This window comes from Pimephales promelas, chromosome 2, assembly GCF_988280905.1.
Source record: "Pimephales promelas chromosome 2, fPimPro1.hap1.1, whole genome shotgun sequence".
Taxonomy (NCBI): domain Eukaryota; kingdom Metazoa; phylum Chordata; class Actinopteri; order Cypriniformes; family Leuciscidae; genus Pimephales; species Pimephales promelas.
Window position 1 is genome coordinate 13,154,831 of NC_142770.1, and position 134,550 is coordinate 13,289,380.

A 134,550-nucleotide genomic window follows, 5' to 3' on the forward strand; every position below is an offset into this window, starting at 1 on the left:
TATCTGGTCTTTAACAAGTATTCAAATTAGGTAAATACAATAGGTGAACAGCAACACATAACATATTACATTGTGTAATTATTTATTTAACAAAGATGAAGCCAAAATGGAGAAGTCTTGTGTGACAATATAACATATAATATTCATAATATTCAATGTTCATCTGAGGTTGTATTTAAAGGAAAACTCTGGCCAAAAGTTAACCCAGGGCTAAATAACACAGTCGACCGCTCTATGGGATGCGATTTCATGATAACCGAATGTATCCTGATACAGGAGCCATCTTTGAAAAACAGTCTCGACCAGTCGAAACACGAACGCATGCTACGTCCTGGTCGATAGTCACAATTCAGCTCATGACTGGTCGAGACTGTTTTCCAAAGATGGCTCCTGCCCGTTTACTCGTAATGTACTGTCCAAACTGTTTGTACACTTACAAAGTTCTCAATGCTTTGTTTTGCAGGTAGAGACCCTCATTTATGCTTCTGTGTTAGTGTGGGGCTATTTTGAGCCTTGTTAGTGGTATTAACTAGCGATGTTTATTCGTACTTATTCTATACCCCATACACTAGCGTTATAAGCTAATCTGTGGTTAAACTAAAAATAACATTAAAACAGGGGACATTCGATTATCACGAAAACGCATCGCATAGAGCGGTCGACTCGAGTCGGTACCCATGTGTTATTTAGCCCTAGGTTTTTGGCTGGAGTTGTCCTTTAACTAATTTTAAGACCTGCCATGAGCCAGATCTTTTTTTATTTTATTTTATTACATCCCAATACAAACCACAGAATTCAAAAGGGTGTACTTTTTTTTTTCACCTGATAAGAGGGGTAAAAAACAAAAGGACCAAAAATGTGTCAGATGGTTTTATGTTCAAATGAATATGAACACTTGAAAAGAGAACATATCTAAAAACTTAGCACAAAAAAAACTGTGCTAAAACTGTCCAAAACACATGTGCTAAGTTTTTAGATATGTTCTCTTTGTATTGTATTGATGTTGGTTTTTATATTGTTTTTATACTAAGAAAAGTTTCAATTTAATTACATAAAATGTTGTAATCATCAAGTTGTAAATAAATAAACAAATCAATTTTAATACAGAAATCAAAAACATGCTTTTCTCATGCATAGAAGCAAAAGCAGTAGTTTTGTAGAGGAAATAGGCAGAAGGATACAGGCGTGGTGGTACAGTATTTTAGATTCGTTTTTACTTACCCATGTTTCTCAGTTTGATCTCCATTCAGCTCAGTATGAGCCTTACGGAGCTTGGTGTCACTGTAATAACGTTGTTAGGACATTTAGACAATTATCATCATAAGACATTTAGACAATAATCTCGCCACAGACTGATATAATTTAAAATGTTTTCTCTCTCTCTCTCTCTCTCTCTCTCTCTCTGTAATGACTAAAATGATCATTTCAATTAAATATAAAAAAGCTTCTTTTTTAAAACGGCAAAATATTTTCTTGGTATTTTTTGTCTCTGTAAAATATTTAAACATCCATGAAATAAGATCAATTTAGCTAACACTTTATTTTCGACAGTCTACTTTAGACATTCTGACTATGACTTTGCAAGTATGTCAACTTGTTCTACTAACCCAAAACCTAACCAAATAGTCGACTAGTACACATATATATGGTAAATTGTCTAAAGTGGACAATCGAAATAAAGTGCAACTCAAATTTATTTTATTTCTATTAACTACTTGCATTAGCACAAGTTTACTTTTGGGTACATGACACTTTGTGTATGGATTTTATAAAAATTATGCCACTATAGCATTTAAAAAAAAAATTTACCAAAAAAATTAATAAATAAATAAAAGGTTTGAAATTTTCTTTCTCATTTAAATGCATCTTGTACGGCTGTCTAGATATTTTACTGAAAAAAATACCTGTTTTCTGCAGTGTTATTTCAATTCTGTGTGAAGGATCAGTCAGTTGAAGTCAATCAGTGCTGGAGTTTGGCCAGAGGGAGATGCTCTTACCCATCAATGTTTCTATAGCAAAGAGTGTGTGGTTCAGAGAGTACGATATTGCATCTTTTATAATAAGTGAAAACAGTGTTGGCTGAGATTGTCACGAAATGCCCCAATTCCACAGCAGCCAGATCTCTGCAACCACACGCAAACAGAAATCCATGGGTGGCACAATTGTGATAAACCAAGGCATATAAATGAACAAGGTTAATGAAGATGCACAAACCAGCATATTTTACACCCCTAAGCAACCGTACTCTAACCACTAGGCAATACCAAGATGATTCATATGGACAAACTTGGTTTTAATTTGCCATTAGCGTGTGGTGGCATGCCGTGCCATGGCGGTTGTGTGGATAGAAAGTTGACTTAAAATTTCCATTGAATTTCATAAATCAATGCCTAGTGTAAGCCAAAGCATATTTAAATTAAATAAACTATTGTTTTAATCATTTTATGTTTGTTGCTATAGCCAGGTTTTGGGGTGTTCCTTTAAACATGGTATTTACTTATTTTTCTCTTGTATGTGTATGCATTGACAATCGACTAAATCAAACGAGTTCATTTTACTTAAATATTACTAAAAGTTCATTGTAGCATACTTAAAAGAATAAAAGTTATGTAATAACAGTATACTAACAGTAAATGACTGTTTTTTTACAGGTAAAGTAACTGGAAGCGAATGACACCGACAAAGTTGCGAACGACGACCGCACCCGCTCTTTCGTGGAGGGTGGACGTCGTACGAGAATTTAAACAGCCGTTACGAAAACAACATTTACAGGAAACATACCCTCATATTTCTCATTTAGACATGTTTAAGCATTAGCTGTGTAAAACTATCTATCACAGTGAGGGAAACCCACAAACCTGCATGACCACAACAAGAAGGAAGAAAGTAGCAATTTGCCGCTCAGTGGAACAGTTAACAAGTTATGGGGAACAAACAAAGGTCAGGTCAGGGGGTGTATATTTGTATCTCTCCACATCGTTGCTCTGGCAACAGCCCATTTGGAATGTGTTAAGAAATTAATATTATTCGATAAATATTATTCAGCGCTTCCATAACTACTTCCTCAAGTCATGAATTTTTTTTTTTTTTTTTTTTAAACGGTTACTAACCGCTAAGTAACGGCTCGGGTGGAAACATGGAAAAGATTTGGAGCAACGACTTGTGAACTTTCACCTCCCAACTGTAATCAAAAAAGTTTAAAGAGATGGTTTACCCACATGCAAGTTTCATTTTCCAGATGTATGATTCATGATTTGGACCGGTAGTTGATAATGAAGAATCTCACATGCTGTTTGTGAACTGAGAGTTTATCGCTGAATGATTTAGATGTTAAATATTTATAATTAGATGTAATACATTTTTTAAATAGGCTAAATGTATTTTTAAAGTAGGCTCAGGGATGGATTATGACTATCTCCAAAGGCTCCCCCAACCCCTCAGTGCGATTATAAAATCTCACAAAGACTGCAATTTTATTTCGGTTTTTAATATAATGCACAGTGACGCTGCCAAATGTTGGCACTTCTCCATTTTTTTTTTTTTTCATGAAATGAAAAATCCATAAATCACGACTTCAAACCACGACTCACAACTTTGTAGCATTCCAGGCCAGTCACACCAAACTACCGGTAGCCTACCTCAGCGCAAGGAATTGTAGAAACAAACCATTGTTGTTTTGTATGGTTTCGCGGGCTATGTGGCGTAAGAGCTTGTAATTGGGAGTACATCGAGGGTTTTTGAACACGTAAATCACGACTTCAAACCAAGGCTCACGACTTTGTAGCATTCCAGGCCAGTCACGCCAAACTACCTGAGCGCAAGGAATTGTGGTAGCTAGACGTAAACAACCAGCATGGCGGACCTTATGAGGCTTAGCTGCATTTGTAATAATTTGTGTCGCCAAAGGTGCTTACTCCTTGTTTATTTGAGGGAAATTAAGGAGGAGAAACGCCACATAAGGCAAGATAAGCTGTTATCACTGTAAAAAATAATCGTAATTTTAACGGTAAAAGACTGTAAAAATGCTACAGTGCAAAACTGTTAATTGGTTAACAGAACATTTCCGTACTATATACGGTAAATAACTGTGATATAATTTTACTGTAAAATACCGTTAAATTTACAGTTTTTGAAAGTGAAAAAGAACAACTCCTTGTATAATTTACAGTGAAAAAACGTAAATTGACATTCCCACATTTCCTTGCGCCCAACTTCACATTTGATGTATTTTTGTTGAAAAAACTATGTTTCCTCATAATTTTCTTGTTTATTTTCTAATCAGTTATGTACATTAGGGTTTTATGTTACATTTAATGTTGTTCAAAGTTTCAAAACTGAAACTGACTTTTGGACCTTGAACCGTTTGGTTCCCATTAAAGTGCATTATATGAAGAAATATCCTGGAATGTTTTTATCAAAATCTTTAATTTCTTTTTGGTAGAAGAAAGAAAGACATTGACATCTTGGATGACATGGGGGTGATTAAATTATCAGCACAAGTGTTTTTAAAAGTGAACTACTCCTTTAAGTGTTTAAGTTTGACAGAAGAAAATGAGGAAGACGGGACAAATATAAATATTCAAGTGTCATTTCCCAAATAACAAGGTTATTTTGAATTCAAATTTTGGTCGATGGTTAATAGTTGATATTGTTTTAATATTTGTCTCTTTCCAAATGAAAGGTCAAGTTGAGTGTATTCCATCCTTCAGACTTCAGTTCTGACTCAGCTTGCTTTTCTATCCAAACAGTTTTTTGCTTATAGCAGATAGTTAAAAATCAGATCGTTTAAAAATCAAAGACACATCAACTACTGCAGAACGCTGCAGTCAGTGGCTTTGGTAAATACCCAAGTTGGGCTCCAAGATTGGGGACACACACCCAGGCCTGATCAGCATGGGCCTACCTTTGCAAAGGGTGTATTGTGTTTAAAAGGCCGAAACACCTGATGACACAAAGGTATACACAACTGATGACCCCTAGCATCTACTAGTGGTTGGCGCATTTCAGCATTAGTGTAAAACACAATTAAGACTACGTTTAAAAGGGACAATAATCATCTAGTCCTTAAGTGTTTAACATGTGTTCAGTCTATAAATATAATCACCAAGGAGTCCATTGAGTGATGTACATCATTTATGTAATAATGTATAATACAGCTCAGTAGGGGGCAGAAATGTGCCTATTAAGTTTGCACATTTAAAGAGAGAACGATACAGAAAGCAATTGTTAGTTAGATTTGGTCTTTTGTGCCGTAGATATTACAAGTCAGAGATGTCTGAAAAAAAGAGTAAATATATCCATCATATGCTTTTTTAACAGTAAAGGCTATGCTGTTTGTATTCAAAATATTGTCCTCAGGTATTTCCAACAGTCAGATATAGTTTGTATGTTCTGACTGAAAGAAGAAGCATAGTGTTCAGTGAGATCAGCGTTTAATTATGCCTTAATCTTGTTGTCATTGTTGTCATCTAACATTTTCACTTCTCTTTTTTGTTTCATGGAAACAGATAACTTTACAAATTAGTGACATGCCACAACAATCTAACCTAAGCCAGGAAGTTTACAAGCACTAAAAGTGTCTGAGAACAGTATTAGGTGTGAAGACTGGTGGGTTAGCGTTTATATGGTGCAAAAGAAGACATATTTCTCAGATATCTGAGGTGAGGACATTTGTGCTATCTAATGTTCAAGTGTTTTCTGATAAATACTCGAAACGTTCATGGTTAACGAAAATAATAGCACTCGGTTTCAGGCCGACTCATTACTCTTCACCTAGCGCTCCATCTAGTGGCCGCCAGAGACACTGCAGCTAAATTAGAATCCATTCACTTGCTGCAAGACCATTTAAAGGGCCCAAATAAAGATGATCATCTTCCTCATTTCATATTATGACCCATCTCATCTCAAATCAAAAGATTTCCCTCACAGTGGCCCCCGTATATGTGCTATCAAAGCTCAGTGGGCAGCTCTGCAAGCGTGTAGGAGGTTTGACAGCACGTACGTGTGTGTGCGTGAGATAACACGTCTCAAGTCCTATCAAGCTCATCTATTTTTACATGTGGCCCCTCTCAGATGCAGAGTGGTTTGCGAGATGAGAAGAGAGCCAGACCTGCAGAGCCGTTGTGACCAGTTGACCAGGTTGCTATTGGCAATGCTCCATTACAGTTTAACTGTTGGCCCATGCCTGTCAAACCGCAGCAAACGCTCGTATCTCGCTCTCAAAGCCTCACCGCATGCGGTTCCACAGGTGCTGATGGAGGCCTACTAAAGGGTCTGTCGAACCCCATTATCAAGCGGTGAATATGATTTCGATATCAATCAGAACAAGGTGAATTTATATTGTAAATACATGACATTACACAGTATGGCCTTAAGAAAATGGCATTGTAGGCCTTAAGTTGTGTGTTATATTTACATATGGGTACAGTAGTTTAAAGCAAATTTATGAATTAATTCTCAACATTAATGGTTAGGCACAATGAAATATCTTCAAAATATCTTATTTTGAGAATCACATACTAAGCCTAAAGTCTGGATACATTTGACTGAATTTAAAAAAAAAAAAATTTAGATGTTCTTAAGGGTTATTCTTGAAATTAGTTTTGTAGACATACATAGGCTAAATCAATTTCTTTATAAAACTGCAATGCAATGTGCACACGTGAAATCTATAGAAAGGCTGGTGATTTCAAAAAAGTATCTTATTTCATAAAAAATATGCATTCACACATTTGTTTGTTACTATAATATCCAGACTTTCATTTGTGTGATGTTATAGTTTTGATAAATTTACTAGCATCCAGACATTATGTTTTACATTCATGTGGACTCTATGCAACTTTTTAGCATTTAGTTTGATAGAGGAGAGTTTTAAGGGTTTCAATCACTCCTAGAGGTCAAAGGTCAGAAGGAATTGTTAGTACAAAAGGGTTTTTGAAATAAGTCTTGCCATGGCTGCATTTATTTGGTCCAAAATACAGTAAAAACAGTAATCTTGTGAAGTATTCATGTAATTTAAATTTTAAAATAAAATGTTTATTTATTCCTATGATGCCAAAGCTGAATTTTCAGCATCATTACTCCCGTTATCATTGTCATATGATCCTTCAGAGATTCACTGATGAAACTCAAGGAAACATGTCTTGATATTATCAACGGTTGTGCTTCATATTTTGGAGAAACTGAATTTCTTTAAGGATTCTTTGATGAATAAAAGTTCAAAAGAACCGCATTTTCGGAAAACAGAATATTTTGTAACATTAAAATGTCTTTACAGTGACTTGAAAAATGTTACTGACCCCAAACATTTAGGCCTATATGCCATCAGGCTTTATACAAGTCTGTGTCAGGCTCAGCTCTTTTCCAAATTTCAGACACCATTAGGCTACTTTGCATAGAACCCATCACACTTATGAAAAGAGTTTTATCATAATGGATGCCTTTCTTGCGAAATGCCTCAGATTTGACCTAATTAAAGTCTCAGCATAACCATTTTCTGGGCCTTTCTGGCCCTAACCTATTATTTGCCTCTTGAAGTTTGGACTAGATATCAGCACTCCAAAAGGCCTAAAGTGTAATGTAAAATTTCAGCAAGATGATTTGTTTTCTGGGAAGTGAGTAGGTGGCTGTGAATGAGGTTTTGTGGAGTATACCCCAGTCTACAGCTCTGCAGTCGCTGCTTTGGTTTCTGTTCCGACGAACGAGTCGAAAAGGGGAGAGGGGCTAGTTAAAATGAGGTCGTTGCAAGGAGAAAACACTGACGACACAGAGGCAGGAAGTGGTTTGAATTCAAATGAGAAAGAAACACAGGGGTGATTGAAGTTACTGTACAGACAAGCAAGACAGCTGAACTGTATGTAAAAGGACGCCTGACAGGACAAAGTTCGTCTCGTGTTTGCGGCGGCAAGCGTCCATCCTCGTTCACACGCGCGCTTTGTATAGGCCTACCTGAAAATGTGCTATTTTATGTAGCCTACATTTTCCACAAAGCTATCGATTACCTGGTTAAACTGGAACGTGTGCGCGCATGTGAATATGCGCGCACCGCATGAGGGGGCTGCGTGCGGTAAACAAAACAGTACATCTGAAGTACGGGTTATCTCCCACGTTTAAGGATTTGAGTTCTGTGGAGCTTTGAGGTGGCGTTATGAGTCACCAGGTATAAGAAGAAGAGAAAAAAAAATCACAGACAGAAATCCAATAGCTATTCGATGAGTCACCGGTAAACAACACAGGTATGTCACTCTACCAACGCCGTTCGCGACCACTGCGACCCCAAGCCCCAGATTTGATCCAACACCTGTTGAACACTCCAGCAACATATTGCGCTGTAGTCAATTGTTTTATCTTGAAGACTCAAATGTCAAGTATGGCTCATTCTTCAAACCAGTCTCGTAACCACAAGTGATGCATTACTCTCATAAGTAAATCAATATTGCATTCAATATGCATTTAATATTTAAGAATTGTTTGTAGCTAAGTGGTTAGCTGCGGCAATTCAAACTCAGCTAAGTTAGGCTACTGTAACCCTGCGGCACAAGCTTCAAACCTGCATTATGTTTCACACCGACACATTTAGTCATAATCTAGAACACAAAAGCACTTTCTGTGGAAATTTGGAAGGACAGTCCCAGATGACAACCGTAAACTCAGCAAAAACCTCTATTTTTTTCATGCAAGTCATTCTCAGTAATCTGTTCTTTTTAACCACAAGAAACATTTTTACATGATCTTACTATCACAAGTTTCAGTCTTTACTGAGCTTCAGCTTCTTATCGGTCGACTGACTTTATAACCCTTTCTGAAGAATTTGGTTTGCTATGATTAATACTTGCGCATCGAGCTGAATAAATATCACGTAACAATGCACATATGAAGAGTTCAGATGCAAAAGCCTCTAAATGCCATTTGAAATTTTCTTCTTTAATGATGATTTTTATCAAACTTGTATATTTAAGTTCAGTAATTTCACTTTAAATAACAATTAATAGGTAATTATCATTGCCATTTAAGTGAAATCACTGAACTTAAATATACAAGCTTGATAAAAAATTATCATTCTAGAAGAAAATTTCAAATGGCACTTAAGAGGCTTTTGCATCTGAACTCTTCATATGCTATTTGAATTGTGAAGTTAGGCCTCAAAATGAATATTGGTCTTCATCCAGACTGCCAGGCTATAGCAATAGAGTAATTAATGTGCCATCTTTGGAGCATCTATTATAAAGCATCTAATATATTAAAAATACATTTAAATAAAATGTCAATCTGTTATGGGTAGATAATTGTGCATGAGATATGTAATTCAATAAAAAAAGTGGTTTATTTGGTGTTGTTCTAAATGGAGAGGACTAAACTTAATGTATAATAACTGAACTTAATGAATAAATAGAACAAAAGTGAGTCATAACTCAAACCACTGGTTTGAGATACTTGTTTGTAAGTCTCCGCCTCCTGAGGAAGGAAGATGTGGTCCTCACCTACTACTTTCAAACAATATGCATGTCTCTGCATATTACATGTGCCACCTTGTCTGTTGGTAGCTGAGTCTTCGTATGTTTCCAGCCAAAGAGTTTTACTTTTAAGCCGATGTCCTTTAATTCATTTACACTCGCTAGCATCATTCCTGTGGCAGCAGCGTAAGGTAAGGTAAAAATCCTGAATTCTTTCAATAAATGAAATGTCAATCATGTAATTCTAGATTGTTGCAAGAAGTGAAGCAGTTTTCATATTCACCAAGTATAAAATGAACAGCCAACATTTGATGTTGTTAATTCTGCAGATATGCAGTGGTTTCATATAACCTACAAAACAATCTTGCTTTTAGCAAAATGAAAAATTGAGATCTTTATCTATGGCCAACCTCACCAAAATCGATTTTTTTTCAAGGTTGCATGCATCAGATCCATCATCCTCATTAATTCAGCATGACTCATTTCTCACAAACTATATCATTATTTTGCACATTTAAAGTCATTAATTGCCCAGTATGTTCCCTTAGTAGGCTAACACACTTCTCGTGTCTATATTTACCCTTTTTTCTCACAGGAAACTGAAGTATACACTAATAAGTGATAAAGAATTTAAGTCGCATTGTATAATGAAGCCGTATCCGAGAATAAATTGTGAGCTTTTAAAGTATTGCTTTAAAACTGGGTCCTAGTGATCATTGAACTCTTGTCTTTCTAGGACAATGAGTACCATAAGAAGTCCAGAGCATCCTGCAGACGCTTGTCTCCCCTCCTCTACAGGCGAGAGCTCGACAAGTGAAGATGAACCTGGAAGTTTAAGCAGGCTTCTGCCACTCACCGGCTCATCCGTACTGGCACGACGACTGTTCCACCTCCAGTCATATCGCAACCCACTTGTACCGAGTAGACGACGTAAACGCGAGATGACCCCTGCTGAGAAAAAAGATGCATCGTATTGGGTCAAGCGGAAGAAGAACAACGAGGCCGCCAAGCGTTCCCGTGAGAAGCGACGACTCAACGACTTCGTGCTGGAGGGACAGCTTCTGGCGCTGAGCGAGGAGAACGCCCAACTCAGGGCCGAGGTGCTGAGTCTGCAGTATCACATGGGAATCGGGCGAGGTCTAGACGTCAATCATCCCATGATTCCATTCCACTATCCTGTTGCGGCCCATCTCAAGCCGTCCCTGTGGGGTTTGGCTAGCGGTGCTGCTGCTCTTTCGGCAGATGGTCCAGAACTCTACCACTCTTGGCCACAGCGTAACTCATCTCAATTCATCTCGCCCTTGAGGGTGCCTCCTAAAAGTGCCCAGCTACCATCACAGGTTAGCTACTCAGACAACAATGCTGACCCAGTTGAGTCGGACCCAGCATCTCACCCACAGGTCTCTTCCAGCAACGACCCACCAACCCACCCACAACTGTTTCCAGCTGAGAGAACACCTGCACCCTCGCCGCCCCCTCCTCAGTTGCTGACTGGGTTGAGCCACTCCGCCACCCAGCACAACAACCAGGTGTTACCTTGGGGCTCGTCCTCTTTGTATCCATCTCCCCTTCATCCCAACTGGCCGTTGTCCTTACCTCTGTCGCTACGAGACCCAGACGGATCTCGTAATGGAGGAAGGTCCCTCTGGAACTTCAACAGCAGGTACAGCATGCTGTCCGCTGAGATATCAGGACAGCTCAGAAGAATATTTTGCCCAGAGAACTCTTAATCAGCAATAGCGCTTCCTGAAGGGGCCGTTCACCCAAAAATGTATATTCTGTCAACATTTACTCATCCTCATATCATTCCAAACCTGTATAGCTCTCTTTCATCTGTAGGACAGAAACATTTTGAAAATTGGTCTGTGTTCAAATTGGCCATTGACTTCCATTGTATTGAAAAAGTCCTTCAAAATACGTTCTTTTGTGTCCCGCAGAAGAAAGAAAGGCATACAGGTTGAGAACAACATGGGTGAGCTATACCTTTAAGGCTAGCTGTGCTTGCTTAATGTAGTGATGCGCAAGCCAACTCCTTACGGACTGGCAAATGATAGATAAAACAAACTTGAAATGTTTATTCTGCTAATATGTGGATTCCAATTAAAAGTAATTAATCCTCTTACCTTGCTTACTTGCTTTTTGCGAATAAATCTGATTCATGTTTGGGAATCTACACACAGCCACATCATTGATTGTTTGATAGAAATTCTTATTAGTATTCACCTTCACTCTTAAAATGTTTTGGTGTGAAGTTTGGGGGACCACTCAGTTATCAGTTGTTAAAAGAACCATGATTTTCTTAGTGTTCAGGACATTTTAATAATCAATAGAAAGAACCCTTCGTCGGATGGAACGGTTCCTCGATGCAAAGAACCTTTATTTTTAAGAGTGTTGCTTGTGTGAAATACTGATTCCAGCTGATTATGACATTGAAAACAACCTTTCACTAAAGCCGTTACGCATTAGTGATGTTTCACGTAAGGGAAAAACAAAAGAACGAGAAAAAATTATGTGGCTGCCGAAACAAACAGTAACAGCAAAACTAAAAATGGTTTCATTTGCTGCCGATCACTGAACTCCAACTGCTTCATATTAATTTGTACATGGAATGGTGAGATCAGTTATGGTAGACATTGTGTAGTTATGTTTCTTACATTTATTCTCTAATAATAAATATGGGGCATAAATTAAATTATTAAAGTGATCATGATTAAATAGGAAACATAGTCACAATAAAGATGGTTTCAGACTGGGGTAAATTTGTCTGATATCTGATGGAACTTAGGCTTGTAAAACCGCATGTTCACACTTCTGGTGTGTGGATGTACATGTATTCAAGTGTGTGAAGTAGAATAAAGACTCATTTAAAGGTGTAAATAGGCCAGTTTAGCTCAACAGCACAATAGGCTATTTTATTTAAGTGCATAGAGAGGCGCTTTTAAGTAAAATGTATTATTATTATTATACTTATGGTGTATCTGATCTTATTTTCCTTGAATGTGGTGTGAAAGTATCTTTTTTTAATAATGGAACTGACATCAACATTTTTAATATATTGAACACTTACTGTAAAAATTAAATTATTGAGGTGCCATTTGGGGTTACTCAGATCAACACATTGGCCTAAAGCTTTGTACATATCTAAGCAATTTTTAATGTGCCTCTATATCCTATGGTGGAGTCAAGGAACTTCAATAGTATATAACTGCCTAAAAAAACACAAAAATTCTTAAAGGGATAGTTAACCCCAAATCTTTTATTTTGTCATCATTTACTCACTCTCACATTGTTCCAAACCTGTATGAGTTTCTTTCTGTTGAACACAAAATATATTTTGAAGAATGTTGGTAATCAAAACAGTTCAGTAACCCCAGTAACCATTGTATTTTACATACATTTTTCTTCCTATTGAAGTCAATAGCTTCCACTGCTTGGTTACTGATATTCTTCAAAATTTGTGTTCGGCTTAAGACAGAAACTCCTACATGTTTGGAAGAACTTGGGGGTGAGTAAGTAGGCTAATGACATTTTTTTTTTTTTTTTTGGTGAACTATCCCTTTAAATTAACTTGTTATTTCTTGAGAACTGGCCTTTTTTAAATATGTGTCTGTGACGATACGCGGAAATTGTGCTTTAAGTAACTTAGGCCTACTTCAAAATCAGACCAATAAGCGAGAAATCATGTAAAATGTTAGCATAAACTAGCATTAAAAAAACATCGCAACTGTTTTATTATCACTGAGGTGCAATTAATACACAAAACAAATAAAACTTTCGTAATTTCACCATACCATTATCAGGATCACGTTCAATAAACGTAGTTAACAAAATAAAACAACAAAAATCCTCACACAAACACTCAACACAACCGTCGATGTGTAAAGGTGTGTGCATAGCGTCGTAAAAAGTATTAATGTTCCTATAAAATAAGCCTACAGTCACTCATGATATTTAGTACAAGTGTAGGCCTCTATATTTCATAAAGATTAAGCTTCATAGAAAATTAGAAAATTGTATTTTTCTAGCAAGCGTCAGGCCTTACAACCTCACGTTAATGGTCGCTAAAATGTTTATAAGATTTACGAGTGTTAAAGGATAAAGATTAGATAATAAGATAACGTACCTCATAACAAGTCCCATGAGTGGTGTGTGAACAGCCATGACGATAACCAGTAGGGGGCGCGCTGTCCTTGACAATAGGCCTACAAATGAATTGCATACAAGCCCCAACAGTCTTCTGTGGTGGTCATCTGACAACGGCTATTGTGTTATGTTCTTCTAATTATTAGAAAAATAAGTTGTTGTTGTTATATGCGTGTTAACACCACAAAAAATAGAGCAAAACGGACTTTTCAAAACAACATATTTGAGGAATTAGCAATATTGCGACAAAGTAGCCTAGCTAATCCTCCAGGATTCTCCTCCAACATTAACAACAATATTAAATGAATATGCCTTCTTTTTTCAATGATTCTTAAATTCCTTGAAGGAATAATGCATATTAATTTACTATAATTGTTCATGTTGGAGGAGAATATGGTGGTTACAGCCTTGGGAATGAGAACAAGTGCCTTATTTTGAAGGTGGACGTTGATTTTAGGTCTTTCCAAAACAGTACAGACTTCTGCAATTCCTTAGTCTTCAATTTAGAGCTTTCATATCTTTAGTTAATGACTGAAGAGGAAGTTGAACAGCAAGGACCCGGTCAAGAGTGAGAGAGAGAAGACAAGAGTCAAGAGTGGCCATCAGAAAGGCTAACTGGAAGAATAATTAAGAGTGGTTTTCCATATCTGACCACTTTTTTTCAAAAATACAAACACCCACCCGTGTGCACGTATGGGAGGGACATGTGGGCCATGGTGTAAACTCATCAGCTTTGTGTTAAAAGAAGACACAGACAGGGGCTTGTGGGCTGATCTCATAAAGCAGCGAACAGGCAGCCTCTAACTTTTAATCACACTTCACACCAAAGAGAAGCCACGAGTCAGAGAGGAGAGCGTTTAATCAACACTGCACAGCAGGTGAGACACTCAGGTCACACAGAGCCGAGACAAGGGTTTGATGCGCGGAGAGCCGACTGGTTCCAGTAATGACGAGCATCCTCAGTGATGTCAACGCTGGGTGAGCCTTCAGGAACTGTCAGAAGCTGTGTGAAGGTAAGAAAAGGGGACTTTTGTCTGTCCATCAGTGGTCAACTTTGAACATTCTATATGACAGTGTAATGTAACGACCAAAAAAAAAAAAAAAAAGTCAACGTCCTTTGACTTACAACAGAATCTGAGGGGTCACCATCAAGCAAAACAACAAACAAAAAACATGGTGTTGGCCTTACTTCTACAAACATCTCACTATCTTAAAAGCTTTTTAGCATTAAAATAATGCAATTAAATGAGACGCATTAGATAAGCAAACTTTCGTGGTTTGAAAATGCTTCACGTCGCTTGAAAGCCGTAGACGATGAGCAAAACTATACGTAACAAAGTCATTTCAGATGTAACCGTTGGTTTACTTCCAACTCCAAGCATCAGATTTCCCATTATTTTTATTATATAAATAGGTACACAAATTAAGCTGTCCAATATTTGGTCAATGTGGTGAATTTAACCATTTGCATTTCTTATTATTCTAGAATTTTTAACCCTTTAAATCGTGTTGAATATTCATATTATAATATCTCATGTTACCTTAAATTATTAACGCAACCATATTTGGCCGCAATGTCATACAAAAGTGTATACAAGATTAGTGAGTTTTTATTTGTAAATGTAAATTTCTTTGTAGACCTTTCCAAATATTGAGTTCCAAAGTGAGTGATGGCTCTGGTAAATGTGGGTTATTTTGAAAGAGTGTGTGGTGTGGCATCTTTATCATGTTATCTAAATGATTTCAAGGGAAGATTAGAAAAGACAATTGCAATAAATGGCATCGCTGATGTTACTGCAGCTCTGCAGTTAATTTGCAATAATGCAAAAGATATTTAATAGCTATTCCAATTAAAATTATAATGGGGTAAAAATGTCCCCAGTACACTTTTTATGGCCAAATTTGTATAGAAAAAATATTTTATTGCAAATTATACGATGCATAAGCTCCAGTTGTTTGTGTATGACCATGTTCTCCAGCATGATTTGAGATCATCTTGAGCTTCAATGGAAACTTCTGACCATCCGTACAAAGGAGTTTTTCGTTATCAATGCCTCAAATGTGCTTATACGAATAGAAATAGTGTAGCATTGTACATATGTATTATTCATTTTAAAAATCCTAAAACTTTTACAGGTTTAAATTTGATTTTGAATCCCAGATTTTCAACACAGAACTGACTGATACGAAAGAAAATTGATAACACTTAAATATAAATATAAATCAGCCACGCTGAACATCGACAATGCAACAATACACTTTCAAGGGGGTAAAAAATATTTAAAATATTTTTACAGCCAGACGTTATTGTTTATGAAGACTTCCGTGCCACTCATTTAAAAACAACTGATGGGAGGGGGACGACATAAAGCATAAGAAACCATAGTCCAGGAAACAAAGATGTACAGAGAAGCAGGTGGTGAGGGTAAAAAGCAACAGATAGGTTGTCAAAAAGGAGAAGTTTAAGAGTTTGTTGCTGAAAAGCACCATCTAAACTTAGCGGCAGGTGCAGAAATGTGGCCTGAGGCCCCTGGGGGCCTCAAGGCCACTAAGTCATCGAAAGCTGTATTTGATGCCTATTAAACATATACTACTGGCTACAAAATTGACATTGAACAGTTGTTTCACTAAAAAAATTAAACAATTCACCAAAATAATTGGGAATAGCAATTTGGCTTAGAGGGATACTCCACTTTTTTGGGAAATAGGCTCATTTTACAACTCCCTCAGGGTTAAACGTTTGAGTTTTACCGTTTTCTAATCCATTCAGCCGATTTTCTGATGTTTAGAAGAATATCAGTTACCAGACAGTTTCTGGTCTCATTGACTTCCATAGTAGGAAAAAAACATATACTATGGTAGTCAATGAGACCAGAAACTGTGTGGTTACTGATATTCTTCTAAATATCAGAAAATCTGCTGGATGGATTCGAAAATGGTAAAGCTCAACTGTTTAACTCTGGGTGAGTTGTAAAATGAGCCTATTTCCAAAAAAAGTGGAGTATCCCTTTAAATGAAATCTTCAAAAGGTGATGATTTAATTGTAAACGCTGGATGTTTCAAAGTAAAAACCTGACGCTGTTGCTCGTTGCAGTTACTAATCAAGGAATACTGACTCATTACGCAAAGCAATTGCTTATTATAATGAATTATGACAATCTTTACACTATGGTGTTTATATCATAAAATTCCATAAACGCCACCTACTGTCAGAGAATGACATTGACACAGTTCACTTCATGTATACAGGCAGGAGCCATCTTAGAAAATAGTCTCGATAAGTCGATCCCCGAACGTATGTTCATACAGTTCAGCTCACTCAGCACGACGTTTGTGATTTGACTTGTCGTGACTGTTTGCCAAGATGGCTCCTGTCTGGTATACACAAAGTGGACTGTCTTTATAAAGTATCTTCTCATTAAACGGTACTTACAAAGTTCTCAATGCTTCTTTTTGTATGTATGGACCCTCATTATGTTAATGTGTTAGTGTGGGGCTAATTTGAGCCTTGTTAGTGGTATAAACTAGCGATTTTTTTTTTACTCAGTAAATGCCCTCAGTACTAGCGTTATACGCTAAAAAGTTTTTAGAGATAAAACTCTTTACATTCGATTATCATGAAAACAAATCTCAGAGAACGGTTGACTAGGTATGTTTTATTGGACCAAATGTTCATTTTGAGCAGAAATTTTCTTCTAGAATGATCATTTTTATCAAGCTTGTATATTTAAGGTCAGTAATTTCATTTAAATGACAATTAATAGGTAATCTTCATTGCCATTTAAGTGAGATTGATTAACTTGATTATACAAGCTTGATAAAAATGATCATTCTAGGAGAAAATTTCAAATGGCACTTAGAGGACTCATAAAATATAACAGCCTAATTTATGATTTGACTCATCCCTTTACTTAGTTTAAAGGCTGACATGTGAGGTTTATCATTTTATAAAACATTTAGTTTTTGTCAAACCTTGCATTATGTAAATTTATAAACTTATATAAAGTGGATAAGATACATGCCTTTGGTGTGAGAGACCCGGGTTCGAATCCACTGTGAGACACCAGTGTGTTCCTGAGCAAGACACTTAACCCCTAGTTGCTCCAGAGGCGTGCGACCTCTGACATATATAGCAATTGTAAGTTGCTTTGGATAAAAGCGTCAGCTAAATGAATGAATGTAAATGTATTGCTTTACCCATCCATATGGCAGTAATGTTATTGTTAGTCTTTATTTTAAGATGACGTGGTTAAATTGTACTCACGCAAATAAGTGCTGAGTATTATTAATAAACTACACGTACTTACGAGAGTTACGGTTAGGGTTTGGTTTGGGGTTAGTTTCTTGAAATAATGCATAATTTACTGTTATTACTATAGAACCACTATGTCCTTAAAATAAAGTGTTACCAATTTAATTTGTGCAGGTCTTAAAAGGGTCTTAAATTTGTGTGTGATGTAACGATGAAAAAAAAGCAAACTTCCTTTGACTTACTACAGAATCTGAGGTGTCACACCATCAAGCAAAACAAAAAGTATGGTGTTGACCTTACTTCAACAACGATCTAACAAGCTTTTTCACACCAAAATAATGCAATTAAAAGGAGAACTACAAGATAAGATGCATCAGATATTCGGACTTTCGTAGTTTGAGGTGAAAATTCTTCACGTCGTTTAAAAAAAAAAAGCCGTGGCTGACGTGTAAAACTATACATAAATAAAACTAATTTTTATACGTAACTTTTGGTTTACTCTGTAGATAACCTGGATAACATAGCCATGAATGCATACTATTTTTGGGGTAAGTCAATGTCACCATTGAATGGTCTGTGATAGGAGAGAGAGAGAGCGCGAGATAAGATTCTTATGTTTTTAAGTTTAAGCATGCAACACTGCAAGGCATATTTCGAGTTTTTCGAGTTTTTCTGACTAACTTATTCATTGTATACTCAACACAGGAAGGAGGAAAGCACGTGAACAATCTCTTTTGACTTTCTCTTTGTGTGTGTGTGTGTGTGTATGTCTGTGGCACAGCGACAAAGCAGGCAGAGTGTATATTTAGCTCCACAGCGTTTGTCACCAACACCGCACCTAAACTGTTAGCATATCCTATGAGCGCATGTCCGCATTAGCAGGCTGGCATACATCTCACTATCAACTAGCAAATCCTATCACAAATTTACATTTCCCCTGAGGGTGGTTTTCAAAATCTGTTCGACATTTTGCAACAAAGAGATTTTGCCAAAACTGTTTGCGAGGAGCCAAGTTAGCAACTTATGTAAAATACATGACAGTTTCACGTTCCAGTAACTAATCAGGGTGGTATTACTACTGGCTATGAACAGATGTCTTGGATGTCATCAGTACAGCTATAGTGATGAAACCAAAAAGGAAATATCGGAAACTCAAGGTGAGATTTTTAACAGCAACTTGATGCTACGTCTTTACAAGGGAGCAGCAAAGCTGTCAATGTGGAAAGATGTAAGCGACATTCAAATTGCACAGCTAAAAACCCACCAGCCCTTTAACACATTGACACCTAAACATCCTTTATTTTGACAAACCACTTAGTAACGTTGACTGATAAAGAGAATTAGGTTAGTCTTGGAGTAGAACCGCATGTCACATGTCACTGTGGTTAGCATACCACTGCTGCCCACACAATTATTAAAAAAAAAAAGGCCTGTTTGCAAACTAATCCTGGTTAGGATGTTAGATACAAGAATTTCATTGTGGGAAAAAATAATATGGTTGTGCACTAAAATTGAGTTTCCCTGATATCCTAAATCTACAAGATTATGCAGCATTCTAATGCAAAATATGATATGTATAAACAATGTTTAGCATTCAAAATCTAACTGACAATGATGACAATCATTAAAAATAATGTTTGCCTACTGAAAAGTAGTGAGCGATCTTTCTGTTTATGGAGCACTGACATTTTTGTAGGCTAACCTCAGAAGGTTCCCTAAACACAAAAAAAACAAAAAAAAACAATGGGTAACAATAGGTTATTCAAGTTCCCTGAAAAAATGTCTAATGCGTGGCCCCCTGTAGCCGATTCGTCATGTAATGTGCGAATAAAAGCAACTACTGTAAATGGAACCCCAGATAGTCATCTGACTTTGAAAATGTGTTTCATTAATTGTTGTACACTGCTAAAAACATAACATGCATGAACGTGATGACAATGACAAAGTGGTTCTGGTTCTTCGTCAAATCTTAAAACCAAACTTATAAAAGCACTATTCCTTTTTTCCCTATTCCTCTGGAAATCGAAATCTAGTCTATCGTTTTTTTTTTAAATCTGATGAGCTGATTAGAGTGGAGTTGAATTACTATGCACAACTTGCAGCACAAGCACACACGCTCATACTGGTCAGTGTAGCACCACATTGCAGGCTCGGTCTCATAGCTGTGGTTTGAGCGAGCATCCACAAATCATCCCCACCACTATGTTCAACAAACACACAATGTTTCATTGGCTCGTGGCTTGGCCTAACAGTCTGTTAGTTTTACTCTGTGGTAAGCGTACACGCACCTCACTGTCACGCTCTAAGCCCAGATTCCAAGCTCATAAAAAGGCAGAGCAGATGAAAGAAAGGGATGAACAGGATGTGGTTAGCCTACATGAAAACTCACTCACCCTTTTAACTTGGAGAAAGGTTCTGAGGAGAGAAAAAAAAACCCACAGTGAGCGTGGGGTTAGCTGTACAAAACGCAAGGTGCGCATACTCTCATGCTACTGTTGAGATTTTAATGATATGCATTCTGTGGATCCATAATTATTTATAGGATAAACTAAAGCAACTTTTTTTAGGCATACTTCTTGTGCATCTGTGGTGTGCTTTATTATATATTATTCATGAATTAGCTACTATTATGTAATGCATTGATTACGTGCTTGTTTCTAAAAAGTTTGTGAATTACGCTATTTGCAAACTTTTTAGAAAAAAGCACGTAGTTAATGTATAATATAATAGTAGTTCATTAATGTATAATAAAAAAGAGACAGACAGGGACAATTAAAAAAAAAAGAACGAAGGACTCAAACCCGAAGACTCGAAAAAAATGAACTAATCATTTCTCTTTCCGGTACCGACAGCATAGTCTCTATGGGACTGACAGGAAGAACGAAAGACTTGGACCCGTCCCGAACCCGAAGAACTAATCATTTCTGTTTCCAGTACAGATTCAGAACCCATATGTTGCACAATGCGCATGCGCGGTTGACACAAAATGAACAATTACAACAATTGAATTGTTGATATCAAGAATACATATCCTGGAAATAAATAGTTAAAACGGCTTGCCATACGAATCACTCTCTGAGACAACTCAGTCCCGAGTTATAAGATTCGAATCGTTCGTGAACGACGACACATCACGAGACCCCCTAAAATATCTATATCAAAAAAAGTTATCCAGCAAAACGCGCCGGCACGTTTGTCGACAGCAGAGAGTTAACTCTAGCCTAAGAAGGAACATAAATTGTGATTAAAAATATATGCTCACTCACATCATGACGGTGGAGTCCATGCGGTTGGCACTGCGTCGCTTTTCAGCGTGAGCTGCGTGGAGAAGCCCATTTCCACCTTGCGTTGGAGAAGCAATCACGCGTAAAATGCAGTTTGCACACTCCAGCTCTTGGCGGGAACTCGCGGTCTTCCAGGCCAAGTGCATGCAACCACTGGCACCTAATTTCCAAGTCTAGTGGAAAGTGCAGTCCAGCAGCGCTGCAACCAGCGACACTACACCATCCTGACCACTGTACTAAATATAGATAAATCTACGCTAACTTGAAGCTATGCTACTAACTAAACTATGCTTCTAACAATACTAAACTAACAACTATGCGAATTAACTACCCAGGCTACACGAAATAATCTAAATAACTAAATGCTATGCTAAATCGATGCTAAAATACTCTATCCTGATCGTTTTCAATACTCACAATTCCTGTCCTGACTCGCTACAGTGGTTTTGACGAAACAAGATTGTTTTTATATAGCCAAGGGCAATAAAAGCTCACCAAGGGCGTGGTGAGCTGGAATCTGCTTACGTCAAAAGAGGGCAGCATTCTGACGTTTTTACGCGATATTTTGAGGAATTAAAACACTTCATACCCAAATGTCAAAAAAGTTACTCGAATCAATGAACAGCACTAGCCCCATTCCTGCAGATCATTAACTAAAAAAAAGTTGGTTTAGGGTTTAGTATCACGAGTTTGATTGGCCATAAAATCTTTAAGATAGCCTATTAGGTTAAACTTATTTGGCTTGCTGTAGAAAAACTATAATACAATCATCCATGATTGAGATTTGTGACTTACATCCACAAAGAATGAAAAAATGTATTTTGTTTGCGCATAACTATTTTCTAAGGAAAGTAGCTATGGCCTTCCCTAAATGTCGCTAGGTGATGTCATATGCCAATTAGCATATGACGCCATCGCGCCGTACTTGCGTTCTGTCAGCCTAGTGCGTTTTCTCTCTAAATTAATGCTCTATTAATATAATATAGCCGAATGTCAAATAAAGCTGTTTCCTATATCTTTTTTGTTGTCAGACAATAGAACGAGTATCTATAATATAGTGAATGATTACAGTTTTTATAGGCCTATGTGGAACATTTTCTGAATTGAGAGAGTTAGAGAACCGGATGAACTAAGCTCTGTGATAGTGAGTGTTACGGACGGTTACACGTAATAATAAGCAGAAGAAAAGAAATAAAATGAAAATGGTCAAACTAAAATCTTTAAATATAAAACAAAAGAAAAACAGACGATAAGTCAGTGGAAAATCATTGCTTATTCACGTCTGTCAGCGGCCGTGCGCTCCTCTCAGCCATTCACTGAACAGGTGAGACGCAGCTTGAGAGAGTGATGACAGAGAAAGCAAGAGCTTCCTCTTGCAGGACAGTACTGGCAACATTCGGAGGTCACTGAGGTTTGTCTAAAAAGTCGCTAAAATTGTCGCCAGTTGCTTTTTTTTTTTTAAATGCTGCTAAAGGGGTTTGAAAAGTCGCTAAAAATAGCCACAAAGGCACTAAGTTGGCAACACCGATTTGAAAATTTAACTACAATACCCATATGCCCCATCATCAACAGTCCAGTCGCCAAGATAAACCACCCTGAAATGACTTCTTGCAGGTTGGGATGTCTGTATGTGGTTAAGTTGAAGGAAATTTATATCTGACCTTTTGTCTGGAAAAGAACGTAATGGCCAGTTATATGTCAGCAGAGAGACAATACAATGTGTCAATGACATCAGGGGGGAAGGTCTGTTCAGATGTGAGCATAACGTCTAGTCCCACTAGATCTCTCCGTTTATCACAATAATTCATTCCACTGGTTACCCACAAAATGATGGCCCATCAGACTGTGTGGGGGTTCCTAGAACCCTAAGTGTGAAGTCGATTTCCAGCATGTCTGAATCACACCAGTGGTCGTACTCATGTCCTTCATGCTGCATAGTCACTTCACTATCAGGCTATTAGCATTGCTCAAGCATTTTTGAACTGAAATTGCTAAAAGGTAGAGCTGAAACTTAGAGCTGAAACAAATTCCTTGACATAGACTTTGATTTTTCTAGCGGTATTAGTAATAATCTGCAACCATTGTTAATACTTAAATCTTAAGTTAGCAAGATGTTTAACTGACTAACACAACGGCAACAACAAAAGCAACAACAACACAGTCACCACAAGGGGAATTTTTTGTCTTATTACCTCATCTACAGCCCTAATGACAGGAACATTACAGAGTTTTAGGTTCAGATGTGTGGTACCTGTAACCAAACTGGTCTCTAGCAGGTAAAAGTCAAGAATTTAAACAGAAATTGCTTTGCAATGACACTCATATTCTGTTGCAGATCTGACTGTAATCTGACACACAAATGAACCAACAAGACCACCTGCAAAGGAAATAACTCTGCTCTTTCATCATAGGTGAAGCTCCTGTTGACAGCATGACTGAGAAGTGGGACTAACATCTGACTAACTCCAGACACCACACACACAGAGAGAGAGCAGGTGCATCTTGCGTGAAACCAATCAGAAAAGTCATACCCTGTGAAAATGGAGTCCGCATTCTCACAGATGAGATGGGAAACTGATGGAGAGGCCGAAGAGATCTCCTTGAGAGGTCTGGGATTGCGTCGCAAACGGGAGTTCATACCCGAGGACAGGAAAGACGCGACTTACTGGGAGAAACGGCGCAAGAACAACGAAGCGGCGAAGCGCTCGCGAGAGAAACGAAGGGTCAATGACTACGTATTGGAGACTCGTTTGGTTTCATTGAGCGAGGAAAATGCGCGTCTACGATCTGAGCTGCTGGCTCTAAAGCTTCGGTACGGTTTGCTCAACTCTGGAGCCACCTTCTCCTCGTCTCAAAGAGCTCTATCTCATCTTCACTCTTTGGCCCCGCAACCTCTGGTTTCTTACCAAGACAAAGATCTCTACTGGGGAAGAAGGCAAGACAGAGAGGCTTCCAATCTATCTGGGAAACAACAAGCACCCATCTGTCTGGGGACCCACCCCGGGTCGGCATTCCTTCCCACGCAGCCCATGGCCATACGGAGAAATCACCCATACTTCCTAGACTTCCCCACCCTCCATTCCCCTTCGGCCACTCCTTTACTCTTTCCACCACACCTCGCCCCAGCAACAGCACCTTGGGCAGGACGGCCCCTGCCCCAACCAGGGAGTCAGAGGATCTTGTCGGATGACGAGGGTGAGCAGCAAGTGCCGGCGGATTCCAGCACTGCCCTTCCCCATAAACTAAGACTGAAGTCTCAAAACTCACAGCTCAAAGACAATAGAGCTAAATCTGCATCTCCTATTCCAGCATACATGTCAGATTGAAACCAAACTCTAGGCTAAAGTGGACTCAGCAGTCATGAATCATCCTACACATTTTAATAAACAAACTTGGCAATATTCCAGTAAGTTTGGTGTTAACCATTTGATAAAAAAAAATACTTCGATCAAAAGGTCACATACTGATATAGTTTCCGAAATTATTTTGAAGAGTCAATATTTCCATTATTGAGGTGGAAAGTGGCAAACCTGAATTGGGATAATGACTTTTTCTTTTTTGGTGCTTGAAAACCCTTTTTTTATTCTTAGTATAGACAAGAAATTAGAGATGAGAAGGAGAATATGATCCGGATTTGATCTAGCTCAGGCTTAATCAGCAGTCCTTTTGAGTGACATTTTCGCATTTGGAAGATTTTTTAAGTTACTTACATTACATTAAAAATGAGCATTTTACCATTTCATGTACTCCCTGGGAATCACACCCATGAACTTTGCATTGCTAGGGCATTCTACTGTTTGAGCTACAGAAACTTTGTAATGTTTATTTTTGATTATTTTTTAATCGCCACCTCTTTCGCGCCTCTTTGACATTGCAGTTTTTCGTCATCATGAAAGTTATTATTTGCATGCGTTTTAAAGCCATATCAGTTTAAACTTCTGATATATGGTTTTCTGACCGCACACAGACAGCGCGTCGCGTGAATATTAAATTAAGTTCTTTTTTATGTCTTATTGGGCTTAAAGGAGAACTCCAGTCAATTTTAACATTGAGCTCATTTTTTTAGTACAGTTGGAGTGCTGTCAGTATAGACAAAACCAACAAAAATCGGTTTTCCCTACACCGTGTTATCGTCTTTTTAAAATTCGCACCCTGTTGACTTCAATGGGGCATGTTCTAAACCTGCTTTTAGCCTCTTAACATCCTTGATTTTTCATTTCGAGTGCACAGCCATGTGAGTGGTGTTATTAAGAGTGACCACGGTCAATCTGACTGCAGTAGATGTGAAAGATATTAATAAAAATGATGTTAATTCAGCCAGCTCACATACCTCTATTTGCTTCCTGTTTTCGGTTGAAGCCCAAAGTAGTCGATTGTCGAGTTCACTCGCGCGATCATTGGTGAATATCACCACTGTGTGGAGATCTGAGAATATCAGCTCAAATGGATAGTTCATCCGAATCAGTTGTTGAACACACGGAGGAGGTTTGAGATGATATTCACTAATGATCGCATGTGTGAGATCGACAATCGACTACTGTGGGCTTCGACCGAAAACAGGAAGCAAATAGAGGTATGTGAGTTGGCTGAATTAACATCATTTTTATTCATATCTTTCACATCTACTGGAGTCAGATTGACCGTGGTCACTCTTAATAACACCACTCACATGGCTGTGTACTCGTAATGACAAATCAAGGATGTTGAGAGGATAAAATTGACGTTAGTTCTCATTTAAACTGTCAAGGATAAATGAACAGTGATTATATCTGTGTATTTAAACAGTGGGGAAATAAATCGATTATGTATATTATAGATCGTTGCATTAAAGTGACAGCAGCGTACTAGACAGTACCTACTGCTGTATATGCTGTCAATATGAATCAAAAAAATAAATAAAAACAGAAAAGCATTCACTGCTCTTAAATGAATAACTTTAGTAGCTTTAATAAGAGTACATTTCTTATTACGACTTATTACTTAATACAGCTAATTTTGAGACACTGTTTCCATACTTTTAATTGGTTTCTTCCTGCCTCCATACCTCCAGTTTGTACAGTTTAACAAAAGTGTGCCTATGTTAACTACATTAGCAATGTTAGCAACAACAGTGGTTAGCTGTGATGCTAATTAACAAGGCACTGACTGACCTGCTCATTTTCATTTAGAAATACAGTTTATGAAGGTAAAACACTTTTGCTTGCATGTCATTTTATGTTCACAACTCAATGAAATATTACAAAAACAAAGATGTACAGTAAAATTAACGATTGCCTTTAACATCAAGTCGTCAATATTTTTTCACAGTCTTAACGGATTACTACAGGCAAAATATACAAGTAGTATACAAGTTATTTACATTTGCATTGTAAATTCAAGGTACACTGTTTGTCAGTATATTTAGCATTGAACCCTGCTAGTGTTGTAGCCTATGCTAAAGTGAGGTCATGTTGGTTTAGTTTTTCCACCTTTTTTTTTTTTACAATAAAGTTCAAATTAAAAAATTTCCGCTTTTGACCGTTTATTAAATATAAGCATCCTAGAGTTCACTCATGAACAGAGAATAATTGATCTTAATATAGAGTGAGAATGACTCTTGTTTTTCTCATGCTCTTACGGCTGCGTGAGTTGTGCTGCTTGCAAACTGATGACAGGCTGAAGGACTCCACATGGGCTGCTGCGGTTTATGAGTGTGAAAGGGGGGCTGAAAAGTAAGTTTCAGTGGCATGTAAGGGTGGGAAAGGTGGAGAGGGGGTTTCTCAGCACTAATGAGTCACCTTTAATGATCAATCGTGATGCCTACAGAATATACACCGCAAACACACTGCACAAGGCGAGGAAAGCGAGCAACAGTCTGCTAGTTACTAAAGTGATTCAGTGACTTGCGTAACAAGCCAGACACAAAGTAATCTGACATAACTATGACCTTTTTTTAATGAACCAAAGTAGTTTTCAAAGTAGTAACTGGATTAGCATAGCCTACATTTCGCTCTGTCTTCACAGTTAAATGTTTTTCATTTGTTCTTTTTTTTCTGCTAACCACCTGAGAGATGAAGGGAGAGAAGTACAATGAAGAAAAAGGAAGTTAAAAGTATATTGTCTTTTACATCTGTAAACCACATCATCCTTGAAAATGAACTCAGTGTTGCAAGAGTACAAGATCTAATTGTTTGTGTGTATAATTTATCATTGTTGAAAATCTACTTTAGACAGATATTTGACCCTGTAGCATTCCCTCCTACAAATGTTGCTAGCATAAGCTACAAGCTGGACTCGCTAATGTTAACAAATCACACGGGACAGCTTTATAGTTTTGGATTTTGATCAGATCTACTCCATCATCTCTTTTCTGTCAAGACCTTAAAAAACAGTGTCATTGTCATGTTTTATCCACTTAAACTTGAGTCACATAAGCACACTCTGACATCATAGGTCAGCAAATGCGCCAATACAAATGTGCAGGACACATACAAAACTGAACCACAATGGAAGAAGACCCGTGTTATCTGGGTTTTTAGTGCTAATCTCTATAATGGGTGAATGCATATTAATATTGCATAGACAGATCTTGCATCTTTGGTGTGAAAGTGAAACATGACACTTCTCTTTTTTTCAATTTATTCATAGACTGTCAAGTACAAAATTCCTGGCCACACACGACTAAATCTACGACATCATCACGACATCAATCACTCTCACTTTGTATTAGGTTTACGTTTATTTACTTTACATATAAAAATAGAGGGTTGTCGTGTAAAAATCACAAGTGTGATATTGCTTCAATTTTTTTAAAGTTCAAATATTTTACTTATGTTTTTTATCATTATTATTTGCCTTCATGTCTGTGCTTTTTTTTAAATCCTGCAGTAGACAACTTTGTTTTGTGCAGTTTGTTTTAGATAGCAGATGGTACAGTAGAAAAATGTCATGACAAGAAAATAACTGACATTTTCTTGTGCACACATGAGATGACTATGCCAGATGCTTATTTATGGCCAACAATTGCTTGTCTTTTCATTTCATTCAAAGTTTGTTTTCAAAGTCAGCGGCTGTTGAAACTTTTTAGGCAAAATAGCCACTTTTTAGAGAATCAGGGCTGGTGGTTTGTAAGCTGGTTGTTACCGATGTAAACCTAAAGACAAATAATGTTGAATTGAAATTATTTGGCATAATTGCGTGGCTATTGCCCTCTGATTAGGCTTTATTGTCCTGGTTTTAAAAAATGAAAGCATCAAACTTTAGTTTAGCCTATGTCAGTTTTATCAAAAGTGCTGTGAAATGTTTATTTTGAACCTCCTCTTCGCATCTTAAAAGTTGAGAAGCTCTGTCCTTTGTTAAAAATAACAATATTTTTTAGAAATAAAATGATATAGACATGAAGATTCAGAAAAAGAAGAAATTACAACACAGGGACTTAGATACATGCTTTTATAAACAGCATTTTTGTTATTAGTACAATATAAGAACAATATTCTTAACATATTTCAGAATAAAAACAGGAACTCTAGAACATAAATCTAGAACATAAAAATGTTGTGGATTCCAATTTATTTTACATTAAAATAAAACTGCAAAATGACTTTTTTTTGTTTTTTTACAAAAAATATAAAAAAAAACTTAGTTTAATTAGTTCTACAGTAGTTGATGACAAATTATGGCAGTTTTGCAATGTACAATGCTGCTTAAAATAAGACAGAGTGAATTTGATCTGCTCAAACAGATCTGATAATCGAATTCTTTTAAGCTTAGATTGACCAACAGAAGGCAAAAAGGTTGAGCCTGATACCCTGTGTTTTTTAACTGGACATAATTTAACATTAGGGGGCAGCAGAACAGCTTTGTAAAGTGCCTTCCTGTTTCATTTTAAGCGGCAGCACTTGAGCAGAGGAAATGTTGAGTCGAACGCCTCAAAAATACCATTTATAAACAGACAATAAGCATAATAACTCCATGATGGATCAAAGGATCAGTGACTTGTACAGAAAAAGCTATCTTTGATTGTATTGTTTCCCACTTTGTACTCATGCAAAATAACATGAAACAATTCATGAGATTGACATTCCCTTTTACACACTTTACATAGAAGAGGCATAAAGACAATGTTTATCGTCACCACCAGTAATAAAATGCTCAGATTTCTTTTAAAGAGTTTCACACATCATCTTTGATTCATTTAAGAACATGTTATTTTGAATAAAAGTATTTCACATTAATTTGACAATGAAAACAGGGCACCAAAATGTACACACAAAACATCAATATATACAATAAGATACAAAATGTCTTCAACCCAGTGTCGATACTGAGGCTATTGGTGTTCAGCTGATAAATATGTAATGCTTTATAAATACAATGTGCTTTTTATTTTGTAACTACAGTACCTTTGTGTGTGTGTTTAACTTTATGCGGGCATGACTCAGAAGTAGGTGGCAGTGTAATATAGAAGTCGTCGTTATCAGGCCTCATTATCCAGAGCAAATAAAATCAACTAATTAATATTTAATTAAACGGTTTTAATTCTTTAAACAGTCTTCTAGCAACCCAGTGGTTAACAGGTTAAGATTTGAAGCTATTTCAACAACAAATCCTTGTTTCATTGGCAGTGTGAAATATATGCTAATGCCTACAAATCATTGGACACTTAAATTGAATTGCTTAGGCAAAATGCAATAATGTAGGCTACCTTTTTTTGTAACTGGAGGGACTTGGCATTTTCTTGGCAAGCAGAAAGCACCCATTTAATAATTATAACTATTACTAAATTAAAAATATGACTAAATCCCACAATAACATCCTAAATATTAAGAGCACACAAACTCTCTTTTCATTCTATAGGAAATACATTTTTTTTAATAGTCATTACATATTACTACAAGCTTGGCCTTCTCACATGAAAAAAGTTCAAAATGAGTCCCTAATGACAGCCAACCCCACACAGATGCAATTCCTCATAAATGTCTTAATAATTGTGTAAAATGTCCCAAGACCCCAAAAGTAATGTTAGATTATAAATAACTTCTGATGGAAAGTACCTCTCAGTAACTACATTGCTCCCATTAAAACCCTCTGTGTCTATAGCTATATGCAGGACTGGTGTTAGAAATATATTCCAGTTTGAAATAACAATAATGCACGCCTTACCCCTTTAAACTGTGTCCAATTTATATCATCTTCATGTTAAACTTTCGTGCTCCTCCTTGACCCCCGCTGGCAGCAGGACCATCTACCTTTCTGAATGAATACTCCACTGAGAAATTGTTCTTGTGTTGACCTCGTCCTCGGCTCCACACAAACAAGAGAATGAAACAGAACAGCACAACACCCAAAAACATAATACAACCCATTGCTGTGGACACCAGGATGGTCTTCAGATCCAATGTGAACTTCAGGAAGACACGCGTGTCATTTAAGTTAGTGTCATTGAGATCACCCACGTAGTAGGTGCGATTCGCTGCCAGTGAACCATCCAGTGGCAATCCACTGACTGTCAGGGTGGCAAAGTAGGTATCGTTGCCACCAGCATTGCTTGCTATGCAGATGTAAGTGCCGCTGTCTGTTACCTGGGTGTAACGGATCTCCAACGTACCTTCAGGCAGGACAATGATTCTCCCAGTACTCTTGGTGGTGATACGTCGGCGCTGAGGTGAAATCCAAAAGATGACTGGAGTTGGGTCTCCATCTGCTCTACATACAAACGACACTACCTGGCCTTCGCGGGCCGTCATCTGTTGCAGCTTGCGGTTGCGAATTTTGGGCCGCTGACAAGTGAAATGGTCAAAGAGTGCAGAGTCCGAAAAGGTACTAAGTGCTTTACCTCGCACTTCCAAGGGTGTAGCGCAAACGGGCGACTTTCCGTTGAAGTTGAGGGTCTTGCGGCGCTGCAGGATCCACAGTAGGCGGCAGTCACAGGACAAAGGGTTCCCATCTACACGTAACGTCTCCAGCGTATTGACTGAGTGGAAGGATCCCTCCTCCAAGGTCACCAACCCATTGTTCGACAAGTTGAGCAACCGTATCTGTTGCAGGCCTCCAAGACCATAGGGCTGCACTGATATCAAGTTGGTACCAACTAGGTGCAGTTCTTTCAAGCGGACAAGGTCCCTCAAGGCCCAGGACTCAAGAACCGAGATGGGGTTGTAAGACAGATTGAGGCTGGCCAAGTGAATTAGGTTGCGAAGAGCACCCGTAGGCACGGTGGAAATGTTGGTGTTGGTAATCGAGAGCCAAGACAGGTTGAGACCTTGGAAGCTGTGCGGAGAGATGTACTCAAGGAAGGGCCAATGGTCAATCTCAAGAGCCCGCAGTCCACCCAGTTTGCGAAAGTTCTGCTCTTCCAACGAAGAGATACTGAGGTAGCGTAATCGAAGAGTCACCAAGCCTCGAAGGTAGGAAAGAGATTGTCCAGTTATAGAAGTCAGATTGCACCTCTCAATGGTTAGCTCCCGGAGTCCCACCAATCCCAGGAAAGCCTTGTTTGAAATGTACACCAGGTCATTATCACCAACTTCTAAATTGCGAAGGTTCCTTAAATCCTGGAAGGTGAAGTCTAACAGAATGACCAGTTTATTCCCACTTAGGTCCAGAGTGGTGAGGTTGGTGAGACGTGAAAAGGCACCCATGGGCACGAGTTTAAGCTGGTTGGCTCGCAGACGCAACACTCTAAGATTAAGCAAGCTGGAGAAGGCATTAGGCTCCAATACGCTGATGAGATTCTCACTCAAGTCTAGCTCCTCAAGTCTCGAGAGAGTCGCCAATTCATTGTATTCCACCCAGCGTAAACTGTTGCCGCTCAGATCCAGGAGCCGTGTGTCAGCCGGGATGCCGCCAGGAATAGATCCCAGGCGCTTGTTCTGGCACATCACAGCTCTCTGATGCGAGATGCAGTCACAGCGCTGTGGGCAGCTCTGACCATGTGTTATGGATGCAGCGGTCAGGAGCACAAGCAGCCCCGGTAAGCTCAGGCATGGACAACCCGCCATCCCTACCTTACAGGGGCTGAATCACTGCACCTCACACCTAGAAACAAGAACACAAAAAAACAGGTATTAATGAATCATGATTTTCGCAACTCAACTACAACCAATTCTGAGGTAGCGTTACCCATTACTCACCAACATTTATGTATGAGCATATATAACTATTTCTAAAGTTGTTTTAAAAAACATAGGCCATAAAAAATTCAGACAATTTCTTCCAGTAAAGTTAGTGTCTTTACAAACAAAACTTCAATAAGGCTCAGCACTACTTTGTGTACCTCACTGGGCAATATCTGCTTTTCTATAAACACCACCTACTGTCAGGAAGTGAATTTGCATTTTCATTGTGTTCATCCTCTAACATTGTGTTCGCATATTTCTGAACAGAGAAGTTGGATGATGATATTGCACCAAATTTCATGGCCAATTTTGTCTTGGTGAGAACAGGCCTTTAAATAGCAAGATTAAGCCACTGAAACATCAAGTGGTTAAGTTTAAATGCAAAATGAAACAACATTTTCAGTGAAAATCGTAATGGTAAAAATAAAACACACTTTACAAATGAACATTCAAAAATATCAGATGGCGTAACCCCCTCTTTAAGATCATGACTTATTTTTTCATCTTTATAAGTCACGAAATAAATGTACTGAAACAATCTTTGAGCTAGGAATGGGTTCAAAGTCACTATGATTATGCGGATTTCAGTTTGTTAGCATTTCAATAAAAATACATATTTTAATGTCAACTTGATAATGTCATCGAAGACATTCCAGTCAGTGCATTTTTAATCAAATCTTGAACATTTAGGCCCACACTGGTGCTAAAGCTTAACATAATGAGACTCACCTTGGGTTCAGAAGTTTATTAGTCCAATCTCTGAGTACCAGGATATTATTGAACATTTAACAGCCCTGTACAACTCTTCTTCTCCCTCCCCCCATCATCTCTGGTAACCCAAACACATGAACAGCCCCTGGTCATACCTATATCAGTTGACACTAAAAAGCTGTCCAATCAGCATAGGCAACTGCTTCAAACAATCAGCAGTAACGTGAGTGAGGTGAATAGAAAACTACACCTGACTATGAATCAGGTTTCATGGGTCGTTATGTCAGAAAATCATGAATACTAATATTATAGGGAACGATTAACACCCTGCCACTTTTCTTTCCACCCCCAACGTCTCTCTCCCCCTCAGAGATGTCAACAAACTATATTTCAACAGCTTATTAAATTTAATTGTCTTCAGGAAAGTGCTCCCATATGAATTTATATGTCATGCTGACGTGCAATAACTCCAAATTGCAGGAAGAAAGGTACTCCAACTATATCATTGCATAGTTTTAAAACATACATTTAAATATATTGCCCTCTGAAAGGATCTTTTAACCCTCATGTTTTGTTTGGGTCGTTTTGATTTTCTTTTTCCCGAAAATACTAGTTAATGTTATCGCATTGGACTGAAACTTAGTGATTTTGTTGGCAAAGGGTCAACTACTTCTTCGTATTTAAATACTTCGTATTTTTTCAACACAGTCTCATGAAGATGCGTATCTATACCACGAGTGTCATTTCTCGTGGCATTTATACGCCAAAAGTGTTTTTTTCGTGTATATGGTACGCACTAAAAAACCCTGGGTTAGGTTTAGGGGGGTGGGAAGTTCGTGCGTATTATACGCAAAAAAGTGCGTATCATATGTACGCGAAAATCGCGTGCCATATACACGCAAAAACTGTTTTTGGCGTATAAATGCCACGAGAAATGACATTCGTGCCATAGATACGAACTTTCATGCGATCGGGCTGTATTTTTTAGGAGGGGGTTTGTCACCTTGTTACACTTGTGGTGTTCCCGGTCAAAAATGACCGGCCTAAAATAGCTTATAAATCAGTTGTTAGGCTTTATCATCACCCAATTGGATTCAATCTTTTTGTCAACTTGTTTTCTTTCAATTAGGACTGGTTTTATATTTCTATTTGCATCTGATTCATCGTAGCCCTCGTTTATCTAAGAATAGGCATCACATTCTTTTGAGCAGAAAAAAATGATTTTTGAATAATTTTGGAAATATTAAATCAAATATGAAGAAAATTGGCACTGCTGATCATACTAGTCTACTTAAAAGTTTTTCAAAACAAACTTCCTGGTGAAAAATTAATTTCCAAAATTATTCAAAAATATTATTATATAAATTAATATATTAAAATTATTTAAAATATTTATATATTATATAAATTACTCAAAAAAATGAGATGCCTACTCTCAGATAAATGAGGCCTACGATGAAATCAGATGCAAATTGAAATATAAAACCAGTCCTAATTGAAAGAAAACAAGCTGACAAAAAGATTGAATCCAATATTAGGAGACGATATAGCCTAACAAGTGATTTAAAAGCTTTTTTTATAGGCCGGTCATTTTTGACTGGTAACATCAAAAGTGATATAGGGTTTTGAACACCACACAAGGGTTAAACCAAAATGAATCTTTCACACCAAAATATATATTCAGTCAACATTTACTCAGTCTCATGTCATTCCAAACCTGTATGACTTTATTTTCTTCTGGAGAACACTAAAGATGATATTTTTGAAAAATGTTTCTTGTCCATACAAAAGGCCAAAACCAACATTGGACCCCATCGACTTTCATTGTATGGACAAAAAAAAAAAAAACAGAAGTCAGTCATACAAGTTTAGAATGACATGAGAGTGAGTAAAAATGAATCTGTAATGATTTTGAAATACATTTTAGTTCCGATTTTAGCTTCATCTGCAATGGAATTTAAATGGATTTGGCCTCAACCTGAAATTGTCAGGAGTAAATGAGACACATTGCTACCTCTTTGCTCTGCTGTTCACCTCAGCAAGGTAGCATGTCACCGGAGAATTACATAACAGCTGTTAGTCGATACGTAAAGGGCAAATAAAGCAATTAGTGTTTTTCCCCATAACAGCTGTTGAAAGGCTAGTTAATACCCAAAATATCGATAAAAGAGAACATCATTTTCCTAAAAAAAAATATATATAAATGAAAAACACTGCTGCAAAATCTAAAATAGCTGCCAAAAAAGTACTTGGACATTCTAATCACACATACAAAAGACTAAATTGCATTAAAAGCTAAATATTCACCAATTGGTGATTTTAAGTCACATTAACCATGTTCTGTTCACATTTGACAACCACACATTTTTGACATTTAAAACCAAACGAACAATATTTTTTCGGGAATGCTTTGGTTGAAAGGTGTGTTATATTTCTTGAAAATAAATGCCACTTAACAGCGTTTTTGTTAACTAAAAATAAAAATAAAACCATTAAAACAAATTTGTTACTTGAAATAAAGCTGAAATAAAATATTAATATTAGACAAGACTGACCAAATAAAACAAAAGCCAATTCAAAATATTAAAAATACTATAATATTAAATAAATAATGCTAAAATAACACTAGTTTGATATTTTGTTATCAAATGCAATGATAAATTAAGTATGACCAAAAACTCATTTACCATTTTATACTTAAGGTAAGTGCATTTTTGGGGCACTTTTTTGTCTTTCGTCTCTTTATGTAACCATAAGAATCCTTAAATTAACGCATCCCATGGAACTATTTAGAGCAAGACGAAGTGAAAAGGAAATGAAAAACATTCCGAATTTTTGAAGGAGTCCTTGTTTTGAGTGGAAAAAACATGTAACTAGGTGGTGCTTCATGTTCCTGTCGAATTCAGGATATAAACAAGACCACATTTAATGATGAGAAAGAAAAAAAAGCATAAGCGCAGACTGAAATCGCACAAGCATCAGAGAGAAAAGTCTATCTGGGATGGGGGAAAAACAATTAAACAGATGATACGGACCAAGAGCAATTAAGGCAAACTAGCACCTTAATTAGAGAGAAAGCACATAAAAAGGAATAATGAACGCACACACTAGAAGGGGGAATAAACTCTAGGGGAGGTCCGAGAACTCATGGAGAACCGTAAGCTGAAGGGAAGTGTGCGGAGGCGTCAACTTTCCCATGTATCACCACTGGATCTGCACAAGTTTAGTGATGCTGATGGCACTCTTCAACTCGCATCGATTTCAAACGCTGCCCACACATCTCTTTACATAACCGTACATATCCTCCTCATTCTGTGTCTCGCTGCTCCTCAAGCCCATCTATCATCTACAGCTTGGGGAAACCTCACAGTGGCCAGTGAGGAGACAGTCAGTCGGGATGAAGCGGAGCGAGGATGAGGAAGGGGCAAATGACAGATGCTCAGGGTGAATGTGGACTCCCTGGAGGGGCCGTCTCAAGGGGAAGACGTACTTCAAAGAGGCAACTGTACCCTTGGCCAAACAAAACCTGACAACGGCATCAGTGTGTTAGCCGGAGAAAAGAAGCCAACTGAGACCTGGGATGTTAGTGGTTAGATTCAGCAGACTTTTGGGAGTTCAAGGAGATGACATCTTGTCATCCAAGATGTCCTTGTCTTTCTTTCTTCAGTCGAAAAGAAATTAAGGTTTTTGATGAAAACATTCCAGGATTTTCTCCGTATAATGGACTTCAATGGGAACCAAACGGTTCAAGGTCCAAATGAGAGTTTCAGTGCAGCTTCAAAGGGCTTTAAACGACACCAGACGATGAATAAGGGTCTTATGTAGCGAAACGATCGGTCATTTAATAAATAAATTAAAAAAGTTTAAGTTTTATAAGCACAAATGCTAGCCTTGCTCTGTACTGTGATGAGCGTTCGTGACTCTCCTGTTCAAACTCATTCATCAAAATGAACAAACCTTTTTTCGAGTCATGACTCGAAGGGTCCTAGATAAGACCGCTTAAAGCCCTTTGAAGCTGCACTGAAACTCTCATTTGGACCTTGAACCGTTTGGTTCCCAGTGAAGTCCATTATATGGAGAAAATCCTGGAATGTTTTCATCAAAAACCTTAATTTCTTTTCACCTGAAGAAGGAAAGATGTGGACATCTTGGATGACAGCAAAAGATTTTAAAAGTGAACTACTCCTTTAATAACTTTGAGCACAAAATTAATCGTCATTCCAAACCTGAACAACTTTGGAACACAGAAGATGATATTTTGAAAAATGTTTTTTTTTTCCATTCAATAAAAGTCAATGGGGTCCAAATGTTGTTATTTTGGACCCCATTGACTTACATTGTGTCGACAAAAACATTATTCAAATGATCTTTTATGCTCCACAGAAGAAATAGCCATACAGGTTTGGAAAGACAAGAGTATTAGTTCATTATAAAGATACAGATCAGAAAGTAATCGAAAATTTAACAGCAGTTGAATATGAAAGACTTTATGTTGTCACGTTTCAACACAGCCCTGGAAACCGATCCTGGCACTGAAAAAAGTGAGTCCCACCCAAAAATCGCAACTCAGTTGAGGCTGATGTTTGGAAAGCAATCACAATATGACTGGCAGTTGTTTAAATATATATATATATATATATATATATATAGCCTATATATATATATATATATATATATATATATATATATATATATGAAGAGTTCAGATGCAAAAGCCTCTAAGTGCCATTTGAAATTTTCTTCTAGAATGATCATTTTTATCAAGCTTGTATATTTAAGTTCAGTGATTTCACTTAAATGGCAATGATAATTACCTATTAATTGTTATTTAAGTGAAATTACTGAACTTAAATATACAAGTTTGATAAAAATCATCATTAAAGAAGAAAATTTCAAATGGCATTTAGAGGCTTTTGCATCTGAACTCTTCATATATATATATATATATATATATATATATATATATATATATATATATACTGTATACGCACTGCATGTTTCAGTTTTAACAAAATTATGAACATGAATAAAATCATTTCACCTTTAACAAAGGAAGGTTAAAAGCATTCATGAAACTCCACCTGATCTGGTTCATGAAAAGACATGCTAATCAGCTAAAAGCTAATGAGCGATGACAAGCTATAGTAGACGCAGCGCAGAACAATCACACACAACTCTAGAGGGGATAGAATATCAATTGTGTTTCAGGGAAGAAAGGCAATGGTTCACCGCAAACTGGGAACATGACTTGTTCAACATGCATATTTAATACAGGTGAGAATAGAAAAGCCACAATGCTACTATTGATTGGCATTGCTCAGTTTCCTGATGGGATGAATTATTTAGATTATCATGGTCTATGAACATGACCTACCAGAACAAAGACTTTGACTACGGCTCCTTGATGGATCTCCTCCAGCAAGAAAAGAGTGATGTAAAGACATTCGCTCTTTTATTGGCTCACAATGGATAAATTGATGCTCTACCTGACAGCTGCTTGGCAAGGCGCTTAATGCTGGTTTTATCTTGGCTCATTGAAGTCGGGTTAGATAACCTGATCCTTGGCTCCAACTAAGATGTAGGAGCTATATAATTAGGTCAAAAAATTGGATTGGTACTGACTGAAAGTGTTAGCGTAAATGTGATGAAGGCCAAAAAGTCTAGACCTTGAGAGAATATAGTCTCGATTAAGAAGAGCCATTTGGTTTCATTACCAGATGAACAAACGCTATTTACAGCCACTTTCTATCGACATATGGAGGGCACAGTTTCTCTACAGGATGTTGATAATGACACTGAAAACAATGGCTGTTGGCCAAAACGCCACATGTATGTGAAAAATGGAGAGAAACCAATGACGCAAGTCTTGCCATCCTCACAGTTTTGTCTGAGTCACAGCCTTCAGGCCACGTCTGACTCATTTACACCATTATAATGGAAAGCACAACTTTGAGAAGCAATCTATCGATTTTATCATTAAAGAAACATTTGCCTTTTCTGAACAATGCTCACATGCGCCTTTGTCACAAACTGAAAGCCTATTTATTTTTGGCACTCATATTCAAATGTTAGGCCATTTACACTACGCATAAGAATGTTAGCATTTTTTAAGTATAATATTGAGTCCTTGAATTTGATTAGCCATGCGATGAGCAAATTTGTTGATATTCACTCCAACGGCACTGGGATTAGGTGGGAACTTAGCAATTCTTTCTACAAATTACGTTGCTAATATAGATGGTGGCGACAATGATGGTGTCTTTATGAACAAGTCAATGTTATTAACTTATTTACCATTGATTTGTTCAAAAACAAATTCATTTAAAAATTAAACAAGATTGTTTATTATTAGTAAGTCACTGAATCATTCACTGAAACCATAAACACCACAGAACATTCCCATAAGGTTCACATTTGGCTATTTTTTGGGAATCAAATACTAACATTCCCAGAACATTGTGAGTTTGTTTGTTTTTTGTAATAACTTAAATATAATCTACACAGAATGTTCTCTAAAAATAGTTGTTTTTTATAACCATAAAATATTCTTTCCAGAACTTTAACTTATATTTTTGCAAACCTAAAAAGAACATTCTATTTCCGTGAAGAAACCTTTCCTGGCCAACCAAAAAGGAAACGTAGCCCTCAAACCGTATATAGCCCTTAATCCTGTACTTGTGGACAAATTTGGCACAGAGGACTCAGGTGTGATCCTAATTTTTATTTATTATACATTTTATATCACTGTCTTGGATAAAGTTTTGTCTATCCATTTTTTATTTTGGGGGTATTTTTGAATTTATTTACTTCAAAAAGTAAACATTTTTTCTATGTAAATTATGCTTATTTTTATGTTTTATTTTTTAATTTTTTTAACTACATTAAAATTTCATTCCAATAAGTTCTTAGAGCTAAAACCTAAAGATGAAGTGACTTTGCTGTCACCTGGTGTCTTATTTTGGCTTATTTTAGAATGCTCTAAATTACAGTTTTTCCCATTCATGTCTATGGGTACCCATTTTTGACCCAAATACAAGATTAAGTTGTTGTTTTTTTTCACCCACTTAACATTGTAGAATTAAGGTAAAAAAAAAATGAGTTTGTTCAGGAGGCAAACTTAGGAAAAGTAGCTAAGTCTTGTACCGCTCAGATCAAGGGAAGTATTTTTTAAAAATAAATCAAAACTATTTTGCCCACATTTGTCCAGAATACTGTTTTAGGGTTAAAATTCATTTTTTTGGAACATTCCCGAAAACAAAAACTAACATTCTCAGAATATTCTGGGAACCAAACATTGTTAGCTAGCTGGATGTTTTTATGAGTGAGTCAGTGAATCATTTTCTGTGACCAATCATTTAAACACTGATTCATTTAGGCAAGTAATAAAGAGGCTGTCTTTAATACTGAGTAATTGAATCATTCAGTGTGTCATTGAAAACACATTAGCATTCATTTAATTCAGAAATGAAACATCACTACTGGTTGATTTTTCTGTGGTTCTTTCTGAGCGATTTCCAAATAGTAACAGGAAATATTTCATCTGAAATGTAAGTTACTCATTATCATCATCTTGTTTTTTGTTTTTCAACATTCACAAGTCACTGGAGGGTGATCAGTGAAGTATCTCAGATTACAATGACGGTGAATGTCATACACCATTGTGGCATGACTCATCAGATTTAACTCAGCACAACACGTTCAAGAGAGCCCAAATCCTGAAACATCTCCGAATTTACTCTCCCAAGCATTAATTTGTGCCTATGGTATCATCTTCAAAATGTCAAAACGCACACCTCACAATATTTTCCACCATATATAAATGACCTTCCGGTTATATCACAAGTTTGGTTCTCCTTGTATTTACGCAGCGGCTAATGAGTTCCACTGGGTAGTCCAGATCCTAGCAGCACTGCAGTCAGCATGCATGTGGACAGGGAGTAAAGTAGGTCAGCCATGTATGACACCCCTGGCATTTGGGCACAGCCAACAGTACCCGTAAATTAACATCCTCTCTGTAAGCCCCTCCAAATTGAGACACGGCACTGACAGGAGTGCTGCCAGTCACTGGATGTGTTAGGGATGCTCAAAGCAGAGGAAATAAATGAAGAGGATTACAGCAGTGGTATAAAGAGTGCGATTACACACGAGTGTGGTGTCATAAACTTAAAGGATTAGTTCACCTTGAAATGAAAATTTCCTGATCATTTACTGGCCCCAATGCCATCCAACAGGCTTGTGCACAATTCAGAATTGAATTTAAATGACTCCTGATTTCCAATTCAATTCTTGAATTTGAATTGATGTCAAAAACAGGATCTAGAATTACCGCATTTCTAATGAATTAAAATCATCAAACGTATTCAATTTATTTACAGTTGAACAAAAATTTAATTTTTAGGAGTTTGTGAAAAACCGAACTTTTATTTTGAGTTCCGACAGAGGTGGCTGCGTTAGAGCCAAATATAGCGCATTTCAAAATCAAATTATTTTATCTGCAAATCGGTTTTGAAAATGGCCGATACCGATAAACATAAAAATGCTTAATATCGGCACCGATAATCGGTCGACCCCTACTTTCAAAAGGTGATTTACACTATTTTGATTGCTACTGTAGACATCAGTGTTTATACCCAAACTATAAACTTTTATATAGATTAAAATATTACAAAATAAATTAAATATATAAATAAAAGCGATATCCTTACCAAACTACCCAGAGATTAATTATCATGAAGTCTAGATTTTTAAAAGTCAAGGGGAAAAAATGCCAAGAACAAATGAAAGCGTTAAAAGTAAAATCCATACTCATGCAAGAAAGGACGCATCCAATTATGATGCCTTCCACCATGAACCTCTCGAGATACTTATCCTAACTGCCAATTCATTGGCACAATTGACTCTTGGGGCCAATTACACATAAACACAGGGCAATAAAATTAAAACGCAATCCATTAGGGGGCGAATATAACACTGAAGTTGCAAAAGCTTTTAATTAGAAAGACGCGAGACGAAGATGAAGAAGCATGAAGCCTGTTATTGCATGAGAAATGTCTTTGGGCAGTGTCAGAAAAGGTCATGGCCTAGCTAGGTCAGGTTGGACGCAGTCCTGCGGTCGTCTCTTTGGCTTGAATGGATTAGAAGACACCCTTCACTGGCTGGCATTCTAACCCTGTCAAAACGAATCATTTCAGACTTCCTGGCCAAGGTTAGCTTAGCCTTCCATGAGAGTGTATTTTGATTCATAGCATGTGATTTTGGAAACACATTTTACAAAATCTGATCAAAAAAAAAAAAAAAAAAAGAATAACTTTAGTCCTGTTTAATAACCTTTTTAGAAGGCCAGGACACATCAGGACTGATTAGCATTAATGCTACAAATGCAAATAGCTATAAATAGATTCACATTTACACTCGTTGGATCGTCTGAAAGTGTTGCAGTGCAGCGCTGAGCTAATGGGCTAATAGATACGCTAGATGTTCATACAGTCAAATTGTGACATTTGGTTGAGATTTGCCATAGCTGCTGCAAGGACACTCAGACCCTCCGGCTGTTGGCAAACCCTGTGCATGACTTTTAATTCGCCTTTAATCAATGTTCTCGAAGCTTACAAATCAGCAAGAGCAATTAAACACTATTAGCTGGAGTTATCAAGCACCACACCAGTGAAAACCGCTTCTTATTCTCCTCCGGCGTGAAAGCTGATGTTCAGTCTTTATCTCAGTAATTTACCCCGTTTCTCACAATTATCAGAAGCCTTTGGCAAAAGCCCACAAATTCACCTCTGTCATAGTGGCTCCGTTTAAAAAAAAACTAGAAAGCTGCCTTGCTGTCTACATAGGCATCATCCTAGCCATTGTGGAACTTCACATACGACCAATGGGACTTTACAGGAGAATGCAACTCAGTTAGCATGTTGCTAAGCTAACAGCATGCTACTCTAACAAGAACATTCTTTACAGAATGAAATACAACTTATTACCAACATTTCCTCGTCCACCATCTTACTTATGTTTTACTGAAATTAAGTGCAATGCATTAGCTTCAAACAAGGTATCTTAAAAACCAGAATGATTGCCGAGAGTATGGTTGTGATCCCTTAAAATACTGCCTCTTTAGGCAGCTCACTAGGCTTTAGAATAGACATGTATGGGAGATGGAAACCTTGAAATCCATAAACTGGCCATGAGATTATAATCTATAAAATTGCCGTTTCCACGTCACCGTCCCACTAACAGGACATTTGGCGCTCTTTTTATTTCCCTTTTTTCCTAGCACATATTTTAGTAATCATCATAAATTAGGTATCATTTGAAAGCTTGACTCATAATTCATCTGTTTTGAAATCAGACATTGCCATGCATTACCATGGAAACTGTGCTTTTAATCTGTTTCAAAGCAGGCTCCTATCGCTGAAAAAAAAAAAAAAAAAATCGGGATTTTTTTCTAATCTTGACAACGCATATCGAGACTCAAGGTTTCATATTTGGCAACTATTTTATGATAAAAGTGATGACAGAAATGTATTAATTTGTAAATGCACCCCACCCCTAAAAAAAAAACAAAAAAACAAAAAAAACAATGGAATATGACTTTTTTTTTTTGGTATAGCACCTAAACAAAACCTCATAGGAACTTTTTGTGGTGATAATTTCAAATTTGGAACACGACTTGGTTAGACATATGGCTTTGATTATATAGCAGTTTTATAGTAACAACTATAACCATTAAATATATATTTTGTATAAAATATAAAAACGAATACAGTACATTTGATTTACAGTAAACTCTACACTCTTTTACAATTTCATTTTTTGAAGTGCTTTCAGTTCTGCTGAGTGCCTTTTTTTAAAAAGAGACCAACCTTAGAAATGTATTCCAAAGCCATCATGAATCACAACCATGTGAGTTTGGATAGAGCATTTTCATGTTTAAGGGGTTAAGCACGGATGTTTCGGTGTTGAAAGGAATGTCAAAGAAAAAACTGCTTTTAAAGTGTCTCAAAATCAATGGTTGCTCTAATCTGTCTGAGTAGAGTTCAGCTGCCTTGAGAAGTTCCAACTCGACTGAATGGCAAAGATGAAGCCTGGCAAATTCACACTGATCAAATCAAACACTCACTCTTGGCTCACTTTAGTGAATTAAAAGATAGGTTGTTTAGCTTTTGATAGAACATTTACAATGCATACTAGAACATGACTCCAGTCCATTCATTAATCACTGCATTCAGTCGACCAGTATAAATTTGAGAACACAGTGACAACCATTTGACACCAGCAGCTGTTGCAGGAAAATGAGCTTGAGGTTAAGTTGGGAGTCAAACTTTGTTTCTCGAAAATACACGTCTATATAAACTATATATGCTTCAGCTTGAGTTACAAACAAAACATGCATCCAATTATGACACACAGGCGGAAAAAGCCCTCATTGAAAAAGGATGTAGCCAGGCTTTTGATTGGTGCCGATGAAAGTCCGTTTTGGTCAGGAAGTTAAAAAAAAATGGAGATATTGCAACTAGACTGTAAAAAAAATATTGTTGGTTTAACTAAAAAATGCTTTAAAAAAAACTTTAAAGCTACATTGAGTAACTGTTTTAGTTTACTCTTAGCTAAAAACACTTAGTTCTTTTAAAAATATATGTGCTCATTAATGAATATTTTCTTCGTTCAAGTAATAAAGTATTCTTGTGAGTGTATAATATGCCATTGAAAATACATACGTGTAAGGGGTTCTAATGTCGGTCGCCATGTTGCCCCTCCATCTTGAAAGTACATTAGCCAAAGAGGGACATACCCGTTAATTCTAGCTTTGCCTTGCGCGTTTACGTTTGAGTTAACACTCATGGACGAGGTTGAACTGAAAGCCATGTTAATCTTGGACTACATTGGCCACCGTAGGAGTTAAAATGAAATTTGGAATTGAGAGGAACAGAAACTAAAATTCATTGGATGGTCATATACCTTTTCACCGCTAGATGGGGGTAAAAATCACACAGTGTAGCTTTAAGTTAATTGAAACTGAAAAATTTAGATAATGCAATGAAGGAGATTGATTTAATAGTCTTAAACTCAAAATATTATGTTATCTGAACCACATAAATTATCAGAAGAAAAAACATCATGATAACAAATCGTGATTTTTTTTACAGTGTAGACACATTTTGAGATATGTAGTCCCAATATTTAGAAAAAGTTGCAATTGTAAGATATAAAGTTGCAATTACAGAAGTCACAATTTTGAGAACGTCATACTGTGAGATATTAAAGTCCCAATTATGAGGAAAAAGCTGTTATTAAGATATAGTCGCAATTGTCAGAACAGTCACATAGTGAGATGTAGTAGTGGTAATCAATTTTTGAATATACATTTTTTTTCTATTATGAGAAAAAAGTCACAATTAGAGTTCTTTTAAACAGGTTTCATTCGAGAAAAGTGTGCAGAGCCTTCAACAAATAGGCATCAAGAAATAAGTGAGAGGAGGTAATTCAAACCTTGAATGGATTTCCTAAAACGAGCTGGAAAATAAGCTTCTCATATCTCTTTGTCCGATTACCAACAATGAAGTTAGCGTAAAAACACCAGCAGCATCCAAAAGTAATGTAAAAAGTAAATTATGAACAACCTTAAATGAAATGAAAGCCATGGAGTACATACTTATTTTTGTCAGAACGGCAGCATAACACAATGTCCAACCTAGACAGAAATATGACAGGCACGTGCCGGTGTAAAATAGAAGGATTAACCGTTATTACACGGCCGATGTTCTGGGACAGTGGCCCCCATATTTCTGTTCTGGATGAGAGCCTGGCCTACTTCAGCGTCTTCCATAATCCTGTGGCACACTGCCTGCTTTTGCGGTTTCCAATAACCAGCTCTAATCTCTGCACTGCCTAGACAACAGTGGCCTAGCGGTGACAGCTGGCAGACTTACACTGTCTCAAGGAAAGCAGGCTAGCCAGAAGCAGAGGATGTCCCGTGTAAAACCTGCTGCATCGCTAACGTTTTCGCAGTTGTGGGATTTACCCACTAATCTATATAAACGACTGGATTACACATTGCATTTTAAACTGCCAGCAAGCGGTGAAGCCAACGGAAGTGTTCGAGTGGCCATCTTACTATTCCCTACCGACAAAGGACCTCATTGACTCACAGCCGAAATATTTACCTTAAGTCACCCGATTTCCAGCACATCAGTCACACATGAAAAGTTTTTAGGATACATCAATGGACATTTCGGGTTGGATAAGCGATATATAGAAATCAGGGCTGTCAAACGATCGTCAAACGATAATCGTGATTAATCGCATCCAAAATAAAAGTGTTTACATAATATATGTGGGTGGACTGTGTATAATTATTTATATATATATATATATATATATAAATAAACACACATGCTTGTATATATATTTCAGAAATATTTTCATGTATATAGATTTATATATAATTTATATTATATATAAATTAGAGCTGTCAGTTAAACGCGTTATTAACGCAAACCCATTTTAACGCGAGTAATTTTTTTATCGCGAGATTAACAGTCTTTTTGGCCTAGCAAACTTTGTCGTTTTTTTCACATGCTTTTTGCAACAGGATGCGACATGCGCGGCGCTATGAAACCCATTAATTTCAATGGCTAAACCGCACACCGCAGTCAAATTTCAAAATAGTTCAACTTTTGCCGCTGTGATGATTACCAGCGCGCCCAATAGAAACATTTTTTTTGATATCCAAAAAGTTTTGAAAACTTAAGTAGCGCCGCGCATTCCGCGTCTTGTCTGAAAGCACCGGATCTTGCTAGATCGGAAACACTTGTTGCGAGCCGGCCAAATAGTTGGTTAACGTTACGTTTTGAGTGGATGACGAGCGCGAGACGCCGAAATGGATGCCAATAAGATTCTGAATAGAAAGTGTCTGAATCGTGATTAAATATTTTAATCGTTTGACAGCACTAATATAAATATTTTATATATAAATAATATTTTTTCTTAAATATACATGCATGTGTGTATTTACATATATAAAATAATTATACACAGTGTACCCACATATATTATGTAAACACAAACCTTTATTTTGGATCCGATTAATCGCGATTAATCGTTTGACAGTCCTAAAAATCATTAAGATGGGCGGCACACTGACGAGGCGACACAGGTAACTGAACTAACACATGATAGATTTCTGCATGAACGTAATTATGCAGGACAACTTAACCATGAACATATCTGGGATTATTAACAAAAATATATATTCAAATATTAAAATACTTACAATCCCCTATTACTAAATTGCACTATGTTTTCATGTCTTTAAATCCATACGCGTTATAAGTTGTGAAATGTGTATATTATTTCCTGATATCATTCTGTAGACCAACACCCACTCTTGAAGATCTAAGAAACCATTCAAAAGCTCAAATTCTATGGCTTTTTAGTTTGCGGACAACAACGTTGTCAAAACGATCCCCGATGCAAAAATGACTAAAAACGCTTTATTCTCCTGCCAGGCCAGTAGGTGGCGATGTTACTTTGTAAATAAAAACTACGCACCCATAGACTGAACATGTAATACCCATACAAATGACGTCACCGTTTTCGCAAATTCACGTTTTTGTGGTTTACACTCCCAGGTGAAAAAAAAACGTACAATTAAGTGTATTAAAAATGTACTTAAATATGTTTTTAGTACAATACAAATATAATGTAATGCATTTTTAATACACTTAATTGTACGTCTTTTTCACCTGCAGGGGAATAGGTTTCAAAAACTTGCACTTTGAAACCTTTTTTTCAAAAGTTTGCATTTTCAGGCCCGCAAAACGACATTGTTATAAACGAACGGCCAAAACGCATACGGTTTTCCGTTTTTAGTTGAAAATGGTGTTGTGTAAACGGCCCCTTGGTTCAACAAACACCATGTTTTTAACTTATTTATTACAAGAACGGTGATGAATATTTTTGGGAAACTACTCTCAGGGCAATTATCCAGCATGACAGAACCAGGTTTTGGGGAAAGATGGGAAGATAAAGGGAGTTGGGAGAGCATTTGACTCAATAGGAACTTGCCGGGTGCTCCCTTTTTACTCCCCCCAGAGTAAAGCTCAAGCTTCCCCTTTTCACTGTCACCATATAAATCCAGTGGGTGGGAGCACCGTCAATGCCCCGGCGTTCGTGGGGAATTAACGCTGAGCCACTGCAAATGACTGACAATCCTAAGGCCTCTTTGAGAACAGGCTTAAGAGGGGAGAGAGGAAGGAGGATGAAATGAGATATGAAGAACGAAGAAAGTACTGAGAAAATCCAGCGCTCTGTAGCCTACTTTTTTTCAGCAAGCTCTGCAAATTCAGAGGAACTTTTTTCACTAAGTATGACACTTATTGTAAGGACATTATCTAATGACAAACATTTGTCAAATGCTGAATAATTTGATTCATTGAGATATATCTTCAAATGTAAATAATTATGGCTGTTACACATCAACAGTTGTGAAGAGTGTGTACACTATGAACGCAAATCATTTTTTTGTTCCAAACTGATTTTATTTTTTAATTATATTACTAGTTATTAATTTCCGATTCAAGTTTTTAGAGCTAATTAAGTTTATGACTTCACAATAGCTCCATATCTGAGTACACTCATCTCAGAGACAGTGAATAACAATATTTCTGCAAAGGAACTAATCTTTCAGTATCTAGGCCTAGAATAAAATACAAGTAAATATATATATATATATATATATATAATATTGGATAACAGAATTAAAAAAGGAAAGAGAAACTCAATACCTGGGTATTTCGTTCCCATTATATATCATGGGAACATACAAACTTAATTTCTCATCTCAGTATTCTTCTATGCTAACAATATTTCTATACATTTGTATTTATATATAATTATTAAGCTTATGTAAATGTTACAATTATTCTTAAATTATTATAAATAATATTATAATTTCATCATAAAATGTTACCATGGTCAACAAGGTTTAACTTAAGCAGGATTTAGGGCAAAAAAAATAAAAATTTTGCTATATAAGTGTTATGTTATTATATTTTCAGTATTACAGTAATGAGATATTCTATTGATAATTTGGGGTGAAATGTGCTTTAATAGTAATGATAATCACATTGCAAATTATATTAATATTCCAGAAAAAGCTGATTATAATAATAAATAATGTCCTGTTTTCTCTTTGAATTTATTAAATCAACACAATGGATCAAACAGATTTCCCAATTAAAAATAACTGTATTTAACATACATTTTTCAGTAAAAGAAGTCCGCAAACTGCCCAGCTGACCTTACCTGAGAAATGATGTGCATGTGACAAAAAAAGATGGATTACCCAATTACTATATTGTTTCCTTTCATGCGTGACAGTTTTGAGCTTTGACAGTGGCGCAATTTTACATTACCCCTGATCGAAGACAGTGAAGAACCTGATTGTGTCCTTGACAAATGTCCTTTCAGACAAACTCCACAATGACAGTCTGAAAGCAGTCACATCAAAAACACAAGTCAAAGATTGACACAATAAAGCCAAGCTAGTGTGAGAGGAAAACATCTAAACATTCAAAAACACACAATAAATTAACACTGAGGATAAATTAGCAATATTATGTGAAATACTGTAAGGTTGAATTGGGAATAAATTAGCAACATAATAAGGTTGAATTGGGAATAAATTAGCAATATGTTTTAATACAGGTAAAATTGAAAGAGTAATATTATAAAAAAAAGCAGTATTTTTTGTAAACAAGGAAAAAATATCAAAAATAGTAATATTTTGTGAACAAAATTCTAAATTATGAAAATAAACTAGTAATATTTTGAGAATAAAGTGAAAATTATGAGAAAAGGAGTAATATTTTGAGAATATATTTTGTGAACAAAAGTCAAAATTATGAAAATAAAGTAGTATTTCTAAAAAAAATTATTAATGTACACTGTACCATTTCGAATAAAGAAAAATAAAAATAAAAGAGTAATATTGAGAATAAAGTGAAAACTATGAGTATTATTATTATGAGAATAATAATATTTTGTGAACAAAAGTATGTTGAGAATAAAGAGAAAATTATTAGTCACTGTAAAAAAAATATTTTCATGATTGGTAATCACAACATTTTTTCTTTTGTCAAATCAACAAATAATTTATGTAGTTCAGATAATATAATATTTTGTGTTTCTGATGATTAAATCAATCTCCTTCATTGTATTAACTCAATTTTTCCATTTCAATGAACTTAAAATTTTAAGGCAACCAACCAGGTTACTTAATTTGCCTTAAGTTAAACCAACAATATTTTTTACAGTGTAATATTTGAAGAATAGTAATATTTTGTGAAAAGTCAAAATGATAAAATAGCAATATTTTGAGAATAAAGAGAACAATTATGGAGAATAAAGTAGCATTTTTTGAGAATAAAGTGAAAATGATTGACAGCAATTTTGAGAATAGTCAAAAATATGCAAGTTATTTAAAAAAGATGTAGAATTATGAGATAAATTGTGTCGAATCAAACAAATTCACCATCTAGCACATTCCAATATTACATAAAGAAAATCAAAAAAGAAAGAAACAGGCGAAGACATGAACAAAGTGAGAATTTGTAGTTGCAAGAATTTGCTGCCACATGTGGCTTTATAATCACAATGTGTTTTCCATTATAGCTGAATAATTCATCAATGCCTGGGATGTTCAAGCTTGCCTGTACTTTCTATTTTAAGTCATATGAGAAATTCATGGCAGGTCCTCTGAAGTCCCATCAGCACTGTCTACTCTGACTTTGGCCTTGGCTAGATGGATGCATTGACATGGGGGTCATTACATTGACACTCGAGCACCCGGACGACACGCAGACCCTGGAAGCTAAGGGTACGGAGGGTGTCGCACTGAAAAGATAAGCTCCGCCCACCTTGGATGCTGTTGCTCAAGTCAGACAACCTTTACAGAGTATCCAATAGGAATGAACTCTTTCTACATCCTTCATCCATTTGACGACTAGTAAAACGATATTTTACAAACTCTCTACAGAGCGGATCCATTCCCACAAGAGAATGTTTTTTGGACGCCGCCCCAGTGCCGCTTGCTGAACGCCAGCATGAAGACACCTCGACACGCTGTGTAAACAAACTCTCTTGCTGATTCCACTTTGCTGTGTAGAATTGGAGCGTCATTGCAAAATCTATCTGATGAGATGATCCAGGTCTATCTGACAGCTACCGCAGGGGACGGGAAGCAAAAGAGTGAGTGGTTTAAACCGATCTCTCTCACCATCTGTCGCCATATTGTCAAGGACGATCCAATAAAGAAACGTGAACAATTAAACCATCCTTGGGGAACCGGCTGTTTTGCTCACGATCGACATCAAAGCCTCCTCAAGTCCCAAAGTTTCTGGAACAACTATGGCACAGTTTCGTCTACAGAAGTAATCGCAGGGCTTGTTTGCACAGAGGAGACAGGCAGTGAATCTTCAATATAACTGGGACAAAAAAAATATGAAATACTAGTAAATAATTGATGAAACAGTGTGCAGACTGTTCATGTTTCTGAAGTACACTGTCAAAAGTGATCAGTTGACTTGACTTAAAGTGAGAAAACAAGTTGCCTCAAAATGATGAAGTAATAAAGTTCATGCGTAATTGAAAGATGTAAGTTATGTGAACTTGACAACTCCGCATAACTTATTTTTTTTAACTATGCATGATGTTTATTTACTTAATTTGTTTTTAAGCAAATGTTTCCTCGCTTTATTTAAAGGAGTTCGTTTTTTTTACTTTTGCTGATAATATAGTCACCCCCATGTCATCCAAGACAACCATGTCATTCTTTCTTCAGTTCGTTCATTTCGTTCGTTGAATGAACCAAATGACACGAAAAAAGATTCGTTCATTTTGATAAACGAGTTCGAACAGGAGAGTCATGAACGCGCATCACAGAACAGAGCAAGGCGACCATTTGAGCTTATAAAAAACTAAAATTTTGTTGTTGTTTTTTTAAAATGAGCGATCGTTTCGCTTGATAAGACCCTTATTCATCATCTGGATTCATTTAAAGCCCTTTGAATAGTTTGCAGTTTGCACTGAAACTGTCTTTTGAACCTTGAACCGGTTGGTTCCCATTGAAGTCCATTATATGGAGAAAAATCCTGGAATGTTTTCATCAAAAACCTTAATTTCTTTTCGACTGAAGAAAGAAAGATATGGACATCTTGGATGACATAGCAAAAGTTTTTTTAAAAGTGAACTTCTCCTTTAACAATATTCAAAAATATGTAAATAAAGAAGTTATTTTGAGAAAGATTTCAAAATGGAGAATAAGGACGTAGCATTACAATACAATGCTACGACTTTATTCTTGAAACTGTCATAAACGTCTTGCCGTTTCATTTGCTTTCAACTCAGAAACCATGTAAGAGTAAAAAAATAAAAATAAAGAAACCCTCTACCAAACTTCTTACACAAAAAGAAAAAAGAAAACAAAGGCTCTACAAATGCACTCCCTGTCATTATCGCACTCATTCCTCCAGCGAATTGATATGAATTATGTTGAAGCGACAGCAGGCTAAATGGCTTTCTCTGCTTCCGTCTCAGCCAGTAAAAGTGCCTGATGAAATGAGTCACGACTTTAATGCTGAACAGAGGGGAGATAGAAGTCTTTAAATTGATACTATGAGTCTCATGCGTGAAAATGAGCGGAATACAGTTATTAGACTCTACACATCATTACCCTTCATGACACCGAGCTCTCCGGTTCGTCTGGCAGAAACTTTGAGGCGCCGCGTTCAAAACGTGGCCTTAATATGTCATCGCTCGGGATTTGATCGGATACGGCCAATTGTAGAGCGAAATGAATAATTGATTAAACGTCAACATCGAAGCGGTCAGGAAACGTCTATTAATGCCATCCAGCGTGAGACATCAGCCTCCTGTGTAACCTGTGGGTGGACTTCCAAACCAAAGGGGCTATTTTGGGGAATAACATTTGAAAAATTAATCAACCTCCATCTGCCAGCAACTGATGAGTGGAAATTAAAAGGACGGCTTATCGAATACAGTCCCATCAAATCAATCTCATCTTGATAGAAGAGGACAAACAGCTTTAGGGCTTGTTTGATGCGTAGGTTGTTAATTCAATTACATAATTAAAGAGCTGGCTGAAATAAAAGGCCCAATGCAGGGCGACACCGAAGACATGCAACCCGAGCCTCACCCCGAACGTTAGAAAGTAGCCGAGGACGGTGAAAAGGTAATTCTAGTTCATGACTGAGCAGAGGAAAAGCGCTATACACGCCGTCCTCTCTGAACCCAGTGGAAGAAAGTCGGATGTCAAGGGGTTGGAAGAATCAGTCATGTTAAAAGCGAAAAGCATTATGTGAGTCACATTTCCCCACATTGCCATTAAGCGGCATTGGCGGACCTGCCTCAAGCAATAACAGCAACAAAAAAGGGACAATTACAGTTAGTGCTGCCAGTACAAAGTGAACCAGGGACTACATTCTTGTGTAGCTACCATGTAAATACCCTAACACATGAATTTAGCACTATACTTCGTTCTTCTGTGGAACACAAAAGGAGATGTTTAAAGAACTGAACCGGCTGCTCTTTTCAATGCAGTTACAATTACGGTACATACGAATGATGCTCTAAAGCCTTCAAGCCATTTAACTCATATTTTGTTAATAATCTTGACATCAGTCCTCGCTTTCATTTTGCACAAATCAGACAATGTTACTACTGTCATGTAGTCCACACTTAAAAATGCTGGGTTGTTTGGGTCAAATATAGACAAACCCAACCAGTTAAATTTAAAGCAATGGTTGGGTTTGTCCATATTTGACCAATATTTTTGAAAAAAGATAAAATTGAGAAAGTAATAAAGTTAAAATTGTGGGCTTTATATCAATATTTTGAGGAAAAATATTAAGACATTGAGAATAAATTAAAAAATTAATGAAAATATATACACAACAATTCTGTTGTACACGGCAAGAAAAATCTTTTACTTTGAATATTTTGTCTTATTTTCCAATAAAAATATATCTTGGCAATATAGTGGTTAACAGCTCACTGGAAAGGATAATTATCAATTAATAGCAACTTAAAATGGGTCTGTTCTTCACACAATGCTATCATATTATTCATAAAACTTGGAATGTAGTGCATGGACTTGATTTGTGAAAGCATTAATCCCATTCACTGCAACTGCATTGAAAAGAGCAACCACAACATTCTTCAAAACATTTTCTTTTGTGCTCCTCAGAAAAAAATAAAGTCATACATATTTGGAACAACAACTGAGTGGGAAATGGTGACCTAATTTTTCAATTTAAAAAGCCTCACATGCAGTGATCTTGGTATGCAAACCATAACATACTCATGTGCGCTGCATGTAAAATCGCGTTTTGTTGTACTCCATCGGGAGCCTCAGATATGCAAAATAAAGCCTTGTTCCAAAGCAATGAATAAAACATCAACGATTGACTCAAAACCGCTTTGTCCCTTTTTCATGATTTTTTTAAAGTGTCCAATTACTGTACTTTGGCTTGAAGGAGGCCCAGTCCTGCGATGATACAGAGGGATCTCGAGCTCATTAAATGTGATACCAAAGAAACTCAATGGAGAACACAAGGACTGGAAAAATAACATGAACGCTGACTTAAGTAAAGGAGTATGTGCAGTATTATAGTCCCCATGAAATCAAAATGGACCCCCACTTTATTACGGAATAATGCAGTATTTATTTTAAATGATTTTTATAGTCCTCGTAATTTTGAATCCGACTAACTTTTTGCAGTAACATCTCTTCTCTTAATGCCTGGTTCAGATTACACGATTGTAGCCCGATTTTGGCACGATACGTTTGACGTACGGTGTCGTGGGGATTCGTAAACGGCAACGGGCGTCGGGACGCAAGATTCGATCGTATCATCTCGTATAGTGTGTCATAGTGGGCGACAACCTACGTCGAGTCTGCGACGCTTCACGACATCACGACAAAAAGACTAGCATGTTTAACTTTTTTAACGTCGTCCACGACGGTTCCGTCACATGTATGAGGATGACCAATAGGAGCCCAGAAGCTTCTCCGTACACAACTTTCAAAAATAGCGAAACGAAAGAGAGACGATGGTGCTAACGTTAAAATTAAAAGTAAAAATATATAAGAAAACAATATTTTACCTCAAGTTCTCTTTGGAGGATTGACAGCCCTTGTCCTCTTCGAGCAATCCAGGAACGTGGCCATTGTCGTTTTTTTTTTTCAGGACAGCCAATACAACACTCACTTCATCACTTAATCTGCTTCATCCATTGTTTGTTTACGTTCGTTTCCGGAAGTCACTCGCTACTAGTTTCGCCTTCTCGGTGATATCAGGTGTGTCGTTAAAATCGCATAATATGACACAGTGACTATCGTAACAGACAAAAAAAATCGTGTAATCTGAACCGGGCATATGACGTGTTTACTGGTGTGAGGGCGCCCTACATTTTTTCTTGTTTGAGAAGCCGTTTCACTCGGAAATACGTCACAATAGAGAAGAAAAAACTATTGTAACTTGGACAGGAAGGTGATTATTCCTTCCCAGCTGCAAGCCTGATCTTTATTGTCGGAAGTGATCCGAACTCAACAGCCGCGATGTCTTTTCCTCCACCTCCTCCTCCACTGCCCACACACAGAGTAATCCTCTCTGCTCATCATGCTTTCATCAGGAGTCCAGCATTCCTGTTGTCATAAAGGCAACAATGAAAGCTTATGCTGCCGATCCAGTAAAGACCGTGTTTGTCTCTTACAGTAAGAGGGGGCTGAATTACCCAGGTTCAATAATGGCCTCAAAATGAAATTACCTCCCACATTTTATTGCCATCAAAGTTTGCGTTCAATACGGTTTTGATGTTTAAGCTTTGAGCAGGGACACTATAATGGAAATATGATGCCTGAATAGTGATATTCCAACAGACGAGTTCTCAAGATGAGAATAAAGTCACTTGGTACTTTCAAGCCATGTAGTATGATGGCATTTACTAGATGCATGCACACGAACAGCACCGCAATGTGGTAATTACAAGTGGGATTTTATTTAAGCCAAGAGCTTCCCTGTTGGGGACATGCAGTGAGAAAAAAATGGTTGATAGTATAGCACAATTAGAATATATAACGACTCAGTTTACAGAACCTTCCTAAATTGAATAAAGCACCTGATGCGCAATCTTTATTGATCATTTAAAAAGTCTTGCTGGATTTGAACGTAAGGTCAATAAAGTACCAAGATTTGAAAGTATACATTATATGCATGATATATCAGTCGATATATGTAAATTTTGTGTATCATTATTATCAGGCCAATAAGAAAATTTGCCCGATAAATTAATAAGCAATAAGGTACGAGTGGCCGTGCTGTATCGTGGATAAGTAACGGCTGAAGGGCATTGTTAAAGTCCCCATGAAATCAAAATTGACCATACTTACTTTGTTTGCCTAAATTGATCGTTTTGTGGTGAACAAATTTTGAAATCGTTTTGTGGTGATCAAATTTTGAAAATACCCCTCCCCTCTGCATTGGAGGACCTTGCCCGATGACGTAGGCTTTACGGTTTGGGTGTCTCCTTAACATCCATAACCACGCCCCTCCAACTGACAGCTGCTGTGTGTTTGCGAGCGCCCGAGCGAGCATTAATTGACAGCGTGTGTAAACTTGCGTCATCCTCCATTTCAGAATGAAACACCCACCAAAAAAAAGCCACGCCCACTATTTTGCCTCATTTAGTATTTCGTTTCTCTCGGAAATACGTCACAACACTGGAGAAAAGTCGTTTGCAACTTCCGGTTCACGGGGACTTTAAGCACGACGTGAGGCAGATCCTTTGATAAAACGGTTACCACACAATAAGTAAAAAAAATATAAAATATGTTATAAAAATATAAGCTCATGTTACATTTGTAGTACAAAATAATTTAAGTTAATATTGGAAAAACTCACACAAAAATGAAAATTGACATTATTTACTGGCGCTCTAGTTGTTCCAAATTCGTATCCTGGAAATTTTTCACGCAAAAATTCATGCATCTTTCTATACGAGTGTTTACACCAACCACGAGACCCAAAATTGTTCACTCGACTCATGAACTGCATTCTTTTGAAGTCATACGACAGAGGAACAGATGCAAATTTATGAGACTATTCACTGATATTCATGGGATTTTTGCTTGCGACATATGAGAACCAATAAGGTTTGCCCGATCTTGCGCGATGCCTTGGTGTAATATTTTTTAATCTTTGTAGTTTTTAGTGAATAACAAATTAAATTTCCGACTGTTCCTCGCATAAAGCTATCACAGCATACGTTTTTGCATTTCACCGTGCAACAATCAATGATGGACATCTTTGAGCATTGCGCTCACGTGTCGTGCTCAACTTAATTTAGTTCAACTTTAAAAAAAAAAAATGCATCGAGACGACTTTTTTTCACTACCCTGCGTCTCACGCATCTTCGAATCAACCCTTGAGGTGTTTTTTGTCGACTTGGACAGATGTTGCCACTATAACCTTAATGCTCAAGTTAAACTCAGATCAACCTTTCAAAAATACAGGAATCCAGCAGTATTGCAGGGTTTTCTCTTCTCATTTCGCTGCCCTGTGACTCACATTTTTAAATGCAAAAATGCAGTTCTTGTGGCGTTTTCTTCTCTTTTGGACATAAGTGATCACTATAAACCAACTCTTTAAGATGTCTTCTGTTAAACCGTTCCAGTGTGATGAGAGTAAATGTCATTTTTGGATAACTACCCCTTCAAAACCACCTTGAAGAGGATGTCCAAAGAAGACAGAGCAGGCGTATTTAAATGATGAGGCTTGTTATTTGCATGCACGAACACCACAGAGGTGATTGAGCTGGGCGCTTAATGGTTATGAAGCTCCTAAAGCAACAGCAACTGATTTAAATGGAAAAATGCGGCATCCGCCGGGTCCTTGTCAACCCAATGGCAAAGATGACAAGTTACAGGTCTGACTTCCCCAACCAGCCCCTTATATTTAAGCCCTAATAACAGGTGGGACACTGCCAATTTGCCTCACTAAACGGCCCCTTTCATGGAGAAGATGAAAGTGCTCACCCAGAACTTGACAGGTTGTAGGTCCACATCAGCCAGCCCTGTCAGCTCGGCGTACTCGTCTATCCTCGCTTTCGGCTGTCCCTCTCAGCTTCGGCGTGTGTGTGCTGTGCACAGCTGCACGGGTTGAGTCGCACAATTAAGCTTGCAGATGCCTCTGACTGCAGCATCAGAATCCAAGATCCCAACTGGATCGTCCCTCTTCTCTCCACTGGATCGTTCTTTTGTCTTCTACTGTTGGCAGGTTCACCGTACACATTGCTCCAGTCACAGGAGGGATGATGTGTGGGTTTCTGCACAAGTGTGTGAGGGAAAAGAGAGGGAGAGTGTGTGTGAGTGTCTCAGAGAGAGCCTGCCTCTTTCGACTCTCCACTACGGCTGTGTGGCTTCAAAACTCACACTGCCAGCAAACTGATCGCTAAGGGACCGTCTCGAAAGTGCAGGCTAGCTGAAAACAATCAAGAGCAATTCAATAGAAACAGATCCACTTGCCGTCCCTCTGGGTGATACCTAGAGGACTCAGTGGCTCTTGCAAAAAGTTCACGGTGAATTGAATATTCTGTACTGGCTTGTTGTGTTTGTAATGTTTTCATACTCACCCTTGACTTCACAACTCAGTCCCTCACCGAAAGCTCCCCATGTCCACGAGGGCTTGAATACTCAAGCAAAGACCAGCAGCTGGAATCATACAATTTTAGCAGACATGTGACCCTCTTAATGCGCAATCCTTTCATCCTTTTATCTATCCCCTGTTTTCATTTTTTATTCCATCTGTTTACCTCCGGAGACCCCACAGAGAAGGAGGTTAGTGAATGCTGAGAGAGATACGAACAAAATAAAATAGAGAGATGGTATTTTATTTTTTAGAAAAATTAAATCATGCTTTGTTGACTAATTTTTGTCTTTAAATTTTCAAAATTAGGAAAAACAACAATGTCATTTTGAGATAAGTCAAAATTGAGAATTTCTACGCAATAAGTCATAATTATGCAACAATTGAAAAATAATTGTTATGTCATAAATTGGGTTGTTTTAACTCAAATTTGGGTCAAATATGGACAAACCCGAATGCTGGGTTAACAATTTAATAAAAAAAAATTACAGTTGAAAGTGAAAGTTGGGTTAAAATTTTAAATTACATTTTTAACCCAACATTTGGGTTTGTCCATATTTCACCCAAATTTGAGTTAAAACAACCCAGCGTTGTTTAGAGTGTATGATAAGTCAAAATCGAGACAGTCAAAATTATGACAAGTTCTTTATAGTTTAGTTATGACTGTCGAAATTATTACTTTGTCAATTTCGTCTTGTCATATTTATTCGATAAAAAGCTTAAAAGATAATTATGAGATAAGTACTGTTTTTTTATAGATATGACTATGACCATAATTGTGACTTAATCAAATTATAGTATCATATTTTTATGTTTTTATCTCGATTTTGACTCATAATTATGACTTATCTCTTAAAGACAACATTTTAATCTCATAATTTTGGCTTTTTAATGTCATTATAAGGATATACCAAGGCATTTTTATATGGTGGAAATGGGCGCTCACAGTAGATAGCTACTATAGCTCACAGCTAAAGATATTTTCGCCACTGGGCTAAAACTCACATCACCGCAGCTGCTCAAAATATTTGTATTGGTGAAGGAGCTAGGCATGCACTGGACTATAACTGTGAGAGGCCCTTCATCCCTCCTAGCTGTCCTAAATAGAATCAGAGAATAAATAAGAGATAACAATTAGAGCATTCAAAATAATAGCATGCTGATAACCAAAAGCAGGAGTATGTTTTTTTAAAAGAAAGATATGTGCATCCATGCATTCTTCTGCCATATTCGTAAAATGTAAAAACGAACAACTTTTAAATGTAAATAATCCAACTTAAAATACATTTTTGGATAGCTTATTTTAAAGTTGTACACAACTATTCAAAAGTGTTAGGCCGTGTGTCCACCAAAGCGTTTTCATCATTTGTTTCATACTAAAAATCTATTTTTCATCCATTTTGTTCGGTTAGCTCTGCCGGTTGATGTCGTTGTACAGAAAGAATATTGTGACAGTTGGTCAGTGTGGATTAGTCCCGCCCCTCCTCACTGTGATTGGACGGCTGGGTAAAAAGTGACATTGATGTGCGCTGCGTTTTATACAAAGTTGAACATTTTTCAACTTTCGGCGACCAGTAAAAAACGCTGGACGCTCGGCGCTCCAGCGTGAAAAAATTGCTCAGCGCCTCGTTACGCTCATGGCGTTTAAAAAATGCGGCGCTCCCATTGAAAACAATTGAAAACATACGCCAGGCGCGTGGAAAAACGCTTTGGTGGACACACGGCTTTAGGGATGCACAATATATTGGCCACCATATCGGTATCGGCCGATATATGTTATTTTTAATGTTAAAGGTATAGTTCATATTTTTCCTACAAAATTACTATAAAATCAAAGCCATATATCTAACCAAGTTGTGTTCCAAATTTGAAGTTGATATCACAAAACTTGAAGTTCTCAAGAGATTTTGTTTAGATGTAATACCAAAATGACAAAAAAAATTCCATTGAATTTAATTGTGTGCATTCTGTTGTAGCAAATTAATACATTTCTGTCCAAATATCACTTCTGTTTCAAAATATGGAACCATGAGACCTTTCTGACAAATGTGTTTTGTCAAGACTAGAAAAGGTTTTGAACATAAATTATGATGGACAATGAAAAAGTATGTGTATGAATTCTGGTGCGATTTATTACCATTAAGTGACATCTCAACCATTTGGTAGAGACCGATATTTTAAAAATAATGGGATGTTTTGAAAAAAAAAATACACTGAGTGTGGTTACTAGCGACATAAGAAGATTTTTCCATTTTGGTGTGGATTTCAAAGGGTTAAGCAAGTTTTAAACTGATTAAGTGTTATAATGTTACAAAAGATTTATTTTTAAACTATATGCTGTTTTTACTGTATTTTGATCAAATAAATGAAGACCTGGTTAGCATAAGTGACTTCTTCCAAAAACATTTTCCTAAACACCTTACTGACCCTCGACTACATGACTAAATCATAATCAGAGTCTATCCAGAATGCTGCTTTGAGACACCTTGGGATATTGAATCCAAAGAATTTGCCACCTTCTCTAAAAACCACCAAGATAACAATCCAAACATTGCACTACTGTCTGTGCTCCTAATGGCCTCAGCCAGCCTTAGATGTGGGTGTTTGAAACGCACTTCAACACCCTCACACAACTCTGCTTGAGCTTTAAACCTTTAAGATGGCTTTGTTTGAGTGGCAGCTGTGAAAAATGCTTAGAGAACGGTGAAGAGAAGAGAGAGGGAATTCTGGGGGAGCAGAAGAAAAACATCCTTTGTTTTCTTTTTCAAGTAAAAAAAAAAAAAAGACTCACTGACCTTTCCGAGATCTTGAAGTGCTTGAGTGCGTCACACTTTATTTGAAGCAACAAACCCTAGTGGAAGCGGTCAAAAGGCCACCTGAAGGTGTTTGAGCGTCGTCCGGTGGGACCATCTGCATTACTGAGAACAGTCAGAAGAGCCCGCAAGCAATATAAACTTATGATAGGGACACTGGATGAGGCGAAGGCAGGGCCTTCCCATGGCACTTGAAGGAGGTCACCTTGCCACGTGTGTGTGTTTTCCCTCCGGGTGCTAAACGATATTAAAACGCTTTCAAGGTGACCAAAGAACATTGCAACGCTGAGTAACATTAGCACGTTTTTCCAGCCTGTCAGGATGCTAATTGTGTGCAATGCTAGATGCCTTGTTGCATATGGTGGCCATTGTGTTGAGTCACTAGGGAGCTAATTGTGTTTTAATTATAAAGAGATAATGTAGTTCCAGTCAGAAGTTATCCAGTAAGTATCTGTTTTAAAAAAAAAAACCTTTAGCAACAACAAAAAAAGGAGTTAAAGAGTTAGCTTGTTAGCATCTTGTTACTGTATGAGACTATGGGCTACCATTTTGCAGGCTACCAAAAAAATTGGTAAAATCACTGCCTATTTCTAGTAAGCTACTTCCTAAAACTGATTCAACTAGCCAGTTAACATTAATATATATATATATATATATATTAGAAGATGGCATCCCAGAAAGCAAACTGACATTGAATCAACGTGGAAACGACGTCTCTCATGACATTGAAACAACGTTGATTTTGCTCATCGAATTAACGTTGAACCATCGTCAGACGCGGCATTCTTCAAAGCTAAATGAAAATCGAAAATTGGTTTGCTTTCATAACGTTGAAACAACGCGTTGCTTTCAAGTTGATTTTCCGTTAGTTTTGAAAAAATGACGCGTCTGACGTTGGTTCAACGTTAATTCGATGAGCAAAACAATGTCAGATCGACGTTGTTTCGATGTGATATTTCCACGTTGATTCAATGTCAGTTTGCTATCTGGGATTCCATGCAATTTGTAGCAAAACTACTTGGCAAAACAGTTTCCAAAAGTTGTAAGGCTAACTAACCTGTTTGCTACTACCACAAGTAATTGTGAAACAATAAATATTACAATTACGAAGTTAGGCCTATATTGTGCTTAATTCAATTTACAGTAGAACTGCAAATAAATATTTAGGACTCGGCTTGCTAGCAAATAATAGTTTGTTACTGGAAGAGCTGCACATGGATGCTAACTAACTCGTGTGGTGCTACTACTAAAGGAAGTCGTCTAGCGTTTCATGTTTTAACATGGCATATTTAGGCAGAGATGCGTTACACAATAATACAAAGTGACATGCTGCTGTGAAATCACCATGAAGCAGAGAGGCAGAAGTGACTCAAATTTTTGATGTCACTCAGACATTTGAATGCCTCAAGTTGACCACGCTGAACTTAGGGCATTATTCTCTTTTAGAAATAAATGACATTGCCAGAATAGGACCTAATTTGCAACCTTTGTGTGTTTGTGTGTGTGTGTGTGTGTGTGTGTGTGTGTGTGCGTGTGTGTGTGTGTGTGTTTGTGTGAGACAGACCATGCCGCAACCGCCTCCAGAGGCAGTCGTGATTGAAGTCATGCAGAGCTGAAGTCTTACCGGGTCCAAATGGGTCCTTACAGAGAGAGAGCTGGTTACTAAAAAACTCTGGTTATCATTTATGATTACATTTTTGATTAATTGATTGAAATCCCTGTTTTCTACCACAAAATTGTTTTAGAATTTAAAACTGATTAGCATTCATTGTTTTTGCCCAAAAAATATTTGCATTTACCTCATCTGATATTCACAGAGGGCTATTGCATGAGGGGTTCAATGTCCACAAAGCCACGTGTATGTCTTTCATATCCAATATGCAAGGCTGCGGCGTTCTTGTTTACTATTAACAACTCACACATCTTCCTCCCTTCTGAGAGCACAAGGATTTGGAAAGTGGAAACCATCCATTTATACAACTACATATATTCGGATTGGAGGAATTATAGATGCTGATTTATCATTCTAAAGGAGGTCAAGGACCAGGAGACTTGAGCTCATGAATTTCATGAGTGGGGAAATGAAGCCATGGTCATCCTTTTTTTTTTTTTTTTTCATCCAATAAGCTACAAATCATTGCAATTCTAGACTGCTTTCTTATACAGCAGAAGAAATTGAGATGGTCTTTAATGTCAGTTTTAATGCTAGAGCATGTCCTCATGTGGTAACAAAACACGAAAAAAGACATCATACACAAGCCTGACACACTTTACTAATGCCGTGAAGTGGAAATAAGCTGACGTTGCAGATAAAAGCAGTGTTGGGAATCAGTCACGCACACCTGCGCTGATACCGCTGATGCAGCCAAACAACAGAAGACGAGAAAGCGCTCAGAGAGCAACGGTGGCAAAATGTGTATGTGATGATCTGTTTAAAATGAAGGAAGCACAGTAGAGCGACGCTTCCTTAGAGGTTAATGCAGGCTCTGAGTCGCTACATTCAAACAATGAATGCTATTTTCATCAGGCACACAGAACTACAGGCTCAGTGTTAACGAATATAAATAGACAACCAGCTTCTTCTCAAGCATGACATCACCTTTTGTTCTTCTGGACAGATCTAAGACAACCCAGCCATTTATATTCATTAGCCAAGTATATACAAACTGCATGCTATAAGCTAAAAAATGCATGCTATGGGCTAGGGGACTATCCAGGGACGTGATACATTTATAGGGAAGAGTAGTACTTGGGAACTTGGGAATTTTGAGAGCTTACAAAATATGAATTATTTGATATTTTCCAATGCTGCAGTTTTGGAGTCGACACAGGAACAGCTGCCTTTATCCAAATGCATAGCAAGGCTGAATGAAAACCTTAAAGGTTAAAGAGTTAGTTCACCCAAAAATGAAAATTCTGTCAGTATTTACTCACCCTCATGGTGTTCCAAACCTCTATGTGTTTATTTGTTCTGCTGTACACAAAGGAAGATATTTGGAAGAATGTTTTAATCAAACAGATCTCATTCCCCATTGACTTCCATAGTAGGAATACTACGGTAGTCAATGGGGAATGAGATCTGTTTGATTAAAACATTCTTCCAAATATCTTCCTTTGTGTACAGCAGAACAAATAAACACATAGAGGTTTGGAACACCATGAGGGTGAGTAAATACTGACAGAATTTTCATTTTGGGTGAACTAACCCTTTAAGTGTATTTTCAACATCTAAATATGTTCTCATAATTGTATCTCAGTTAGAAACACTAACAGTTAGTAACAAAAAGTGTAAGAAAAGCACCATACTGACCTGCTCAAAGCCACAGTTTTGGCTCAACCAATGGTGTGAATTTGGGGGCATTAATGCGACCAATGGCTGATGAGTATGGGGATACCTGCATAGAAACAGTAGGAATTTTTACAATTTGGCGAAGCTAGTAGAATTTACTTGATCATTAAAGGGATACTCCACTTTTTTTGGAAATAGGCTCATTTCACAACTGCCCCAGAGTTAAACAGTTGAGTTTTACCATTTTCGAATCCATTCAGCCGATTTTCTGATATTTAGAAGAATATCAGTAAACAGACTGTTTCTGGTCTCATTGACTTCCATAGTAGGAAAAAAATATACTATGGAAGTCAATGAGACCAGAAACGTTTACTGATATTCTTCTAAATATAAGAAAATCGGCTGAATACATCTGAAAACGGCAAAACCCAAATGTTTAACCTCTGGGGGAGAGGTAAAATGAGCCTATTTCCAAAAAAAGTGGAGTATCCCTTTAAGTTAGGAACAACACAAAAATATTATGTCCATATTTCAAAATACACTGTAAGGAAATAAACATGTTTACTTTTATTGTAGCCTTACCTTAGGTTGTCTTCATCTGAAAAGAACCTGACTGACGTTTCCCGATTATTTGGTACCACAGCTAACATTCAGCATGATGCTGGGACTTCACATTCTTTGGTTTCTTTTAACCGCACATCATTAAAGCCTTACACATCCTGGGGTTTCCAGAGGACACAACATGCCATGTCTCAGCAGTCAAGATGAATTAATATCCTCTTGTTCATGCTAAAAAAAAAACATTCCACTGCACTACTTCTGGTTAATTCAGAGACTCACTTTGATGCCTTTTTCTCAAACGGAAGAATACGTTAACTTAAATAAATGCTGATTTATAGACTAAGTGAGTACATTGTGGACATATGTCATCTGGACTGTCATATTTAATTAAAGTTGCTACATGCACACCTGAGATAGGAAATGTAATGACGTTCACGGTTCACATGCACAGATTGTGATCTAAATGGTATTAATCAAGTGATACTGAAAAATAACAGCTTTTTTGGTTCTTCAGGAGCTGCAAACCACAACAGCAAGCACCACTACCAATTATGACTAGCACTAAGAGTCAGAAAATTATACTTGAGATGGTCAAATAAGCAGTTAAATATAAATTACACGCCCTGTGAACTAGGTATGACTCTAGGACTAGTTGTCTGCCTTCTCAATAATTGGTTAACTTGTTTACATAGATATATTTTCCCTTAGTTTTGATATTTCTAGTAGCAGTACGCTAATTAGCATGCTGTGCGTTAGCTGTTAGCTTCTCTGGAAAGTTTTTTCAGAGTCTTTCATTTTAAAGCACTGTCACTATTTTAAAGAAGCAGGCGAGCAATTTTTGATCCCATACCAAGGAGAGGCATAGATTGACCTAGAACAGCTAGCCATTGTATAAAATCCTTGACCAAATAGATAGTGTGATATCATGAAATATTTGTGGTAATCAAAACAGCAATTTTTATTTTGCACTATGCGACAGTAAGTTTTTATGATAAGCCATTAGCTTGCTATAAATGGAAGGTCACCTGAAAACACAAATGCTTGAGCATTAGCAGCTTCAGCAATATAACAGATTTTTTTTTATCATGGTGTTTCAGTTTGTTGAGCTTTAGCAGTTAAGCACAGCTCCTGAGTCATTCCCTTTTAAAAGCACAGTCGCTATGTTGAACGAGTCGGCAAGCAATGTTGTTTGAGGTAATCAAAAGAGCTATTAACCAATTAGCACTATGCTAAGTTTGTATGGTAAGCCATTAGCTTAGCTTGGGGGCTTACACATTAACAGCTTCGGTAACAACTGATAATTGTTTAATTAGCATGCTGCACTGTAAACATTAGCACAATGAAACCCTCTCATGCTACAACTAAAACACTTTTGAACATGTCTCAAGAAGCTACGCCAAGTCTATCTGGTTTTGAATGCAAGAATGCATCAATTTAAATGCCTCCCTAAAAATGCGTCCAATGTATTAAGTGAATTCAAAACTACATCATCTCTTCCTTCCTTACTTAAGTAATAGATTTTAAAAATAAGCAGTTTTGCACATTCCTACTCCCAACACACTGAATGAATGGTTTGCTATCAGCAAGTGAATCGTAGGACTGCATACTAGCTGCAAGAGAAATGCGAACGGTCACCGTGCATTGTGTGTGTGTGTGTGGGGGGGTCCCTGCTGGCGGCTGCGTCTGTCTTTGTTTGTATCTTTGGGTTGGCCTATGTTCGCCTCTGGGAATGTAATGAGCAATTCAGAAAACAGTCAGGCATTCTGCCCTGTGATACATGCCAGAGTAACGCTGGGAGAGTAGCCAGAAAAAACGAAGCCATCACTATTACAGCATCCAGACTACGGCAACAAGGTGCCATCGGCCAAAAGCGCCATGTGTTCCACAAGGGGCCGTCTGTCTGCTTCACGACTGGCTCATATTCTGTAATCAAGCTTTCGAGATGCTCTCGGTCCAACGACGTGACAACACAAAATCCAGCTGTCTCATAAAAGAGTCCCTTGGGTGTGAGGAAATTGCAGTCTGCATTGCACAGTGTGTGCCTTGACTGTGGTTCTTTTGTGCTGTTGTCTTCAGAGAGCATCTAACAAGAAACTAATCTCTTAATCATGTTCCCAGTGGCACCGTGAGTGGTGTCGCATCGGTTCAAACGAAGACACACTAAGTAATATTTACAGAGGAGCTTGATGCTATCAGGGCAGGGAGGAATTGCCTGGCAAAAGTAAACATTATGAAAGAGCCCCAATTTCTTACCGTTTTTTCCCCTCAGTATCACAAAGGAATGAGTCAGCGCTGATGTCAATGGTTTTGTTGAATCTTTTAAAATCTGAGTTGCAAGCAAAAGCACTTTAGAACGAGGCCTAGGGATTGTACACAAGGTCAAACCGTGCCGCCACTGCATTTACACAGAACTTGATTACGCAGTCAGGAGTGAACAGCAAAACCCCGGGTAGACGGGAGTCTATACCTGTTGTGGTCATGGACCCCAATTTCTAGGCTGTCACAAATAAATCATTGGCGTTCTGGTAAAAAGCAGATGAGGCGGAACAGCAACACTGGGAAATGACATGAAAACCAGTGGTACAAAAAGAAATCCTAACTTACTTTGCAAGCGCACTTCTTAACAAGAGGACCATCTCAGCTGCCTAATAAGCTGCAAAAGATAGTATGGAAAAAGCAGCAAACCATGCAGGGTTTAAAAAGTACACAAACAACACCCAGGTGGGCCAACCTGAGATTCTCAAGTGCACAACACGCAGACACTCTGCAATCCTATAAAGCCACAGGAGCTAAGGAGATGAAAAAAGGGAGGAAAACTGATAAACACTGCTGTGCAAGTCCCAATCCTCCTTCCTCAAGACAAGATCAAAAACGTCGCAAAATCTTGTTCTAGCTGATCAAAAGTGTTTATTTGCATCCCTAATTATCAATTATACAACACGTACTCTGCCATGTCGCGTATGAATTTGAGGGGGCTTTCACACTGGCAGTTTAGTTCGGAACAGGGCACGGTTCGCATGAAAAATTGCTAATGTAAACGCCGTCATGGGACCCGGGTGTGCACTGGGGTACCGAACCAGAGACTACCTGGAGGAGGTGTTCTGAGTTCGGTTGCTTCTGAAACATGGGTCGCTCACGTTTGTGATGACGTAATATCCACGCAAACGCACCAGGGTTCAACACAATCAAGTTGAGTGTGAAACCAGACCAACGCTGCAGGGGGCGCAGCACAGACTGGGGTGCGCACTTGTTCAGGAAATAAAGTGACCTATGCGTGCGTTTTAGCTTATTGTGATGTATTCAGTTGAATAAAACGCTTGTAAGAGATGATACGAGCGAGAGTGAGCCTGCAATGTATTCGTTCATTGCGCGTGAAATCAGGGCAAATTTGGAAATCCATGGTCTCCTCAAAAGAGTGCGTTTGCAAGCAGCAGAAGGCCACCTTATGTGACACACGCACAGTAAGCCTGTATTGTTCACTCAACTGCTGTTTCGATAGAATCAAGTTGAGTTTGAAACCAGACCAATGCTGTGGGGCGCCGGGAATGCACTTTAAATACTCAGATGATGCACTAAATTAACGATTAAAATGAAGTGTGGAATATTTATATGCGAATGGAATGTGCAACTTTACATAGGGGAGATAGAGGGGCCACCGCCTTCACACTGGCAGTTGAAATCAGCTCCGTAATACGCAATACCGTACGCGTACGCCTCCAACGGACGTCATACTACACAGTGAAAAGCTTCGGACACGGGTACAACAAAAATGGCGGAGAGATTAGAAAAGTTGATTCGGTCATTATCATTATTTATTACATCTATCATTATTTCTTTTATTAAAAGTTAAAAATTCAGGTTTGTTTATCAGTGCAACGCTCAACTTCCACTGGAATTGTCGGATAGGAACCGTCCGTAGCTTTTCGCAAGAGTTCAATTTTTTGAACGCATCCGGATGACCAACGGACACGATTTTCTTTGCACCGCACTCGGTTGGACCAAGGGGGTAATCCATCGACCGGAAGTTGAAGCCTCGCGGGAGCAGCAGAACTTCACTTGCGTTAGCATTCCCATTGACTCCCATTCATTTTGTCGTCACTTTGACAGCTAATAACTTTACATCTGAGGTGTCTGAAGACCCCATTTGTCCTTTATTTATTTCTAAAGAAACACGACAATGTATAAAATGCTCCATTACCTTGTAGCTTATGTTATGGCCCCATAGAAGCAGTTTTTTGTAAAAGTAGGCTAACGATTGCGTCATAACCAAGCGACTCTCTGTCGCACAGTAGAGAGATTACCATATGGACAGGAGGAGAAGCTCGCGGGCAATCGAGGAAACGTAGAGGCAAAATGACAAAATAATTAATCAGAACACCTAGCAAAAGTGTCTCCTGCTCCTAGTTCATGGCTCCTCTGCAAGTTTCGGAAGGGAATGATTCAGATTTCTCATGCCACAGCCACAAGAAGACAGATGGGTTGCTCACGTCACATCTACATCATCAAGCTCTGTTTGAGTCGGTTTGAGTCTGCGTGTCAGGAACGGATCTGCTAAAAAAAAAAAAAATCACCAAAAACGGGCTTCACTTGACTCAATTTAGTTCCAATGAGATGGCTCTGTCCACTTCTTATACTGTCTATGGGTTGGACCCGTTTCGGACCCATTTGCATGCGGTCTGCGAATTTGCTTAAGAAATGAATGACTTCCAGTCATTTCGGAGCCATATCGGAGCTGATTTCAACTACCAGTGTGAAGGCGGCGACAGACTCCGACAAATCTGTTTTAAAATTCAATCACTAGATAGACACGCTTACATCATATAGGCCTATAGTGTGCAATTTCAGACACGACTGTTATTAATGCTAGCTAGCGGGCTAAGGGCATCAAACATGAAGCATCTATCAAATTCAGCACATACTACGAAAAGACTACGAAAGTCCACGTGACAATCAGGCTAAGCGATATAGCCCAGACAGTTATTGGATCTTAAAAACAAATCCATCAACAAAAAAACAAAACAAACAAAAAATGGCAATGTGAAATTCACCATTATTGACTCAATAAGCAACACATTTATTTGGCTGTTGGAGCCCAGCAGGAATGTAATGAGATGGGAGGTTTTTGAAAAAGGACCAAAGCAATTTCCTTCGCCTCCGTCCCTCATGATCCAGCAACATCAACAGGCCATCTCCCAATGTTTACTTACTGAATGATAGGATGATACACAATTGCAGTGAGCGCTGAAAGCAATCAGAGGGAACAATTGCCGTGGAGGAGTGTAATATCAGCTTATATAAAGAATGATACACCACAGCCTGTCCAAGAATAGCAATGGGTTTATTGTTCTCCATATACTCATATCAGCACAGGCTTGAGGCACTAGCCTCCAGAAAGCTCATACACACAAAAACGAGCTGTTTAATGCCATATACCCAGGAAAATGAAACATTTTAAATCTAATATAAGTATACAGTATAATGCATTGTATTGGATTACAAGTTGCACATACTGGAGATTCACTCATGCTCATTGTGCAAAAGGGCTGTACAAAAGCTTTAAAAAACGAGTCACTCAGAGTCGAAACGTTCTGATTTCATTAACATAAACAAGACAGTGGAGTTGTACACATTTCTCGTCGAAAGCTATTCTGCATCTGCCATACAGCTGTTCATTTTTATGCAGATGGAAAGGGCAGCGGTGAGTCTAATGTGGCTATTTACGTGGACTGAAGAGAGGCCACACAATAGCCTCCTACGCTGTATGCAGATTCAGACAGAGAAGAGCCTGCCGTGGGTGGCTTGATGGCATGAGCATGTTCAGAACGATTGAAATGCATGGTTAGGCATGTATGATTCTATAACACGTTTTATAAAAGAGTTTTGTTCAGACTGACATCTCTTGTAAACCAACGTTCAAGTAAACGCTATAGGCCAATATATAAAAATTAAATATAATAAAGTTACAAAAATAAGCAAGGCTATTTTGTAAAGCCTCCAGCCTAAAAGTATTTTGTTTCTTTTTTTTTTACCTCAGGCTCATGTAGTGCTTCCGCCGTCCTGCTGGGAGGATCCAGCCCACGGCACTTACATAAGGCGGTCGCTGGAGTCTGGACACGGTGTGATTCATGGACACAATGTGACTGGCGGAACCATGAACCCACTGCTGAGACAAAGGGTTATTATGTTTATTTAAGGAACAGTTCATCCAAAAATGAGAATGTTATTATTTACTCACTCTCACATTGTTCCAAACTGACTTTCTTGTATCCATGAAATACAAAAGGAGAATCTTTGCTGAATTTCAAGGCTGCTCTTTTCCAGGATTTTAAGTTTCAAAAAAAGAATGCAAAAGTAATTTTTCCAAAATTAAAGTCATTTTTATCACCATCATGTTGTTCCAAACATGCATTTCTTTATTTCTTATTTTGTCGACATTCCATTCGGTAACGTTAGGCAGTTCAGATTTATATGCTGTTTAATGTTGATGATCGCGTTATAAGCAAGGCTTCTAGTTCTATCAGTTGTTTCTGCTTCGCCTCGGTTTTGATCCAGAGATGCAGTACTCTTTCAGAATATGCATAATAGCGCCCCCTACCGTGTACCAGCGAAAACATGGATTGCTGGAAAATTCTGTCAAAAAAGTTTGAATATCACATCTATAAAATGCAAATCAGATCATTTCAGTCTTATTAAAAACTTTTACCCTATACCTGGTTAACAGTCCAGTGGTTTTCGATATAATTCGTTTCCAAAGCAAATAACAACTTTGCATTCACAAGGGATACAGACACTCCTAATTAAGAAACACACAGTAATTCACAACGATTCTGTAAAAAAGGGTTGGCCTCCTGCAAGTCATTTAGGGAGCCAACTGTGCCTTTATTAATTTGTCAAAACACTGTCAGCGTGAAAGGAATTGGGTAGAGAACGCTAGGGTCCCTTGACGGGAACAGCGAGAATATTTTTCAGTTGAACACTATATCGGCGGTTCTGGTAGTAAAAAAATAATTCCTACTCTAGATTGAAATGGTTGATCGTATTTTTTCTTTGACAGATATCCCAAATTACTTCTTCAAATTGAACTTTTCAACTTGGTTATGCAACTGCCTTTGCATGTGCAAGCAATTTTATGCTCTAATAAAGTGAGATAATATTACAGTCAGTCAGTGCAGACACTGCAGCATGGTTGAAAACCAGAAAATGTGGCCTAAAGTGAACCAAGCAGACTGAAGACCACTGCATTTTTAATGTGTAGTTGCAGCTTTTCCAAGATAAAACGGCCTGAATAACTTAATGGAATATTTGACCAAATTTTGCAATAATTTGTCCGAAACGGTCCACAAAATCTTTAAAATGTTTCGTAAAATGCGCCACAGAGATGTTTCATATTTTTTTTTAAAAATATGTTTTGACAGAGAAATCAAAAGATTTACATTCTTGAAGACTAAACTTTTAGGCCTGTTCATTTTAAAACACTGAAGGTTTTGTGTGAAAGCTAAGAGATTGGGAATATTAAGCAAACTGAAATGCCTTGTGCTGAATGGACACTGATTTGAGGTGACAGCTTTGTGCTGTTTTGATTAATAAATCTTGAAGATTGACAGATCTGATTAGGAGAAGCACATAGAGCAGAGGGACAAGACAGAAATTAATTATTGATTTTTTTTTTTTTTAAACAATTTGAACGCTACAGGGAGGAAAAGGGAAAAAATCCTTTGAGAAAATACTATTATTTTGGGGGGTGGACACGTTCTTTTTCCAGTATAATACAGCAATAAATAAAGAGAAAGAGGAAATGTATTACAGTGATTTTAAAACAGCTTAAAATGCCCTTGAACATTGCAAAATCATTCTAATGTGCAACTTCATGCACACTCAGAAAAAAAGGTACAAAAGCTGTCACTGGGGCTGTACCTTTTCAAAAGTACCTAAAGGGAGCATATTGGTACCTGGCTTGATGGTACATATTAGCACCTAAAATGTACATAACAGCCCCTAAAATGTACATAATAGCACCTAAATGTCCATGTTAGCACCTAAAATGTACATATTAGCACCTAAATGTCCATATTAGCACCTAAAATGTATATATTAGCAGCTAAAATGTACATATTAGTACCTTAATGTCCATATCAGCACCTAAAATGTACAAAATAGCACCTAAAATTTATATTAGTACCTTAATGTCCATATCAGCACCTAAAATGTACACAATAGCACCTAAAATTTATATTAGTACCTTAATGTCCATATCAGCACCTAAAATGTACATAATAGCACCTTAATGTTCATATTAGCACCTAAAATGTACATATTAACAGCTAAAATGTACATATTAGTATCTTAATGTCCATATCAGCACCTAAAATGTACATAATAGCACCTAAAATGTACATATTAGCATCTAAAATGTACATATTAGCATCTAAAATGTACATTATCACCTAAAACGTACTGAAATGGACAAAAGTTTTCCCTTTTGAAAAGGTACAGCCCCAGTGACGGCTTTTGTACCTTTTTCTGAGAGTGTGGTTCACAAATCGATTGCAAAAGCAAAAGTGAAAGTGAAAGACACAGAAGTTCAATTAAATACATTAATTATTGGAATAACTAATTCTTCCACTAAGTAATAGTTCATTAGCCTTATTATAGCAACATATCAGACTGCCTAGTCACGAAATATAGGCCAAACACTCACAAAGCAGCTGTTTAGTCCATCAATAAATATCTTTGTGGTGTATCTTTGTTCAACAGAAAGATCCTCTCATGTAGCAGCGAGAGGCTCTTTAATTAATTCTTCAGTCTGAATACTAAAAACTCTGGCACGGCATCTTCTGTCCCTGAGCTCAAACCAATCGATTGAACAATTTGCCATGGAATTGCAGAGTACTCTCTGTGGTGCTCATATAAGGTAATTACCTCTGGGATGTGAAGGGAAAAACGCCTGTGAGAGTGATGCTGGAAAAACGAAGTGCCACGGTATCATCAAACAGCAGGGGTTAGACGTCGCTGCATAGATTAAAGAAGAATGATGTGACAGCCGTGTCGTCTGCAGCTAAATCTTCTGCTGCGATATGTTAAACAATGCAGCAGTTTGAAAGCCCATTGTGAATGTGCTCAATTTAACTCTGGAGAAACTAGTCTGGATGTAAAGTAACAGCTGTAATGTTCGAGGGATAGTTATAGACACATTTGATCTGACCAAGATACACAGTACAAACTCATGCAACTACAACTAGCATAAAAACTTTCACAATAAGACAGAGGAACATCAAGACCCCATTTTGACTTTTTAAAACATCCTTGTGGCCTAAGATGCTGATCAACAGCAACACAGAATGTATCTTTTTTTCATAATATTATGGCAAATAACCAATAAATGGGTATTTAAAATGTATAGTACAAAAGGGGGAAAAAAATAAAACAAAAACTAATACTTCTTACCAATAAAATCTTTAATATTTAAAATGTTTTAATTGCACATACACACACAAGTCAGGACACCCCTATGTTAAATTCCCAAAGAGGTAGGCAGATTTCTATTTTTAAAGGCTGGTTATTTCATGGATCCAGGATAATATGCATCCTGATAAAGTTCCCTTGGCCTTTGGAATTAAAATATCACCAGATCATCACACACACCCTTCACCATACTTGGCACGGTTTTATTTAGCTGGTTTGATTTGCACTGAGAGATGATCTTATGGAAAGTCTTTAGGAATGGTGAAGGGTGTGTGATGATCTGGGGTTATTTTAATTCCAAAGGCCAAGGGAACTTTATCAGGATGCATAGTATCCTGGATCCATGAAATAACCAGCCTTTAAAAATAAAAATCTGCCTGCCTCTATGGGAATTTAACATAAGGTTGTCCTGACTTATGCCCCCTGTATTTTAAGGAAGAACGTTTTTTTTTTTTTTTTATGATACATTATTCATTCAGAAAGAAAATTGGTGTCCTTAAAGGTTAAATTTGTCTTCATATTTTAAATTAAAGCATCTTTATTTCTCTTTTTAGTCAACTTTAGCATGGGTGTGTTCACTTATGCTAAGCACTGTATAATTAATTTAACTAAAAAGCCCTATATCAAATAAATGGATTCGCATTACAAGCAAAGGGAGTGCAAGATAATCTAGCTGTTAATAGCATTCAGGTCAGACAATGTGCTCTCGCCGAGACTCGTTGTCATTCAAGAAAGGTGACAATGAGCCGATGTCAGAATGTGCCGAGGGAAGTGGTTTTGTGTGCCAAATCGCAGCAGGACGTCTATGTACCTCAACACCTCGCCTGAGGTTACCCCGAGGACAAGAATGGAAACCGAAGGCATGAAAGGGACTTAATATCACCATAAAATTGCGTCCATGGGCAATAAGTCAGCATCTAAGCATAGCTTAAGGAAGTGAATCGAGAATAAGGCATTGCACCCCACAGAGGACCGCATCGCATCGGCTTCGAACACACACACAGCAACATCCACGTTAAAGGAAAAAAGGAGAAGTGGGGGATAAGAAGAGCTCCTGGTGCACAAGCGCTATTTCAGGCACACTAAAAACGCGATTCTCCCAAGACTCATCCGTCTCCTCTTCAAAAAAACGCCCGACAGCAAAGAAATCCCAGCAGGCCATAGATCTGATGTATACTTTGAAGGCTTTTCCCCATTCTTACCCCCTCAGAATCTCTGTTCTGCTCAAAGCCTCCAAGAACAATCACATTTACGTTTCTCCTTCACCGCCTGTTTACAGCTGTCAGAAAACAACGGGAAAAACTCCAAGATAGGTCAACAAACAAGAACCGCTTTGATGGTTGGCCCGATTCGCTCAATTCTTTCACATGGATATGTGCGCACTTCCGCACCACTTCACTACTATTTAATGTGCTCATTTGAGAACTTGGGGAGGGTGTGCGTTTCCTCTGCCATATGCAGCTTGAAAATTATCTTGGGCCGTGAAGAGTCCTTGGCAACAATCCACCCCCTCTTCTCGAGGAGCAAGAAAGGCGCTCACCTTCGGCTAAAAGCGCACCAGTGTAGGTGGTAGTGCCTTCAGGAGCCAGCGCTCCCATTCACATCAGCCTCAAAGGGTTGTAAGTTTGTTTCCCCAACTTCACCAATGATGACATTTTAATAAATGGTAGGTGGAGTCTGGAGTAATCAGTGGTGCTTCCCCAACACTCAAAATGATGCTTCCTCGTTTCCTCACTCCTCCGTCCTCCAGCCAATGACCCGGAAACTGATCAAGGAAAGCCATCTTGAAGGACATCTCAATTCTCTAACTGCACCACGAGGAACGAGAAGTAAGGAAACTTCCAGAGGAGCTATGAGTGAGGATGCAGAGGTGTATCCATTGCGGAAGTCTGTTTTGTTGAAAAACCTGATGCCAATATGAAATCATTTTAATTGATGCTTTTCCTTCACAACCTACTTTATCCATAAATCTCATATATTTCAACAGGGTATCGTTCTTTATTATTATGTTCTTTATAGGGGCGGCAGTGGTTCATGTAGGTTGTCTAACCGGAAGGTTGGCGGTTCAATGCCCGGTTCCACCTGACCAAGTGTCGAGGTGTCCGTGAGCAAGATCCCTAACCCCAGCTGCTCCCGATGAGCAGGATAGCACCTTGCATGGCTGACACTGCCGTCTAAAGTGCTTTGGTGGCCATTGGGTCTTTGCAGTCCATTTACCATTTAAGTTACTAAAGCCCTGTTCACACGAGAACGCTCGCGGGTGAAAACGTGAAAATATTTTATCGGATGTGCCTTCCGTTTACACGGCGACGACATTTTTGGGGCTTAAAAACGCAAAAAAGTGAAACCACCCTCCAGAGTGGAAATCTTAAAAATGCTCCACTGCCGCGTTCCTGTATAAAGGGTAAAAACGCAAAAGTCTTCTTGACAGTGAAGGTTGTACGCAGGCGTGCGGTGTTGTTGTAGTATGCACTCCTTGCCGCCTGGAGTGCATACTATATTGAATTTCACACACTTTTGCGTCATCATATGCACGAGGATTTCCCACCCAAAACGCTCGTCTAAACGCAGAATAAAAAGTGATAACGCAACGCCACTTTTGCGTTTTCTCTTCAGAATCGTTTCCATGTAAACATAGCCAAAATAACCAAAATTTTACAACATAAGGGCCAATCCCTTGAGCACAGCTGATGACGCTTTTAAATAACACTCGAGCGATCGAGCATATTCCAATATACAAATTTCCTTTGATTCCCTCGTCCTCATTTTCTTCCCTCGCATTCGAAGTGGTGCTGAGACGTGAGAAGGCAAAGAAAGAAAATGAGGACAAACAAATAAGAAATGAACAGCACCCTTTAAAATACTTCAATCAGATCAATACTTTTTGCTTTTTTTCCCCAGGACAGCAGGTGTCTTTCAGATAATGCTTGAAAAGTGGAGGCTATTTTCAGAACTGAAAAATGTTGAGCAAAATATGCATGAAAAAAAAAAGCTTCAGATTGGAGCAAATCCCCCTCATATTGCACATTCAATTTAACAAATGGTATCTAGTAATTTTCTAAATAAATTTCAAACTTTGAGCCAAAAAAACAAACAAACATATTTTTGTGCAGTTCAACACTGAGTCCAAAACATTCAAACAGCCCATATTTTGGCTGTGCATGCATATCGTATTAAATAATTAAATTTTTAATGAAACTATTATTTCACATTATATACATAACTGCTATAACACACTGCATTTTATATATATAAATTTATATTTTTGGCATGGAACACGAGTATTTTAAAAATGCATTTTATTTACACACATACACTATGCATGTGCATGTAAATATTTCACATTTATTTTTTTGGTAAAGAATATTTTTGCCGGTGTAAAAATTCTAAATGTAATTTGTATATGGAGTATATAAACAAAGACCACAAATGCATACAGTGGGGATGTATGCTTTTAAAAACTACAAAAACCCATCATACCACTGCATATTTCATCTTAACTTTAACAAAAGAAAGTGTTGGTGTATCTATCAAGCTAAATGAGCATCTGCCACCCACTGGCCAACTGTGTAGGACACATAACCAAATTAGACAGTAGTCTACAAACACTTTTATTTGACCGATTAACACTGAACACACACAAATTTACAGAATGAACTGGACAAGCCGCAAAATGGGAAGCCATTAAATGAGCATGTCACAAACACACAAAAAGCAAAACCAGATAAACATAATGAACATTCAGCAACTTTTGAAATATTCTTGATTTGCATACTAGTATTAGTACATACTGCCATCATTAGGCCTCAGGAGGAACTACCTGAAACAAGAGACACAGGTGACTTGGATAAAGATTTCAGAATAATATACTAAAAACAGCAAAAAGGTAGTGATAAATGAGGAGAACTGTACCATCTCCAAGTCTTTGATCACCACGACACCCTTCTCTATTTCCAAGTCACTCTCAGTGTCGTTGTGTGACCGGTATTCCTCACTGTCCGTCTCAACTCCACTGGGCTGCAGGAGAAGATTAGTATCCCAAAATTTGGCAGTGACAGAAAGAAAAAAGGAGAAAGCAAACCTCATAATCCGGATCAACTACATGGTCTTCCTCGGCCAGTTCCTGAGTGAGCGCCTCCACCCAGGACTGCTGATCTACCTCCTCTTCCTCATCCAGGTCATCCTGCTTTCTCTTGCTGCCTTTGCCACAAGGCTTGGTAGGGGAACAACTCACCTCTAAAACAGAAACACCAGCTGCACTTCAAATCTCATTTCTGAAAGTGTTTTTTCATCTGAAGTAGAGGGATGAGCTTACCTGGGGACACAGCACAGCCAATGCTGGTGCAGACCGGATAACCCAGAGCTCTCTGGATGCGGCGGGGCAGGATGGTCAACAGCAGCCGTGTGACCCGGTAGAGACGTTTCCGACCCGTTCGGCACTGTCTTTCTTTAGGGGAGCTGCCTTTTTCCTTACCAGTTGGAGAGATGGCCTTCACTGGTGTGGAGAAGCCAAACAGCCACCAGAAGCCACGGAGAGCCCGCATCTTAAGGAGGATCAATGCAAATCACAGAATTTAAAAACCAAGCAAAAGTTAAAAACCACACATTAAAGTTAAAGATTTGTTTGACTAATATACAACACACATAAAAAATTATATATATATATATATATATATATATATATAAATATATAAATAAATTAGATAAAGTCAACAGACATCTAAAATGGTTGTTTCATGGCCTTAAATGGGGAAAAGACTACAACATGACTGGTAATCAGTGCCAATGCAGCTAATAATTCAGCTACAGTAAAGTACAAATGATAAAACTAAATGAAAATAAAAGCAAATAAATGCAGCTTAAACTGGTTTGCTGGTTTGTGTTGGTTTATAGTGGTCTTGGCTAGGCTGGTGCTCAATGGTTTAGATCGTGTCCCAGCCTAAACACCTGAAATGTTTTTTTCAGCAATATAAAACAACGTATAAAAAAATTGAGTGCCAATGTGTTTGAGATCGTTTTTTTTACAGTCTAACATTTGAAATGACTAAACTAACCAGAGCAGACAGGTACTCAGTAACTTACCAGGGTGAAGCAATTTTTCTAAACACTCATTTACCACAGTTAGTTCACTTGCACTTAAGACTTACAGTCAATCTGACTGGCCAAGACTGTGAAATCCGACAGAGGACGGCTGAAACGAAGCCACCTCTCTTCGACACAACTTTCTTCTGCTGGGAACAAAAGTTGTACTTCTTAAAAATGCTTATTGGTCTCGAACGCCACGTGTGAACAAAACAAATTCCTGTTTGACTCAATGAGGGAAATGTAATCGAACAAACTTGCCTCTTGGCCCTCAGTGTTCTCTGACTCAACGGTGTAGTTGCTCTGGTTAGTCATCTCGATGCTCTCCGAGTTTGCACTAATCCATTGACCGTCTAAATGCGATTCCCCGCCAATTTACAAGCATCCGTGCACGTGCTAATTAAACCACGTGCGTTTATCCAGCCCACTGCGGTTTGTGCGGGTGTCCGCATGCGTGGAGATATTGGCTGTGTGCAAACTGCGAATTAGAAAACAAGCATACAGCAAACAGTATTAGGATATTTATAAAGTATGGAAAATCTTGAAAACAATTCATTAACAAAAATAATAATATAATATAGACTTCTAAATTATTACTAAAAATGAAAATGGTACATTTCTCGTTTTGTTCAAATTAATTAATTAATTAATTCCAATGTAATATATTTTAAATACATTTCCTCAAAGATTGTGGATCAAGGATAGACAACAACATATTCCTAAATATAACCTAAAATCCTGTTGTTGTTGTTGTTGTTTTTTGTGCACATACCATTGTATTTTGAATAGCCTACCTTGGAGTAGGCCTACAAATACAATACACAATGGGAAAAGGTGGGCATTATAAATATATTTGTATTAGTTGTTTTGCCAAACTAATGTTTAATTTTACTTTAGATTCATGTTGTGTGTCTTTGTAATTTTATTGCTAATTCCCTGTTGTTGGTTCATTTCCTCATGAGGCTCCTATACGTGTCTAAGGGTATATTTATATTGATTTATTTTAAGTTGTTTAAATTGGTCACTAAAACAAGCAAATTCACAATAATATTTTATATATTTTCTAAACTTAATCTGATGTAAAGTTGTTGTAGTTAAGAAGACTTTGCTCCATGCTGAAAATGCTGCCTTCGAAGGACACATTCCAACACTGTAAAAATTATATGACCAATAAGTTATGACATGTTTTTACATTGCTTTGACTCACCAAAATAATGTCAGAAAACTTTTAAAGTCAGTTTAATGTAATTTAAGTTGAAATTACTTAAACAAACAAGTTGGCAGCAACTTTTTTTAACAGTGAAGGTAGGAAGGCATTAAGGCACGTCCGAATCCAACGTTAGCTTCACTTCTTGAGAATAGCTACCTTCATCTGGTCGATGTATGAAGGCAGCATAAATGTATTCGGTTCCTAGTCATTTGTGTGTAAATGTATGTTTTCGACCAACGTATTCCACGTCCGATTTCATTTCTAGACATCACTTCTGTAGTAATTCAATATTTGTTTAGTTCTTACCAAAGCTCGTTCTATTTTGCTGTAGGTCATTAAACTGTTAGACGGCCTCAGAAGTCTGTTTGAGATCAGTTCCGTTACCTTCATGGGCAAACGCCTGCAGGTTCAGAAGACGTCATAAAAAGAGTAAAGGGCATAAACTTTCATTCTGGCTCCTCAGGAGATGTCTTTTCAAAATGTGACTGACAAAGACGTCTAGGTCTTTTTGACGTACCTTGGCTCAGTGGGATAAGTGCTAATGCACCAATTACAACAAAGAATCACACAAGTTTACACAACAGCACTGAACACAGTTAAATGGGAAGATAACATGACAGTAGATTATGGACTATGGAAGAAGTGGGTATGCAAATATGGATGATTAGAAGTCGTAATACTCTTAGCCCTGTGCAAAATATACATCATAAAATACATATACATGCTTATGGCCCTGACTACACCACGGCACATAAATATAATTATTTGTACCAGTAGTATCATGCTGCTATATTGCAATGAAACTATATTAGCATTATATTAGCTTATGCAAACCTATTATACATTATATTCTCTGTAGGCTTTATTAGATAAATAAATGAAATATAGGCCTAATATCTCTTTTTTATAATCTTGATGCCATTTTGTCTTTACTGTGTTTACCAAGCTGCTAAATACTATTAACAACAAAAGCAACTATGGTAACAAACTACATGTTAGTGATGGGTTCCTTCCTGACATTCCTGTCAACGGAGGAGACCGGTAAGGCGGGAGAGATCCACATTTGGGCATGTTTCCGCACACGGCTCCCTCGTCACATTTAGCCTACGCACGTCTAAAACAAACAGAGAGGGGCAGATTTGAAGGGTCTGGATGACTATAAATCTCCAAGGTCGCTCTTTCAGTCACAACTTTCCACAAACAGGTAATAAACAATATATTTTAATATTTTTAAGAACCAGCACAGCATGGCAGCAACGCACAAGAACTTGACGGTGACGCGCACCATCAGCGCTGGAAACTGCACGAGCGCGGACAGCGCGTCTGAAAGCGCGGGATTCCCTTTCGCGCGCAGGCACAGCTCCGCGGGAAAACTCGCGCTCAAATGGGCCACCGCGAGAAGTTACTCTTTCGGAAGTTCGCTGGGGTTAGAAAACCGCGGGAGTAAAGACAGTATACGCAGTATCGTAGTGACACCGGACAGCATCCCACAATTCACCATTCCAAAACTAGCCCTGGAAGATGGCTATAGATCCAGAGTGAATGAGAAAGAACGACAGGGCGAAGAAGAGGTGGACTGGGGGAGCTTTGAAGACATTTGTGGATCCTATCATGCCAAGCGTTCTCTTTCTTCATCAGTGTCATCTTCATCATCATCCTCTGGGTTCAGCGTATCTCCTGTAAGAACAGCTGTCTCGGATCTCCAACATTGCTCAGACCCTGCTAGCCAAGCGGCTCTCTCCTTACCTCACCTTCTCAAGGTCACCACCCCATACGGCTTCGTAACTTTGAGCAAAAGCCCACAAATGGCCAACGAAGAGGCGCTCTTCTCTCAGGGCCATAGACGTTGTGGTCACGATGAAGAGGTCAACGCGTCTAGGCACCCTAAGCTGGAAACGAAAAGAAGCATCGCTGACAGGACATCCCCTATTCAGATACATGCCAGCACCCCTCCACATAAGTCTGCTGTCTCTCACCGTTTCTTTAGAAGCCACAGCGTTACAGGAATCGAGATCCAGGGGAAACTGGCTCAGAACAGTGAGCTAGTAAAACAAGCACCGGTCAGCAAGAGCAAGCGAAGCCTTTGGGGAATTCTTCGCAAACAAGAAAGATTTAACCACAAATGAACAAACCCAGAGCAGTGTTGCTCGATAACATGACAATCGTGTAAATTCTATTGTAAATGAACAAGTTTTGTTGTTGTGTGGGAATTCATTTTATGCATGAATTCCTCATGTTCAGATGTTCAGATAGATGTTGTCCATGATGACCTTATGATGAAAATAAAAGTTTTTGAAAATAGAAATGGTTTCAAAAGCATCTGTCTTCTGACATATGGGCTACAGTGAGCTCAAAAAGCCTGTAAAATTAAATTACATTAAAATGTCAATCCAAATTCCCAATTTTTTAAAGAAATATAACACAAACACATTATTAGTAAAACACTATGGAAATGATATCATACAAAATTAAGACAAATTTAACAAAATCACCTTGAATCCAGCTGGAAAAAGAGCACAAAGTTCTGAAGGAAAAAAAAAATAGCATAGCATAATTTAATATTTTGTGTTTTATAAAAAAGGTAAAAACAATTGCTTAACTTATTTTGATGAGTTAAAGAGATGTAAAAAAAAACCGTCATAACTTAATGATCGTATAATTTTTTAATGGTGGAGAACATAAAACATGTTTAATGGAACTATCAAAAAGGAATAATAATTAGTTATAAGGTTTTCAAAATCCACTTGGCATCTTTGAATATGGCATAAGATTCCGTTTAGGTTCAAGTGGGTTCATGAGACGGTTTCCTTGCATTTTGTCTGTGTTTCCTGACTACATGACGAGGCTACTGACGTAAATCTGTGTCGAAGTCTGCATAAGGAAGCCTCGGGACTCACAGCATGTGAAGAGTCTCTTAACTAAGAGCAGCATATGAGCTTAATGATGATCCACTTCAGGGTCTCTTCAGTGCTTGCGTCCTTATTGTCCCCTCCTAACCCTCGCTCTTTTTCCTTCTTTTTTATTTTGATGAAAGCTTCTTCCCTGCACTCATGTCTTAAATTAGAACTGCAATTCATCTTTTGATCTCCACTTCATGGATGGACATGGAGCAAGAAATACTCGGTTTGCGCATCTATGCAAATCCTACATCTGAATTCTAATAGACTCATTATGACAGAAAGAGTAGAGTAGACTGATCTGCGACAGTTATTGTGTACAAATAATATGTTAAATCAATATAGGCTATGTTTTTTAACTGAAATGCTTGCAGTTGTTTCAGAAAAAATTATCCATTTTATACTTAAGAGCATTCCCTAATCATCCCACCCCAATATTAGCAATATATAGGTGATTTTGCTTTAAAAAAATGTTTTCAGACTGCATGGCTAATTTTTAATGGCTGTGAATGGAGAAAGATAATTCATCCAGATGGTGTAGTTACAACACCTACCAGCAGGGTATTAAATATAATATTCAATTGCATATGACCACACTCTTATCATCATTCAGAATTCAGAAGTGATTTTTTTTTTTTATCAATAGACACTTAACTTGACAACTTTTTATCTGGCTTTACCTTCTAGGTTGGGTTTTGGTTCCTACTTAGTTTTTATACTTAGACTTACTTAGGCCCCGTCCACACTACTGCGTTTTCGCTTAAAAATGGAGAACTTTTGCTACGTTTTTGCACCTCCCGTCCAGACGAAAAAACGAAGACCTAAAACGGAGAAGTTTTGAAGCTCTGTTTTGCGTTTTGGGCGTTTTAGTGAAGACGGAACCAAACGGAGGAGTTTAGAAATGATGACGCAGAGGCTCACGCTCGGCTCTATGATTGGGTGTCATCAGTCAAGACGTGTCCTTCCCTGATTCGTCAGCCACCGTTTAGACCGGCATGCGCATGCCCAGTGTTGGTGAATGGTCACGTTATCCGCGTTTTCAGTGATTTTAATGTGGACGGAAATCAATTCTAATACGCAGATAAAACGCTGGTGTGGACGGAGATTGTATTTGTTTTAATTCTCCGTTTTTAAATGAAAACACAGTAGTGTGGATGGGGCCTTAGACTCAGGGAAGTTTTCGCTCCTGCTTTTGCCATAAAGCTGCTTTGGGATATTGTGCATTGTTAAATGTGCTGTGTAAATGGTGGACTCTGAAGTTCAGTTTAACTAAACTGAATCCAGTCTTTATCAGGCCCTGTCCAAAATCAGACTCAGAAGGGCTGTGTCCAAAATCGCATACTCCTGATTTTGTGACGGCATAAAAAGTACATTCTATATGAGTGTGTGTGTATAGTATGAATGTAATTTATACATTCGCCATGATGTCATTATCATGTGACCTATAGTTGTTGTCACTTCCCTGCCATTCACAAATCCTCTCCTGTAGCCTTATTTGATAGTAAAGTGTAGCCTACATGGTATGCACTCTTAAAGGGATAATCCACTTTTTTTGGAAATAGGCTCATTTTACAACTCCCCCAAAGTTAAACAGTTGAGTTTCACCGTTTTCAAATGCATTCAGACGATTTTCTGATATTTAGAAGAATATCAGTAACCAGATGGTGTCTGGTCTCATTGACTTCCATAGTAGGAAAAAAATATACTATGGAAGTCAATGAGACCAGAAACTGTCTGGTTACTGATATTTTTTTAAATATCAGAAAATCAGGTCAATGGATTCGAAAACGGTAAAACTCATCAGTTTAACTCTGGGGGAGTTGTAAAATGAGCCTATTTCCAAAAAAAGTGGAGTATACCTTTAAGAATCTCACTGAAAGTAGTTGGTCATCCGGGTACTTTTTGCCTACTCTTTAATGAGTACTGTGAATTCGGACATACTTAATTTGTCACACTGTTTTTCACTTACTACATTGTAAGGAAGTATACCTTACCTGATTTGTGATCTCAGGTCATGTTTGAGGTTGCTGTTTATAAAGGGACAACAGCATCCTCTAGTGACTGAAAGATGACAGTGTACGAAGATCACTCGATCACTGGTATCTTGCAGTGTTTGTCTCCAAGCAACTTGTTGAAAGGAGTTTATAATTAGTGTGCTTTAAGTTGCTTAGTAGAAAACACAAATAAAATATCAAAATTGAACAAAATCCTCCAATTTATAGAAATGCTCAGTAAGATTAAAAACGTTTAGATTCAACTTGAATTCACTTTAGATTAGATTCAGGTTTGACACAAACTAAGCAAATATGCAAATAAACATGTCATCCCATGCAATGATAGTGAAAGGTACTAATCTAGATCTTGGTTCCTTATTTTAAACTGTCCTTTTTGAAAGTACAGAGAACAGATGTGCACAAAATGCACTCAGCTTTTCCGCTGCCAACCTCAGATGCTAGATATGCTGCTGTGGCAATGTGAGTGGAGATAACTGTGTGTGTGCTAATGCACTTGAAGAAAACTACAGGAACTGACATTTGTAGGAGGGTGAAGCACATTCACGGACGCTCTCACTGTCACACGCTAAACTACAATGGATCAAGCAACAGACTACAGTCTCCTGGGAGCGTCAGGAGGGGCATCGCCACCTGCACTGCCCATCAAACAGCGCAGGTATGCTAGTGTTATGACTTGACATGCTATTGTGATACAGGAAACACCATACCACAAAAGTTACTCGTTGCTCAGTATAATGAAATGCAAGTGAAGCAGGTCTAACCGAGTAATTTGTTCTATTGTTTCTTTATCTCTGAACTTGCATGTTTAGGAGCAAGTCATCTTCAAGCTCCATCCAGGATCTAGATCTGAAGGTGGGAGATCTACTCTTGTCTGGACCACAGACACCTGTGTCTCCATTTGCTGAAGTATTCACTCCTACTTACTGTAACGCAGCCCACTGCCCAATACACCGTCGCTATGGTGAGTCTGGCAGAACCTGGTTTGTTTGTTAGAGTTTAATACAAAAAGGTTAGTTTTGCAGCAATGATAAGCATCTTAGTAAAATGAGAACTTGATTCTGTAACGGTTCACACGCAAAGCCTTCCTCAATTCTGGTTATGCTTTTTGTTGTTTTTACACTTTCTTTCTTTTACATAAGTACTTTGAGGGAAGTAACACCTGAAACCAATACAGTAAGCCACTAGACAAACAACTAAACCACGCAGAGTCTGTCTGTCATGGCACTGTGGGAACTGAAAGTTTCCACAAAATTTCATTTCATTGTTCCATAACACATGACATAGACCACGTCTGAGAATGCATGTGTTTGCTCTACTGCTAGAAGTAATTTTGACCTTGTTGTGTTGCTCAGAAAATCACCAGGCAAGATTCTTTTCGGATCAAACTCCGCCTCCAGTACCCAAAAAGAGTCTGAAGAGAACCCTATCCCTCCCGGCGGAGGCTCTAGACCCATCTTCCCATGACCATACAGCAACCTACAACTATGAAAATCCATTATACATGATAGCACCATTCCATGGCACACTTACACTACAAGAGGAAGAGGTACAAGAGGAGCTACATCAAGGATCGACCTTGCACAGAGTGAACTTTGATACACCAGATGAGCAACTTCAAAGAGTCTTCAGAAGCTTCCAGAGCCATGAGCAAGTTTCCATGGGTATTCAAGAGCGTTATCTTCAGTTTCTCAGGAACTCATTCCAAAACATTGAATCGAGCATCTTCCTGAATGAACAGGAAATGGAGATGGCAAAGACTTCTCAGCCTAATGACTTCATATTGTGTGAGGAGCAGTGGACGGAGAGGGATGCTTTCTACTTGGTGCGTTGTTCGAAGATTCCTGGGAGACTGTTTTCAGCAAAGGTAAGGACATCAACCCTGGAATTACAAACGGTGACCAATCTACAGTAGATGTACAAGGAATCTAGTTAGGTACTCTAGCAATCCGCAATTGTGTATTTAGGGGTTTTAAATCCAAAGACCTAAGTAGGCCATTAACGATTCCCGGCCGAGCCCCTGAACCACAAGCAGAATGCGCACCCTTATAAGGCAACCCTAGCTTGCAGTACAAAACCCTCAAACCACACTTCCTTCATCATGCCAGGTGTTGAGAAACAGCACCAACAGTTTGACATGTGCTTTGTAGATTTAAGGGCAAGTATTTAGCCGCAATGCAACAGTTTTTGGGTAAAGGGGTAGACAATCCTACTTGTTGCATGCTACTGAATAAAAGAAAATAAGTATTTTGAATACAACTCCTATGTTTCGGCAGGTTCACAGAGAAGATTTGGTTTCAGATTGTGCTATATCCATGCCGCATCCTAACATTGAGCAAGGAGTGGTCCATTTCCGACAATGCACAGCTACGCCTACGGATAAAACTTCCACCTTGCAGCAAGCTGAGACAACTTCAGAGCCTTCACATGGGGACACCACCGAGGTGTGCCAACAGCAAACAGTAGCGGATCTTCTAGAGAAAGGTTTTAGTGTGACTGTGGTAAGAGACTTTCCATTGGGAACGTTGGAGGACTTTGTTGAGGAAGGACACTTTTTGCACTCCAGCCTTCCTGAGGTTTATGAGAGGAGGCTTTGCCTTCTTGCCCTCCAGTTGATACTAGGACTACAGCAGCTGGGACATTTTAAAGTAATTAACAGGGAATTGAAACCACAGAGTGCGACTTTAGTGTGGCCTCATATCACGAGCAAGGGGGATGACCCTTTGGAATACACTAGTAAAAAGAAGAAGGCAATGGAGATGAATACAGACACTTCTAAAGGTACACCCGAGATCACGGTGACCGAAGAGCTAATACACAAAAGTGAGATTTGTCAAACCTTATGGGAGAAGTGGGGCACCCCTCGTTTGGTCCTGGAAAGCCATTTCGAGGACAAAGTTTTCCAAGAAGCAACATCCCAAGAGTTCCAGTTGGGGACTTTGCTGAGGTACGGCCTACATCTCACTGATGGTTGCTCATCTGTGTCGAAGGCGCCACAAGACACTCCATACACTCCAGGATTGCTGTGGCTGGTCACCCAGCTTACATCTGAGAAACCTGGGCTACTATTGACCGATGTGGTGGGTGTCCTCCAGGCCTTACTTTGGGGTCCACGACAGGCACTTTTTCAGCAGAATAAACTGGAGAGCTCTGTGTTCTCTAATTGGCTGCTACTTAAGCGGTCTCTTTTAGTCCTCAAGCTTGCTGAGAAGGGACTCTTTCAGGACCAATATGCCTTGGACTGGGAAGACTATCTCTGCCTGCAATATCTATCCCTTACTGACGCCAAGACTATGCATTGCATTACTGAACACATGGGCCTTCATGACTTTTTTAAACCTGCTTAACATTAAAATGCAAATGTTAATGACAACAATTGTCAGATAGTGAAACATAGATACAACTGTAGACTATTGTAGCTATATAACCTAAATTAAGTTAGAACACAACTTGAGCATTTTTGTTATTCATGTACTTCCCATCATAAAACCTTGAAGAAAAAAAACTAATATTTGTAAAGAGACCCACACATGACATGAGAACAAATGCTTATTAATTCTGAGAAATCTATTTTTTTCTGTACGTTTTAGTTAAATTGAAGCCATTCAATTCATTTTTCATATTTACCCCACCCATGTCATGTGCATGCACTTTGAACATTATATTACTATTATTCTTTTTCATCTGGCTACAAAATTACCATGTGAAACACTTGTTACACATTAAACTGTTATATTTACAGGGGGCAGATTATATCCAATGTACAGTAAAGGCCTCGCCAATACAAGCTTATTGTTGGTTGACCTTGTGGAGTTTACTTATTAACAATACCTGGAAAAATTAGCATTACAAAACAGGGGTTAGGACAAACTATTCTGAAAAACCCAGTGAGCCATGGTCTACTAAGTTACATTTTGCATGTGGACATGAAAAGAGATCGCAAAACCAAGTCGGTGTTGTAGGGTGAGCATTTTTTATTCTGCACACTGTAGGAAACATGCAGACAAATCCTATTGAAGTCATAACTAACTCAAATCCATGCACACATTAAGCAAGCACTTAAAGCCACCAGTAAAGAAATCAATATCAGCAATATAAACCATGATTCTACATACATTGTTGCTTGAGATCCCAATCATAAATATGTTCTAAAAATTATCAGTGAGGGAATGGTGCAAGGAAATCAGCAAATAATCCAATTACATTGAAAGTTAAGCCCAGTAGTATGGCTTAAAAACTAATGGTCAATGCAGAAACGCGTTTACACTAGTGCAAATACGACTGAAAATACAGCACAAACCTTAGAATAACTACAATGTAGTGATTAACAGGAAAAGTCAATTTGACAGTCATACTGTTTCTTTTAATGGTGAGATACAGCATGTTGGGTGAGATACAGCATAGTTATTAGAAGCAAAATGTGATTGATAAGCTTTATTCGTCACTATCGGTGTCTCTTTCGATGCTGTAAGCCATGAAGAAAGCGTCGGGGCGGGTTGGGACGAGGGGATGACCCGGTCTCACAATCTCAAAGCCCATGAAACTGAATGTCCGCAGCAGCGATGCTGGAGATGGTAGAAGAAAGGGTTAAAATAGGCCCAATTAACTCAAGAGGCATGAAGGGAGATAAAAATCCATAATCCGTACCTCTGTCATCTCGGTTCTTATGGAAGCAGATGAAAACATGATCAACCTGTAACTTCTCCTCTGCAAACTCCAGCAAGAGTGAAAAACTGTTGCAAAATAACAGAACCAGTTTGAGCCCAAATTAACTTTCAGTAGGGAGAAAAGAAAAAGCCAATACACAGGATAACGTTAATTTGACTTGCCTATCTTTGCTCCCTTCCGGGAGGACACCAGTGGGGATTTCGATGTAAAGGTTCGCCCCTTTCAGTGCCCCCCTCCAAACTATGTGCTTGCTCACAGAGCAGCGGCGCTCAAAAAGCAAAAACCGTACACGGCTATTCAACGTGGGGGCTTCCTCAAGAACCAGTAACTGAGCATCCTACAAAGAGGACACAAATACAGTTATATGCATGTACGCACTCATGGGCAATTACCGCTGTACAGTCATATAAAAAAAAATAATAAAGTAGCAATGGATGACATTTAAATCATTAACATGACAAGTCAGGTGAGGTGGAATGTCCAAGCTCATTTTTCATGAGTTATGAGATTAATATGTAGATAAGATATGACCCTTGCACACATTATAAAGACTCAAGGCCCATTCACACCAAAAACAAAAACTATAAAGATAACTATTAGCATCCACACCAGCAGACGATATCTTTCGGTTTATTATAATCCACACCAGCTAGGACTGAGCCAGTAAACTTGACAACCGCTGCACCGGTGGCGATGGAGCACCAAAACACTTTTGGATGTGAACGCCGTTTAACAATGACACGAGAGAAGCACAAAGCTTTGTTTACATAAGAAATTTTATGTCGCAGCCATGGAAACATTTGGGTTCATGACGAACAAGTTGTGCGTGAGCCCATATAGATTTCAACTTAGTCAGCAATGTATTGTGGTTTGTGATCTGATCACCTGATTATCAGGGAATTTAACAATAGTCCATTAGTTATTCCACTGGACATGGAATCTCTCTCCAAATCTTCACTCGCGTCTCACCCATTTTAGAAGGGGATTACAAATGTTTCTTACTTGGTTAGATTTTAATTAGGTCCATTATATTCACATTCTTTACTGTGGTAAAGTAGAAACACTGTAGGACAGATAGCCTACATTTTTACTTGCACATCAAATTTAACACAATTTGTGCTTATTAAATATAATAAAGATCTGCAAGTTTATTTTCAAGTCGTGTTTCACACACACGAGGGTGATTTTAGTTTCAAACATAGCCTAAGTATCTTGTGGAAGATAAAATTTGCTCTTCAGACCTTTAATAAGTAGAAAACGTGACAATATCAGAAAACCCACAGCACTCTTAAAGCACAGAGCGGTAGGCTATAGGATGCAGTTTTGTGTGGAAATAAAAATGATTAAACATTTAACTATTATATTACTTAAGTTGCCATTATTACCTAATATTTATTTCCAATGCTTTACAAGTAATCGGTCCTTTTCTTACAAAGAATTGCTCACAAAATGGATGTTTGAACCTCTTTTTTTTTTTTTTTTTTTTTTTAAAAACAATGTGATATGAAATGTGAACCCAAACCTCGGTACTCACAGAATAGAATAGCTTAGCTGAAAGACTGTGATCCCGCTGATCCTTCCCTCGCCCACCTGGGATCTTCAGGGGTGGGTGAGGGACATCAGGAACACCACAGAGGCCCCGGACACGGGTTACTGCAGCGATGGGAACTGTAACCAGGAAACACAACAACATACTTGTTAACAGAGAGCATGACAACATCAACATAGAACGGAAAAATAAAAATTAATTAACAGACTAGCAACTTCCAGTAGCTCAACTGATAGAGCATGACGGCAATCCCAAAGGTTCCACACCCTAGGTAGGTTACAACATCGGCTTGGATTTTGGCTAGTAAGGGTTTTTTGCTTGTAAGTTTAGCATGCCTAATACCTTCAACAGCTAATCAAGGTCTTGATTAGATTTTTCAGGTGCATTTAATTGGGGTTGAAGCTAAACTCTGCGGGAGATTGGCCCTCCAGGACAGAAATAAAACCTGGTTAACTTTCTGCAAAGACATGATTTTTTCCCCCCCACAACACAAAGAACATTACAACAGAATAAACAAGGATTTTTTTTTTTAATTAGTGTAGCTTGAATTAAAAGAGCTTTATTCACCCTTACCAACTATGAATTTTACTATTAAGCATCCACACCAGCAGAGGATATTGTTCGGTTTACTCCAAACACATACTGCAGTGGTATGTAAAAGCAAACCTTTTAATAACCAGACCAAAAAATAATGGATGCATCTGGGAAACCTCATTTCAATTCAGTACCACATGTTGGGGCAGTTTTGGTCATGTGTCCCATTGAAAACAGCCTAATAAACCCTGAAGCCAGATTAGCTTACTCTCCACTCACATGGGGCATATCGAGCCTGTTACAGATGCTAGGTTGTGTGGGAGTGGATGAGTGGTGGTTACACAACTTCCTGTAGCAGGTGAATGAACACCAACATTAAGACTAAGTCTTGGAATTACTTTAAGACCTGTGATTTGTGGCGTTGCTGCATTTAAGACATAGATAGGTCCAACCAAAAAGACACAAGAGGTAACTTAGTAACCGGTTACAAAACCCCTATATGCACCCATGCAAGTTAAGACATGCCTAGCTGCTACCTACATCTAAAAATCACTATGCAGAAAATATTTTTAGATAGACTAAGCCACATTTTCCTTGAAACTTGCTCATTTTACACAAGTTTAGTATAATAAAAAGATGAGTTTCATATGAATCTTATTAATTAAGCAGTTTTAAACCAGGTTAACTTTTAATATTACACTAAAGGAAAAATTAAAACAATATTAAGTTTTCTGAATTGATCTTTTAAAAACAAGGTTCTCCATTCAGTTCAGCAACAACGCATGACAACATAATCGAGGGGAGATGGGCGAGGCGACGTTAAAAAGATAAGCACACTACAATCCGCTTCAAAACAGGTTAAACAGACATATTGTGGGAAGTATCTCTTAAAATTAGAAATAAAATTCTTACTCAATATATTATTCATTAAACATCCTCTTAGCCGTGACACAAAAGCAAGTCACCTGACTGTTTTCGCTTTGCCAGCTAACGTTAGCATTGCAACGTTAGCCACCTCGCGAACACCTAACCCGTCAATCACTTGTTGAGCTGTGCGACCTGAATAAATGCGATAAAATGGTGTCTATAAAATGAAGTCATAAATAAAATATTACGAGGTTAGATAACGAGATTTAAAAGATACATATGATTGGTTCGAAACATAGACTATGGGTTCGAAAGCCAAACTGAGACAGCATCTCTAACGTTACAGCTAAGGGCATAAAAAGACGTTGGAAATAACGACAATTTGAAATGGAGATTTGGACGTTTCTCGAATGTTCTACGAACGCGAAAACCTGTTACCTGGCAACAGGCCCGTCAATCAATCATTCTATCCAACGACTGACAAACACAATCCCACCTGAATTGCGAGGCACTCACGTGACAGAACAATAATTCTTTATTTTTAATTTACTGAAAACAGTTTAGACAGATGGATTGACTTTAGTCTCATTCTGCTACCAAAATAAATAAATAAATAAATCAAAAACAATAAGGCGTACAAACATTAAATTATATGTCGAAAGACACTGTAAAGCTCGCTAGGCTGTAACGTTACTGCTAAAACAAGGCCTCAAACAAGCGAGCTACATTAAAGTCCCACATTACCTTTCATTCTCGGGTTTATTACGGGTCATTTCGATCAATGGCATCTTGGATATATTACTCTCTTTTTCTCTGACAAAACAGTGGCTATTCAGGATCGTCTGAAGGTTGGATTTAACCATCCGGCCAACGTCAAGGCCCGACTCTTCTCTGTCCGTTCTCCGACTGAATGTGTAATGGTCGTGTAGGCCCGCAGTATTTATACTCGGAACACGAATGGGCGTGGCTTACGCGTTACGTCATGCGTTCTAACAAACAAACAAGCCCCGACTGCAAATAAACAAAATAAAATAGAATGCAGTCAAATTCGAGATAATAATCTCTGATTTATGAACTCACATTTCTGCAGTATGTAAAACTAGAACAGGATATTTACAGGGTTTCTAACGGAGTTACATAATCTGTCAATAAGTAAGCACAATTCTCATATTGCTACGAATTCAAGATTAGTACCAGTACAAGACGTACTATAACTATGAGTCATTATAATTAATATATAACTGAATGAATAATCATTTAAAAATAAGTATAATGTTTACGTAAAAAATCTCAACAAAATTGTTTCTTGAGGTCATTTGTGTTGTAGGCTGTATTAAATAATACAAACATTCAATTCAAGATTGCAAAAAGGCCATGCAAAATCACCTGCTTGTATTTTATAGAGAAGTCTCAGCTGTGCCTGTCCATCAGGGCTCGGAAGAACTTGAGACACCTCAGTTTGTTCATGCACTCATGCTTTGACTGGTAAGAACCACGCGTTAATACGAACTATAACTACTGCTGTTATTTTGATTGTTTGTTCTCAGACTTATTTGCACTCAGTCATAGTTTTGTAGGCCTATACTTTCTGCAGCTGCTACTGATCCTCTTGATGTTTTGCTAGACTTACTTGTGCCAATAACAGAAGTTTAAGATACAAAAATGCCATGGACGTTTAGTGACAAACTTTCTAATCTTCAAGTCCACAGAAACATCCAGAAAGGATCATCAGAGCAAGTATGTATCCCTAACCCGCAGTGGGGTGTTGGGACTTTTTAAAAATATATGCACGATTTGATTTTGAATGTCTTATTCACTTTCATTTCTGAGTGACCCAATCCATTCGACAGTGAAATATCGGCGCATATTTCCAGTGGAATCCTTGAGTGAGGTGCAAAATCCATGGAAAGGCATCACTCTGAACCGCTGTATATTAGTGGCCATGGTCATCGTGGTGGTCAGCTCTACGGTTGATATAGTACAAGGTGAATTCTTGAATGTGAGTCATGGGTTGTTTATGTGCGCATTAATAAACCGTCAGCGCCTGGGGGTGTCTTATCTTCCTGAAGAGGTTTGTTTTTGTCAAAATTAAAGATTAACTGTACATCATTCTGCTAATTTCACGGCTACTGTCGTTCAAAGGTTTGGGGTCAGTTAAGTCGACTTTTATAACAAAATGTTGAAAATACAGCTTTGTCATCAGGAATAAATACATTAAAATAGGTTCAAAATATTACTGTATCATTGGTCAAATAGACTTGATGAACTAAGATTTCTATCAAAAACAATACAATCTTAAGTATCTCCAAACTGTCACAGCTGACCAATCTATCGTGTTTTAATGTCTAACAGAGACTATAGAGCCATACTTTGAAGTAACAGAAGATGAACCTGGATCAGAGCTTCAGGCCGGTGGTCTGACAGCAGAGGTAAGGCTCATATTGTGAACTGTTTTCACTTAGTTCATAGTTTCTAAAATGTTACCTGTTTTTGCCGTAGCCTGATTCATGGTGGGACACCTTTGCGTTTTGGAACTGGAGATCTGAGGATGAACTGGAAGAGTTTAAAAAGAAAAGGGCAGCAAGAATACGACAGGATGGAGAGAAGGTCGGACCACGGAAGATCCGAAACAAGGAAATGGCTAATAGACTACTCAAAGAAAGGGAATAGTCTGTAATATCCCAAAACAGGATGAAATATATTGAAAATAAATATATAACTTTCATCTGAAATGTGGTAACATCCGACTTGTAACATTTTGAGAGCATTTTCCAATTTATTTAGTGAATACATTTACATTCATTATACATTTTTCATAAGCTCAGCACCGATGCAAATCTGTTAACATGGCGTCTATATCATTGAATATGTACATTTTCCCTCTAATGACCTAATTTAGACTTCTAATGACAGCTTATGTTGCACGTTTACACATGTACCAGGTCATTTTGTAAAAGTGAGAGCTTTATTGTGTATTTACAGGCAAAAATAAATGCAGATGTATATTGCAATATATGCATACATGAACGCATTTCAAAGTAAGGCCGTCAGCGACATTCACACTTGGTCGCCACCACGTTGGTTTTGAAGGAGACGTTGGTGCCCTCGCTCTCCAGCTCGATCACACACAGGTCGTCATAGTCCACCGGTACGCAGCAGAGAGAGCGATTGACAGGATGGCCACTTTGGATATGGCTGTTAAGAAGGACGGCGTGGTTGTTGGCGTTATTCAGTGGGAAACCACACACTCCTTCGCAGTTGTTGATGTTGGCCTGGGAGGGCTCAAGAAAGAACTTCCTCAAGGACACGGTTAAGCTTTGAAGCCGGCACTGACTGGGCGTTGATGGGCTGCCCTCGTCCGCTCTGGCTGCCCTCTGGGCTCTTTCCGCCTCCCAGGTACTGAGAACCGTCTGCAGGGCCTTCAGCAGCAGAACAGACCGGTACTGGGCTTCTTTGTGGTCCTTATTCACTATAAATAAATCATAGTTTGAATGAATTATAATATTTTAGATGCAATACAATGTTAGCATTAAAGAGCTGGGTGATTTTTTTAATATTCATTAGTTATTAGTTTCCGTTACGAGTATGAGATTTATGTCGGAGATGTTTTCATAGGATTTCTGATTTAAAGTTGGCAAGACATTATGAATCAGTTCAATCTGTTGGGTTTGGTAAATTCACTCGAAACGATTATTAAAATTATCTCACAAAAATGTTCACATGCATTAAAAAATCTATGTAAAAACAAAGAGTAAAAAAATATAGGTAAATATGTTTGTATTGGCGCAATAATGATAATTTACACACCCCCATGTCACCCAAGATGTCCACGTCTCTTTCTTCAGTCGAAAAGAAATTAAGGTTTTTGATGAAAACATTCCAGGATTTTTCTCCATATAATGGACTTCAATGGGAACCAAACAGTTCTTCAAGGTCCAAAAGAGAGTTTCAGTGCAAACTGTTCAAAGGGCTTTAAACACTTTCAGATTATTATATGGAGAAAATCCTGGAATGTTTATCAAAAACCTTAATTTCTTTTCGACTGAAGAAAAAGACGTGGACATCTTGGATAACATGGGGGTGAGTAAATTATCAGCAAAAGTTTTTTTTTTTTTTAAAGTGAACTACTCCTTTAAAGAGTACATTCTAAATTTTGTCCATTAGTGTTTATGAAAAAAAAAATCTAATGCTCACCTGCTTCATCGTCCTCTCCATCTGGAGAAACGGCACTTAATTCACTCAGTTTCTGGAGTCTGTCAATTACCGTTTGCCCCGCTTCCTGCTGTCTGACCAGAGTCATGGCTTCATCCAGTCTCATTCTGAGCACAGACAGCAGAGGGGAATCTAGTGCCACCTCCACTCGGTGAGTTTGTAGACCTTGCTGCCTCTGGGGGAAGACAAATATAGTCGGCATGGAGGAGTTCACCAGTCCTGACAGGAGGGACTCCGTGGACGACACTCCAAGGCTGAGAGGTGGAAGGGAATGCAGTGTATCCAAAAAGAATGCTTTTCCATCATCCTGAGGTGTCGGCCCCTCTTTCTGCTGAAGGACATCACTCAAGAACTTCTGCAGCTCGCAAAGGAAAAGAAAAGTTCTGGATGGGGGTCTCTCATCCAGTGGAATACTGGGGAAAACAATGAAACATTGGCAATGTAATATTGGCTTGCTGCATATACGTATATCTGGTTATCTAATTGTACAATGAAGGAGTAAACTTTAGCCAGAGAATTATTTACCCGTGATATTTTAAACGAGGCGTACTTTGCTTATCACGGTCCGAGAGGAAAAGTAAAACCGGCCTCATTGTAGTATTGCTGCCATCCATCTTTCTCATCAACACTTCCTGAAGCTCAGACACACTTGGTTTCGAGCCTAAAATGTAACGGAAATAGTTCAAATGGGCTGTGTGAAAGGATTCATTTGAGTAGTCTCAAATTTTTGTTATGAAAAATGGTCTCACCGCTTTCATCCTTCCATGCCTCAACTGTTACACTCAGCTTAAGGTGAACGTGGGCATGAGTGTGTCCTCCCGCAAGAATCAAGAAACGTGTGGCCTCGGAAATGCAAACCATCTGAAAGTCAAAAAAACAGGTAATTTAAAAATATGCTCAGAGCCAGGAGTGGTTAGTTAGCACCCTCTAATTTGACATATTGAACTTTGATGCGCATGCCAGCAATATGTTCAAAATCTGGCTCGCAACATTTCCAAGACCTGCTGCCCCCTTTCCATCTATTATCATTAAAGTGTCAGAATAGAAATATAAAAATCATTATCATGAGGTTGACCTGTGTATTTGGTTGGATGGAATGACTGTTGAACGTCACTCTCAAACCGTCTCCTTTAATGGGATCAACGTTAAACAGGAGCATCACGGAAGCCGGGTTGGTCGGTCGGGCATGTCTTGGGAATGTGAGGGTTAAAGTTATCCCTCCCTCCTGCTCAGCATCCCAAACATCTATTAAAACATTAACCACAACTCATCTAACGGTGTCAACTGAACAAACATCCAAATAAACCAAGGGTTTACCTGGAAATCAAAGAAAAATATGTCTACCTTTAATTGCATGTACACCCTTGAGACCTTTTTGGGTTTGTTGGGCATTCTGAAGTAGATCTGAAAGCTGGAAACCTGGAGCTCCGGGCGAACATATTCCAAAGTTCTGGAAATTGATCCTGCCCTGTTCACTCTCCCCGTTCAGGGCTGACAGGAAGTTATCAGTGGCATGATTGTGAGCTTGTTGCTCACTTGGCACATCTTCGGTGGCTTGTGTTGACTGGGCAGGTGGGCCAATTGGCTGTTCACTGACTTCTCGCTCATCTTCGTTCAATCCTGTTGGTCAATTAGACAACCATTCAAGGGCAGAAAGTGTCACCTAAAGTTATCCTTCCCCGTTTGGAGAGTTAAGTAACCCTATCTCACTCCTGCAGGGCCACCTTCCAGCAACTAATCAAAGTCTTTAGTCTTGTTCGACTTCAACTGGCACTGCATAGACCGATCGGGTTATGACATCAAAGTACAGAGAGAGCGATTGAAAAGCATGCAGAGCCGTCTGCTCTCTAATCGCTCAGTCGAAACGTCCAGGCAAGTGTTTCAGATCTAAACTATGCAGGAATGGACACCCATGCCTTTATGTGTTCCTCAATTTTGTCTTAAAGATTCCTACACCCATGCAACCACTTCAGGGAATCCAAAAATATAATCAAGAAAACATCAAACTGTTTTCATAACCATGTCGAAAGTACAAGCTATTACTTTAGCAAGTTCAATGATCCCTGAGAAACAGGTACGGGACAAACGGAAGGGACTGACCTGATAGAGGAATGACTTTCGGGTTGTTGTCCTGCTCTTTGTGTCCCACTGTGGCACCGGTCGCCACAGTCAGCAACATCATCAGCCAAACTCTTGCCTGGAAAAGCATCTTCTCTCATTCGTTCACAGAGAAATCCAATACTTGTTTTGGGGTGGGTCAGCCGCAGGGATGTGTTTTATACACACCTCCTGAAACCAGCCAGCCAGCCAGCCAAGAAATCGTGTCCTTGGTGTAACACTGGGTATTCAAAGCATGCGAGTCAACGTGTGAACTTGGTGAATGGTGAATGGACGTCACATGCCTTTGAGCTTTGATAAGATGGAGGAACTCATCCAGACAATGGAATACTGTGTCGACTCCAGCTGTAGTAGCGGATAACAGTTTGATCCAAAATTGCAACAAAGTTCTATTCTTAAATTCGTACCCGCTTACCTTATTTCATTCCCAAGGGACACAAGTTAAGACTTGCCAGAGTGACTACTTCGGACACATTTTGTTACCCCCATTGTAAGTTGTCTTGTATTGCGCATCTCCGATCTGGAGGAACTATATTTTTTGTTCTTGACTTGATTAAAAGTCTAGGGCTTATCTGGGCCGGTAACCAAAATGGTATAGGTTTAAATCCTGCAAGGAGTGGATCCATGAACTTAAACAAGGAACACAGTTTCACATTGGCTTAAATAGTTGCACAACGTGGGTTACCATTTAGTTCTCTTATTGCTAACATGGTCCCTCTGAATTAACATTGGTAGTGTATGTCCTTTTGAACCTAGGCTTGTACCATTTCCAAATGCTCCTATATTTCCTGACATTAAAGGCAAAAGGCTCTTTAATCAAAAAGTGCTAAAAGAACAGCTACAATAGTCCTCTGTTACTCCTAGCTCAGATCTCTGGAAGACGCACAGCTGCACATGTTTTCCAGACATTCAAGGTCCCTCTAGCGCTGGTGTGATAGATGTTTGACCAGTCCCAAGAGATAAGGCAGGTATCTTTTAGCCGAAAGAATGGCTGAGAACAGGAACAAGTCACAGAGGACGAATTGCTAGATAGTTTACCATATCTGGAATTCTTGAAAGTACAAGGGGTATTTCATAAATGCTTACAACCGTACTCTGGTTTTTTTTGTATTACGTGTGATGCGTTTTTACAGAACTCATACACTTTTGTGTTTTAAAAGCTGTAATTTTTGATTATATGATGTAAATTGTTACATACACAAACTGTGAAGTCTACTTAAAGTTTTAAAAAAACTTCTGCTGATAATTTACTCACCCCATGTCATCCAAGATGTCCATGTTCTTCATTCTTCAGTTGAAAAGAAATTAAGGTTTTTGATGAAAACATTCCAGGATTTTTCTCCATATAAATGGACTTAACTGGTAAGCAAACGGTTCAAGGTACAAAAGACAGTTTCAGTGCCGTATGTTCAAAGGGCTTTAAACAATTCCACACGATGAATAAGGGTCTTATCAAGCAAAACGATCGCTCAGTTAAAAAAATAAATAAATAACTGTAAGTTTTAAAAGCTCAAATGCTCGCCTTGCTCTGTTCTGACGTACATTTGTGACTCTCCTGTTCGAACTCATTCATCAAAATAAACGAATCTTTTTCCAAAACATTTGGTTCATTCAACGAACAAATTGACTCGGAAAAAGATTCGTTCATTTTGATGAACGAGTTCGAACAGGAGAGTAAATTATCAGCAAAAGTTTTTTTTAAAAGTGAACTACACCTTTAAGGTCTGTTTTGCAAGAACACAAAAGAACACAACGTTAATTTCTTTTTTTTTGTTTTTTATTTGATGTTGCACATGATTTCAGCAATTTTCATTGTATATCAACACCATTGCAATCTTTTCAAATTATATTCAACAAATATCATCTTTACCTATCAGCAGGCCCACATGGAATATGCAGCCACAGAAAGGACATTAATAAATGATCACGTGTAGTGAACTTCACAAAGGTCATTTGCATTGCCTGATTATTTTTTTAATTGGGTTGTAATTGTTTTATTGCTAAATTACCGTTGCCAGCTGGACATTAATCTTTGTACATTATGCAAGTAAGGCAATGAAAACAAAAAAAAATGGATCAAACTGAGCTTTTATTGGAAACACTATTAACAAAAAGCTGAGATTTAAAACCTTATCAACTAAAATCATTAGATTAATAAGATTGTGATTAATTGAAAATAGGAATGCATATCTTTCAAATTCATTCTAATAACTTAAAAAGGGCAAATTACGACATTTGAGATGGTGTATTAAAATTCTATAACAGGTAATGTACAGTAAAGCAAATTCATCTTCATTTATATCTATCAGCTAGCCAATATTTTCAACATTCCCTTTTAATATGCAAAACTATTAAAGCCAGAACTGATGCTCCTGAGAAACTAGACCAACCTATATGAATTTACATATTTAGACATCTAAATTTACATAATCCCAACATATTTGTAAATCTATTTATAACATGCGAAAGGACTCGAGTTGCCTTTTGCAACGCACAACCTTAAACACGTACCTGAGAAAAAGCAACATCAAGAATTACGATCTGTTATCCTTTTAAATAGCTTAACATCGATTTCGAGAAGAGCTTAATTTCCACCCTAACAGGAGACAGCATCTGGACAAGAGTTCAAATGAGACGTCACAAAGCAAAGCTTGCAATGACGTTTATTAAATGTTAACCCCTCACAATGTAAGGCGCATGAATTTCATAGCTGCATTTTCCTTGTTGAAAGTGTAGGAGAGCACCATCATACTGTTCTGAAGAGTATCCAAATGCTCAGGATTAGGAAATCATAATAAAACCATCATCGATAAACAGTCGTAAAGATATCAAAACACAAAATGGCCAATAAAACAAGTAACATTAACATTGACTATTAACTACAACAAAAAAACCCTCAGTGCTGGTTAACAATTAATGGTCAATATCCTATTTCAATAAAATGTCCTCATGTTAATTGGACAGAGAGACCATTTAAACTTTTTTTTAAATATTATTATACACCATAGTCTATTAAACAGCATTCTGACTAACGCTTAGGTGAGGTTGGTTTTCCTTGAGCACATACTTGAGCAAGAAAACATTATAAAAAGAAATAAGGACGCAAAACAATGAGGAAGTCAACTCCCGCTTTGTCTTCAAGTCGACAATGTTGCACGCCAATGACTATTTTGACAACGCTGAAATAGCTAGTGATAGACCGATATATCGGGCAGGCGGAAATCTCAAAAATTGTCCACATAATGTAAGTCAATGGGGTCCAAATTTTGGACCCCAATGACTTTGACAGTATGGACAAACTGGTTTTCTTTTTTTTGTGTGTTCTGCAGAAGAAATTAAGTCCTAGAGGTTTGGAATGACAACAGAATGTATGAATTCTCCAAATATTTAATATATGCCATTAAATATGCTACTGGCAAGTCTATTCTCTAGATATGCTAGTAATTATTCCAAAAGTCATTGGAAAACCCATATCGGTCGACCACTAGTACAAGCCCACTGACAAAAACACTAGCGATCTCTACAACCGGTCACATCAGAACAACTTCACATCACCACGATACGTAATAGGCTCAAACTCTAGGATACACAACGCAATGCACTCTAAGACAGGCTTTGATAGTGGATTGTATGGGCATAATTGGTCTGACATCCATGTGAACGGCCGCGCCAAGTTTGTGTAAGATGAAGCGGTTTGTGTTATATTGCGAAGAAAACAACGATTTTAAGAAACAGCACCAAGCCGCACGGGCCAAGACGGTAGGCAAATAGGCTTAGCACACTTTATCCTAACGAGAAAGTAAAATCTTAAGGAACTAAATGCCAGTTGGCACCAGTTTGCCAAATGTATTATTCAAAGCATTCACTACCTGTCACACAGGTCGACGTTGGAGCACCATTGAAGTAAATACATTTTGAAAAAAAAAAAAAAGTCATCCTATAAAGTTCTGCAATGTACTTTTTTCATGCTTCTTTAAGGTAAATTAAGACGAAAAGGTGTTTCTTCTATAGAAAAACGGCACTGATCCAAACAAGCAAGTGTTTCTTCGTGCTGGGCGCCAAATAATACGATTACATTATAAATATAGGAAAAATAAATGCCGCAAGGCTTCAAAACATCCCTGTGTTAAAAGCACCACCAAAATCTTTATTCATTTCTTTTTCTTTGTTGATGATCTTAATATAAATAAGCAGTCTTAAGTTGTACAGATTGTAGCACCATGTCTTTTTAGACTGCGAGTCAAGTACATACACACTTTGCACATGTTGTGCTCTGCTCTGTAACAAAAAAGAGCAATCACACACCAAAAAAATAACAAAAAAGACTAAATTAAAATGATAAATAACCCAAATTATATACACAACTATACAGTCTGAGAGAGACTACCATTCACAGTACAAGAAAAACAAAAATACACAAAGAAAAACAAAAAGGATGAGTTGAAGTTCCCCAGTAGTTTTGTTGTCGTTTTGTGATCTTGTATTTTCCCAGTGTGTGTACATCTTTTAATCAGTGTGTGAGTGTCTGTTTGTATGCATGTACGAGTGTGTGCTGGTTTTCCAGATTGCGGAGAGCACCACGACAACGTCGGATTTCGCAATCCGAAAGAAAACGCCTACGAAATCTGTCAAGAAAACGGTTCAGCACCAGATTCACCTGAATAAGCCTGTACCGTGTAAGACGCCCAGATTGAACAAAATATGTGCATTGTATTAAAAGTTCAGCAGTAACTGTCAAGAACGTGGAAGCTTGTGTGTTACGACAGGGCCCTAAACCAAACGGTTAACGTAGTGATTCAATAAGATCCTTACAGGCATTCGCTCATTCTGTGGCTCTAACGGCTTCTCTCCCGGCAGATTGCGTTTCAATCTCGTTTTAATTGTTTACGATTTATTTTATATGCGTGTAAAATTAAAGTCCCCCCCCCCCCTTTGATTAATAAAAGCTTGCAAATTTTAGAATAAAAAAATGACATGCAGCCATAATACGTCGATAATAGATCCACAGGTAAATTATGATCCAGTGTAAAAATAATTCAATTATTTTATTATCAGTGTATCTCATGAAGCCTATCAAGAGGGTCATATTATACCCCAAAAAAAGAAAAAAATACTAATAAGAAGAATTTGAAATTGAAGTATTTTTTGTAGGGTCTATTTTAATGACAAAACTGTGATGCAAACAAATGTCACGCAAAATATATTTAGTTTCATATTCTATTATTATTTAAATATTTATTTAAACTTTTAATATCATGTGATTTGCTAAGAATTTATTAAGAAATAAACAAGACATTTTTTTTTTTGTGGTTCTATACATTTTCTTCTTTTTGGGGTAAAATATAACTTGGAGATTCACTCTTTTACAGTCGGAGCTTGTGGATTCCTATTATTTACCTTGTGTGGAAAACGAAGAGATTAAAATACCCAATACAAAGAGGATATTATGCTACAGAACAATTATTGGTCAAAAAAAGTGACTAAAACTTCTAAAATAGTGATTTTAGCACAAGCTCAGGCTTTAAAGGCTTCATGGAGTCCACCCGAATACGATTTTATCATTCATAAAAGCCACATTTCTTTTCATTGATAACAGCAGCAAGGTTATAGAGATTCACAAGTAATTTTTTGTGTAGGGCCCATTGTCATTGATTTAGGGGGCGTGTGTGTGTATGTGTGTGTGTGTGTGTGTGAAGCTGCACCTGTGATAAGTTCTGATACCCATGCCAGTTTTTTTTTACAGTGGCGGCTTTAGAAAATGTTCGAGCACCGGTGAGCGAGTCGAGCCCATTGGTCCACACCTGTCCATTGCATAGGTTATGTTGGGTTGAGGTAGATTTCTTCAGTTACCTGTAACCAGTCGGGGGTAAAATCCAGGAATTACACATGGTGTGGACAGACATATCATTAACATCAGGGCTCAACAATTTACATGTCTGGCAAACTTATGCATTTGGATTGGATTTTTTAAATTATTGTGTAGGAGCTTGCTTGTATACACTTGTGTGTGTATATATATGCAATTATAATAATAATAATAAATACTACATATAACAAAAATAATTGTGTTATTTCATAAACTTTTTTGCTGGATGATTAGATTTCTATAAACATATAAAAACGAAAGATTTTTATTATTTAATATGTAAAATATATATGATATAAAATAATAAAATAAGTGTATTTATATTAATTATGATTTAAAGGTACAATATGCAGGATTTTTGCAGTAAAATATCCAAAAACCACTAGGCCAATGTTATTTAGTTTAGTTGATTACTTACAATATCCAAAATGTTTCCGACTATTTGTAAATCATGAGAAAAATTGCGATTTTTAACCAAGGAAACAGGGCGTGTGAGCAGGTTTGAGGAGTCGCCGGTCAATGGCGTCATATCCGCGTTACCCCCGGTTTCCGCCAGGTTTGACCTAGTACTGCAATAGTAACCATGGCGACAGACATTGACAACTGGGTTGGTTATTCCCGTTATGCGAGCACAACTGAGTGAACGTCCCTAGCAGGGTTTTGTTCAAACATTATGGACAAGGCAAGCAGACTTAGAGACGAAAAGAGGACTAAAACGATAATCAACATCTTTCGAGATGCCGAGAGCTCCACGTCCGCGACTAACTTCGACTTGACAGAGTGTTGAGTGTTGCATGTTACTTGAGCAAACAGGTGAGCAAATTAATGTACATAAAACTAATTAATGTTATATAGTTCAACATTATGAAAAGTTAGAATATGATCTGTATGTTATTCTCTATTGTTAATCTAGCTTAGTCTCATACAGCCAACAAACAACCTAACAACATGTGTTACCTCAAGTTTAATTCCTCTAATAAACTGCTGTAATTCAGCACTTGCGTGTAGTTCGCTAGAAAGAAGTCCTTATTCCTTTATATTCGCGGGACTCGCGTTGCGTGTGGCGCTGGTATACATCTAGCAATCGCGCCCTGCTTCATACTACAGTCATGTTAAAAACATCATTGTATTCACTCATCCATAAAAGATCCATCAGCTTGATGACAAGATCCATAATTCCGCTTAATGCGGAATATCCGTCATTAATATACGCCTTCGTTATTGTAAGAGGTTAGCGACCCCTGGTGGCAAAACAATCTTGCATATTGTACCTTTAACTATTTATATTTAATTATTTAATTGTTCTGTAATTTTGTGAGTGCTTTTGCGTATATATATATATATATATATATACACACACATACATATACACACACACACAAAATTAAATATAAATGGTTAAATTAAAAAAATACATCTTATATTTTTATATATATATACATATATATTTTACATTTGTATGTTTTGCATAAGCCATTATAATCATTTAGCAAAAATGTTTATAAAATTGTCACAGACTTTATATATATTACATTCCCAGCTATTATTAAAAAATAATAAAAAAATTTCAAACACTTACAAAAATAGGGTTACTAATATGTTTTGCTCATTGCTACCACGTAAAATAATAATATTTGTGGGGCTAGTAGAGTAGAAATCACTCCGAATAACTCATTGTTGAGCCCTGAACATGTAATGATATTTTCAATAGACATTACAAAATGGGCAATTCTGACATTAATATTCTAACTGCTGGTTTCTGAAACCAAAAAAACTCACAAGGAAATGCAGCTGCCCGAAAAAAAAAAAAAAAAATTGAAAGTAAGAAAAGCAGCAAAGCGTGTTGCCCGTTTCCATGCTAACACCACATACCTTGTTCAGACTCATAATAACATAGCTTGCAGAATGCAGTAGCTTCCCTGTATCCGTCTAGTTAGCGTCTTTCAATTTCAACCCCCCCTCCCCCACCCCAGACGTGTCCTATCTGGGGCGATTGCCGGGGATCTGCGAGGCTGTGTAGGAAGCCTGCAGACCCAGAGTCCTCCAGGAGACCCCAGCTCCGGCTGAACCAGTGCTGCCGGGGGGGTGCGGAGGCGGCAGATGCGGGGGATAGTGCACAGTGAAGGGCCGGGAGGAAGCAGAGGTGGTGACTGAAGCGGATGAGGTGGCCAGAGATGGGGAGGAGGTGGAGGCGGGGAGGGACGACTGCGGCCTTGAGGAACGCGGGGAGGAAGGTTGGGGAGGGACAGCAGAGGACGTGTTCAGAAGGGGAGGGGGCGGAGGAAGGGCTTGGGTGGGTGTGTGCAGGACTGTCTGTGTGCGGCTATGCTGCGAGGGGCCAGAGGCCAAGAACGAGGCCCCTGGTTTGGGGTTTGTGTCCAGATGCCTCTGCTGGGAACTGAGGGCTCCGGGGCCCGGCACATTGGCCCCAGACTGCTGTGAGGAGACTGAAGGCACCATATGGTGAAAAATCCCTGCAGACATACACCACAGAGAGGGGAGCAAAAGACAGAGAGAGAGAGACAGAAAAATGGGGGCTCAGCCAGATTGTGCACAGCAGCAAGCCAGTCCAACAAACAAGCACATAAAGCAACGAGGCACTGCGCTGATGTACCGTCATCACCTCAAACCAATTAAATCATAAACAGTTTCCAATTAATGAAATATATATTTGTAAGGGTAAATAAATCTCCATTCACTACTCCTGTCTCACTGATCATTAGGGTTGGGGACCGAAACTCGGTGATAATAGGGAACGTTTCTGACGTAACAGGTAGTAACCAGACCGAATAAGAACGAAAATTTCGGTGCTGAATCTCGGTGTCAAGAGGCGCACACACGCAAGTCTCTTGCTCTCTAAAATAACGACTTTATTCGACTATTCCTTTCCTTCCTTGTAGGCCTGAGAGATTTCCACGACGCATGCGGAAGAACTGAACAAGTAGTAGAAAAAGAACGCAGTTCTCACGCATGCGTCGTGGAAATCTCTTGAACTCTCATCTCAGGCCTTCAAGGAAGAAAAGGAATAGTTGAAAAAAGTCGTTATTTTTGTTGTGTTTTTTCGCACAAAAAGTATTTGCGTCGCTTGATAAACTTATAGTTGAGCCACTGTTGTCACATGGAATATTTAAACATTTTCTTCAATGACTTTCTGGGCCGTCAAGTTTCGATCCCTTAGGGTGCCTATGGGGTAGTGATCCACTTCTCAAATTTAATCAAAAATATCTTCATTTGTGTTCCGAAGATGAACGAAGGTCTTACGGGGTTGGTACAGCAGGGGGGTGAGTAATTAATGACTTAATTTTCATTTTTGGGCGAACCATCCGTTTAAGTACCATTTCAAGAACAGTTTAAAAAAATACAGAGTAGGTACTGGTATTGGATAAAACACAAACAATACTCAACCCTACTGATCATGAGACTAATTTCATTTTCATGAACTGTGAGGTGCTGGTACAGAGTGAAATGCCTCAACACCCAAAATCAAGAACTGCAATGAAGACAAACACCCAGAGAAAATGTGAAGGAGTCGAGGACTTTCTCGGCAATCTCACAAATTACAAAGAGCTTGACAGCTCTGAATATTTTCACAGGCCTCTAAATCACCAGTTTACACCATAAAGGCCGGTGAAAATGATTTAAAAGGATTTGGCTTTGTAAGGTGTTGCAGGAAGCTTTGTGGGATTCACCCAATAAAACCTGTCAAGAACATGTTTCACGGGAAAATCTAAAGAAAAAACTAGATAAAAAAATAGTTAAAATATTTGGGGTCTATAAATTTTTTTTATGTTTTTGAAAGAAGTCGAAATATCATTACAACTTCTATAACCTTTTCAATTTGAATATATATTTAGAATGTAATTTATTCCTGTGATAAAAGCTGAATTTTCAGCATCACTACTCACATGACCCTTCACAAATCATTCTAATATCCTGATATGCAGCTCAGGGTTTCATTTTCTCTTTTGACTGGGGTGAAACATATCCAGGACATAATTTTATTACAACCTGTTCTCATTTCCTCTAGGTGCGTAGCTTTAGCCTTTGCACAGTCCGCACAGCAAGCAGTGTGAGAGAGCCAGGCAAGGTGGCAGCACTGGGCTTTAACTTACCTTTTCTCAACACCCAAAGGACTGGTCTGACCACAAACTCAATTTCACCCAAAAACACAAAGAGAGACAAATGTCTTCAACTCACCTCCTGCAGCGCCCCCTGCCAGCCCGGCGCTGGAGAAACTGCCAAGCGCCGAATGTCCGTTGACCAACCGGGGGGCTCCGCTGGTGGCTGGTCCGGGCGTCTGCGCTCCAAATAAGGACTGCAGAACTGAAGCCCCACCCAGGGGAAAGTACTGTCCCACTGAGGATGCAGACGAAACAGTAGTGGTCCCGCCCACTTTCCCACTCAGGATACCTCCACTGGCCGCGGCAGATATAAAGAGGTTCTGGCTGGCCAATCCACTTACGGATTTCAGGTCCCACTCCCGCACTTTCTGTTTCTGCAGCGGACGCTCCGTGTTGACGACCGAGCGACCGCCACCATCCTGACTGAGGAAGAGGTTTGAGTTCCCGTAAGGCTCACGTTCACGTTCCCCTCTCCTCTGTGGTTTCTGGTCTGAGTCAGAGTCCGTGCTCCCTCGGGATGTCCCCATGCCGAACGGCGAACCACCTTGGCGGAGGTCCGAAGGAGTTGGCTTGGTGTCAGAGATTGGGGAGAAGGTGGATTTCCACTTGCTGGCTCCGGAGGAAGAGGACACCTCACTGCTCACGCTGCTGGCACCGGATTTACGTCCCTGCGAGCCTATAAAAAGCCACGTTCCGTTACAAATAGACACTTGAAACTTGAAATCTCTGTAAGCCAAAACACACGCCACTTACCCCTTTCCACATCTCTCATAGGTCCATCTCGGTCTAAGGAAATTGTGGCAATTTTCCGTTCGATTCTAAACGGGAAAACAATCAAGGTACTAAATCAAACAACATTCCACGAAGTTTAAAGGTCAATTAACTTGATTCGAAAGGAAAACTATATTACCGGCTTGAACTAGAAGTGTCTGGAGCGTAATTGGTGCCCTCTTCGTCCGAACTAGGGGTGGAGGAATAGCGATCCGTGTTGAGCTCCAGGGGACGCTCTCTTTTGAGCACGGGAGGCTGATCTAGATCTGGCCCGCATGGGCTTCGGCCTGATTGCTCTGGGGAAGAGATGGCGGAGATCTCCAAAGGCTGGTTTATGTTGTTCACCTAGTAAAAGAAAGAACACGTCGAGTCTGATTCGAGGCCAATCGTACGTTTGAGCAATACTAACAACCACCATTGTTTGTGTCCACTCACCATAGAATTGATATTAAGCGGCGATCCAGAGGAATGGCTTGGGCAGCCCAGACCAGGAAACGCCCTTCTTTTGGGGGAGCCGCTTATGGGCATGACCCCAGAGGAGCTGCGCTTCCGCCGGCCACGCTTCCGCCCCTCGTGGCTATGAGAACTTGGAGAGTGATGATTATGGTGGTGGTGATGGTGGTGCTTATTGTGATGATGGTGACCCTGCTTTACCGACCCATGGTGCAGCCTCGAGCCTCCAGTGGAGGATGAAGACGAGGAGGAGGAAGAGGATGAGGAGAAAAAGATACGGCGACGAGCCTCGCTGTCCAAGGGCTCTGTGTCAGATTCGTGGCCCTGGTGGTCATGGCCGTCCTCGGGGGGAAGCCTCGGTGGGCCATCGGCATACTGCAGCACACCTCCGGTGCCCAGTGGAGGACTGAGGCCAGAGCCGCGGGACTGAAGCCCCATGATAGGCGTGCTGTGAGGGGGAGGGGATGCGGTGTCACAGTCTTGGTCCTCGGTCAACATGGCAGAGTGATAGCCATTAACCAATCCTGAGCTGGAGGAGTACCCTAAGAGGAAACAGATTTGGATTTAGAAGATAACTAATTTAAATCACCTACATGGATGGATGATGTTTGATTAGACCTTATTTTTGAACATCTGGTTTATGAAGTCCAAAGATTGTACCTGAGGTAGGCGTGAGAGGTGCCTTGCCATTGCTCTGTCCAGCTGGATTTGAAACTGGACTAGGAGTGCTCCTCTGCCAAAAGAAAACGGCTTAAATTAATGCTGAAATGTGGGCAAGAAACATCCACAAGATCATGTATCATCACTTCCGCCCACATAGATTCGTACCAGTCTTTCTGCACGGATCGGCAGCACCACACTGGCTAGCGGGATGCTGACAGGAAGTTTACTGGGATGCACAGTGCTGAGGGGGATGCTTATTGGTAGACTGGTTATAGTGTCGCCGGGAGCAGCCGGGCTCTTTTCCTTATCGGCCTGAATTTGGGAAAGAGACGCTCAACATTTGCTGCATTTTCAAAAAGGGGTTTGCATAAACAAAAATGCACAGTAGTTACCCTATCTGTGTTCTTGGGTGTGGTGGTCGTTTGAATATCAGATGAATTGGGTGAAGAGCAAGCCTGTTTTAATCCCAGAGTTGGAGATGAAACCGCAACAATGTCGCCCCTGAAAACACCCGTGAGTGATCAGTGACTAATCGACAAGTACTCAGTCAACTAACCGTGTTATTTTTACTCACCGGTGGATGTTGCCAAGGGCTCTAAATTGATTGGCAGCTGAATCTTGATTGAGGTGCCTACGGAGTGCGATCTTGGCTGGAGAAAAGCGGGTGTAGTCGGGCTGGGGTTGCCCTAGCTGCCTGGTTCTCGAGTCTGGGGTGGGTGGCACAATTTCATGGTCAGGGGAAATGGGCAGGTAGCGGGTGAGGAGCTCATTTTTCCCCATTCCACTCCCACCGCCTCTCTCATAACCTGGCGAGGACGTGCCATTGATGGATAGCTCGGGACTGAGGCCGTTGAGTCCTGCAGAGGCTTGTGGGGTGAGTCTGGGGGTGTCGGAATCCAGCGTGAGCCGGGTATCTGGGCCAGGGAGGGCCTTTCGGTAGGGGGACACCTCACACGGGCTGTAGGATGACTTGAGCTGCAGGAGCTCTTGCTGCCTCTGGCTCTTCTCTAATTCAACAATGCTGATCTGCAAAGAAACACCAGGGGGAGCCATTGATAATGCAGACAGAGCCAACCTGTAATGCTCATGGTAAAAATATCCCTTTAGTTCAGTCTTCTGTAAACAAGCTTTTGTCAGAACATTTACATTTTTTCAGTAATTGACCCAAATAACAATACAGATTTTGATTGTTTTTTAAAAAAAAAAAAAAAAGATTTATATTGATTTCTGTTGTGTCCTTCACATTCAACTCGAAGTCACTTTTTGGAAAATCTTAAGTCTGATATAACTCTTGAATCCAGAGATGGAAAATGTGATTGTGGCATGTTGCAGTCCTGATTCAAACCTATGCCACCTTCTTGTACATAAAAGATCAAAGCTCGGACACATGTTTCGGCAGGGCTTACCTGACTTTATTAAACCGAAATAGTGGAGAAACAGGAAGATATCAGAGGCCAAAATGTGATTTTTGGCATGGTTCAGACTTGTGCCACAACTCTAAACACACATTAATTGTGAAACTGAAATATGCAATGTCCTGTTTAGCTGACTGAATAAAGCGTGCATGTGAGTTACCTGGAGCTCCAGACAGTGGCGCTGTTTCTCTGAGATTTGTCTTCGTAATGCGGCTTTCTCTTTTAACAGAGTCTCCAAACACAGAGACCCCCAGTCTAACTTGAGCTCCTCACATCGAGCCTTCAGCTGACAAACACACACAAACATACGGACAATGGGAGTTTAGCTCTAAATCTGCCATTTCTGAATCATTGCATCCTTCTGCTCCGTTGAGGCGGGGCATGATGGGTTTATATTGGATCACTCACCAGCACCAGGCTCTGATCGCGGAGCTCTGCCATATCCCTCTCCAGCTGTTTGGTCTGTTCCCTCAGCTGCATGTTGTGGGCTGTGATCTCCTTCTGAGCTTGTACCAGGTCCTCCACGGTTACCGCCTTCACGCCCAGCTGTGACATTGGCGGCAGGGTTTAAATTCAGCTCTGATGCCTACTGTATTATTGACTTCAGATCACTATGTTGAGAAAAGTCTTACTTCCTCCAGTTTAGACTGGAAAAGGTCTCTGATCCTCTCCTTGTGGCTATTACAAGCATTGAGCAGCTGTTGGGCTTGACCGGATAGTTCTGTGTGCCTCAGCTGAGAAAAGGAACAATAACATTGACAAAAAAACATTTAAAGTACATTTATTTGCAGAGCTCACAAATTCACAAGACTATCTATTTTTTTTTATAAATGAAATTTCTTAAATATGACGTAAATATTATTAATATGTTTTATCATTACTACTACTAATAATTAAATATATATAAAACTAAGATAGATATAAATAGAAATAAATAGAAAAAATGATATTTTGACAGCTCTAAAATGTATAAAACTATCATGTATAATAATAGTGTCTACTACTACTATTATATACTACATACTACATACACATTTTAAATTAAAATTTGTTAAATAAACATATAAAATTTGTGAAATAAACATATACATATATACATACATACATACATATATATATATATATATATATATACACACACACACACACACACACATATGAATTAACATTTAAAATATAATGTATATCATTTTAAAACCATTTATTAATAGAATTCAAATAGTAATATGTATGTATCTATGTATACACACACCACATATGTTTTATTACAACTATATAATATATTAGAATATATATTCTAAGAGAGAGAGATTTACCTTTTCCTGCTCAAGAGCTTGCTGCAGGTTGGTGCGGTACTGTGGTGTCTTCATGTAGGCCATGAACTGCAGGTACTGGACTTTCACGTTATCTAGATCATGAGCGAGACAGTTTACGTTAACTGGGCGGCTGACTACGTAACTAGCGCAGAAATGCAACTCTGTGGAACTGAAATAGATCTCCTCGTGTTAAATATGGAAGGAGAAGTGAGGCTGAGTGAAATTACCAAGAAGAGCCTGCAGGCCTGGTGGAGTGGGGCCCAAGAGAAGCTGACTTGATGTATAATGCTGCACTTTGGGAGGTAGCTGATAGAACGGACTCTGAGGATCTGCGGATCGAACGAAAGCACAAAAGCAAAGGTCATAAACCAATTTCAATTACCTTGAAAAGCCTTGATTTTAGATAAGCGTCTCACCCTGAGGGGGGGCCGCTGAGAGGGTCTTGGCATGAAGCAGATCGAGGGCGCTCTGGCTCTTCTTGCTCTTGCGCTCGGCCGCGGTGGTAGCGGCAGCCTTCTTAGGCCGTCCGCGCTTCCTGTTGCTGAGCTTGCGGCCCCTGGACAGCAGTTTGGCCCGGCGGGGTTTGGGCGAAGGCTTCACTGGCACATGTGAGTTCGAGCGGACCTCCTCACCACCCGAATCATGCTGCGTCTGCGGCACACGGCAAAGACGATTTAATCGATTAAAATAAAGAAAATTATTTATTTTAAATAAACGTATAGACAAATACACGTGAAATAAATGAATGAAGGTCTACCTTGTGCTCCTTGGGCTTGGTCGGGGTGGTGGTGTTGCTCTTATTCTCCTTACTGTCCTTCTGCTGCCGCCTTCTGGTTGCCTCCTGCTCCTCCTGGAACCAAAAACACACCGCATGTGTTGTGGGAAGAGATTTAGGAGCAAAACAACATGAAATTCAAAAACGAAAATCTTACCCTGAGTTTAGGATTTTTGAGACTAGAAAAATAGTTTTCAAGCTGCAAAAAGAAGAAAAAGTCTGGTTGGATATCAATGTAATACTCAAAGAGGTATGCTCTGTGTGCTTAATTTGCCTGGCAATAATGGCTAAAGCAAATAAGACACCCATTGTACACCAAGAGGAACAACAAAACCCATGTGACATGAATAAAGTGGAACTTACTATGGTGCGGTCTATTGTATGCAGATAGTACGACACTGGCTTCCCCGTCCACGACACCGATCCCCTCAGAGGGGACAGTTCAACTACTCTCATTATTGTGCCAATATCTTAACAAAAACACACACAAAAAAAGACCATTGTTCAAATGTATTGTTTCGCAAGCAGTCTAATAGGAACTAATCTTTGTGTTCAGGAATTTCATGCAAGGGCAAAACTTCCCCCCACAAATTCGCAGGGTTGACGACCATAATTATCAATGATGGTGGTGAATTCGCTGAGTTTTCAGGCTTGATTTATCCGTTCGGCTCAATGTTCAAACAGCAGCGCGGCACAAGCTTACTAGAGCTGATCCTGATATACAGAAGAAGCCCTGCGCAACGATACAGACAGAAGGCTTTTCAATCTACAAATCACCATCATTTTCCATGGATTTACTGTGGATACACTACTTGGACCATGGTTTTGTGGCAGCTCAACAACTCAAGGCCTTGTTTGCAAGCAGAAATCGGGAATTTTGCGAGAGGGCGAAAGATTTCCCCACATAGACTTCGCATTGGGTTGAATTTTTTGCCATGAATTTGCCGCGTTGACCAATAGAAAGCGTCTTGGTTTGATATTGACTTCTGTTGAGCTGTGCTTCGCTGCACTATTGACAATTTTGGGCGAAATATTGCAAATGTGACCACACCTTAAGGCCATATGTCAACCAAAGCGTTTTTCCACATGCCTGGGGCCTCATGTACAAAGACTTGCATTGAATTCACACAAAAACATTGCGTACGAACAAAGCTGTCTGTGTACAAAGGATCCCACGCATATTCTCTTTGTACATCCCAATTAACGTAAAATTGAGCGCAATGCGCGAGCACAACGCCTCACTCAGTCTCCTCCCTCAATTAAATTAATTTAAATATGGTAATTAGTCCAATTTAGCAAAAGAAACCTGCAAGAAACGGAATTTCACTGAAAATGTCTTCTATGTGAATACATGAGAAAGTCTAATGGTGTGTTCACACCGAACGTGAATAGAACGTCAAATACGCGTCTAGTTAGACGCTTGAACATTCGCTCGAGCTCAAATTTGGCGCCCAATTCGCGTCATTCGCAACACCCGGCGCGTCATTCGCGTCTTTGCATTGACTTTGTATGTAATCTACTCGTGCGAGTAATTAAATTCGCGTTCGGTGTGAACACACCATAATATATTCCTGTGATCAAAGCTGAATTTTCAGCATCATTACTTGTCTTCAGTGTCACATGATCCTTCAGAAACCACTCTAATATGATGATTTGATGATCAAGAAACATTTATGATTATTATCAGTGTTGAAAACAGCTGTGCTTCTGCTTCATATTTTCATGGAAACCGTGATAGCATTTTCAGGATTCTTTAATGAATAAAAACTTAAATCAAACACATATAAAAATCGTATAATATTTTGTAACATTATAAATACATTTACTGGCACTTTAAAACAAATTCAATGTGTCCAAGCTGAATAAAAATATTACTTAATTTTTTTTACCTTTACTGACTGAATTAATGAAGTTTATTTTTTATTCCTATGCCAACGCTGCCATTGCTAGACGGGTTTGCGCATGCTTTATGTTCTTACTTAATTGCATAATATAATATTTTAATAAGAATCGTGTGACATAATTTGTAATTGAAACATTATTTGACATATTAAGCAATATCTGACAGCTGGTGGTGCGATAGAACAATTCGTAGTGTAATGTTTGCCACTTCACTTTACTGCCACTTTGAGTCGCCAACGGACAAAAATCAAGGCAAATGTACGTAGGCCAAACATGAAGTTTACTTGGAGGAACGCACATTCTTACGTTCAATGTTAGTACATTTGGCCGTTAATGTGAGAACTGACGTACGCTGTGTTTTTGTACGTACGCAGTGTTGATAGATAAGGCCCCTGGCGTATGTTTTCAATGGGAGCGCCGTGTTTTTAGAACGCCATAAGCATAACGAGGCGCTAAGCGTTTTTAGAGCGCCGAAGTGCTCGTAGTTTTTACTGGTCGCCGTGAGTTGAAAAATGTTCAACTTTGGGTAAAACGCAGCGCTCAACACGGTCACTTTACCAAGCCGTCCAATCACAGTGGAGGAGGGGCGGGACTAATACCACACTGACCAACTGTCACAACATTCTTTCTGTACAACATCAACTGGCAGAGCTAACCGAACAAAATGGATGAAAAATAAATGTTTAGTATGAAACAAATTACGAAATCAGTTACAAGGAAACTGTGCCGCGGATATTCTATATCACAGCAACGAAACGTCTCAACGGAAAAAACGCTGCGCTGCCAAAGTGCTCAAGCGCCCCCCCCCACAGCTAGGCGTTTTCAGCTGCCTAAAAACGCTTTGGTGGACACACGGCCTAAAAACATATCAGAGAATAACCACCAAAGACTTTAAATATTTTTAAAGTAAAAAACACTACCATGATAGTAATATCATGTCTTTCTTTCTCTCTCTCTTTCTTATGTTTTACCATGGTACCATCTTTTTGTAGTGGACTCCTGTTGTACAAACTTTTATACTCACCACTTAAGTTTCGGCTGTTTATTCTGAAGTTAAGAGGTGCAAAAGGTTTTGAGGATACAATTTTTCCACCTGCAAGAAACGAGACTGAAATTCAGCCAGGTCACACAGGAGAAAATCTGAGCACATATTCAACTCCTTGACATCTGTAAGTCAATGCAAACTAAAGGTCAAAGGTCAAGCATGACATGTTGACACAGGTGCCTTTGAGCTACTCTGACACAGAGACCCTTTCTTTTTCAAATGTAAGCAGCTGTGCAGTTTACTTCAAGTTAGGACTGCATTAAATGCAATGATTTCAATACCAATTTGAATAGCAATAGGAAACATTTAACATGATTTCTCACATATAAAATCAGATGGAAACAGGAGCGCTCAGGCTAAACTATTAATTAGATTTGATTAGCTGTGCAGCCCTATTCATTATTTAGTCTTTTTTTAACAAGACCACAACAACGACACCACAAACCTTCCTTCATGTTGGCGAATCGTTCCTTCAGCTGGTGGTCCACCTCAGGACCAAAGGCAAAGTTATTCACAAAAATAACACTGCAAAAGAGCACATCACACTACATCCTTACACAAGACGTTATGTACAACATGCAAACGGTTCTGAATTATGAAGAATTAATGATGCAAATGTAACATTTCCAAAAAAACTAACATTACTTGGAAAAATGCTCCTTATTATAAGCATTTAATTAGTCTGTATGTGATCATACCTTGTGCTGGCTATTCGTTCCTTCCATTCTTCTGACAGGAAATCTCCCCTTTCCAACTGCCACACAAGACCAGATGACAAAGTATGCACAAATTTCACTGCAGTCAAAATACTGAAGTTTTAACAAGTAAAAACATATGTTTTAATAAACAAACACACTAGGGATCATTTTGGCGCATCACTAGAACACACACTCACCGTGTACTCGCCATGTTTTTTGCCATACCACTTCATCCACCTCTTAAATTCTTTATCCATTGACTGTAAACACATTCAGATACAAATATTAGGGGAAAATCCATTTTGAGTCAAACTCAAAACGTCAGGTATAAGGAACGTTTAAGTTTCGGCTTCCTGTTGGTACCTCTGCATAGGTTGCTGGAGTGTCTGCTTTCTCCACGCCAAAGTAGTGTTTACAGTTGGTGGCTGCAGCGACCTGCAGGACTACCTGACCAACCCCTGTAATTCAAGCAACAACACTGCATGTCATGTATAATGGAACAACTGGACATTATTGGAATTACAACCTAAAACTGCTACTCAAGGCCCGTTTTTTTACCAATTTAGTAGTGAATTCGCTGTTGTGAGCTGTCGTGACATTAACAAGCTGTTTTATCGACGTCTTTCCGCAGCGATAATGTTATAATAATTCCCGTATGACACTGTATATTTTGATATACCTTCTGATGCTCATTCATTCGTGTTCATTTGGTGCTGTAAATAGTAAAGTGGATGAGATCCGTCACGACCAAGCCTACCCGGAAGTGCGAAAAACTGCAATACATCGAAAATCCACTAGGTGCAAGTCCCAAAAGGGACCCAATGTTAAAATGTCCGTTTTCACAGCGTAAATTTATGTTTTTACAGGTTGGCCCCATGGACTTTAATTGTATTTTTCGATTTGAGGTGGGTGAATTTTTTCTAACTCGTTAGTTTATAAGATTGTATTTAGATATAAAATGTATGACAAATAAGGGCGTGGTTAACTTTGATTGACAGCTTGATTGACAGCTGATAAAGGGCTGCACCGAATAGAATTCCAATACACATCATACCACCTCTGTGTCCTTTCTGAACATTTGAATTGTTCTGACATTCCACTACTATTTCACGTAGCACTATTTAGTATCAATATTTGTGGACAGTGGCACTGCAACAGTTAGCATTAAATCGCCTCAGATAAGTTAGCGTCTGAGGTACTTTACCTATGGCTATAACTGACGTTTGAAACACTTATGCGTCTGCCAAATTAATTAATATAACATAAGAATAGACTGATATGTCCAACATTGAAGTGTGAATATATTTTGATGGGTTGTACTCTTCAGCAGCTTTGCAGTGAAAGTAGTAGCCTGTAGTAGAAAGTAATAGACTGTAGCCATCCTGAGGATGCTTGGCTGAAGAGGAGCGTCCACCGGCTGGCTCAGTCTCATACAAAGCCCGCCCTTTTACCATATATGGATTGGCCAGAAGGTGGGAGGGGTTAGGATTTCACAAGATTTTCAAAAGATAGAGTCACCCATACACCCCATAAACAGCCTCAAAACTTTTATTCAGAAAGTCTATGAGTGACATCACAGACGCTTTGTCCATTTTTTTTTACAGTATATGGTCACGACACCTTGAAGAACGCCAAAGCGGTATTTATTGTTAGCATTTCTTAATAAATTGACAAGAATTTGAAAGCTGAGACTTGGTTTCATATCAAAAGCACATTTGATAGCACAAAACTTGTGATTTATTGGATGGGAGCTCTATTCATTCACCAAATGAAAACAGCACAGAGAATGTGGGTTCATGAAAATGAGAATTGATTCAAATCGAGAAATCTATATTTTTTTACCTACCCGTTTACTGTTGCGTTTTTTAATTCACAGCTCAGTTTTCCGATTTTATAGCTTACAATGCATTTTTATTGGACATTCAATCTTAGGCTGCTACTAAAGGCCTATTTATTGAAATAAATTTTGAAGTTGCGTTTTCAGATTTGCAATGTTCACTTGTACTTTCGGGTCCCCATCGAATAGACCCTCAATAACAGACATTACTGACCAGAGCCCAAATCCACAAAGGTGTCGTCTTCCATCATCTCCATCTCGTCAATGATCTGGGCCACCAGGTCGAAGGAGGTCTCTCCGTACACCTCGGGAGAGAATGGCTCGTAGTTGTTGAGTTTCTCCGGGTCGGTGACGGAGTGGTTGTACACCTGCTGCAGGATGTGACGCAGCAGGCCGTTGGAAGGCCGCTTGTTCAGTTTCATGGGTTGGGTGGTCCCTTTCCACTGCAACACACAAACACAGTTTAACATTTTGTTCGAGGCAAAAATCATCTGTTGTGTGCAAAACAGACTTGACGTACCAGTTGGTGAATGCTGTCAATGGCTCTGTTGTACTTATCACACAGTCTCTGCATACTCTCAAAGCTGCAAGAAAAACAAAATTGTAATATGAAATGACAAACTTCACAGAATATCTACTTTCGTAAAACTAGTATCTTAAAGTGACACCAGCCTAATTTACCAGCTGCCAAATTATGAGATAATATTAAAGATAGATATATCTATGGCAGTTTTCACCAATGGAATCAATGTCAAAATGGTGGCCAGTGAAAACGCGGAGTGCCTAGTAACTTTGCAGGGTTCCAGACTGCGACAATTTTTTGAGAATGTGGGAATTCAAATTTTATGTCGTCGCATAAGTGCGAGTGGACGCTCTCGCAACAGAACGCAGTTGAATCATCTGCTGCAGTCCGTCACTTATGTTCAAAATGAACGGTGTGTGTATTTTTATATATATATATATATATAAATAATTATACACAGTGCACCCACATATATTATGTAAACAAACTTTTATTTTGGATGCGATTAATCGTTTGACAGCGCTACTACGGCCTATAATAAGTGTTTATATTCGGACTGTTTTATCCCGGGGTCGACTCGGATGCGAAGTTGCCCAGTCCCAACGTGACTCGCCATAGACATTAATGGAGAGAAGTAGCTCCGAGCAACTGAGAAAGTTGGTAGCACCAGTTCAACCAGTGGAAAAGTTAGTCTGGAGCCCTGACTTTGGAGAACCACTAGCCACAGTGGCTGGTGAGCAAAAAAGTTAGTCAAGCCCTGTTTATGAGACCATTTTGTGACAATCTCCTCACCTTTTGGTGTCGTAGTCGATAAGTACGTAGTTCTCCATGGCGAGTTTGAGATCTGGGATCTCTTCACACACCCAGCTGGACGAAGAGAAGAGACATGTTAGGTTTTACTAAACTGATTATTACTGTTTTATTGACAATACACCTCTTACAGTGCAGTCAAATACAAGTGCAAAATCAAACCATAATACCCATTACAGACTTACCGTATGGTCTCGATGATTTCATGTGCAGCATCATGATGTTTATCCTGGGGCAAAAGGAAAGAAATGCTGAGATATAAACAAGGTTCAAATTACCGTTTACTTACTCGCTAGACTACTACATATTTGGAAAAGGGGTAGTTATTAAGGAACAAGTTTCTACAACTACAACAGAAACATGACCTTTCCAGTTTAGGCAGGGTCACGGATCACAACTGTAGCACATTCCTGCACACACAGCAGCCAGTGTGTCAAGCAGCTAAACAAGTTCATCGGGCGCACATGCCCAGATAAGTACATTATGTCACCAAGCCGGCGTCACAGATCACGTATGTTGCGGTCCATGAATGCAAAGCAAGATCTATATCTCAGCACAAAGTTTGTGAGAAAAACAAAATGGGCCTTATTCACCAAGTGTTAAGTATTATTTATCTACTACTACAGTATTTACTAATATTTTGAATTTGAGCTTATATGTCCAGTTTCATTTTAATTGTGTCCAAAACAGATATGTTGGGAATTATAATTCCTCATTCACAGCCAAGTTCATGAAACTGATGCCAAACAGCATTTATATGGATTCATTCATTTTATGTGCTTTTATCACTTTTATATTTACATTTTCCTTTTTCAGTTTTAGTACGATTTCAGTTAGTTGCAACGGTTCACATATTTATATTCTAATTTAGCTTTATATCAATTACCAAAATTGGTATGTTAAACATAAACAAGGCCTGGAAGCCATCACACATGACTGTGCCGTACTTAAATACATGTAATTCTGGCCTTTACAGAGCTCCAAGGTCATAATGAATCAGTTTTGATGCCAATTAACCCAGGATTGTGTCTAAAATGTGGATGTGACCCATCCTCTGGAGCTCTGCTGCTTCCTGACCCAGTGACCCACTTTCCGTCAACAGAGTCCTGAGAAACCCTCTGCCTGCCGGAGTGTGCCGCTGCTGGGCTCCGTTGCCTCACTAGGCTCCTCCTCATCCAGCAGGGAGCCGTTTTCCCGCTTGGCTGCAAGTATGGCGGGTCTCGTGCTTTTCCGCCCACCCCTGCAGCTCCGAGGTGGCGTGACGGCATTGGGAAATAATGCAGCCACAGTCTGAGGCTGAACAAGGGCACTTATTTAAAGCGGGATACGGATGATATGCGTTATTTCAATACTGCGTTAAATGCAAATGCTAAGACAGATGGCAGAGTGTGTATGTGCACAAGCAGACACTTCAGTTCAGCTCATCGTGCTGCACGGGGAGGGAGGGGACAGCGCGTGTATGGGGTGTTCCGGCGCACAGCAACACCAGAGCCGCAGCTAAAAATATCCAGAGGAAAGGAGGGGAGGAAGACAGAGAGCAAGAAATAAAAGCTAACAGCCCTCTGTTACAAGCAGGCTTGACTCATGATGAGCACAAAATCGGACTCTTCGCTCACCTCACGCACACTTGATGTGACTCGCGCCAGGAAATCACGCCTCGTGAACCGCGATTACCTCACAGCACAACTGTTCTTTTTGGCTGGGACGGCAGATCACCACACCTCGGTGCGGACACACACACTGACATGTTTAACCAGATTGTAACGTTCAAACTGTGAGGAGTGTGCAATTATTATTTTCTCATTCTCTTAACAAATCATTGTGTCTCCAAGTTCAAGGAACTTGATATGGAAGCAAATATAGCTGATTTAAGTTTTCAGATATGGGATGTAAATGTGGCCGTGAACGAAGGTTTCGGGAGCGCAAGAAAGAAAGAAAACAGTTACGCTCAGTGTTCGATAAAACACCTCCTTCCTCTCACCCCAGGTGAGTGGGATGCTTTTGTTCGGAGCACAATGTGAAGCCGTGAGGCAAAATAGCACGTGAGTGGACGAAGGAGAGAAGGAAAAAAACATAAAATCACTAAGCCGAGTCTCTGAAAAACAAGGGTATTTCAGCCTTTGAAAAACACTGTCACGTCAAATAAAATCCTGAAATATTTCTTGAAAATGTCACAAGAAAACTCTCACATATCCCTTCTTTTTCCATGTCTTAAAGGGTTCATTCTCCCAAGACACACTGGGACGAATATCAGCGCGCGTTATTCGTTAGCATTTTTCAAAGCGTTTTTTTGTGTTCACACCCACGCGATTTTCGCTGACGAAGAGCAGAGTGAACATGCAAATTCATTCCCTGACACTAGATGGCGCCAATTTGCTCTGCAATACCACTCCATATCAGTATTCTTTTATCAAGATGTCTGTAGTCCCTATAGTCGCGTTTGTCATATAGTTCTTTATGTTCTAGCACCAATGAGAACAGCAGCTCTAAAATCATTTTGCCTTGCATCTTCCTCGTCTTATTTCTTCCTGGCTGTGTAGAAGGCGACGCTACTTGGCGTACATCTTCTTCGCCATTGCACATATGTGCTCGTCAAGACCGTTTTGTGTTTGAGCGCCCCCAAGTTGTGTTTTACTGTAACTTCAGAAGCTCCAAAGACGTGAGGAAAAGCGCCAATCTCATTGGTCGGATAGTTTTTGACGCGGCGTGTCAAACTAAAAAAAACGAACCCAAGGCGTTTTTTAAAAAAATGACGCTTTTACGCGTGGCATTTTACCGTGTGCAGACTCACACTGGCGCCCTTTGTTTAGTCACGAGGTGTTAAACGCCGGCGAATAATGCGCGCGAAATTCGTCCAGGCGTGAACAGGCCTTTAGACTGAATTTACGCCTGAATTTAGCGATGTCCACTTGTGATCCGATCGACTAAAATGCATCTTTTATACACCGTGACATCCCTATGGGGGAGCTTTACATAACTCTGCATTCAATTTCACTGTGAAATCAGCGTGAACATTCTGCCAAACATCTCCTTTTGTGTTCCTCACAAGAAAAAAAGCAATATAAGTTTGGAACGACACAGGGTGGAATAAATGACGACGACAAACATTTTTGGGTGAATTTTTTCTAAATCAACAGTGCATGTGGATAACCACCACACAGACTCCCTAATTAACAGAATACACACCTCCCTAAACAACAATTTGCAAGGCATATCTGAAAGCTTGCCAATCGTGGGCAATCTGCAATTCTGTTTACCCAACAGCAGGGCAGAAATATGGCTCTCAGTAGGTGGGGCATCCATCCCATATCAGCCAAAGTCAAAGACGGAAGTCATCTGAGGCCTAGTGAGACAGTAAACCTGCTGAGGTCACAACTACTAACACACTACTAGAAAGGACACACTAATGACAGAGACTGGAGTTTTAGTGACAAAAATAACCTGCACTTCCCACATTCTCAGTTTGAGTAAAATGAGCATGAATCATAGTATTAACTGACGGGAGGGACAAATGAGACAGCTGTTTCTGTGGAAACCACAGCCTTTTGATCTGCCCCCCATTTCCGCCTAAGACTGAAATTGCGTTGACAACCTTGATGGCGTGAGAAAAGTCTTTCCGAACACGTTCTTGTAATAAATAGGCTATTAAAACAAATATGCTTGTCTCTGCCCTAAATTTTAAGCTACTTTATTCTATAACAAGGTAAATACAGTGCATGTGTGTTTTATGGGGGGTTAATCACGCCGTGGAATCTGAGTGTTATGATTACTGTACATGTGGAATGACTGTAATGCTTTCAGAAACAACAGAAAGAAAAATGGTGGCTGACTCAGAATGGATGATGTGAACAAGACTTTTTTGATGTCTTTAAGGGAACAACAGTCACGGAAACTAGAAAACTACATTTTCAAAAGAAAAATGCCGTCAGTATGCTAGGGTGTTTTGGATGGTTACCAGGGCGTTGCTATGCAGTTCAAAGCATATTAAGAGTCACCACCACCATTTCTCTATGATACGCACCTCTGTATACTTGCACCCCTGCTTCAATGCCAATATAGAGTGTTTTATTTCAGCTTTATCGTCAGGTGAAACCCCCTGTGTTAGGATATCTAATCCTCTGAGCCATAATAATAATAATAACAATAATTAGCAGGCAAGCTTCAATAATAATGTAAATATGCTGGAACATCTACCTGAAAACGCCAATATTCAAGTCCAGCAAGTTTTACAACCCAGCAACCACTAAAAAGTCAGTTATTGACAAACTTCCCAAATAATCTTGCATACTAGCTTGTTTTTCAAGAAATGTCAGTCATATGGGTTTGGTTATGACACTTTGCCCCTTTCAATGTGTATACAGATGGTAACCAAAATAAAGGGCTGCCAAATGAGCACCCGCATTTTAAGCCGCCAGTGACAAATCTGACAGTTCCTGAGCAAATGTGTTGTATAAAAAACATACTAGAACATCTAAACTGTAAGATACGTTACAGGACACAAATCAGAGCAAATTGTCAATAAAAAAAACACAAGGAGATGCTGTCCTCTCGCCTGAGTGCACTACTCGCCTTTTGTTTAACACCCTTCGTGCGATATTTAGCCGGTACGAAGCATCTCACACCCTAATATATCCACTTCAGATATCTACACACACTTCTGAGACATATTTGTACGGTTTACGTTATCTAGAGTTTTACGACTATTGGTGTTGGCTAAAAAGCGATAAAGTTAGCTAGCCCTGCTATCAGACTGTTAGCATGATGGCTAGCGTGAACTCCAGTCTCTATAAACATTCGTTGAATACATTGTCATACAAACCGTCGTTTTAGGCTTAAAATGTGCAATACTGTAAGTTAAAACAATTTGTTCGTGAATAACGTGTCATACACACTCTCTGGTATGGCAGGTTTTCGTTTGGACTCCGTCTCAAACTCTAATGAGCTGCCTACTTAGTGAGCATAGTATTCACTGCTTTCTTTCCTTCAAAGACTGACAACAGCACGAACCAATAGAATTCGAGTGCGAGGTGTCACTCCGTATTCAATTGGTTTGACCAACAAAATGAATACGCCCCCTTCAAGGAGTCATTTTGTTTTTAATAAACTAACTTATTTGTTTCGTATTTGTTTAAAAGTGACTTGAGTCAATGATTCGATGTGAAGTGAGTTTGTTTAAGGGTGTTATGAATAGGTCAACTAACTGGCATACAAAATATAACCACTAGAAAGAGTCCCCGTCATAATATTTTATTACAAATTTAAACGATTCGAACAACATATTAACGTTTAAATCGCATTTAATCCGCCATATAAGCATAAACATGCTGCCTACTAGGTAGACAGCTCACTAGAATTTAAGACGCAACCACTGTATGAGATGGCCAACTAGGTCAGCAGGCTACACACACTCAGTGTGTGTTTCCAACGATTCAAATAATATTTTATTCGAGGTTATAATATATTTAGTCTTTTTAAAACACAACAGGCTGTGTCATTTCAGGTCTAACTAGTGTTTAGTGACCTTCTGAGCACCGCTTTATGAATATAACGTTATACACAAATGCTTACGGGTATCCAACACTTTAGGATGTATTGACACTCTCGTATCCCAGTTGTAGCGGTTGTTAAAACACTAGTAACTTACTGAAACAAGCACGCGAACAAGCTAAAACAACAATGAGAACATTTACACACTGTAGGTTACACGTTTTGATGCACGCTGTTCTCTAGCTAAATGACCCACTTCGCCTGATAGCAAGGCAGGGAATCCCGGTGTTGGTTTGGGTTTTTATTAAAACAACAAAACTGAGAGTACTTACATATACAGGCAAGGGCCACGGGTAGCCTGCAGCTTCGGCTCCGACCGGCGACTTCAGTTTTAACTCCAGCTTTTCTCCCATTCTCCCCAGTAAAGCTAATGGACGAGACACAAGCTAGAGCAAGAGCATTTTTCGTGAAAAAATAGCCGGTTTAACGCGATAGGATCTCACGTTGAATATCGCAGGGTGGGGGTGATTTCACAAAGTTGCGCCGCAAGATTTGGTCGATTTGGATCCGATCTGCCCCGGTGATTTAGAGAAAATGATCGATTAAGCCGAGCGGCTGCTCAGTCTCGGCAGTACCGCCGCCATCTTGACCGGCTCACGAATGAAAAAAATGCGCCCAAGTGTGTATGTGTGGAAGTCCGATTCGTTTCCGCGAATCGGTTCTTTCGAACAGTTCTTTTCAAGGAATAATTTCAAACGAGTATTTTGCCTCCTCAAATGATTCATTTGTGTCCCATATGCATTTAGCCTACATATCATAGGGAAATTATTTCATTAAATGTTTCCTGAACAGCAAATCTGGTAACAAATCGCTCACATCGGTTTTAGGAATCGGCTCAAATGATTCATTGAAAAGATCCGACTGACATATACAATTCGCGCGTGCGATTGTAGCCCACAGATCGTACCAACAAAACCGAAAAGAAAGGGAGAGTGAAATCGGTATGTATAAAACTAGAGGGGCGAGGCGTCTGTTCTCTGACACACAAACGGCGGGGATTTCTCCTCGACAACTCTCTCACATTGGCTGGGTAACGATGACACGGATCAACAATAAACCGGGCAGTTTGAATCAGGATGCCGGTGCCAATAACCGTTGACTGGGCGGAACGTACCATTCCCCGCAGTGCATGTGCCGAAAGCAAAGAATTCATGTTCACCACCAGGGATAAATTTGCAGGGCCCTTACTTTCAAATGTAGTGTGTGAAGGTGATGTTAAACTAATATTTAGAATCTTTTTTTATTATTTTTTGTTAAGATTTGAGAACAGAGACAAAGTGATAAAGTAGGCCTAATCCTAATTCAACATTACTATCCCCTCCCCTCCCCTTTGTAGGCTATGTAGTGTTAAGGCCTGGATGTTAAGAAAATATTTGGGATCAAATGCTGGTCTTAATCTCTTGGGTGTCAAAATGTTAAACAAATTTTAAAGTAAATCTGTGAGATGACATACAGTTCTGACATATGTTTTGGGTCATGATTTGGCTTCGTTTATTTGATATTGCTTGATCTATTACCTGTCAGATCAAAATTTGGAGTGACCACCAGCACGGATAAATCTACATTAAACTAAAATCATTCACTACTTCGTTGTTCTAGTGTAACCAAAACTACTAAAAAACTTTAAATTAAAGAAAATGAAAAGTTTCTGCTAACTAATGTGACCTGAATTACGATATCAGATTTTTGGTTGTGGATGCTTAAAATGTCTCCATGGTCTGCTTTTGAAGAAATATCGTAGTAGCCTGCTACAGTGTATTCTATCAGTTACAGTATCTTTCAAGTCTTATTTGGTACTGGCCTTATTGACACGACAGCCATCGGCACTGATCCTCAAACCTGTCTCCATACCGGCACTATGACTCCGATTCTCAACCATGGAACTGGATAATATTCTGATGTCCAATCCAATCTGACCTATAATGCTGGCTGAATCATACACTGTTGGTTTGTGGCCAGACGAGAACTGGGCCACCCGACTGGCCACCTTTTTGCCTTCTTTCACATTTGTTGCCAGTGGCTTTTGGCTTACTTTGTTGGAGACATTTATTTTAATAAAAAAAAGTGCTATTCAAATAAAAGTGAATTGAATTGACTCACTCTGTTGTTCCAAACAAACCTGTATTCATTTCTAAAACAAAAAATAAGAGAAAAATCCCTCACTGCTCTGAGAACTTTAATAGGCATCAGTGTATAATTTATACAGTATATATCATTTATAATCAGTGTATATTGATATCTATGTAGGGTCTCAGATTTAATTTCTTTCTCGACTGCTTCTGCTAAATATGGTCTACTTGAGCTGAAAAAATAAAGCAGTTTAATTCGTTTGTATATAATATGTTGTGCATTTGTAATGTGTATCTTTTAATAAATAAAATAATGACACATTTTTAATAATAATAATTCGTTACATTTATATAGCGCTTTTTCTGGGACCTCAAAGCGCTTTTTATCTTCGCCTCTTTGGCCTAAATCCCTGCCATTCTTTTTTATTTTATATTTTGTTTGTGAGGATTTGTTTTGTTTTGTTTTTTTTAAATAGGGACATTAGTTTGGACATTGTAATGCCCAGTCATTTGTGAAATAGTAAAACCAGCATGAAAAAAAATCGTGATAAAATCTTGTGATTTGTGATATGATATTTTTGCCATATCACCCACCCCTAACCTGTTATTATTAGCCTACTTTTATTAAATATACATTTCTGGTTTAGATTGTGAATTTCTCAAAATGAAACAAAGGCATATTAAAGTATTTTAAAGATACAAGGCTTCCGAATACATCATAATACTGTAAAAATTGTTGTTCAACCAGAAACAGCTTGTGTATGAACTAGCAAACCCATCCCAAACATGGACCCGAATCTATAGTAAATGCATTCCCACAATCTTGAGGGAAATGTAAATGTGGACAATTAGAGTGTAATTTGCGGGCCTAAGCAAACAGGAAGGAAAGTCTTAAATCTTGAGGGCGTCTTCCAAATGTCAGGGGGTTTGGTGTGTTGTAACGGGATGAACGAGGACAGGCAGGGAGAGACCCAAATAAGCCATGAACGAGAGGCTGGCGCAGTGCCAAACTGAACTCACTGACTCCCATCGAGCTCTCCTAAAATTGAGGCCAACATAACACCATGAAGGCAGTTGAGGATCTCACACGATATTTCCCTTATAGTATACACCCAAACTTGCCCTCTCAGAGTTTAATAGGACAGTGTTTATAAAGAACCAGAGGGTTGAGTGCCAAATAAGGCGCCAGAATAAATGCAGTACACGTTGTGATATTTAAGACCTATTTCCAAACAGATATAGAATCATATTTACGCTGATAAACTGACCTACTAGCTGTAAATAACATAGGGTAAATAAAGGCACTACAAAAACTTGTTTTAAAAAACAAAACCTGTGCTGCCATCTAGTGGCTATTGACTGAACGGTCTATTCATTTGTTAACAACAGAACGAGCATTTGAGGCTAATTTTAAAGAGACAACACGAAAATTCTGTCATCATTTACTTGTCCTCATGTTGTTCCAAAGTTTCTTTCTTCTGTTGAACACAAATGATGATATTTAGAAGAATGATGGTAACCACAAAGTAAATGGTAGCCATTGACTTCCATAGTATTTTTTTTTTTTCCTGATTCTGATTACCAACATTCTTCTAAAGATTTTGTTTTACAGAAGAATCTCATACGGGTTTGGAACAACTTGAGGGTGAGTATGAAATAATTAAAATTTTAGGACGAACTATCCCTTTAATGGATGTTTAATGGCAAAATCGTATTTACAACATAGACGGGTGGGAGACGGTTGGAGGCGTGTCAGTGGGTGCGCGATGATGTCACTTAACCCCCGTAACACGCCCCCTCAGCCGGACTGAGTGTGGCAAACTTTCTGCAACATGACTGGCAAAACAAACGACTATCATCTTAAATTAAAGGGAATTGAACTCAGAACACAGTAATCCTTACAATACACCAAAGAACCAGTGGTCCATGGACATTATGTGGAAAGGAATCAGGTTTCCATATGTGCCTGAATTCGACGACTGGGAAACACAACGCAGCCTGTTTCGTTTTATCTGCTGAACACTATACAGGTTTACAGTAAATGTATGTAGATCATTATGGAATTACTGACATAAAATTATAACTTTAGGCTGTTTGGAAACGATGTGTGCTGGACTGGATTCCCTGGTTGTTTCTATATATTTTGTAGAAACTTTTAAAGTTATCTGGAGAACTGTCATGCAGTCTATCCATCTATCAAAAGGAAAACTGGATTCGTCTGACATTATTCAAACATCCCCCCCAAGACTTTCTTGTGACTTATAATCAGCATTGACAAAAAACTTTAGTGGCGAAGAACATAAGATGCCAAGATGGTAAATATTTTATTGATTTGTCAATTTACAAATATGACCTTAGGTATATACCCACCTTCCCGGAGGGCCACCACAGCCCTGCTCCAACACCCATAGTTTTTAAACAATCTGAGGGATTTGATTAGCTAGACGATGTGCGTTTAAAATTATTAAATATTTAATACAATACCATATGTAACAGTTTTGAGTGGCCCCATAAAAAAAGCAAAACATTATTGTTCTTCATTTTCAAGAACTAGTTTAATCAATTAACAAACAACATCGCACACCTGCAGGTGATAGGGGTGTAGAAAAAGGAGACCAAATAGGTAGGTCGACAAATCTGCAAATAAGGAACTCCCGATGAAGGTCGTGAGACCGAAACGTAGCCAATAAAACATTTTTATATGACTTGCAAGTACTGATAGTGTGCGGGAGTTCCTTGTTTGTAGAATTAAGAGTTCAAAACCCCTGCTGTATTTTTGGGTAGTTCATTAAGAGATGGAACACCTCCATCTTCCTCCAAAGAACGTTACTTGAACGACGTAAACTACTTCCCAACTCGTAAATACGAACTTCTCAAGAGGACTTGAACACCCTAAAAAAAACAATTTGGAGACACAAAACAACACTTCAGAATAAAAAGCAAGTTTTCCAAGAATTTTATTGAAATACCAAGATAAATTTCAGTCCCGGTCCCTTGTTATTTCAAAAAGCGCGCTTTGGGTTTTAGCGTTGACATCGCAAGCCTTCGTCCCAAAGCTCCTCCCACTCCCTTTATTTTTCATTTCTCTTTTGCTAAAACAGCAACATACGTCATCTGATGCAAACCTATACAACAGGTCATTTGGCACATTTCCCCCCGGTTGTCTCGACATCGTTTGAAGAGTCGTAGCAGTTTCCAAACCAAACAAACGTCATTCGTATTTGTCGTTGAATCGTTTGCAGCATTTTCAGACTGTTTCTTCGGGTAACGTAAAAGACCGTGATTAAAAAAAATATTCTCAGGAATAAATTTGTGGTTTACCTGGTAAATTTGTGATTTGAGAATTGTTTATTTAAATTTCTCAATTGCATTTAAACAATCGATTCGGAAGTCAAATTTGAATTCTTGTAATTGCGCTCCTAAAAAAAAAAAAAACTAACGCTGGCCAGGTAAATAATTCGGGGCAATTTGAGAAGTATTTGGCTTCAAATGCTCTTGAACATTAAACAGCTGCGTAAAGCCACTCTAAACGCCGGCCTTTACCCTTTTTTGTGTGTCTTCAACAGTCAGAAAGCATGCATACATAGACAGACAGGGCAAGTGTCTCCTTGCAACAAAACCCAGTTAAGAGTAACAGCAAGAAGCTGAGCAAAGTGCTGAATTTTAATATTTAAACATAAAAAGAGTTCAGATATCAGAAGTACAACTGATGCTTCAACAGGACCCGACAGATGATCAACTTGTGGTTGAGCTTCCACGAGGCGGATGCCACAGTAATGTGAGGAGCACGTCTGTAATGGATCCTCCACGATGAGATGCCTTAATGGAATTTAACAGTCATCTCGTAATGAAAATACTGTCTGAAATGGTCAAACGCCCCACAAATACTCAGTATTCAAGCAAAGGGGACAGACAGTGAGCGAAGGTTGCGTTTCTGCCATTTTGTCTTCACCAACCAGCCCATTGGAAACACCATAGGGCTACGTTAAAGGGATACAATCACCATCAAGTTTGGCCAAAGACGTGACGTTGCCGACACACTTGTAACTAGCAATACTGGATCACTCTAGATACCTGAGGGACGACGCACGGCTCTCGTGAGGCACAATTTCGCAAGATTTGCCTGCACCTTTTACATCCACACCTGATTCACGATTCAATATGATGAGGGTTGAGATAAAGCAATATTTTTCATTCAAAAGCATGGAATATTGCAAAAAAAGTGCCAACGCCGAATCGCTACCCTGGCCGTCGCTTAATACTGATTCTGTCAAAGCCTCTAAACAGATGGTGATCTTCCTCGGATAGGCATCTGATTCATGTCCATTGCACGTGGTCTAGCGCATTGCAGATAGATAGTGCCGTTTCAGACACTAAAACACTCAAAACAAAAAGAAAATGGGGAAAGTGTACTGCGATAGGGATCTCTTCAAATCCAAGGCAGCTTTTGCATAAAATACTGACTAATTAAGGAGATACAGCCCAAAGGGACGGGACAAGATGTTTAGCACTCAATCTGAGTGTGAAATCATAATCGGACTGATGTATGCCTATGGAAGACCAAAAAAAAAAAAGAGGAAAAAATAAATATAAAAGAAAATAAAATAGTTTATCATTAGGACCTTCCATTTTAGTACCTACAGAAAAATAATAATCACTTAAAACTTTTTTTCTTCCTTTTTATAAACCTTAAACTATTAGAATTTGGGAATGGCTGTTGGTTATCCTCGTTCGCAAAGCCAGGAAAACAGCTTCAAAGTAAGTTTTTCCTTTCACACAATCGAGAATGGAAGGGAGCTGGTA

At 38.7% G+C, this 134,550-nt stretch overlaps 9 protein-coding genes across 14 annotated transcripts; 4 read left to right on the forward strand and 5 right to left on the reverse strand.

Moving 5' to 3' along the window:
* The first annotated feature begins 9,093 nt into the window (after positions 1-9,093).
* Positions 9,094-11,594, forward strand: LOC120495437 (uncharacterized). Its single transcript, XM_039695016.2, has 2 exons — positions 9,094-9,643; positions 10,189-11,594. The coding sequence occupies exon 2, from the start codon at positions 10,193-10,195 to the stop codon at positions 11,180-11,182; it is 990 nt and encodes a 329-aa protein (XP_039550950.2). The 5' UTR covers positions 9,094-9,643; positions 10,189-10,192; the 3' UTR covers positions 11,183-11,594.
* A 2,748-nt stretch (positions 11,595-14,342) lies between these two features.
* nfil3-4 (nuclear factor, interleukin 3 regulated, member 4) lies at positions 14,343-25,463 on the forward strand. Its single transcript, XM_039695022.2, has 2 exons — positions 14,343-14,608; positions 23,543-25,463. Exon 2 carries the CDS (start codon positions 23,672-23,674, stop codon positions 24,455-24,457), a length of 786 nt encoding a protein of 261 aa, XP_039550956.1. The 5' UTR covers positions 14,343-14,608; positions 23,543-23,671; the 3' UTR covers positions 24,458-25,463.
* A 2,606-nt stretch (positions 25,464-28,069) lies between these two features.
* lingo3a (leucine rich repeat and Ig domain containing 3a) lies at positions 28,070-58,941 on the reverse strand. Its single transcript, XM_039695004.2, has 3 exons — positions 58,649-58,941; positions 58,053-58,342; positions 28,070-32,147 (listed from the first exon to the last, which is right to left on the reverse strand). The coding sequence occupies exon 3, from the start codon at positions 32,108-32,110 to the stop codon at positions 30,293-30,295; it is 1,818 nt and encodes a 605-aa protein (XP_039550938.2). The 5' UTR covers positions 32,111-32,147; positions 58,053-58,342; positions 58,649-58,941; the 3' UTR covers positions 28,070-30,292.
* A 19,444-nt stretch (positions 58,942-78,385) lies between these two features.
* org (oogenesis-related gene) lies at positions 78,386-80,281 on the reverse strand. 2 transcript variants are annotated; one of them, XM_039694920.2, is made up of 6 exons: positions 80,131-80,281; positions 79,935-80,015; positions 79,103-79,331; positions 78,869-79,023; positions 78,700-78,804; positions 78,386-78,607 (listed from the first exon to the last, which is right to left on the reverse strand). In XM_039694920.2, the coding sequence occupies exons 1-6, from the start codon at positions 80,182-80,184 to the stop codon at positions 78,587-78,589; spliced, it is 645 nt and encodes a 214-aa protein (XP_039550854.2). In that variant the 5' UTR covers positions 80,185-80,281; the 3' UTR covers positions 78,386-78,586. The 2 variants fall into 2 exon arrangements, with proteins under 2 accessions (XP_039550854.2, XP_039550853.2); XM_039694919.2 differs by having other exon boundaries at positions 79,935-80,018; positions 80,131-80,248.
* Positions 80,282-86,218: 5,937 nt separating this feature from the next.
* peak3 (PEAK family member 3) lies at positions 86,219-90,264 on the forward strand. Its single transcript, XM_039694733.2, has 4 exons — positions 86,219-86,646; positions 86,801-86,952; positions 87,344-87,855; positions 88,265-90,264. The coding sequence occupies exons 1-4, from the start codon at positions 86,567-86,569 to the stop codon at positions 89,333-89,335; spliced, it is 1,815 nt and encodes a 604-aa protein (XP_039550667.2). The 5' UTR covers positions 86,219-86,566; the 3' UTR covers positions 89,336-90,264.
* On the reverse strand, positions 89,939-94,535 carry oaz1a (ornithine decarboxylase antizyme 1a). The gene is given in 6 exon segments (XM_039694736.2): positions 89,939-90,553; positions 90,636-90,721; positions 90,818-90,993; positions 92,191-92,277; positions 92,279-92,324; positions 94,351-94,535. Coding segments are annotated over 6 exon segments (645 nt in total). The 5' UTR covers positions 94,470-94,535; the 3' UTR covers positions 89,939-90,422.
* A 99-nt stretch (positions 94,536-94,634) lies between these two features.
* On the forward strand, positions 94,635-96,346 carry LOC148995806 (uncharacterized). 3 transcript variants are annotated; one of them, XM_089135492.1, is made up of 6 exons: positions 94,635-94,758; positions 95,010-95,091; positions 95,231-95,343; positions 95,457-95,591; positions 95,959-96,035; positions 96,106-96,346. In XM_089135492.1, coding segments are annotated over exons 3-6 (384 nt in total). In that variant the 5' UTR covers positions 94,635-94,758; positions 95,010-95,091; positions 95,231-95,342; the 3' UTR covers positions 96,277-96,346. The 3 variants fall into 3 exon arrangements, with proteins under 3 accessions (XP_088991618.1, XP_088991616.1, XP_088991614.1); XM_089135490.1 differs by having other exon boundaries at positions 95,309-95,343; XM_089135488.1 differs by lacking the exon at positions 94,635-94,758 and having other exon boundaries at positions 94,810-95,091; positions 95,309-95,343.
* Positions 96,347-96,558: 212 nt separating this feature from the next.
* amh (anti-Mullerian hormone) lies at positions 96,559-101,013 on the reverse strand. Its single transcript, XM_039694734.2, has 7 exons — positions 99,919-101,013; positions 99,163-99,438; positions 98,894-99,063; positions 98,568-98,679; positions 98,344-98,479; positions 97,801-98,231; positions 96,559-97,075 (listed from the first exon to the last, which is right to left on the reverse strand). Exons 1-7 carry the CDS (start codon positions 100,025-100,027, stop codon positions 96,654-96,656), a joined length of 1,656 nt encoding a protein of 551 aa, XP_039550668.2. The 5' UTR covers positions 100,028-101,013; the 3' UTR covers positions 96,559-96,653.
* Positions 101,014-102,581: 1,568 nt separating this feature from the next.
* On the reverse strand, positions 102,582-128,292 carry dot1l (DOT1 like histone lysine methyltransferase). Of its 3 annotated transcripts, XM_039694668.2 has the most exons (30): positions 128,122-128,292; positions 127,951-128,045; positions 122,317-122,360; positions 122,114-122,188; positions 121,319-121,382; positions 121,013-121,241; positions 119,325-119,419; positions 119,159-119,221; positions 118,962-119,017; positions 118,709-118,788; positions 118,243-118,311; positions 115,680-115,786; positions 115,474-115,515; positions 115,299-115,391; positions 114,958-115,192; positions 114,769-114,870; positions 114,542-114,633; positions 113,858-113,959; positions 113,634-113,771; positions 113,386-113,511; positions 112,385-112,836; positions 112,203-112,311; positions 111,976-112,122; positions 111,808-111,880; positions 111,130-111,689; positions 110,834-111,039; positions 110,677-110,741; positions 110,000-110,599; positions 107,675-108,276; positions 102,582-105,786 (listed from the first exon to the last, which is right to left on the reverse strand). In XM_039694668.2, exons 2-29 carry the CDS (start codon positions 128,029-128,031, stop codon positions 107,783-107,785), a joined length of 4,599 nt encoding a protein of 1,532 aa, XP_039550602.2. In that variant the 5' UTR covers positions 128,032-128,045; positions 128,122-128,292; the 3' UTR covers positions 102,582-105,786; positions 107,675-107,782. The 3 variants fall into 3 exon arrangements, with proteins under 3 accessions (XP_039550602.2, XP_039550604.2, XP_088991601.1); XM_039694670.2 differs by lacking the exon at positions 107,675-108,276 and having other exon boundaries at positions 127,951-128,291; XM_089135475.1 differs by lacking the exons at positions 121,013-121,241; positions 121,319-121,382; positions 122,114-122,188; ... (1 more) ...; positions 127,951-128,045; positions 128,122-128,292 and having other exon boundaries at positions 118,709-118,751; positions 119,325-119,403.
* Between the last annotated feature and the right edge of the window lie 6,258 nt (positions 128,293-134,550).

Coding starts and splice junctions, on each gene's coding strand:
- LOC120495437 (XM_039695016.2), top strand. CDS start 10,193: ATGAGTACCATAAGAAGTCCAGAGCATCCTGCAGACGCTTGTCTCCCC.
- nfil3-4 (XM_039695022.2), top strand. CDS start 23,672: ATGGAGTCCGCATTCTCACAGATGAGATGGGAAACTGATGGAGAGGCC.
- lingo3a (XM_039695004.2), bottom strand. CDS start 32,110: ATGGCGGGTTGTCCATGCCTGAGCTTACCGGGGCTGCTTGTGCTCCTG.
- org (XM_039694919.2), bottom strand. CDS start 80,184: ATGACTAACCAGAGCAACTACACCGTTGAGTCAGAGAACACTGAGGGC. Junction 79,332..79,934: donor CTTGGCCAGTCAGATTGACT/GTAAGTCTTAAG, acceptor ATCCTCCTTAAG/ATGCGGGCTCTCCGTGGCTT. Junction 79,024..79,102: donor TGGCTGTGCTGTGTCCCCAG/GTAAGCTCATCC, acceptor TTTCTGTTTTAG/AGGTGAGTTGTTCCCCTACC.
- peak3 (XM_039694733.2), top strand. CDS start 86,567: ATGGATCAAGCAACAGACTACAGTCTCCTGGGAGCGTCAGGAGGGGCA. Junction 86,953..87,343: donor CCCAATACACCGTCGCTATG/GTGAGTCTGGCA, acceptor TGTGTTGCTCAG/AAAATCACCAGGCAAGATTC. Junction 87,856..88,264: donor GGAGACTGTTTTCAGCAAAG/GTAAGGACATCA, acceptor ATGTTTCGGCAG/GTTCACAGAGAAGATTTGGT.
- LOC148995806 (XM_089135490.1), top strand. CDS start 95,072: ATGCACTCATGCTTTGACTG. Junction 95,344..95,456: donor AGAAAGGATCATCAGAGCAA/GTATGTATCCCT, acceptor TCCATTCGACAG/TGAAATATCGGCGCATATTT. Junction 96,036..96,105: donor CCGGTGGTCTGACAGCAGAG/GTAAGGCTCATA, acceptor TTTTTGCCGTAG/CCTGATTCATGGTGGGACAC.
- amh (XM_039694734.2), bottom strand. CDS start 100,027: ATGCTTTTCCAGGCAAGAGTTTGGCTGATGATGTTGCTGACTGTGGCG. Junction 99,064..99,162: donor GGGTGTACATGCAATTAAAG/GTAGACATATTT, acceptor ATGTTTTAATAG/ATGTTTGGGATGCTGAGCAG. Junction 98,480..98,567: donor GGCATGGAAGGATGAAAGCG/GTGAGACCATTT, acceptor GTTACATTTTAG/GCTCGAAACCAAGTGTGTCT.
- dot1l (XM_039694668.2), bottom strand. CDS start 128,031: ATGGGAGAAAAGCTGGAGTTAAAACTGAAGTCGCCGGTCGGAGCCGAA. Junction 122,189..122,316: donor GAAATCATCGAGACCATACG/GTAAGTCTGTAA, acceptor CTCTTCGTCCAG/CTGGGTGTGTGAAGAGATCC. Junction 121,242..121,318: donor TTGACAGCATTCACCAACTG/GTACGTCAAGTC, acceptor TGTGTGTTGCAG/TGGAAAGGGACCACCCAACC.